This window comes from Lonchura striata, chromosome 1 (genome assembly GCF_046129695.1).
Source record: "Lonchura striata isolate bLonStr1 chromosome 1, bLonStr1.mat, whole genome shotgun sequence".
Taxonomy (NCBI): domain Eukaryota; kingdom Metazoa; phylum Chordata; class Aves; order Passeriformes; family Estrildidae; genus Lonchura; species Lonchura striata.
Window position 1 is genome coordinate 112,295,278 of NC_134603.1, and position 144,179 is coordinate 112,439,456.

Below are 144,179 nucleotides of genomic sequence, written 5' to 3' on the forward strand. Positions count from 1 at the left end.
GTGCAATAGGAAGCACTGTAAGAACCATTGATGTAAGCATGAGTCTTTTGATTAATTCCAACCAAACTTTAAAAAATCTATTTAGTTAGACATGACTTCTAATAAGCAAAATCAGATGAGAAATGCTTAAACTTGTGATATTTGTTCTTATGTCTGTCTGAAGGAGCATCTGGTTTGGAATACTTTTTTCACAAAGGGAGTTTAATTTCATATCTACAAAGATTCAAAAGTTTATCCTTGGTGCAGGCTTGCCCCCGGAAGACAATGTTTGTACATCCTTGTTTTGGCACTATGTTTTCAGTTGTATCAGTCCACAAAAAAAAAAAAAAAAAAAATGGTGCTTGGAGAAGAGATGGCTGCAATACCAAACTTGTCCTTAATGTGAGGGAATAGGAGGCTAGCTGAGAAGAATTGTTGTGGCTTGTTTTGGAGGAGAAGTTAAGAAAGCAAATTGCTCACAGTTTTCTTGGGGAATAATAAAATATCTCCAAATTCTTAGAAGTCTGTTGAGGTGACAGGTCAGACCCTACCCAAAAATGATTTTTGAGATGGGCAGAGTTTGTGACTGGCTTTACCTTGAAGGGGAATTTCAGGAAAAAGGAGTTTAATTTGTTGGAGTACATGTGTGATTGCCAGATGAGCTTGTAGCTCTGTTCTCTCATGAGTGTTTCAACACATGCACCAGAAAGCCTTAGTCTTTTGAGATATATGCAGTTTTAAAGTATGGCTTTATTTTGCTCTGTAGATAAATTTTACTAGTTTTGTGAGGACTCTGGAAACACTCTGCGGTGTTTTCCTGATGTTTAGCAGGAAAAGATTTGCTCCCATCTGTTCTGTCCAGAGGATTTTTGTGTATGGTTGTCTATACAGCTTTGTTCTGAAATTAAAAATTTTGGATGTGGTTATGAATGTAGATATTGTAATATGCATTTAAAAGATCAAGATTTTAAAGCAGCAGACTGAAAAGAGGAGTAGGCTAACCCTATTTGATTCAGTTTGGTAATTTGTGTTACTGTTCTGCCAAGAGAGGGTGAGGAAACTTGTGCATGAGCCAAAGTTAGAATTGCATTCAAATGACCTTACGGCATCGAGAACTATTCATGTGCAGGAAACACAAATAGAAGCAACACTTAGAGCAAGTCTGCTGGCCAAATGGTGAGATTCTGGTGGGGAAAAGGAGACACAAGAAAGGAAGAATGCTATGCAGATGATCAGGAGCAAAAGGAGTTGAAAACCAGGTACAGCAAGGGCTGTTATGCAGCTGTAATCCCCCAATACTGTTTGTTGCTCTTAGAGCTGAGCTTTGACTGTAGTGTGTATGCAGTAGCATTGCTGGCCATGCTTTAAATTAACTCAGACAAAATAAAGAAACATGGCAAATGCTGCTTTAGTACTTTTCATTTTCCCTTACTCAGCAGTTTAGTTGGATGCTGTTTTTCGGCTATTGCACTGCATAACACTGCCTGGCGTCTTTCTCAAATACTGCTGAGCTGAGCTGCTCTTGTGTTCTCAGATGCAGCTTTAGACTGGTGGGGCAGGAGCACAGACTTGTGCTGTGGTGTTCCAAAGTAGGTTAGTGACAGTGTACTCTGCTTCAGTGGGTCAAGGATAACTTTATTGTCGTTGCCTCCCTCCCTGCCTCCACATCTAATGTTAGTAAACTGGCATGTTATTTACCACCATGAGATTTTTTTGATAATAAACCACAAGGAATCTGAGCTAATATTTTAAGGTTACAGATAAAAGTGCTCTGGGTGTCAGGTCGCTTAAGTTGTGGTATTATTGTTAAATATGTGCTATGTTGGAAACAGGCAGATTGGTGACAGAGGAATTACTCGCACACTTTTGCAGGTTTTCAGTTGCAAAGAAATTGCTGTTATTTGAGGTACTTGCATTGTCCTATATCTGTAGGACAATTAATTTGTCACCAATTTCTGTTGGCACTCCTGTTTGTATATGCTAATAGGTAATTCGGTAGCTCTTAGTCCATTTATTGAAGCATGCCATTAGTGATGTCTAATTGATATCCTGGACTTCATTCTGTTAAAATGAAAATTCTTACAATATAAGGAGCTTACGCATGAGTGGTTCCTTTGAAATGTGAGGACTTGGACTATTGGTTGTTGTTATTTTATTAAGCTTATTTTCTGGATGTGATTTGAGTTTGCTTTTCTTATCTATATGTAAATTCAAAATTGGAACTTTAAAACAGAAAAAAAAGTAAACCAATTCATATTGAATTATGAGCAATATTAACTGTTTTCTTTGTAGAACTTTTTTTAAGAACAGTATTTCTTTTTAAGTCCAATGGCTCTGGAATATTCAATTGCTGTTAGAGAGTTACAGTCTTGTATTCTGGTGGCTGGATGTCTGGAAAGCTCTTTAGATCCCCCCACCACCCAACTTGATCTTCATTGCTATAATCAAACAAGGAGCACCTTTTTATAATTTGCTAGTTCTTTTTGGTACTGCACAAACTGGCTGTGTCTGAACTCCATGAAAAGAACGAGTATGCTTGGTGGATTTGTAAAAAACCTTGCAACTGCTTCTAATCAAGTTTAACATCATGTTTTACATGTTCTTTCTTACAAAACCCATTTCAACTTCCAAAGTAGTTTAAAGGGCCTTTCTCTCCTTGGGAGCTTTGGAACAATGCCCATAATAGCTGTTTCTTGCTCTGTGATTGACTGACTTGAAGGAAGCTGACATTTCTTAATGAAAAGCTTTGCATTTTAAAGCTTTATAAAAATACTTTCGATGTGTACTACCTGAAATACCTAAAACCTTTAACACACTTGAAAATCTCAGTGCTACAATTGTTTTCAGACTATTGTAGGAAAGCAAAGGGAAGGAAACAAGATGTTTTTGTAGAGCTTTTAGCATTCTGACATGATGTTGCAAAGTACAGGAATGTAATTGTAGTTGGGCAGAGATGGAGTTCATATCAGGGAGAAAAAATACTCTTATTGTTGGTTCTTTTAAATTCCCCTTCTGCCCCCACTGGTTCAGGTAGGATTATATGGCAGCAGAATTGCACTTAAATTCTAGTAGAAGCCCATGTCCTTAGGGACTAGACTAAAAAAAAAAATCTGAAATGTCCTTGAGTGAAATGCATCAGATGGGTTCTTCATGTTCATTAATGTATGGCTCACTTTTTTCCTCTTGTAAATTCAGACTTCACTTCCTGATAAAAACATACAGGTACAGTGAATACAATGAATTTTTCCCCCTATTTACTTAACTTACCTGCATTTGTTTTTTTTTAAGCTAAGTCTACTTCCAGTAAGGTGCTTGCATTCATCACAGAGTGGCTCAGGATTTGTCCCCACTGTTTTTTGTTTATCTCTAAAATACAGAGGAATAGCTGCCTTGCACGGGTGTTGAGCAATTTTCAGTTTGTAGAAAGCCTTTTTAAAGGAACATGTTAAACAATAAATATTTTCAGCAGACTTGCTTCTTCTCAAACCCTAAACTCCTTCCCACACCTGCCTTTATGTATTCCCAGCTGTTGCTGTTAAATGTATGAAATGTAATGTTCAATGTATGTGCTATGAAATGGAGTGCAATCAAAAGAAATGTTTCTTCCTGGTTTGCTTTGTACTAGGAAGGAAAGTTGAACAGAGATTAAATTTACGTCAATTGAGTATAGTAGGTCTATACTAAAACTTGCAGTCTGTACAGACTAGCAGGGAAATAGAATAACTTAAATGTTTAAACAGAACTGAAAGTATAGGGACTGATACATAATACATTTACTAGCCTTCCTAACTGGGATGATTCAAATATGAAGTTAAAGACTGAGGATGTATGGCCTTTTGGAGCAGTACAGTTTGCCTTCAAGTCATCATGAGGCTGTTACAGGAATTACTAGGAAAACCTGATAATTAGAAGTGATAGAAGCGTATTTCACCTTTTGGGTTCCATGTTGTTAGATTTTTAAGTACTGAAACTATTTTCTCATCAACTGTGATAATTTTTTTGTCTTTGATCCCACTTCATTCTGAAATCCTTTTTCTCTAGAAGAGATGAAATATGCTTCCTGATGTCATGTGACTTCTCACATACAATGTTTCATCAGAGAACTGGAACTGAAGGTGAAAAAGGTAGCTGACAAAGAAACTTCCAATAGAGGAGATGCAGAAAGAATAGCTGCCTAGATAGGCTCTAAAAATCATGTGAACTTTAAGCCACTCAAGAGCTTAATTTAGTGGAAGACTGGCCTGAGAGGCTTAATATAGACAGCTCAGATATCATGTGGAAACTCTAATGTAGACATTTATTGATATAAGAGACCTTGAGCTTATTTTTATTTGTTCCTGATCAGATAATTTGTCTGCTTCCCTCCCTTAACCCCACTCTTTATTCTCACGAAATGCAGTATAATGGCAGCAGTTACTGCACAACTACACCTGACTGTACCAGGGAAAATGAAGGAAAATTGTCCTTTTGGCACTTTTTTTCATTTGCTCAGCTTTCAGTGGAGTCTTCAGTAAAATTTTGGTGCTCCTCCTGATAACTTTGACTAGGAATAAGTGAAGTAGTGACTCTGGTCAGGATGTCCTTCTGCTTGCTGAGAAGTGACTTCTGAAAGATGCAAGGTTGCTGGGATTTCTACTCTTTTTCCTTTCTTTTTTTCTCTCTGTGTCTTCTAACTAGTTTATTTGTATGTCTCCCAGTATTGTAGCTTCAAATGATAGCTATTGCATCAACAGTACAAAGACTTTTAACTCTGTTCAGAAAATTCCTTGTTTCTTGCCTGGTCATTAACAAAGCATCAGTAGGAAGGTCACAGTGTAACTGATGTGACTTGCCCTCTGATGGAAGTGTCATGGGAAAAACAAATGCAAGGGTGGATTCCCTCTGTGTTTACAGTAGCCATGGAAAGTTGTGCTTTGTTAAAATCTCCAACAGGCTTAGAAAAAAAAAGCCACCCATACTCTTAAATCTTTACTTTAAAAAAAAAAAGGTTTTCAAGTATCACTTCAGCTCTTACCAGAAATTTATTTGGAATAAAATCGTACTGTTGATTTGGAAGCAGCTGGGGATTTTAACTGTACAAGAAAAAAATGTATCTGGAGTAGGTGGTGTTAATATCACTCTGAGTCTTCCTAAAATTACAGTCCTTAATGCAATCACCATTTATGGCATGTAATTGTACTTACAGATCTGTAATTTCATAACTAGTGAATTTAGTTTGGGAAATAATGTTATGAAAGCAAGAGTGTTGTCCTCCATGTGAACAGCTGGAATACCCGAACATCCTAACAAAACCAGAGTAAGTAGGACACCTTCATGTTCAAAAACTTTTTGAACTGATGGTGAATATTCCATGACTTAAGTTCTCAGTGAACAAAGATAACTTCTTTGAATCATGTAGAATAAGGGGAGGAATAAGAGTCAGACCAAGTCTTTTAGCAGTTGGTTGCTGAGTTTTTGCTGTCACGACACAAGAACCATGTTGTTCATCCTTTTTAAATAAGTCACAGTATTCTTCTGTGGTAGCGCTGAGTGGTAGAAGTTGGAGAAGTTTGTGATCTTCACAGGGAGGTCAGTTTTGTGTATGAAGTTTCAAAGTCTTGCTTTTTCTGTGTCTTTCTGAGAGACGGGAAGTTGCTTTTGAATTTAAAAAATCACAAATACAGAGATGGTAAGATGAACAAGCGTAGTTTTGGTGTTGGAGCACTCTTTCCATTTCATAAAGTGCCATTAAGATTATTCTTCCTTCTCAAGATTTGATGGAAACATGCTTTGCATACCTTTTGGAGACTAACTGGCCTACTTTGATTCTGTAGTTCAGGACTTTGGGTAATAAAGAATTTTATGTGCATTTTTCTGTATGCAGTGAAGCATGCAGTGAAGCAGCAAAACCCACAATGCAGGTATCCATACAGATGTGACCTGGGCAAGTTTTTTAATCCCCTGTCTGTTTAATTACTGTTTTATAGCAGGAAAAATAACTTTGAATGTGGAGAGCCTTCCACTTCCTTACAAAATGTTACATATGTTATTACATCTTCATTCTGAAGACTTCCACAGAAACAATCATGGAAGACTGCTGAATTGCAAAGCAGTATATATTTAGGTGCATTAAGTTCAAATTATCACTATGATTCTAACACATTTAGATTTTACAGTAAGTATTGCTTATAATGCAAAACCCTCAACTTTTTGAGATTATCTGTAAAATATCTGTCACCTGGGGGAAAAAAAATGTCTTCTGTCTGTGGCGGTCATCACGGATGGGCATGCAGGAAAGGCTTCCCTACCTCAGCAACCATTCTTTAGTCTGCCTTTTCAGTCTCTCTTGTAATCAGACTGAGCTGTGGAGCTGTTACTAAGTTTGCAGACATGTTTTCCACCGATAATGTGCATGTCTTGTAGTTGAGAAGCTATTTTTAGCAGTCTGGTGAGACTCTTAAAGTCACTGAGGGACAGAGCCCTGGAAGAGATCTGGGAAAGGGAGCTGCTTGCCAATGGATTGGAATGGGAGAGGGGAAAATGTTACCTTTCATTCCCAGCCATCTTTTTCTGGTTTTGACTGCATTATTCTTTCCTGGTAACTTGCAAAGTAAAGGCACATTTCCCAGGTTTGTGTTTGGCTGGGAATAATCTCTATGTTACTGAGGCAAAATTGGTAGAATTGCAGGAGTGGAAACTTCAATTTCCACTGTGATTATTTTCAAGGGCTGCCCAGATCTCAACAGACACCTTCTAACTAGAGTGAATCTGAGAGGTGCTGCTCTTCTCTCTGCCATAGTGGAAAGGCTCTGACCCAAGACAGGTTATATGAAGTCAGAGTTATATTAATCTGTTCACTGCATTTGCTAATATAACAGACTTTTCCTGACTGTGTAGTTAGTAAAGTTAATGCAGACAACAGTGCCACTGAAAAAGCAAATTGTTTTAAATTGTGGAACCTTTAACTGACCATAATACTCAACTACAAGCAGCTTTTTCATGTTAAAAATTTAGTAAAACTCCTGAGAGGCTCAATTTGACCTATTTTATTCATAGCACTATTATGTGAAAAGATTGCTGAGGTAGAAAAATAGCAGAAAGCACAAGAGGGTCCACCAGTTTACATGCTTATTCATTGAAAGGTGTTGTTTTCTCCAGATGGCAGAATAGCTAGTGGGACTCACCTTAGTAAATTGCTGTGCTTTTCCTCTCTTCCACCAGTTTCTTACTTTTAATGTGTGTTTTGTTTTAGTGCCATAATCAAAGGTCACCCCCAGTCTTTCAGTCTCCATGTGCATGGCTGAGTGAATGCATTTTTCTTTCATGTTTATCTTTGCAAAGACAATCTGTGGGTGGAGAATTTAACATGGGATTCTGAGTGCTTTGGGACTTCTCTAAATGGCATACCTGGGAATGCTGCCACATAGCAGGCACATTTCAGTGATGTGTATTTCACTGCTGTAGGACACTAAAGATGAAATAAGGTAGGCTGTGGAAATTGCTGCTGACAGTGTTCATAAAGTAACACTCCATGCAAGAGAAGGTCTGCAGGCATGCTGAAGAGCATCCTTCTTTCTTATTACTATTTTGGAGTAGGTTTTATATGTTCCATTATACTATTTCTTTATACTGGAGTAGTGTCATTTATCTGATATGAAAAAACTTCTGCCTTTCTTACTGGAAAATAACTTTGAAGACAGATATTTGTCTGTGTTTCCTCAGACCAGTCAGGATGGGTTCATGCTGGATGTCATCTCTGTTTTGACTGGTAGGCATTGGTCCTGCTTACAGTATTGTGTGATGGCCAACTTTTGTGCTATATGTGCAGTTGTGTGGAATTTTTGGAGCTTCATCCAGTGGTGCACTATAGTGTATATTGTCTGTATAGGATGTTTGTAGCAAAGTTTTGCATAAGGCACTTCAGTGTTAATGAGTTGGATATTTTCTGCCCACTGTCAGGTAGAACATGTGATGTACTCTGGATTATTTGCAAACTTGCTTAGCTGAAGTTCAGTTTTATTTTTGCAGCTGTTTGTAATTTGTCTGAAGAGCACAGTTAAAACCTGGTGTCTGTGGTGGTGTCCCTTGTCTTGCAGCAAAGGGAATTGGTGATGAATACAAACTGTACTATGGTAAAACATTAAATATTCGGGTTTTAAGACTTTTTGGCATGTGCATCTCTGCTGAGGCTGATGATTGTGCTGAATAACATAAAAATGATGTGGTCAGTGTTCTCTCTAGCTGCCTTTGACTTTGCTCTGTGAATGTTCTGGCAGCACTGTGCAGCTGTATTACCTGCACGCATGTTTGGACCAAGGGTAGAGCATGCTCAAATTCCCTTTCTGTTTTCATCTGTAGGAGTATACACTGCCACTGTGCACTAATGCACATTCTACATTATTTTGACCTGACTTGTAAATATATGTATAAATTCAAAGAATTGAGCAGAATAGATTCATATCTCTTCAGTGATATAGTTGTGATGCATGACTGCAAAATCAAGCTTATTGAATGAGAATAAACTTGTACAAGGAGAAAGAGGAAAAAATCTGTCATAATTCAAAAACATGCACTTAAACACCCTTCAGTAAGTCACTAATGCACTGTAGCAGCAAGAAAATAGTAGTCTTTGTTCTAGCTGTCTGTTTGAGGTTTGTGTGGTTTTGTAATTGCATTATAAATTGATATCCATATAAGGCCCTTTTAAAATGAACAGTTTTGTTCTTCAATGCATTCAGGTCTGAACACAACATAAAGATTGAGGAAGGATGGAAATCTAAGAAATGGCACTATTATGCAAAAGTTATTTGAGAACTTGGAAAAAAAAACCAAAACCCACCAAAAAACCCAAAGTGTACTGCCAGTTCTTAAGTGATCTTTTGTCTGTCTTGACTTGTTTCACACTGTTCTTTCCTACCTCACTGTAGATTTAGCATGAATTATAAAGAAATCAATAGGAGCTGTAAAATAACCTTCTATTCCGTATCAACATGACTATGAACACTAATTTAGCAGTAGGATTCTGTGGGAGACCATATGGGTTTATGTGGTGTTTGCTTGGAGTTTCACGGTCTGTTCTGGCAGAACCGGTCTCTTCTCTGACCCATCTGGCATACTGTGCAAGTGATCTTAGCCTAGAAAGTTGTGGATCCAAGTCAAGCTGCTGACCTTTTCCTCCTGCTTATTAATAAACTTTCATGTTTCTCCTGCAGTCAGTGTCCAGAGCGAGGCTGGGGAAGAGCATTTCAGCAGCATCTCGCCCTGCTGAGAAGGTGGCAGCGTGCCTTTCTCAGGTTGCACAGAGACACTTCGGGCTGGGGTGGTGCAGGCAGCTGCTCTGAGTGTCAGTGCCTGTGGAGTCTGCACGGAGCAGCAGCTTTGAAGAAATGGCACAAGTGGTGGAACTGCAAACCTACCTTGGAAATCTGTTAAAAAGAAAGAGGTCAAGGAAGGTTCTGGTGCAACTTGTCTCTGCCAACACATTCATCCCAGAGGGGCTGTGCTAGACTGACTGCTCCTTGAAAGCTGGCTGCCTTTCTAAATTGCAGGACAGTGGCTTATTTTGGCCTTGACCTGTCAGTTGCTGGTCTTGGTGATGATGGAAATTTACAGGGGAATTACTGCTAGACTTTAGTCACGGGAAACTTATCTGTGCTTCCTGTTTTGGCCATGGAGATTCCAACCTAATGATGAATACAAATCGGGTGTTTTTATTCAATAATGTAAATGAGGTCTATATGTTCTGTTTCTTCTTCCTTTTCTGTTTCCATGGTGAGGGACAGGTGTGTGAAAACTGAGTCATAGGACCTTATAGACACATTAAAGTGCATAAAAGAGAAATATAATATTGTAAAGAGAATGTTTCAAAGTGATGGCAGAATGTTTCACTGAAGAACAGAAAATGTTTCTTGGTGGAAATTGAGGGTGTTGCTGAATCCTGCATTTGGTACAGGTGAATAAACAGTGCATATCTGAAAACTGCATCTGGATCCAGAACAGCAAGGGATGTAAGGGTGGTCTAGTGTAGCCACATCTCTACTATGCACTAGGAATAGCTACAATATTTAATTCCATGTATCCTGATATAGGAAATACTAAAATTTTCACTTTGGAATACAGTGTTGTGTTATGCTTGAACTGCTGCATGAACTGTCTGGACTGACTGCTATGTTCTTCTGACCAAAGGGATTACCAAGGATTTGTTAAACAAGGCTGAAACCTATTGCATGGGGCAAGTGATAGCTCAGAGATCTTTGCCATTATTTGGTATACTTTTTAGTGTTATTTCAGCATTTCTTACTGAAAAATATGTTCAAGCCCAAACCCCCAGGCATATGCACTATAACATTTCACCTTGCTTATGCTTAAAGCATGACTAAATTTAAAGCAAAAGCATTTCTTCATGAACTGTAAAACAAGTTAAGTAGATTGAATTTTCATTTCAGGGAAGTCAGTGCCTACACAGAATATAAAAGTATATTTCTAAAATTTCTCTCTTTTAATCATATGAGTCCTTTCTACACAAGTTAATTTTTTCCTTCTGCCGCATTTAGTTGCAAGGAATTGCTCTCCAGACCTTCTTCAATAGCAAAGACAGCTTCATATTCTCTCTTGACAGTAAATGAGATATGATAAAGCTTTGAGGTCTGCTGTAAGAACATACTGGACAGAGAACTGAAAATTAATGAAGGCTTAAATAATGAAATTGAGGGTGTGCTGTCTCCAAGCACTTCTTAATGTTACTGTCTTCAGTTGTCAAATATTTGCTTCTTTTCAACTTTTTTAGCTCAAATAAGAGTTTATATATCAAATGAGCAACCTACACAGGGAAATTAAGAGTAGGTAGAGAGATCTGTTCCTTTCAGGAAATCATGTGTTTATATTAAGGATTGTACTTGTAGGCCTTGCTCTCCATTTTACCTGTTGCTCTTAAAATCTGAATCTTCCACAGCTCCCTTGACAGAAGTTTACTTCTTTGTGCACAAACAAAACATGTGAGTCTTTCAGATTGACAGGCTATTATTCTGGCTTTAGTGATACTTTCCTATGATCTCAAAATGCATCATCCTCTTCAAATATAACCATGGGTGCTTAAAATCCAGATGATGTTCTAGTCTTATTGCAGTTATTTTGAGAAACTGAGTATTGGGAACGATAACTTTCCTTGTGTTAGAATATGTATGAGTCAAGGGAAATGAATTCTAATTGTGGTTCTGAGGCTGATAGAGCCATTGCTCTGCATGTTTCTTTTTCAAGTTAGGTCATGAAAAAACATTTTGAAAGAAGACATTTCTAGGCATCATAATACTTGTTTTGAGAGAGGCTTTCTCTTAAACTGCAGATGGGCAACATTAGTGATTTTTAAAATATTTTTCAACTGAATAAATAAGTGCTTCAAATGTTGAGCTTTCCAACCTTGTAAACCTACATGGTGTTCTCTGCACTTTTACATTTAGTATGTCTCTGTAATATTTTACTGAATTGGTTCAATTTCTTTTATTGCCCAAGAAAAGGTTGTTTTTGATGCTGTAGTGAATAGTTCTACTTTCAGAGAAATTTCAGTCTTGCACACAAGGAATGAAATCCTTAACATATAGGAAAAAGTTTTGTGTAAGAGCTGTGTTCCCCATGGAAAGCTGGCTGGGTTGCTTGCCTGAAGCTATTGGTAGACTCTGAGTGCTTTCTGACTGGGTGCTAAGATACAAATAAGTCACAAGGCATGCTGATAAGTGGGGAACTGAATTGGCTGATGGTAGAGCAGGTCAGCTTGTCTAGTCCACTTACAGTAGTTTTTGGTCTCAGAGATTTGTAATCGAGCAGGAGCTGTCAGGGGGCAGTTTGGTCCAGTGCTTTCTTCTGCCTGTGCCATGAATCTGCTAAGCGAGGTTCAGTGTCCAGGACTGTCTGTTGTGTATTTTGGAGAACATGTACATGCACGCAGGAATTTATCTAAGGACAGCTTCAGAAAGTGCCTTGTCTAATGGTTATCACAACTATTTTCCAAAGTCAGTTTCCAAATGGTCTGGAACCATTCGATCCATCTGCACTGAGTGAACCCAAATTTCTGGTTTTGTGGTTCTTTGGGGAAAGCCACAATGCAGGATTTCAGCTTCAGTCTGTATCTAAGTAATATAGACTGCAAATGAAGCAAAAACTGAGCTTGTATTTAATTGTATTTATACGCCCTAGCTTAAGCTCTTGTGTAGTTCTCCCCTATAAGGAGACTTTTTTTTCTCTTTTGTTTGAGGTTGGTGGTTTTGTGTGTATATGTAAAGACTGTATTACAACTTTGCTCTTGCCATCTTCATGTTAATGCCCTTGAATTCTAAACCACTCTGTTTTAAAATCTTTGCTTGTGTGACTTTGACTTTAATGGCACTAAGCCACGGATAATTGGCTCAGTTTCCTAAAATTCCACAGCCTGTTGTTAAGATAAACATTTCTAGGTTCCCAAGAACACAGACACATGTATATGGTAATATACTGATTATGCAGAGCAACCTTTAAACAACAAATTTTTATTTTCTTATTTTGTTCTTGATGTTTACACACAAGAATCAGAAGCAGAAAAATTACTTGACAGAATAATTGTACCAGTTTTTAAACTACAATGTAGCCCTTTGAGAAGAGCTGTGAAATGGCTTTTTTTTTGCTGTAGCCATTAACCCCTAGGGGAGCTGGAGGGAAGCAGTCCTGCATGGAATGGTGTGTGTTGAGATGCGCCCTCATTAGTCAGGGGCACATGTCTCAGTTGCTGGGAAGGCCATGTGATCAAGGCTTTGGTATAAGGCCCTGGATTGTTGGTTGTTCAGGAACTTGTGGTCTTGTGTCATTGCCCAGCACTGGTACCTAAAGTGGCTTGTAAGTTTCCGATATCAACAAGTGTTGGAGATGTGGCTTTCTCTGGGCTGAAAAGAGCTGTGATCTGCATTCCCCCCAGCCCAGAGCTTTAGAGAGGGGCTATAATTATGGAGCTCATGACAGAGCTGCATTTAGTTCACTCGTGTCCTCTCAAACATAACAATGTATGGTTGAAAGCATCACTCTCATACACACCTAATCAGAGATGGCAAAAGAAAATGGATATGAGGCCCAGGGATAATAACAGCCAGTTAAGAAATTGTGGGATAGTCTCTGAGAAACTCTGTGCATGTTTAGGATTGCAAGGCAACCTTGAAGAATGGTGGAGGCTCTCACTAGATTGTGCCAGTTGCTTGAGCATGTGGGGAGGTTCACTGCCAGGGAGTGAGGGCCAGTGATGCTAGTGAGCCAAAACAGATTGACTTAGCATCTTACTCGGAGCAGGACTTTGTGGTCTGACTGTCCTTGGAGGTAAAGATCCTAGTAGTTATCTCTAAAATTACTTCTAGCAGCAACAGGATATTTAAGTTCCTTAATTTCTGAAAAGGAAAAAAAAAAAAAAAAAAAAGATGTTTTTACTGAACAGGTGGGGTTTTGATTTATTTCTTGGTCTTAGTTTTTGATCATCTTTTTATATAATTATTCATCTTAGTCAAATGCAATAAACTCAGTCTGAAAGTAAATGGATAAGGACACAGGAGTTATGGTGTGTGGGTTTTGATTTTTTTTGAGTTTTGTGCTTGTTTTGTTGGGGTATTTTTTTTTTTTAGGGCAGTGTGCAAAGAATTTTCTTCCTCTTGTCCCTGCTCTCACTGACTGTGCGCAAGAAGAAACAGTAAAGAAAAGCAGCAGTCTTGTGTTATATGAGATTTTGTGCAAATATTTTCAGAAGGTCAGCTATTGAAATTTGAAATAATGACACTTTTTTCCAATCCTGTAAATCAGTACTTTTTAAAATTTAAAGTGTACAAACTCCATGTAGACTCTTAGAAGTCATTGTGGAGGGTGAGAAATGAGAAATTCCTCCTGTAACAAGAGAACAATAGTAATGCAAAACAAGATTAAGATTCCCCCCTCTCCCACAGGTTTTAAACCATGATAAATATTTGGTTTGAACCAGTCTGCTCTTTGTTTAGAGTTACTTGACTAAAACTCTTGGCCCTGACTTGCTGCCAATTAGTTGTATTGTATTTTTGATTAAACAGCAGTGTAGTGGTGGTGGGAAACCAACATATTAGCATGGTCCTTTGGCTGTCTTCCCCTGCTCTTTAGTGTTGCCCTGAGGAGCAGAGTATGGCTGGGCTAGCTCATCAGGGATTTAGCTTGGAATGGGAACAGATTTTAATTTGAATATCTTTACCTACTGCCTGCTGTCTTAGGCCCAGCCATTTTTCAGTGAGTTTGTGGGGGGTTTTGTTTTGTTTTCCCTGTACAAGTAGCTAGTTCATGTGTGTGTACTGCATTTGTGACTCTCTGCTATGCTTCCGGGCAAGTGCTCCCACTGCTCCTTCCTGTGGATGGGAAGTGAGCTCAGCACTCAAGAGCAGGGACAGTGGTGTTACCTCAGCTGCTGCAGTTCAGAGAGTTTGTGGTAATAAACAACTCTCCCCAGCTAGCAGAAAAGCTGTACCCAAAATTCTCATTTGAACGCCTTTGAAGTTTGTGGATATGTAAAGAAGTGGGGAGTTCCATTCTCTTGTGGTGCATAAATAAAGAGAACTTCTTATTTTTCTGTTATCACTGTTCCCACCCATATTATTTGCGGACCTGCTTTGCTGTTTATGTAGTCATTTTCCACATACCTGAACTCTGACAAATATTTGATATCTGCCCTTTTTTAGTGGTACAAGGAGATATGCTGGCAGAGATGGTGTTTATGTACCAAAAGTGATGCTCTCGTATTCTAGTTTGTGTGTTCACTCTTTTTGAGGCTGGAGTCCATACTAAATGAAACAGCAGCCTCATCCAAAGTGATCAAGTAGGGTTTTTTTTGTTTGTTTGTTTGTTTTTTGTTTTGTTTTGTTTTTTTAAAGCCATGAGGTCTTATTCTTCATCAGGTATTGGTCCATGCCTTTTGGACCCATCTTGTAGTGATCTACCTCAGTGAGCACCTTGCACACACATGGGTATGAAAAGAAAATACATGCTTGGGGTGCCTATACTTTGCATTGCCATACCTCTGAGCTTCATTAATTCCTTGTTTCCCTGCACATGCCATTCTCATACATTCTGCACTAGTTGTGGTTAAGCAGCTTTCCCTTTCCAAGGCAGGTACACAGCTGAAGATCTCCCAGCCAGGAGCACGAGGTGTTGCAGGAAAGGGTATGAAACATTTCCATTTTTGCAGTTTTGTTTGTTCACTGAGAGAGAGGTATAGTTTTGAGAGCATGGGTTTTGGCCTATATTTAATAAAAGGAGAGGGAGCTGTAAAAAGCTCCCCGTGTAATGTGAGCCTTACACAAGGAAGATCTATTTATAGATCCCTGCAGTATTTGCCTGAAGGAACTTGAGAGCAGAGTGGGGCAGTGTTACGTAAAGCTGGGTGAGAGCACACTTGTGCCCTCACAGCTGCTAAGGTCAAACCCAGGGCTTGTCTTACAGTAGGCTTCCACTCTTCCTTGCCCTGAGGGGAGAAGAGACTGATGGGCTTCTTCTGAAGGCCAGATCCTAGTGGTGAGAAACTTTGGTTTGTGGAGAGCAGTGGTGTGGTTTTCTTTTAAGAGGCTTATGTGTGATGTTTTGAGTTCATAGTTTTTTTGAGAAAACATGACTGACTTGATTGATTGTCAAATAAAGCTAAACAAGATCAGAGCAGCAGTTTTTGGGATCTTGAGAGTGAGATTATATGGTTATATTATGGTTTAAGCAGTTTTTTGGTTATTGCTGCTGCTATTCTGTCTTTTATTCTCATGTGATGACTTTTTTATTCTAAATGACATTACCATGCCACTGGCAGTTAACCAGATATGTTCTGGTTTGGATGCCGTCATCAGCTTAGTATTTGGTTGTTATGAGGATTTATAAAAGTGATTTTAGAAACCCTTCAGATCTTAGCTTGAAAACATTTTTTATAGTTTCACAGGCAGAAAAGCCTTTCTTTAGGAGGCATATACCTGGAGAAGATCCTTCATAGCATGTGACATTAAGACTAGGTGTTGATACTTTTCTGAAAGACTGGTTAGGTCAAGGCATTCCTAACACCACTATGAAAGAGAAAAAAATCCAAAACCAACAGAAAGTGTGGAATATGACCTGAATGTGCTACAAAGCTAGGAAACTTAAGCAAGAAGTTTGATTAAAAGGGCCTTGAATGTCTTTAAAATTTTGGATAAGGGTGTAATCTGGCATTGTCCAAGATGTTTGTCCCTTTAGTTTTTACTGTAAAATTATTGGAACTCTTGTAACATGAGAAATGCAGAATTATGTAAGTGTTTGAAAGTAAATAAGGTGCTTCTCACATTCTATCACTCATCTGTGATGCTTAGACTCTTTGTCCCCTGAGTTAGAGGTTTTAACTAAGCAGTCAGCATTCTGCATGTTTAAAAAGCAGCTACTGAGCAAAAGCTAACCCCCATGGTTTATAAGAGGGTATATACTAAAGCACATAATTAAATCAACTCAGTAAATTATTTGGTATCATATTCAGCCTTTATCTAAAAGTTAAACCAAAAGTTTCCCTGTGATAATGTTTATGTATGTGTGTGTGTGTGTAAAAACCAGACCTGCAAATGGTTGTCTCTTCAAGTTCTGACATGTATTTAAATGGAAGAAAGCGTTTTGACTGGCTTTTGAACCTACCCACTTAGTCAAGAAATTGTTTTTAAATTAAAATAGCAAACTTTTACAGATTCAAAATGTGCGTTACATAAGAAATAAGAAGTTGAATACTTAGAACAGTTCTAAGTTGCTTCAGTTGATTATTTTCTCAAACAACAAGGGCAGGTGAGCATATTAATCTTGTTCCAGATGAGACAGACATATAAAGACATACATAGCTTTGATTTGGTTCAGTGTCTACATGGAGCATTTTGCATCTGAAGAAATTTTTTTTTGGTGGGCAGTAGATAAGAACCTTGAGGATTCTTTTGAAACAGCTTAGTAAAACTTACCAGACTTAGTTTAAGTCAGAGGTGCTTAGTAGATTTATAATGTGATGCACTAAACAAGGATATTTCTGGTGGGACTCTTTCAAGCACATTCTAAAGCCTTCTGACGTGTTTAAGCAGCAGTTAGTACTTAGTAAATGACAATTAGTGAATTAGTAAATGAGAATACAGGATCAGGGCTCTGAAAGTCCAGGCAGATGTGAAGAATAGAAAGCTCTCTCAGTCCCTTGATATCTTGTGATTCTGTCTAAATTAGCAAATACTGTCGTTAGTAACTAGATCAAAACATTGAAGCTTCATAAATCTTCATTACTGATTTGAGGGGGTTGTTTTAGATTAAATTTAACTTATCAACTTAGACTGAATGTCCCCACTTATCTGTGCAGTTTGAAGCTTCTTGAAGGAGAAAATGTAATAGGAACATACCAGATGACTTCTCCGTGATGTAGCCCATGGGGCTAGCTGAAGTTTCATATCCCTGTGAGACAGCAAGTAGCATTTGAAGTGCATCTTGCAGCAGAGTTTTCACATTCTTACTCAAAAGGGAATTGCTTGTTCATATGTACCAGAGCTGCTATGCAAAACTATCCAGCTCACAGTAAATGGTTTTGCTTCTGCACTAAACCAAACAGCATGGTTGAATTTCATATGAGAGTATGTATAGCAAAAGGATGACCTGGAAGATTTTAGTCAGATGTTCTGGAAAGATATTTTTTCCCTCTGTTAAGGAAGTATTTCCTTAAATTAGCATTCACGGTGTCCCAGTTGCCATTTTAGACTATTGAATGAAAGTAGTGTTTGAGTCACAAAATCTGAGCTGGATAATTAAAAATGGTTCTAAGCTTAATAATGCTTCACCAAAGGGTGCAGCATGTGGCTCTTGAGTAGCACATTAGGAGTTCCAGATGTTTTGTGACTACAGTAAATTGCTGTTGCTACAACCCAAGATGGCGGTAAGAATAATGTTGCAAAGTTATGGATAACTTACTCAGCTTTGCTGGGCTCTAGGTAAGCACATTGCTGAATATCTCTGTATCTTTTTCTGCTTTTGATGGAGGAAGAAGGATTACTTAAAGTCAATTGTGTATTTAGATTCAGAGCTAAGTTCCATTTAGTGCTGAATGCTGAAAAGCTTCATCTCAAATGGCAGTGAAAAAGCCATTGGTTTATTTCATTTGCTTGTATATGAAATTTGTAATGTATGAAACTCAACCCTTTCCCCACAAAACAAACCAAAAAATGAACAGATTTCTTTTCATGTCCAGAACCCAGAAATGGCTGACTGTTGTGGAGTTTTTTTATCCCTCTGCCTCAAAACCATCAAATTTTGGCTTTTGTCTAATGTAAATGTGCCTGTTAGCTTTGAACTGCTTTGCCTAGATAACTGGCAAAGCTGGATTTTTTTTTTTTTTTTTATTTTTTTTTTTTTTATGTGGAACACAGTGCTGACTAATCACAGCCCAATTCCCAATTTGCCTTTTGTAATCTGGGCTGCCACAGGTACACTACAGTCAGTACCCAATGTACTTCTTCATCAAGTCTTGGTTATGTTGCAGTCATAGTCCAGTCTATTGTGTGAATGTGCTATTAGATTGCAGAGGTGTTTGCTGTATGTAGAATTTTAAGGTCTTGATATAGTAATCATACCAGTACTCTGTTTTAAGCATTTATTGGGTTAGACCAAAATCTGGGCATTCTACAGAGGTGGTGTGCAGGAGCAAATCTTTGTGCTTGTTGATCACTCTTAACAAGGTGCAAGGTTGGAATGATTCCCTTTCAACAAACAGCTGACAAATTAGGTTTTTTTTCAGAGTAGAATGACCTTTTTTTAAAAGATATAGATAACTTAGGGAATTTTGCTCTTTCAGCAAACTGTTTTACAGTGAAGGATTTTGTTCAAACATTCCAAATGAAATATTTCTTTAGTTCCACATCTGTCTATTGGCCTTAAACTTTCATTGTATTTAGTCTGGGAGAAATGGCAGAATACAGCCAATAGTCCAATATAGATTTTACCATACTGAGGCAGAAGCTGAATTATGTCACATAAGGTGGGAGAGGAGTTACTTAAATCCTATATGCAGGCTGGTGTTGACATATGCAGTAGAAAGAATGAAATTTGTTGAATTTTCATTAAGAGTTATTATCTGATTTACAAACTGTGCACATTTTTGGATGTCAGATTAGGTACAAAACTATGATAATTATTTATATCCTCCTTTTTATGTCAGAAGGGGTGAATACCAAGGAGTTAATAACAATTTGTGCCATCTTGTTTACAAGTATTGTATGCGCAGGTGACAGTAACTAAAAAATAATATTAATATTGTGTATTTTCTGGGGACAGTAGCTACCATGTCCATTTCTCTTTATGGCTGCTTTGACAATCTGGTAAATAGTGTTCAGCTGCAGTTTGTTTTAATTTCTGCAATAGGAAGACTTAGAAGTGTAAAGGACAAGTGTGCACTGCCTGGATTAGGTGGTAATATTTGCCTTGCAAGAGATGCTATGCAAACAACAGTGCCTCTGTAGGTTTTAGAAGAGTGAGCAACATTTCTCCCCTGTGTTTATGGAAACTGAGGATATTTAATAAGTCTGAAAGGAAGCAGACACACACATTCATGCTGGCTTTCTTTCCTCCATGATACCAGGTTTTAAGATAAAGGCAAATTCTCTTCCTTAAACCTGAACTTGGCTTTCTCATGTAGATGCTCCATGTGTTTCTGTAGTAGACCAGGCAGATTGACTGTTGTGAATTTTGTTCCTTCTTTGTACTTTCAAGCTTATTTTCCTCTAGTTTCCATAAGTGCTAATAGTGAAACAGTTTGTGTGAAGGAAGAGCATTTTTAACTTTTGTTTCTGGATGGGTATCTATGGGTATCTCTATTTGCTCTTAACAGAGCCAAGGGTTGGGGTGGAGCTTACAGGAGGGGGAGAACTGGTTCCATAGTACCTCAGTGGAGTCAATGTTAAGAGGTGAAACTCATTCAACACAAACTTCTAATGCAAATTGGAATGGTATATTCTAGCCAAAAGTATTTTTGGTGAGGACTGTGTGGGAGAGAGTCAGAAATAGTGGTCAGGTATGTCAGATGTTAGATGTCATTTGTTCAGAAAAGTTACAAGATCTTAAATTCCCAGAACTCACTTGAAGGCTGCAGACAAATCACACCGTGGTTATCAGTGTTATTTCATTCCAGAGTGCTATTTTCTTATTGGCTTCCTGAGGTTTTTAAGACAGGGCCTGAGAAGGAGGGGAGAGGAGGGCAAGAAAAGCTGAAAAGTGCTGTTGGAGCTTTTAGCTATTTAATCTTAGTCAAGGCCTTGTTCATAACAACAGACTTATCTAACAGTTTCTCAAAACAAATGTAATTCACATATGTGTGACAGCAGCTAGGTCAAAATTGAGTCCATCTAATCAGTCAGTCAGTACATTTCCAGTACTTTTTATTGTTTATAGCTTAAACGGTTTTTATCTTCAGTGCAGAGGGGAAAATTAAGATTTGCATTTTGATTCCAACTTCATTGGAGCAACTAATTTTTAATATCAGTAATCTCCCTCTAGTTATTTTTAAGGAGCCACTTGAAAGGGGACCATTTTAAAAGTAATCAGTACAAGTAACCCCATTGTTCTTTCAGTATGTACTGTGATAGTGCAAAAATAATGGATGCTCTGCAGGGGAACCATAACACTTTCTATTAAAGCACTCCACGCTTTCTCTTCCTGCAGCTGCCACAGTGGAATATTAGTTTCATTAGGGTATGGTATAAATTTATCATTTGATTTAGTATGTTCCCTTAGCTGTTACATTCCTTACAAAATACAGTTTTTGAGTCTCTGACTGTGAGAACTATTTACAGGCTAAATTATACCATGTAGGAATACAAATTTATGTAATTGAGGAAAACTTAATGAAATGTTATTTTGTGTATAAGGGTGTTTTTTTCCAAGAGTTAATATTGCCCATCTGTTTTCTAGTTACGGTGTTGTGATTTCAGTGCAAATGTATCCTAGTTTAGACCTTCTGAAAGGGGGAGAGGATTTTGCTTTTTTGTTCTTACACCTGTGCTGAAGGGGAAAAATAGGTAAAGAAAAATTATGTTGGTGCAGTGTTCCAGCTTTGCTGCAAGACTCTTCTGGAGCTTACTCTCAGAAGGTCTAAACACCTGATCTTTGTCTTGACTGATATTTGAGTCTTGCAGTGAGTTTCTAGAAATACTGTGATGTTTTGTTGGAGCAATAATGTTATTGGCTAGAAATGCCAGAAAACAAGATGCTGAAAAACTGAGTATAATTTTAACAGCAAAATAAGATTATCTGGACATGTTCCAGAGATTAGAAAGATCCTTTTTCACATAGAATTCTCAAGAAAATTGTTGTTCTGGTTCTCAGTGAAGCACTGAATATAGCATATTTTGTTGCTGCACTTGAATATGGACTTGCATCCACACCTGCTGTTTGCAAATCAGTGCAATTGTGTTCTTGCTGTCTGTCTTCCTGTTTTTCCCATGTTGTCTGGGTGTTCCTGTGTGGCTTGTTCTTCAGCTGCTGCTTATGTGTTGTAGCTGTTACATATAATAAAGTCTTTCAAGTCCTTTCCCAAGTCTGTTTTTCTGCAATCCCACAATAATATTTTCCTTTCCTAGCAGTAGGGAGCATTTGCATCTTTCCTTACACTGCTGATAACCAAAAGCAGTACCATACCATCATTTTTTGCAGTGTCTTTAGCTTCTTACACAAAATGTTTGGTTAAGTTTTGGGAGAAATGAAAAATGTGCTCTTCTTCATTTCTTCTCTGGCCAATTCCATCTTGCTGGGGACATCAGTATCCAGCCTGGAGGGACTTCATTCCCAGTTTGAGGCTGAGGCACTGGGGAGCAGCAGTGTGGTCAGTCCTTTTAACTCAGGGCACCTTCAGTTTTGTTTTCTGTGTTCTCTGTAAAGGGAGCTTGAGGTACCAGCTGCCAGTCTGTCAGTGAGGAGCTGTGTGTACAGTGGAGAGGAAAGTCTACTACAGTTATAATATAAACTTGTAATCATTACTGTTGTGTTTGCTATCAGTTGATTTCAAATTATGATGTTATTAAAGTTCCAGTAAATCAGCCAGGAATGTGCAACCTGTCTGTATAACCTGGCTCGTACAGATACTGGGTTACACAGAACTTTGGCCTGGCTGACATGAGAGAAAGTTGGTGAATGAGCCAAGGTGAATTGACTGTGTTTGCTGCAAGTTGGGATAGGCAAAAATATGGATGTTTCATCAGCTGTTAGTAAAAAATACAGTACAAGGACTGGTACTTTGCCACTGTGCAAGGTGCAGAGTGCACACGACTGGGCAAAGTGCAGAGATAGGCATCTGCCCTGTGAAGAGTGTAGAGGTTTCAGTATTTGCTGAATTTGTCAGGTTAAACTGTTTAAGGAAAAGAATCATCTGTCCTGGTATACACTGTTTGGAATGGCTTGAATTGAACATTTGTTCCTTTTGTGTTCTGCAGACTTCTTGAAGCCGACTCTAGTGAAGACAAGGAGTTCCATCTGTGCCAGCCAGCCCCGGTCTCCAGTGCGGGTCCCCCTGATGGCACATTGTACAAGCCTGTGAAACCTGCCAAGCTGGACGCCACAGCTTTGCACGACTGCACTTTGGCCGCCACTGTGCCTCCCTCGGAGCTGTCGAACCATGCAGTCCTAGCCTGCCACACAGGCATTCACGAGGAGCACTATGTAAGCGAAGGCGTGGAAGATGATGTGCCAGACTTCAGAGAGTACAGAGATGCCTGCACCATTACTGGTAAGCAGTCAAATCCTTTACCTTGGTGAGCATGTGGTGCTAAAGAGTTAAGCTTCTGTTCTTAAGCTCATGGTGGGGTATCTGCTTCATGGATGGTGCTGCCGCTGTTCTGCACTTCTGCACGTTTTTTCTTCTTTAAGAAGTGATTTTCCAGGCACTAGGATTTTAAATTAAAGCGCTTAGTAATGTTTAAGATCCTTGCAAATAGGCCAGACCAATGACAGCTGTGAAACCAGGTTACTGTATTTATGTACTAAGGAAATTGAACCATTTGAAAGTTTGTTAGGAAAATAACAAAAGTCAGGGATGAGGAGAAGGGAACACTGCACCTTAAAGTTTATGGCATGCTTGTCTTAATGTTCAGCATAACTTAGAATTTTATCTTCATATGAGAATTGTTTTCTCATATGAAGAATGTGAGAAATAGGGACGGGAGAAATAGGATCTAAGATTTTTACTGTACATAATTTTGCTTTTCAAAGCCATTTCATTTTTTCATATTCATTCTGGAACAGTAAAAGTTAATATATATGGAATAGCTTCTTCTGCATACTTTTATGAAAGGTTGAATACACTATTATAGATTCATACAAATAAATGGAATATGTGTTGAAGTATGGTATTTTAAATAGAATTAGATTCTTAGTGCTGTGGTCAGCTGACCCAATTTTTTTGCATTTGAATAATCACTGTAACTCAGTTTAGTCATGGTTATGGCCATGAAATGACAGGAAGCTTCCATTCCAAGTGCATAGCTTGTTGGCTGAGCTGTGAGGTTTCTTTTAGCCTAAAACGACCTCATGAGTTCTAAGTCCTTTTGGGAATGTTTGAGGAGTCAGCTGAGTTTTTGGAAGGAAGAAATGAGATGTCTGAGAAAAACAGCAATAAGACTAAGGCTGTTCTAATTGGCAGCCAGATACTTTACCCTGAGTTACTGTCAGCCCTTTCTAGAATTGTCTTTAATCCTAAATTACTGTCAACCCATTCTAGAATTGTCTTTAAATCAGAGAACTAGCTAATGGTGACTGTCAGCAGCTGCTTTAGTAGCATGCCTTAGCTTAGCTCAGCACAACAGCTGTATAGTAACTAAGGGCTGATATTCTGAAAAAAAAAGAAAATATAAAGAAGGGCTGAAGTGCTCTCAAGTCCACCCTGATTTCCTTGAGAAGGCAAACAGCAGGATTAACACTGGAGTCACTTTGTCAGGTATGAATCTACATAAAATATTTTGTTTAAATAAACAAACTTACTTGCCATCCTTCCTTCCTTGTTTTCATGGATTTAGAGCTCCTTAACTGGTTATTTAAAAAATAGGTCATCCTTTTGACTTTTATGTAGTTAGGTAGACTAGAAACTGGTCATCACATAAATGCATTTTGGGTAATACAACTGTTTTCCGGGCCCCTTGTAGAAGGATCTTGCAATCTATTCTGCTGGCTGTGGTCTGTCTCCTCTTGAGCCCTTCTCCTCCCTCTCCTGTTAACAGGAATTTAACTTTGTTTTTCCATTTCTGACTACAAGCCAGGACAACCAACTTCCTTCATGAGTCAAGATGCCCTCTTGATTATGGTTTCTTGAAAGGCAACACAAACTCACTTTTTAACATTTAAGAAGTTTTTATTAAATGGAGGCCAGCACATGTTCTTGCTGCTTCAAATTCATTCAAGCTTGATGTAGTTTCTGAATCTTTCTACTTGCTTAGCTGTCAGCCAAGCTGTTTAGAGATTGGTCCTAAATTGCTTTTTAAAATGGATTTGCTATTCTGCCATGTCAGATTTGTCCTGTTTGTGACCTGAGGACAACATGATGTGACTTGCAGTAGAAATAGCAGTGGTTTTGTTGATTATTTGGTTGTTTGGGGCTTTTTTTTTGTGCTTATGGAATTTTGAGTTTCAGGTTTTTTGTGTGTTTTAAAGGTGTCAGAGGGCATAGGCTGGAAGTAATGAATTGGTCTCATATTCCCTCCGTAAAATCTTTATCAGTTTTGTGTGGAGGTATGCAGTGTATACCCTTGAAACAATCTGAAAGAGATATACTTGACTGAATTGTCAGGATTGTCAGAGACTGTAACATGAAGACTTTGTTTAGTTCTGATTGACAAGTTATCACTATTTACATTTTTAAATTGTAAGTGGGAAAATAATTTCTTATCTCAAGTCTGCATATACTATACCTTTTCTTCTGATACCAAGCCTTGACTCATCCTAGAGTCCAAATTCAGCAATCAGAGTAATCTATAGGTTTTTTTAGTCTTAAATTAGCACCTAATTGTACAAATTATCTGCAAAAATTCTCGCTAATAAATGTTTGGACACATTTAAGAAATGAAAGGTGAACTGAGACACAGAGTGGTGTGGTGATGCTTTCTGGAATGCAGCAAGCTAAAGGTAATTGGAGCTATCTCTGATATAACTAACAGTAATTGTATCATGTGCCCATTTTGCTATTTAACTTTTCCAGACCATTGATGCTCAAAGAATTTTTAATGCTGCTCCTTTTCTTTTTGTTATAGTTTTTATTTCCCATTGTGATTGCTGACAGTAGAGAGGTACTTTGGCATTCTCTGTCAGCAGCACTATCTTTCCTGCCTGCACTCAAGAGCAGATTCAATGTAGCTAAGAGCATTGTACATTCTGATTGTGCTAAGCATGTATTCTTGGATATAGGGTTGACTTAAACATTTCTTGTCCCCAAACCATCTCAGAATTGTGCTTGAACAGATTTCTGTGGGAATGCAGCTAGAGGAATCTTAGGCAACTGGTCTGGATAGAATTCTTGCTATGCTTTTGTGTCAGAGAGGAGATGAGAGTTACTTTTTACTTAGGACAATTAGAGGTGTGACCTATTTTGTGGCCTAAAAGCAATTCTGTTGGCATAACAGAGGCTATAAGCGCTATAGGGCTGGGCCCAGGTGACAAAAGCAGTGTGGTGAAAAATTTCTTTGAGCCAGTGTCTGAGAGAGGGAAAGCACCCTAAAAGCACCTTTCCCACTGAATTGGATACAAAAGCACAATCCAAAGCTCATAGGTGCTGCAAGTGAAGCTTTATAGAGGCAAATGCATTTGAATCTGTGCTGACTTTGGCACAGAAGGGCAGATGAAACAGGATAGTTGATCTGTTGAAAAAAATTGGTTCTGAATATTTTAAGAGTTAGTATGATAAAAGTGCTGGTGGACCACATACTTTCTAAACACTAAACCTGAAAATGGAATCAGTAGAGGTTGTAATAGATTTTTTGTTTTGTAATATTTAATTCCAGGTTTTGTTAGTAAGATTTAGGAGAAAATATCAATGTAATCTGACTCCAAGTTTTCTGTTGCTATTGATTGTGGAGCTCCTACAGGTAAATGGGCAGGAGACCCAAGGCCTGTGTTTAGTGGACAGTTGGGCAGCCCTATATGGAAGTGGCATGGTGCTGCTACATGTTGAAGTCACCTATCATGTCCTAGTTGTTTTTCTTTCCTTTTAACTTTTTCTTGCTGCTCTATTCATCTGAGAGTGTAGAGATAGGAATACGGATGTAGCACCATCTAGTGTTCTTTTTGCTAGAAAGGGAGTGGAAATGCTTTTCAAGGCCTGTCTTTTCTGTAATTGCAGTGCAGATCTGAATACTTTCAGTCAGATGTTAATGAAAACAACTGGAGTTGGGGGCTTTCTTCTCTAACACCACAACCACAAGTATCACCACCCGCATCCCATTTTTTGTAGAGCAGGAAGGGCTGTAATCTTGACATGAAAAAGCAGAGTATCATTAAATTGGTCAGTAGTCACAATTTTATGAATTACAAAAGCCTCTTAGTCTGATTGCCATTTTCTTATCTGTTAGCTACTGTCTGACAAATCCTGTCCCTCCCCCTGAAAATGGGGAGTACAGTGGGGATGTAAGTCAAATAACACTGGATATTACTCTTGTGATAGCTGTCTGACTACCAGAATATTTTTGTGAGGCTTTTTGATTTTTTTTTTCTTTTTTTTTTCTCTTAAAATATGCTTAACACAGTATACTTAGACATCTGCTGTAAGTTAACTTTGTCTGCTTTAGCATGTCTGAATACTCACTATTTGCACTGATTTCGGTATGGTGTACTTTGTAATTCAAGAGCTAACTGCTTAATATGCTATGTAGGTTTCCTTCATCCTTCTCTGGAAAGGGAGAGAATGAATGGACTGTAATTTAAATTGCCCAGCTCCTTCATTAGCTTGCATAATTCATTTGTTCATTGTACTAATTGCTCTTACTAAACGCATGTAGGACTGTGTTTTCTGGCTGTTCAGGACAATTTCCTGAGGGTTGTTGAGTTATTGGGAAATGCTCTGTGGTAATAACCTGTTCTGTGTCTTACTTTGTTTGCAATTAACACACATAGATTTTTATTTTTAATTTCCAAAAACAAAGTTACATTACTGGAGGCACGGTGAAACAAAATGTCTTTTTCTCAGCAGGAAGGTATTAGTGAGAAGAGTTGGTATTGTTTGACCTTCCTTTTGGGTTGTGTAACTTGCATGTTACTGCAGTGACTGCAGTGGAAGGAGTCATAACATCCAGAGAAACCAACATTCCCTTGCTGCCAAGCCTCATTCACACAATCTCCTAGCAATGTTTGGGTGCGTGCAGAAGGTTTTCTCTGGGTTTTCATCCTGTCTCTATCCTTATTCAGGCTTTAAATATATTCCCATATGAAACAGAGATTCCATTCTCTTTCACCAAATTACCTTTCTTCATTGGAACATCAGCCAATTTTGATAACTGACTGATCCTATAGATAAGCGGTGTCATTCTGACCATTTCTTTATGTAATCACTTTATTTAAAAAGACATAATTAGGGCTCACAGAATTTCCATTGCTTTGTATGTGTGTCCCCCCCAAGATACATGTGTTTGTGTTGAAAAGCTGAATTTCTATTCCTTCTGTTTCAAGTGTGATAAAGCATGATTACTCTAAATTAACTCCATAGGGATTTAGGTATTACCGGTTGTTGTTATGCAGGTGATGAGGAGAATGCTGTACCTGTGGCTGTCCTGTCCTAGATATGTGAGTTACCATCAGACACCATGTGCTTGCTATTTTGAGACTGTTCCAACAGGGTGATCTGGTTGGTTTTGGTAGCTGTTACAGGCCTGCTGGTAGACTTCTAAGCTTTAAATGGTTAAAAAAGCATTGATAAAATACTAACAGTTTTGAATTGCTTCATGTTATTTGAATCTCTCTGAGTTCTGTTTGGATTACCTTTCTCTTTTGCTGTTGTGGTTATATTTCTCTTTTAGTGGAGCATAACTTGCTCTAGCATTTGCTTCTTTTTCTGCTCCTTGTTTGGGGTGGGACTTCCACGTTTTTCTCAGTTTTGTCAATATGAGAGAAGATATGTTAAATGTTGCTTGGTGGAACTCAACCAAAGAGCATAAGAAATGCTCTGCCATGTTGGACCAAACACCAGGACTGTGTTTCTGACTCCAGAAACCAGAGATACCGGATAGGGAGATCATGTACTTTGCCACTCTCAGTAGTCTAGTCTCAGCATAAGTACCTCCATCATGCAGAACTATTTAGTGTTGCAACCTGTCCATAGCTTTTGCTTATCTGGATATGCTGATTGTTTTACCCTGGAACTTCATGGCTACTACTCCTGTGTGCAGTGACACTGATCTTGCAGTTTCTGTCAGTATTTGTCCTAGTTATGCAGGATTTTGGTGAATATCAGTTTTCTTTCCCCTTGTGAAGTTGCCTTCATGATTTTGAAAAACCTTCATCGTTTTTACACCCCTGTCTACTCCTCTCCCAGCTCTTTCAGTCTCTTCTAGCTTTAAATAAAGCTAGAAGAATGTTGGTCCTTTCCTCACCCCATTTACTTTAAGTTATCGTCACCAGTCTCATCTTGTTAGCTTGATCTAGTTTTGATCTCTTGTCCCTCTTTCCTGACACTTCTGTAAGCAGTGATTGCTAAATACTGAACAATGTTCCTTTCTCTAAAGCATTCCAAAAATGCCAGTCCTGTTAAAGTGACATAGCTGCTTCGACATGACTGAAACTATTTTATGAATCTGACTATTCGGTCTAGCATACTCTGAAAAAATTTTCTTATTCTCTGTGCCTGCTGCATCATTGCCTCTATTTTGAATTTTCTGTCTGGCTTTTGGTACGTTCTCAGTCAACTTCATGCAGATTCTCCCCCCTGCCCCCTACATTCTCCCACAGTTGCTTTCCAGTTCTTATCCTTTTCAAGTTACCTGGTGTTTTTTTCTGATTCCTCTCCTGTGTCAGGTTGTCACACTACCTCTTAATCTGTATCTTTGTCATATGTTTTTATTTTATCAAGAATTGTCTTTTTGTGGTTTGATGATATTTGGGTGGTTGGTATTCCCTTAAGCAGAATTCTGCTGTGCTCCCTATATAGCCCTCTTATTTATGCTTCCTGATATGATCTATGTTTTTTAGTGTAAATTGTCAATTCTGAAGTTACTATGAAAGCAACTCTTGGAATTACAAATCCAGTGTGACACTTTAAAGACATTGTTCTTAGATTTCCCTTGTTTTGAGAAGCACTTATCATGCCTAAATATGTACATTATTCAAGGTAGGGATGCATGAAAGCAGTGTTGATCAGTGTTCTGGGTTTATTCTTTGGAGAAAGTACTTAAGGCAAGTGCCTAGCAGATTTTTTTGATTTACATTTTTTGATTTCCTGTTGTGGTGCAATTAATAGTGAGGAAGACTAAATAGCTACATTTGATTATTGGTGCATTTAAATATGTGAAAATAACATTAATTCCATAACACATGAAGTTCAGCTTTACCTTTCTCCCTCAATGTATGTGTGTGTGTCCATAATGAAGCAACACATTTTTAACTTAAAGCAAGCATCTTTAAAGAGCAAGCTACATAAGATTTAATTCTCATGTTTTGCTTGTGATTCTGGGAAAGTTTTGTTGACAGCCATTGTTTATTGGCTGGCACATTTTGTAGCTGGGCTGAACAACAAGGAAAGGCAGGACAATTGCTTTTCGGGATTTTTGTACTCAGTGATTTATCAATGGGTTTTTGAGACATTCTCAGTCTCTCTTGGCAGCTGGAAGATCCTAATGGTTAATGAATGTGTTTATTCTTACTGCTGCTGAACAGTGCGTGTCCAGCATGCTTTTGGTACATGAATAGCTTTTGTTCTTACTCTAAAAGAATAGCCATGGTGGCAGGGTTTCCTTTTATTTTTTGTTTAATATAAAAATCATGACTATGGGTGCATTTATCTACAGGGAGAAACATTTCCATACTTTCATTAAAAGCATTCTTCATTTCAATTTATGACATATGTACTGTAGGGTCCTAATATTTTAATTGACCAAATCACAAAATCTGTTTCAGGTTTTATTTGTAGCAGGAATGTGTATGTAGGATGGTACCAAAGCAGGGAGACTTCAGCCTGGTAAACAATGGCATTCCTCACATTGGAACTGTGGGGTTTCATCTTCGTTACCTTTGACATTCTCAACTTTATCCTAGTCTTTAGCAGGTGTGTTTGGCCAAGCCAAAAAGAGGTTGACATGGAATCTTTTGTTTTCCTGTGGAAGCCAGGATTTTGTGCAGTTTTTTTTCATGTTCAGAGGCAGAAGAACCACTGCTTTACAACTTTGGTTAAAGGTGTGGCAGAACTTGCAATTTCAAATCATGTCATGCCATACCAGTCAAGTTACAGAAGCTGCCATGGCTGTTTGAGGAGTCTGAGTTTTAGAGGTATAAGACAGCTTTCATGTTGAAGAGCTTTTCTTCCAGATGTTTGGCTTTGCAACCAGCAGTGAGACTTCAAATGTGTAAGGATGCTAAGGCTATCTTTCCCTTTGGACAAGTCAGTGAGTTGGATTTTTTTTCTTTGCCCGAGAAACTAACTACTTGCTTTACATTGAAGCACATGTCCCAAGTTCAGCAGTATTATTTGAAAGGCTTCAGTACAGTTTCAGTACAGTTAGCCACATTCTGGGCATCCTAGAACTGAATAGGAAATTGAATTGAAGTACAAATTGAATAGGAATATGGTAAGTTCTGGGATTTTGCCTATTGCTCTGTACATATCCATGTAATTGTTAAATAATGCTCAAGAAATACTTGTAATTACAGACCTCAATCAATACTTAATGACTGTGTCTATGTGGACCCATAGAATTCAAATATTGGATGACTACAGGCCATGTTTTCCTCTCCAGTAGCATAGGTAGCAGCCTAATTGTGTAGTAGAACTTTCATCCCTCTGCTTTTAATTTTTATGTGGATCTGTTTGTAATGATAATGATGAGTTCATTCCATCACTGTCTAAACAGACAGAAAGTGTGGGGAAGATGAGGTTATTGGGCTATTCCAAGCATCCAGAAAATATCTGCTGGAAAAAGCATTTAGAGAGACCATCCTTCTTGCTTCCATTACTGGAATACAGTTTGGCTTGTAGGCCTTCTGAAAAAGGAGAATGTTAATGTAGTCATGGCCTCCTGGCTGCTTGTTGATCTAGATTAGGTGGCTAATCTCAGTGTCACATGGAGCAAAATTAGCAGTCAAAATCTGGTATTTGGTATGGAATAGCCTCAACTTGATGAACTTCGATTTCTTGTGTTACATGTGACTGGACTTTAGCCTCCATGCTGTAGCCCTTGTCTGCAGAGAACCTTACTTTTACTTAACTAGTATGGAGTCAGCACTGGAAGTGACCCTGTGCAGGTATTGTGTGCTTTTTGTTATTTGGAATTGTTATTTATTGACTGTCTGTTCTCAAAGATTTAAAACAGGGGAACTTAAAAAAACTCTGAGAGAGCTAAGCGTCAAGGGTGAGTGTAATATGTGTGTGGGAAATAGGACAGGACTGAAAACCAAAGAAAGGAGTATGTGGTCCCATGAAGTAACAAAGAAGATTTCTTTATTCTTCCAGCTTTCTTCAGTTTCCTTGTTTCTGTTGTCTCTTTTTGTTACTGTGCATGTATCTACTTCTCTTTTCTCAGCTGCCTCAAGAGGTAGTGGCAAGTCATGATGTTTTAGTTGTTTTGCAAGACGTGAAAGATTTGCCTGAGAGTGCTACTGAGGCATATTTTGTTTGTTTTGGATTTTTGTTTATTTTGGATTTTTTTTTTTCCCTTAGTTTGGTTTGTGTTTAAGGAGAGGATATTTAGACTGCCACTTTCCGGCTGTGGGCTGAGCACCAGCTGCTGGGGTTTGATGTGGTGGAGTTTCCTGGAAGATAATCAGGGTAGGCATGTGATACAACCTGATGTCCAAAGCTTGTGTTTTGAAGGTTGCCAAGCGGCCCAGCACTTCCCTAAGATCACACCCAGAGTTGAGTTGTTCCCTTTGCTCAGAGGAGGCATTTCAGGGTAGCACAGGCACTTTGTGCTGTTTGCTTCCATCAGGACTGCAACTCAGAGCACTGTGCCCTGGGAATGATATTGTCTCTGGGTGGTTTTCCTGTGGTCTTTTCTGTTATGACTTGTGTGTTCTGGCACACCCCTTCTTGATCAGAGCCCTGACCATAGCATGGTTCCTGGCAGGAGTGGGTTTCTGGGTGATTGGTTTTTCCATTTACAGGAGTGGGCTGAAAGCAGGAAACTGGCTGGCAAAATGTCTCGTGGGATTTGGAGGTTCGGGTACTAAGGCAGTTCTGCCGGCAGGTGGCAGTTTGTACTGCCAGCAGGTTCTGTGGAGACGTGGGAGTCCTTTTGACTTTGGGAGGAGAGCTCTGCTCACAAGCAAAGCAGTAAAACCATAAAGATCTGGGATGGTTTGAAGCAGAATGCTGACAGGCAGAAAAGACATATTTTATGTTCTTTGTGAGGACTGTACTGATAAGCTCTTTGCATTGTGTTTAAGGCTCCTGCAGATAACAGGCTCTGAGGTTTATATAGTTCCTTTTCTCTGCATGTTTTCTGTATGTTTTGGGGTGTTCTTTCTTGGCCACCATACTCCCCATGCCCTTGTCCCTTCTCATTGTTCTAGGTTCAATCTCTGAAAATATCATTAGTTCTAATGTGAAGTTCGTGCTGAAATTGAGCAAGTGCTCCTTCTTTATCAGTCAGGCTAGGTTTTTCTTTCCTACAGATACATCTGTAGCCATGAACAGATGAAACCCAAAAGCCTGGTAGACAGATGAGATGCCTTTAGGTGGCCGTGTTAATAGGAATGAGATCTTCAAAGCTGTCTACCTGTGGTTCATGTTGTACTTAGCTGGAGTTGCAGTTAGTTTGAGGCTGAATTGCTTGTTTGTGAGATGCTGGCATAGTTCCACCCATCTAAGTAACACTGTCAGCTAAGTAGGTATGTAACTCTATATGGAAAGTGACTTAATGTATGAGTGCAGGATACAAAGGACAGTGGGTGACCACCCCACACGATGCCTTGTGATCTCTGTGTTGTTATGTGCAGAGGGGGGAAGGCATTCCTTGAGCTGTGCTGTCTCCATACAGTCAGCTCCCATTGTTTTAGACTTCTCACTCCATTTTCTCTATGATCAACTCCTTGCTCATTTGTCAGCAGAGGAAAGATACTAGTGTGCATCTGAAAATAAGTGTACTCTTATCCTCACATGCACATGGTTGTCCTGCAAATTCTTTCTTTCTCTGAATGGGAAACACTTAAAAAAATGGGGGAAGAAGAAGCCATCCTCCCACCCTCACTTCAGTCTCCACAGTGGAGAATTATTTTACTATATTTAGAGGATTTTGTATGGATAGAGATGTGCCTAGAAGAAATGGAACTGATGAAATAGTCAAAGGTACCTAGATCAGCAAGCATAATAAGAATTGCTTTAAGGAAATATAAGCAAGCTGAAATAACCAGTGAAACTTGAGAGTTGTCTGTCTTGAGAGACACGGGATAGAGAGATTTAGTATGTCCAGAATGGGAGAGACACACCAGCCAGTCAAATACCACTGTATGAAAAGATATGAGATATGATAGCAGGTAATCCATTAATAACTACCCAAGGGATACTGAAGTGTGAAGAAGTATGCAGAAGAGAGCTCAGTTGGAGTGTTCTGTGGGTTTTGCATTTTCTTTATGGAAAGAGAATATTAGAAACTGTAACAAGAAATTAACCAGGACAAAAGTCTTTGAAAACATTTGTTTTAATCTTATTTAGAAAACAGAAAGCATGAGTCAAGCAGACTGAGCACCTTCTTCATTTCCTGAGGAACAGGGCATGGAGAAATACATATTTGCAACAAAACAAGTGAGGTGGGGTGTTCATACATTTAAGCTAAGAAGAAACTAAAGCAGTAGAATATGTTACTTTCAAAAATAGTATGAAAAAGGGTGAAATGTATTCATTTTCATATTTAATTATTTCTGTGAAGTGCTGAAAGCTATAAAGTTGCAAGAGCATAAGGAGAACCTTAATCATAAGGAATGATCCATGCTTTATTAAGAATCATGAGTTCATTACTTATTAACTATTTAATTTGGTTTTGATCTGCTTGTAGAAATTTGTTTGCCAAATGTTTTTTCCAGAAAACTGAAAGTTGAAAATTGCTTAGATTACAAACCCCAGAATCCATAACAGCAACTCAAAAAGATATGCTTCACTATATTTTGTTGTATTATTTTTAATTAATTATCAGTGTTTTAAGTGTAAGGTGTTACATTTTTCTTAATAAAATGGAGGTACCACCTAGAAGAAGAGGACGTGCTTTTCTGTCTGTTTGATATCAGTTAACTTAATCATAAATCACAATCACAGATGACGTCTTGGGTGTTCTTAGTAGAGAAGTTACTTAGTTGTTTATCTTTGCAGTTCTAATCAGAAATAATTAAAAAACCTTAGTGGAAACACAATCAGGGTCTTATAAAAAATATAACTGGGGAATGGTATTAATCTGCATATCATCTCATAACAAATATGTGCCTCTCAGAAAAGGGAGGGGAGGAAGAGTGAAGGGGAGAGATTGTTTAACTGTAGCACTGACAATATTGCCGTGACTTAAGTGGTGAACTAATGTCTAGGCATGAACAAATGTAATTATGGTGTCCTGTTTTTCTAAATAGGCAATTGCATCAGAGCCTGTTTTTATTTCCTGCTGGTATACAGATTTTAAACTTGCACTAGAAGTTAATGACAATAGCATCATAACAGCATCATAAAAAGTTGCCTTTTCAATTACTCATTAATATCTTTTCTGGTTATTAGGCATTTTGAATTGCTTAGAAATGCTCAGGATTTATTATATGGTAGAGTAGAAGAATTTTCTCGGTTGACTTGTCCATGATAATTCTTATTTCTTTACTGCCTGGCCTTCACATTCTAGTGGATTTCTTTTCCACAATAAAATTGTAGGGTTTTTTTTTCTGTGTGCGTGAATGAGGGGTTTTTTCTCTCCTCACATTTTATTGGTCACTTCCTTTGCGTTCATTTTTCACTAGTTTTTGGGATAAAACAAACCAGTTTACTTATCTGTACAATTCCTCATCTCATCTACAAAGTCTATTTCATTTGGAATTCTAATAAAAAAGGGACACTAAAAATTTAAATTTCTCAGATTTTATTTCTTTGTTCCCAAGACCATCATCTTGGGCTGTGTAGATTCTTGCATTTTTTCTGAAGAGAAAAATTAATATTTCGTCCAGGAAAATTCCCCCAAAACAACCCCAATGAAAAAAATGAACTCTGTTTCCTTGAGATTGAGAACAATTAGGTAATCCAAAGATAGATGTATAAAAGAAAATTCCTTTATGTGTACATGTACTCAGAAAGGTTTCTGATTATCTAGTACATGTCAGCAGATTTTTTTTTCTGATCAGCTGTCTTTTCTGCATTCAGATGGTTGCAGGCACTAAGATGATGTTGTCAGCCTTAAAAAGATAGCCAGGGAAAAAGAAAGTTTGTAGTTACAGGCTGGCTCTCGTCTTTCAAAGCATGGGAGGCAGATCTTGTTTCTCTGTGTAAGCCAGTAGTCCCTCTGAGAAGGTTGCAAGGACTTCTTAAAATGATATGTGCAGGTTGATTCTTGCATTGCCTAGAGCTCTATGAAAACAGATGCACATGTGGGCATCTAACTGTGGGGAGGCTGGAAAGACACTCGCAGATGTACATGAGCTAGCAGAACAGTGTGGATGAAGGCAGAGGAGAATAGCATATTAACATATACTTCTGGTAGGTAATAGCAGACTCCTTGAACCATAAAGTACAATGCAACTTTCCCAAGTGGATTATAGTTCTAGTTACCAGGGTTTTGTAAAGTATGTAGGCAGGAGATTGACAGTATGAGTTCATCTTGGTATTCTCTGCACTGTTGTCTGATAGAATAGTAATGTTCTTGCAATTTTTAGTGCTTGAGATGCTTTTGACAATGTAATTTCTGGCTTAGAAAGGTGAAAAGCAGGTAATTAATGATGTATAGAGAAGTCTGTGTTACTTCCCCATTCTCTCCTTCCTCCCCTTCTTTGACAGAGGTGAGTTCCACTAAGAGGGGAATTGCAGGTCTACCTCAATCCAGCAAGAATAAGTTTCTCTTACAAAGATTGGCGCTCTTGTCAGGAAGCAGCAAGAGCATGGCTGCTTTATAGGCAGCTGACAGGATGGGAAGGGCACAATCCTTGTTGGCACAGCCCAGTCCCTTTGTTCCCAAGCAGAGCAAAGATGCTGGCAGCAAGGGTTCAAATTGACTCTCCAGGGGTCGATCATGAGACAAATGGCAGCAATCCAGGAAGCCTGGACAATGAGTCAGTGTCAGCAGGGAACAGAGCCAGGCACAGGCCTGCTTACAGCACCGCACAGGGCAGGACCAGAGGCTGGGGGCTACATGGGGCTCCTGGCAGAACGTGCTGGCTGGGGACCATGATGAGCCTGGTCATGGCAGTGTAAAGGTACATGGGAGCACTCAGCGTCTTGACAGTCTTTGCTCAGCAAGAGTTGCAAGAGCTATAACCTGGTTTAAGAGGGAGCTTTGGTGTATTGCTCTTCGAAAAAAGGCTTAGATAGCTCTTCCTTACTTGGGGTGTGATGTGTGCTGGATGATGGTGTTTTCTCTTTGTACTGGTATGGAAATGGAAACCGTGCAGATTGCTGCACAAAATATTTACTGAAAACATACTTTGGGTTGCTCAGTTTCCTAATAAATATTTAGCATGACATTGTATTCAATTGTATATGATAATTAAACTTATATATTTAGAAGTATTGTGAGCGTTTTTGGTATTGATACACTCTCAAAATTCTTCATTATAGTATAGGTTAGAAGGTACCTCAGGAGGAAATCTGTTCTGACTTCTACTAAAAGCATGTCTTTTAGAGTAAATGCTCATGGCATTGTTTACTTGACTTCTAGTCAAGTCTAGTCTCCCTGTTTGACTGTCCTCATGGTAAAAAAGTTTCTACCTTGAATTGGGTTTGTTTTTGTTTTTTTTTTTTTTGTGGTAAAACTTCTCAGCTACCTCTTGGCCTAAATTTAAAGCTCTAATTATATTTGTAACATTTTTGCAGTTCTTGTTGGCTGTTGGTATCCATTTTTAGAACTGTGTGCAAACTTGATATGTGTGTGAGCATGAGGGGCCACAGCACAGAATGCAAGTCAGAATTGTGTCAAAAGGTGCCTTGGGAGTTCCTGTAATCATCTTTACCAGTGTGTCTTAGGTGTGAACTGTGACTTTGTTTGCTATTGCAGCCATGGATTTCTGTTTCTTGAGAAAAATCTGCCAGCAGCAAAGACAAAAAAAATACAGTGGTAATAAATTATAATCCAAGACCAAGTTAATGAGATACATAAGGCTTGCAAGCTAAAAATGATCTGTGAGGTAGAACATCAAAAATGTACATTCCTCTGTGCACTAATGTTTTCTTCATACTCCAGTTGTAACTGGCTCTCTATTCTCCACCCTAGCCCACTTATTCTTCAATAAATGTCCCTAGTTCTAGAGGTGAGGCTTTTTGTCACTAAGAGTACATGCCCTCATACTACTAGTAAATATGATATTTTGGGATAATTTGTGCCAGGCATGTCTTCTAAACTTATTTGTATTGAATTGTTCTTTACATGCAGCAAAATCTTATTGATATCAAAACAAACTAAAGTTTTTGAAAGCTTGTATGTATAGTACTCAAGATAACTAATAGAAATTGTTCCCTTTCCCTTAACAGATGTGTGCAATAGTACCAATCTTCCTGAAGTTGAAATCATCAGTCTCCTGGAAGAGCAGCTGCCTCATTATAAGTTAAGAGCAGATACAATCTATGGTTATGACCACGACGACTGGCTTCACACACCTCTCATCTCCCCTGATGCCAATATTGACTTAACAACTGAGCAAATAGAAGAGACCTTGAAATACTTCCGTAAGTCAAAAACTCACAAACTGTACTGAGAAACAAATAAAATAGTGCTATTTTTGTTACCTTCTTTGAAGTATCTGTGCAATTCTTTGAAAGCTGTGGAGAGCAAGAGAACTGTTTGTGATTTACTGCTTTGGTCTCTAAGATTGTGATACCTAGAAAACAAAGGGAGCATTTAATCAAGAACAGACATTGCATTTGTGATTTGTGCCTACACCTTTCCACATTATCAAATACTGGAGAAACTGAAATACTTCTTTTTGCTTGTAGTCTCTCTCAAAGAGACTGAAGTTTCTGTATCTATGCAGCTTAGAAAGCTTAGACCTCTTTCTACATCCACTTTTTTTGAATGTATTCTCTGACACATTGCGCTGTTGTCTGATGGCACTATATTCCAGGATCACAGAATGACATTAAATAATTCTGCTGCAACTTAAGCTTCTAGAAAAGCCTTGTGAAGATCCAAACTCTCAACATTTGTTGAGATGGTTTGTCCCTTCATTCTGTCTTCTGTTCATATTCATACTATCAGACAAAAAATTATTTGTGCTTACAGAGAACATGATTACAGTTGTGACATTTGTGGTTGTTCTTTCCTTTGTTTGAACCTGTAGATACTTTGTCATGGTGAATGGACTCATGTCTCTGGTTTCTTCCACTGTGTGTATTGACTTAGATGTGCTATTAGAGAAGACTTCTGTAATTCATCCCAATGACTGCTATGCTAAAGCAATAGCAATGGATTTACATGGGTTATAGTAGAAGGTAGATTTAGGTAGACTTACTGAGGAATTGTAGAACTTCAGAAGAGATGAGTTACAGGGCTCAGCACAAACCTGTGCAAAGATGGCTTTATTGCATTTTGAAGCACCTAACAATCACTTTGTAAGGAGCACAGCTGGTAAAGAAAAGTATGAATAATATAAAGAACAGAATTTCTGATGGTCATGCTTCAATAAATGGCTTGAAGTATTTTAGTAAAAAAACTTGCATATGCTTTCCACCTACCCCCAAGCACACAAAAACAGTGGGAAGGGGGTGAGACAAGCAGAAACTGATCTGTGGAATCAAGTGTACTACCACTGTATTTGTAGTAGCCTGTTGGTGCTGTTACAGTGATGCCAGAAGCTGGCTTAAATAAATATTTTGAAATCTAATGTTTCCAAGGTCTTTAGTAACCTGATTAGGCCTGTCTCACAAGTAAAATTGTCTGTGTGGGTGGATTGTTGCAATAACCATGGGAAAAATGTTTTGCTAGTGGGACAAGGAACTCAAAAATCCCCATGGCAGTGTCCTTCTACAAACTGAGGTGATGGTAGGTGTGTGACTGCTGGGGATGGATACAAAATACAACCTGTGCAGAGAATGAATTGAGACAGACCATAGGAAAGGACTTGGGTGTGTTGGTTGACAGCTCAGCTTGATCCAGAAATGTACACTTGTAGCCAAGAAAGCCAAATGTATCCTGGGCTGCATCGAAAGAAATGTAGTCAGCAGGTCCAGGGAGGTCAAGGTCAAGGGAGGTAATTGTCCTCACCTACTCTGTCCTTGTGAGACTCCCACTTGAAGTATGTATCCAGCTCTGGGGTCTCCAACATAAGCAGGACATGGACCTGTTGGAGTTCAGAGAGACACAAAGATGATCAGAGGGCTGGAGCAATGCTGCTGTGAAGACAGGCCAACAAGAGTGGGAGTTGTTCAGCCTGGAGAAGGCTTTGGGGAGACTTCAGAGCACCTTTCAGTACCTAAAGGGGGTTATAGGAAAGCAAGAGAGGGACTTTTAAGCAGGCCCTGTAATGATAGGACAAGGGATGATGACTTTAAACTGGTAGAGTGTCAATTTAGATTAGTTATATGGAAGAAGTTCTTTATTGTGAGGGTGGTGAGGCACTGGAACAGCTTGCCCAAAGAAGTTGTGGATGTCATATCCCTAAAAATTATCAAGGTGAGGTTGAATGAGGCTTTGAGTAACCCAGTCTAGTTGAAGATTCCCTGCCTATGACAGGGTGTTTGGACCTAGGTGACCTTTAAAGGTCCCTTCCAACCCAAACCCTTCTATTATTCTCTGAAAACGAAGCTGTGAATAACAGAGAAATTGGATAGCATAGCTGCCTGAAACTGTGACTACTTAGCAATTTTATCTAGCTTTTAGCTTACAAGTATGACTGCAAGTTCACCATGTTGCTGTGGTTGTAGATTTCTTCCAATCAACTGGCTTGAATGAAAAAATCCTGAGTATAATTCCTGCCACAGTGTATATTTTCTTCTTTTATTAGGAAATAACTGCTGAAAAAGAGGAAGGAAGTAAAGAGATTTTTGATAAAGAAACATTTATTTCTTACTGCTTATAGACAGACATTTTTGTATACATTCTGATAAAGTTCAAGAAATTTAAGCAAGTTTGGGTCTAGCCTTAGACTGATATCCTGGAAACTGAGATCTGACTTAACCCTTGTTCAGTTACTGTAAACAAGTCACAGACTCCATCTATACATGAGAGTGCAAGATTGCATGTTTCAAAATTATTACATTGATTGCAAACATTGGTTTATGGCACAATGAACTATGAAAGTAAAAATATTATTTTAAGTAAATTGGCAGAAAGGTTTTGTGAATTATGCCACCACCACTGTGAATAATGCTACCACCACTTTGGAGAGTGTTCCAGGGTGTGACTGCTTGCACACTTTTCAGTGCTGCAATTAAGCTACTCCTCTTTTACTTGTTTAGTTTGTTTCAAAAGCATTGATGAGGGTGTGAACAAATGCTGTAGCTTATCTCTTTGCAAGTTTGATTTTTCAATGACTTAAGAAAATTTCCTTGCAGTTGTTTGCATGTTGAGATTGATAGTGGTTTATAACCTGTTGGTGGTTTATAACCTGTTGATGGAAATGTGATGAGCTTCCCATTGTGTTGATCCATATAGCAGAAGAATCAGCAATTACACTTAGGCATACTGTTGTGGCTTGTTAGAGCAGACTTTTCTGCTTTCCTGTGGCTTCCTGTCCAATTCACAGCCACAAAGGCTCAGAATCAGTAAGAATCTTCTGGGCCACATAACACAAGAGGGTGGACATAAGGCTACTTAGCTCTCATTTTTAATTAATTTTTGAAGATACTGGTACAATAATTAACAGTCAAATATCCAAGCATTTTAATTTATTCAGTGCTTTTTGTGGGAATTTAAGCTATAACACAAGAGAGGTGATGTAGAGAATTAGTTCTTAAAATTTAGTTTGCCATTGGATAAGAAGGCAGTTGGGAAGAACTGAATAGTATTAGGCCTACAACTGTTCTTCTACAGTCTGGAACTCCAAAGCACATCTTTTTTATTATTTCATTCAGATGGAAGGCTGAGCCAGTTCTTGCCAAATGAATAAAATAAAATGGATCTCATCCTAAAGCATAGTCACATAAATTCAGTGTCACCTGACCAGTCTCTTTATACAGTTGAGGCAGAGTGTCTTTTAAGTAAGATGAAAGTATGATGCAGCAAAATGACATTCTGTCTCCCTGCCCAGGTTAGGGGCAGTCAAGCTCACTTTCAGCTTGGAGCTGTGGGGAGGCCTGTGTGAGAGCCAGGCCTAGAGCACAGCTACCAGAGGCAGTGAGCAGGGACAGCAGCCTGAGTTTTTCCTTGGCAACCTAGGGAGACAGGGCCCATCTGAGAAACTGAGGGTGCCTTTTGCTGCGTGTAAGGTGGAGGTCAGGTGGGCCACAGGCATGTGGACCTCAGGAGGTCCTAGTGGCTTCTGAGAAGCTGTCAGCTGCTCTTGACCCAAGGGTATCCTTGGCCTTCTTTGCAACTGCTGCTCGTTGGGGATGGTCAGACACAGCCAATAGTTGTAGTAGTTTCTCTGGTATGGTGCAAAGAAGGGATCTTCATCTGAGTTCAGAATAACCTAAGTCTTCAGATGTGGTGGCAATGTGCCACAGGGTACATTCTCCAGGTTTTGGAGTACCTGTCCCTCAGAGCAGAGACTTTAACCCAGACAGAGCTTCAGACTGGGAAGGCAGAGCTGCTCCCTATCCTGAGGTAGAGAGAGATGGCCTCCTTTCATGCAGGAGGTGTGCATGTGGAAAAGCTGTCACCAGGTGGAGAGGTTGAGAGGGAGTCACCAGTGCAGCATCAGGGCGGGTGAGACATAGGCAGGATCTAGGAGTGGCTGAGACACAAAAGGATTGTGCTCCTATTGAGAGGGACCTTGACATGCTGGAGCCATGAGTCAAGAGCAGCCTTGTGCTGTTCAGCAGAGGGAAGGGCAAAGTCCTGCAGCTGGGAGGAACAACCCCATGCCCCAGTAGATGCTAGGGTCCAGCTGTTGGCATGCAGCCTTGCAGAAAAGGACCTGGTGCATCCTGGTGAACACCAAGAAGGACAAAAGCCAGAAATATGCCTCTGCTGAAAAGCAGACTAATGGCATCCTGAGCTGTATTAGGAAGCCATACTGGGCTCCCTTTTTCTATATTCCCTCAGTGTAATGCATTCCTTTCCTCTCCCAGGAAGCTGCAATCATATCTCTCAGTGGGTTTTTTGCCTTGTTAGAAAAATAGGTCATAACATGCAGCTGTAATATTTTTGTCTAGCCAATTGAGCATAGTATTAAGCTCAACTTCATTTTACAAATGTTTTTGCTGTCTTCATGAAAAATATAACAAAAAAAAGAGGAGATTGTCATGTACATTATTTCCATCTGGCAAAATGGAAAATGGTTTGCAAATGATTTGCAAAATTTGTTTCTTTACCCCTTTATTCTTGATTTCCTTAATTATAGATAGGGGTGTATTCTCTTAATGTGTCTCTTGCTCTTATGGTCTTTATTACAGCGTTTAAGTGTGCTCAGTGATACCTTAGCTACACAGCTGGTTTTGCAGGAAGGTTGCCAAAGACATCAATTTTGATTTTATACAAATGCAAAAATAATGCTTTCCAGTAATTATCTAGGGGAAGGGAAAAATAATCCTTTCATATGGAAAATAGCTTTTTGTTATTATCTACTGCCCCTGTTTCATGTTAAATAATTTTGTTTCAGTGGGAGAGCAGTTTGACCCTCTTCTGCATTAGAAGAGTCTTCCTTGTATCAGGTGAGGTCAGTGTGCCCTTAGGGTGTGAAGCTATGAGCTATGTCCCACCTGGAGGAAATACTTGTACTATTTTTAAGCACTGGATAGTCATCCCAGTTTAATGAAAAAGAGTCAATCAAATCTGAAGCACCCATTTTTCTAAATACCAATCTGAAAGTTGCTGGTAATAATGTCCTCAGTGATCTAGATTTTACTCTGGGTTCTACTCTTTCCAGGTAAAGCAAGACTCCTTGTTAAGTAAAATACTACCCTGGAAGAGATCACTGTCCTAAGTTACAGAGTTGTTTGTCCTTACTAAATATGTAGTCACAGGATGACTCCTATTCAGTGTTCTTTTAGAAGGTGACTCTTCACTTCAGTAAATTATTCCAGTTTAGAAATAAGTATGACAGCCCATCCTTGAAAATCAGTTTGACTTTTAAATATGCCTTTTTTGTCAGCTTGCAAAATATGTGTTGTAGCAATGCTTGATTGTGATTAATATGGATTGCATAGTGGTGGCCTGTACAGCTGTACAGCTAGTGCTCTGATAAAAAAGGATCCGGACAATGTTAATGGGATGGGCAACTTTATCCTGAGTGGTGGTGACTGTAGAAAATGATGATGCGATACAGTGTTTAATTATCTGAACCATCCTGAGCCTGTAGCCAAGAGAAGAAATGTGACCCAGAGGTAATCAAATGGGAGGTAATCCATTGCAGCTGCCTTGGAAATACTTCATCCAACTCCAGTGTTCAGTTTCAAAAAGCATCCTTACAGAATTGCAAAAGGTTCGGAGAAAAAAGCTGAGAATGACTAAGCATGAAAACACAGGATTTATAGTGGCATGCTATGTAATGTCATTCTTTTAAGACTTTGTCAGCAGAGATGACTTGCTGTGGCTTTGCACTCTAGCAGCACAGTGCACTACAGTCTTGAGTGTGCTGCTGGGGTAGATGAAAGTACCTTTGTGAAAAATTCTCTTCAAACAAAGGGAAGGGTTTGTGTGGTTTTTATAACCTGGGTAATTTAGGCACATGAGTTTAATGCTGACTTACAGCATGGATTTATTTCAGCAAAAAGGAAGGAGAGGGCTCTTGAGCTTTCCAAGCCATCTTTTCTTGCTACTGAAACCCCTTTGTAACCACAAACTTAATGAATGCTTAGTCTGTTTACAGTTGGCTACCAGAATTCTTTATCAATTTGCCCTGTGGAGAACAAAGATAAAGGGTGGGGTTTGTTTAGTTAGAAATAAACATTAAAAAATAGAACACAATTTAGCAGCTGTAAGGGAATGCTGAACAAATATGAATAACTGTATTTAGGTTTGGAATAGGAAAATGCAGCTTCCTTATAGTTGCAGACTTATTACCCTAGATCTTTTTTTAGCCCCATTGAATATGAACTTTTAGGTAAGTAACACCCCAATCAAATGTAGTGTTGCAATATGGAGATTGGAATACAGAGGTTCAAAGTTTGTAGAATCAGTTCACCTGAAAAATGTACTGTTCTGATAAGTTTACTATAAAATGAATCTGATACAGCCCTGTAGGAAGGAAAAGTAGGGCTGAAAAGGTTGAAAGTAGATTCTGCAACTATGCAGTTGCTTTGTCAGCTTGGTCACAAATTCCCATTCAACTTAACAACCCTTCCAGCTTTATAGATTACAATTCTTCATGTAATTGAAGGGATGCTTGGAGTGGATACCTGGATATATAGTATTCCGTCTGCCCAGGGTTTCTGTCTTCATGCTGGGAAGATAATACACTTATTCTATATTTTCAAATCCTTTGAGGAGTTCTAAAATCGTTTGGCCATACAAGTGATTTTCTCCACAGAAAAGTGATTCCTTTCTGAATTACACCAGTATGCTTCCAATCTAATCTGTAAAAAATATCAATTAAAAAAAAACCACAAAAACAAAACAAAACAAAACAAACAAACAAACAAAAAAAAAACCAAAGAAAAAGGCTCTAAGGCCCTACCTTGGACTATTTTTATATTTTTATTCTGTCTCATTGAAAGGGAGTGTGTGTGCCATAGGAAGGACAGAGAGAAGAAAATTCTAGCTTGTTGAAGATTTCCTTTGTTTAAATGTCAGCAAATTAAAAAAAAAGGAGATTGGCTACCACCTTAAATTGCTGCAGAGACAGTGTTCATTCTTTCTATTTTAAATGCTTATTTAATAACATTAAGCAGACTGAAATTACCTTTTGGACAAAAATAATACAAGTAGAACAAATAGATTATATGCAGAGCAATTGAATTGATGTTGCCATAGGAACCTTTCTTTTTCTCTGGTAGTATTTTAACAGTGTGGCCTTAATTGCATTTAATAGCATGTATAGTTATTTTCCTTGTGTGTATGCATAATTGAAACTCTGCAAGACTCAAAGCTGCAGTGATAATTTCTTATACCAGGAAAGTTGAATACTGATGTGGTCAAGAAACCAAAGCATTTGCCTCTGCATTTTCCTCTGCATAGGCATTACCTACTTCTGTTGCAGTAAAGCAAAGTGGTATCAGGTGGGGAGTAGAATAAGTGTTCCAGATGTGTGGAACTCTTTGCAAGAGAATGTTGGAGATGCTAAATATGTATGTGGGTTCAAGAACAGAGAGGATAAGTCATTCAAGAATTCCTAAAAGAAGCAGTAGCTGTATCTGTCTCAGATTGTCTCTGAAGATGAAGAAATTAGAGGTTGGGAGAGCAGTTGTGGGAAATGTTGGACAGTTCTCTATTGCCTGCTTATGGCTATTCTTGTGGATGGAGTCTTTGGCTAGACAGACACCAAAGACTTCCCTGGTCAGACCCAATATGACCCCCCACCTTAATCTACCGGGGTATATTGTCACAATCTATCCCAGTGCTTCTCCTGGTGTTTGCAAAGAATTAGCATTTCCTAAAAGAGGAGGAGAAATGGGTGAAGACTGCTGGTTATGAACAAAATGGGTGTCAGTCCATTTGGTATCTGTACCTGCACATATTCAGACATGCTTTTTGAATTGTAGTGTTTGATGATTTAATGCCCTCTGTTCCTCAGACAGGTTCTCTCCTAATAGCTTAAACACAATTTTACTGGGGGTTGAAAAAGTATTTTCTTCCATTTCCAAAATACTGAACACAAACATTAAGTCATTCTGGATGATGACCTTCTGTATTTTTAGGAAAAGAGTAGTGAAAATTTGACCTAACCTCCAGTCTTCAGCTACGAAACTTAGATGCTTGGGAAAAAAAAAAGCGTGAGGGAAGTGGTTCATGAAGAGGGCAAAAAGTAGAAACAGATTAGCTTTTTTTTTTTGTAAGGAGAAATTAATTGCTGTTCTGATTTTGCTGATTCTGTCTTTTTTTTTTTCATTTGGCATTTCTCAACAGAAGCATGCAGAAAGAGTTCTATTATATCAGACCAGAATACTGTAACAAAGCAGTAACATAGTTTAATTTTCCATGGGGAAGTCAGGCTTTTATCAAACTGTATGGAGGAGAGTAGTAATGGACTAGATTTTCATTATTAATGTACCACATGTCCCCAGTGAGTTGCAACAGTGTGATGCTGTTGTTCTGTGAGCCGTAGCAATGGGTTGTATCATCTTTCTTAGCAACGATTTTTGTTTCCAGTATGGAGGACTCCTTTCTAGCCTGTAAAGCCAGAAACAGCAAAATGCATTTTCTTCATCTCTGCATCGCTTTTGGAGCCAGCTAGTCTCCATGGCAACACATTAGCCTGAAAGAGATGAGGAGACTGGGGAGGAAAGGAATGAGTTAGAGCCAGCCGGGCGGTGGTGTGTGTCCCCAACGTCAGCGCATCAGCCTTTTGATAGGAGGATTCTGTTAACACCCATCCAAGGCTCCTGTGCAGAGCTTCTTTATTAGAGGAGCTGCCAGAGCATCTGCTTCCTTTCTGCATCCTTTTTCTATGGTTTTTTTTTTGTCCAAATAGACCCGCCGCATCCCCCCGCTTTTATTTTAGTTGTGGCCTCAGTGAAGATGTGCAGCTCATTTTCAGCTTCCTGTGAGCTGCCTTGTGCTCTGGCATTTTGCAAAGGCAGGAAGGCATGGCTGCATTTCACTTGACCTTAGCAGCGAAGTGAAATCTTCTGTATGTCACTGAAGGATACTGACTATGCAGAAATTCATTGAAGCAGATTATTATGAACTGGACTGGTATTATGAAGAATGCACGGATGGTAAATATTTCCTTCTAGTCTCTTGTTGAAGAATTTAGAGCTTGTAAGACCGGACCATCATTATTCAATGCTTTTAAAAAGGAAATACCCAGAAAAAGGCAACACCCAGGTGTAGCAGAGATGCCTGCACCTCTTTTGCATCTCAGCATCTCTTGTGAGTGTGCTGCAAAAGACTGCTGTATAGCTTTTTCCTCTCTGAAGGGAGTGGCAGAGCAGCATATGCTCTGTATGAGCTGTCTTTGAGCAGGAGAAAGAATATTCAAAAAGCTAACTGTATCTATAATAATTGAGGTGAATTTAAATATACTGGTGGTAATATTAATTCTTGGTTCAAGTTTGAAGTCTGTCTTTCTTCTGTGTTACCAATATCCTGTAATATGTATATATCTGATGTATTATTAGGCAGTCCATGTTTTCTCTCTGGTTATTTGTCTGTGAAAGACATTAAAAATGTAGATTTTTAAAAGTGAGCATGTTGACTTTTGAATTGGGAGGATTTACAAAATCTGGCAAGCATTATCTTTCATGCTGGTTGCAATTTTTATGTAATGTTTGCTAGGGTGATTATTTCTGTATCAGGACACTGAATGTTTTCACCAGGCTTCTGATAGAAGGCACACAAGAAAGGGTAAGAGATTGCTAAAACTGTATTCTCTGCAGCAAGAAAAAAAAATCAAGATCTCTTATTGATACCACTCTGAAGCAAGATGCAGCCTTTGGGAATGCAGAAATTTTACATTAATTTTATTCTAGCTGAGAGCTTAGCTTAAACAAGGCAAGTCCAAAATCACAGTGAAGCAAAGCACAGAAAGCAGGAAGGATCATAGGCCCAGGAGATAATGTACGTATGTAATACACAGAGATATTTCTATGGTAGTGCTCTACAATACCAGAGGGGAATGTGAAGCATAATGATAAGGGTGAGAAAATTTGAATGTTTTTTATGGTTCTTTTTGAGTGTCATGTGCCTCCATTTCAGAACTGAATGCAGTTTCAGAAGCTTGTTACACTTGAACTTCTATTATGTTTAATTGATTACTCCTGTTCAGGTGTTCAAAGGCAAAGATGCATATTTAATTGAGAGATTTGACCACTTTAAGTTGGATTGAATCTATTATGTAACATTTATCCTCTTGGTTTAACCCTAGTAAATACTGTAGCATCTGATTAATCTGCATGATGTAACAGCCTGAGTTGGCCTGCTTTTAGAAGCTTAAGAAATAGACCAGTTGTATGGCCAATAGAAGCTGTAGCTTTCCCTAGGTTAAAGCTACCACAGGTAGCTTTTTTTTTTTTTCAGTTGTACATTTTTATGATCTTTTGTCTGTCTGGTCAAAGTGTCATATGGAAGGGTGGTGTGCCTGAATGTCTGAGCTAAGAGCTGATCTGCTTATCCATTTTGGCTTAAGCTGTGTGCTGTGCTGGAGAAACTGTGGGAGTTCCATGGTAATGGAATAAGCAACAGGTGTTGGGCAAGCATTTAAATACCTTGTGGGATGAGGGCCTCAGGTACACAGTAGTGGTTGGTTGGATTCTGGGCTTACAGGTTTTCCTGTCAGTGCTGAGCACCTGCCCAGAATACTTCTTCCATGAGCTGAGATCTGCAGAATCAGCTGGAGTATGTGCTGGCAGTCTGCTTGAAGTATTTGGGAAGTTCTTCCCTAAGAGAAAGAAGGGTTTAATGTCTGATAGGGAAATAATCCTTCCAGCAGGTAAGGCATAATGGTTTTTTGCATTTTTAAAATTGCTGTTATTTTTTAAATTAAAGTGTTAGTTTTTACTTGCTGAAGGGTAGTGCTCTCAGTCCTATCTCAGCCTCTCAGGTGAATGGCAGTCTCATAGGGTTAATAGAATTTTATGGGGTTTAGCTTTCTTCTGCTTCTTGGAGTTCAGGTGTGTGTGAGAGGGGAAGATTTGAGAGATGCAGTGGAAGATACAGTCTTTGGCCTTAGATACTGGAATGTTCATTTGGGTGTAAAATAGTGTTGGCATTTGCACCTGATGGAAAAAGGTATTCTAATTGTTATAGCAGACAAAAGGCATCATTATAGTAGAAAACAGAGCTTTTCCAAAAACCTGAAGCAGATGATGTATTAAAAGAGATGCCTGTCTCTTGATTGGCTTTTTATTTTTCTGCCATATGTTTGTTGATACCAGAGTAATTTTCCTGAGATTCTTTTTACATTCAGTATAGTCAGTTGCAGCTCAGCTGACCTGTTTTGAGTATCTATTTTAAGACAAATTGAAGCACACCTAGAGAGCCAATTTCTCTGCCATACATGGACTCTCCAGAGCTCAGATGTATGTGTGCATTCAGTTATGAATCCCACCCAGTTCACCCTTCGTGATAAATATAACACTGGAAAATAGTGGGTGGTACTTTAAAACTAATAGAAATCTTCACAAGGTAATATCCTGCAGAATTATTTTTCTGATGAAATTGTTCATACATTCTTTGTCAGGGCCTCTGGGACTCAAATTTCTATTTAAAACACATTACTTCATTTGGTTTCCTTTATTTATAATTATTTTAACAGCATATGGTTTCTTGTTCTTCAAGGGGAAAAATAGTCTAAAATTGTATCAGGGTGTAAAGTTTTATTGATATTATTTAATTTAATAGGTAAAGCAGCAACTCACTGTTGCCTCAGATGTTTCAACTTGCATTTGTTAGTGGTATTTGTTTAATACCTTGCAAAAGAAGAAATGCTCAAAATTTACAATTTATAACTCTTGACAATGACTTTCTAGGGTTGGAGTAATTAATTAATTCTTTTACATAAGGTCCTTTACAGAGTTTATTTTTTGGTAGGAGTAGGTGGAAATAGACAATAAAATGTCACACTCTATTTGAATTACTGATGTTAACTAACATTACAATAAATTGAAACTTCTATAAATAACTGCTATGCTATGCTTTTTGCATACATTTCCAAGTATAATATTTTGTAATATGAGTGACACTTGTCACCTTACTTGGTGTTAATAAAGTATGTTGTGTAGGTGGATTGGTGAAAGAGCTGGGCCTATACTTGGGTAGGAAAGTAGCTATTTTCATAGCAGACTTGGACAGAACAAGTGATAAAGAGGAAAAGCTGAAACTTTTCTACTCTTACTACAAGAGTATAAAAGTTTAGGTTTATCTAAGTGTTTTTTATAGAAAAAAATACATTCTTAAAAATATCGTATGCAATTTGGGTGAAAAAAGTTAATACTAAACCCCCAACAAACTACCAAACAAGTAATCAAGAAAATAAGTATATATCTATAGAAATTTTAATAAATATGCTTGTTCCCTGCCTCTCTCTTAGTGCAATATTTTTCTAATGAATAGTGCTTTCTAGAAAAATCCAGACTGACTTTAGAGCAAATTACTCTTCTTGTGGTTTCTTCCATTACTTGTTTATTTCTACCTCAACAATTCATGAGTTTAGTTTCTTACAATTCCAGATGACTTTGCATCTGGTGAATGTGCGATTGGATCTTTCCTTCTGCTTTCATTAGCCCTGAGTTTTGGCAATTTCTTGTGGAGGAAATGTGTCTTTCCCTTTTTCCCCTGCCAGACCCATGGTGTGCCTGGTTTGCTAATGCATGCTGAACCTCCTAACCACTTGTATGTTTGCCTGAGCCACTCCATCTTGTTCCAGCATACTTTCCTGTGTTTTCTTCTCACTCATGCTGAAATGCTTTTACCACCTGTTGTTATGTTTGCAGTTATTATTTAGAGCTTCTCTCCTCTATTCTGTTTTCCACTCCACTGATATAATTATCAGCAAGCTCAGTAACTTTCTTTTTAACAATAGTAGACAATGTTATCTTGTTCTGCTTGATCTCTTATGAGTGATTACTTGCTGTTGCCTTGCTTATGTTAGTGTGGTGACCCATCATCTCCCTCATACATTGGCCCTTTTGTGTCCATCCATGTGGATAGAGTAACCCTGGTGTTACTCTGAATCTCAGTGGATGCTGGCACTGGGTATGCTACTGAAGTCTAGGAGAATCTTATTAATGCCTTTAGCCTGCAGCTTCTGAAACAACACTTGCTCTATAGGTATGCAGTTAAAATGCTCATTCAGGTTGATCTTGTGCTCCCATGTCTTTTATCTCTATACATGATAAATATAGTTGAACCTTGTTTATATTCATAGAATTGTTCATACTGTTTTCCTGGTTTTCTGTGTTTTGCCATGCCACTTTTCTCTTTATTCTTTCATTGGCTCCCTCTTCCTTTTCAAGCCACATAATCCACATAAGGCAACACACATTGCAGCCTAGAGATATTTTTTGTTTTTATTCTGTTCAACCACTAAGTATCTAGATAGGTGTTTTCCCGTTCATTCCATTTCTTTCCATTTCTGTAAGAGTAACATGCTGTCCTTTCCATTGAGTAATAGAAGATATTTTGTGTGGGATTTTGAAAGAGTGGGAAACATAATACCTGTAAAAATTTGAACTAACTTTGCTTGACTGTACATATTAACAGAAAGCACACAGTCAATAACCAGTTTTGTCTCCCTCCCTGAAGAGACCACCTAAAAATACCCACATTTCTTCATCAGCATATTTAAATCCAAGTGCTGCCATTTCATCTGCTGTTTTTAGACTTGTTGGCTTACAGAGAATCTCTTTATTCTAGATGCAGCATTGTTAGTAACAGTTAATTGTGCAGAAGTTAGATGTTCTTATTGATAAAAGAAAGTTAAAATTATTTGAATGCATTGGAGTTCCTTGGAAATAATGAGTCAGGATATGAGGGTTTGTTGGTATTGTGTCCAGCCTCACCCTTCTTCAAACTAGCTCTTGGTTTGTGTGTTTCCTGTTTCATGGCAGAGCTGCTGAATATACTCTGTACCTCAGTGCAGCCACTGTACTGGGAGTGTGCTTGGAGTACTGCAGCCTTGTTAACAAGCTTCCTGACAGGAGGTAAAGCCTCCTAATTCAGAGTGGGGCTTGCAGCAAATACACCAAATTTACTTCCCAGTGACAACCCATTAAAAAGTATCTTCATTCTAAGTATACTCTTAAAGTCCCTGAGTATGTGTTTACAGGAAATATTAAAAATCTCTTTTGAATCTTTCCAGTTTAGATTGTATATTTTCAGAATGAAATACAACATAACTGCTTTTTTTTTTTTTTTTTTTTTTTAATCTATAGCTGCTTATTGTTTGGTGTTGGTTGGAAACCTGGCTGTAATCATTAGCAAGTAAATGTTCCTGCCCTGCTTAAGGGGGTGTAATGCAGAATACATGAAAAATGTGTTGATAGTGTGAGGGTGGGGCATTCATTCCTTCTCCACCCAGTATAAATTTGCTCCAACATTTATCATATGCTGATATCAAAATAGGTATTACAATGCTTTCTCTCAGCTTTTGAACGTCAGAGTCTTCCTGTGTGGTACAAGTTGATACTAGTCACAGTTCAGAAGCCAGCTTTGTGGGAATGTTCAATTACACTCCTTATATTGTCGTGTGTTTTGAACAACAACATGCTTCCTTTCAGTGTGTCCTTCATAAACTGTAGTTAGCTGTAGTTGACTGCTTGTCAGTATTATTAAAACCATAGCATGTTTGGCAGGGGTGGACTTTTCTGTCCCTAGGCTTTATAAGGTGCTTCCTGCATTCTTTTAATATGACTTATTGTTTTGGTTACTCTCTGTTTCCATTTTCTAGCTATTACTGAAATGTGATAAATAGTTACTGAATGGCAAGTAGGTATTTAAGACCCTTACTCTCTGATTGTAAGTATTTTTTAAAGAGTAGACTCACTGTTACAGAAAAGAACTGAAGATACAAATTCTCTAAACATCAGAAACTAGAAGCAGTCCTCATTATTAAAATTACATATTTTAATGTAATGATGTGGGGAGAAAGAGGCAATCCTATTTTTCCTGCTGAGTTCTTGAGGTTATTGCTGCTGCTGAATATTGCAGTAAATTTTGGCAAAGATCAAGTTGCTTTGAGTGGCAAAATCTTTATTCAGAAATTGGTGTTTCTTCCCTCAGCAACCACTTATATGTATTTAATATCCTTCGGCTGTTATTTATATAAGCATTGTTGCATTGTTTTTATATAAGTATCAAGAATGTAAAACAGAGAACAGAATCATTAATCATTATTTTGTAAAAGTAGTTGCTTCCTATCTCATACCCCATTTTTCCTCACTGCTAGAGAAGTGGTAATAGCGAAACTGTTCCTACATGACCCGAACTGTTACATTCTGCTGGCTTGTAATGTAATGTTTTTCTGTTTTTCCCTAGCAGTTATGTCCCCTCAGAGGATGATGAGGTGCCTTTGCCTTGCATTGCCCCCACTTTGCCTGCAAATGCTTTTCTCTGTGACGTGGATAGGAATGCTTTAGCAGCAAAGGGCGCCTGCTTGCCGCCACAAGTGTGGGAGGCAACTTAGCAAACATTAAATATCTATGGCTACAAAAAGTTAGATAAAGTTAGCCTGCCCTGTGTGTGTAGTCAAGATAAGCAAACACAGCCTGTTGGAAACAAAGAGGTCTCAGCACAGGAGAGTTGTTTCCTGTTGAGCAAAGAAGAGATGCATGCACCCCTGAAAATTCACTTGGGTGCCATATGTAGACTTGGGAGGTATTTCTTTTCCCACAGCAGACTGATAAGAAAAATGACTGTGGAAAATATGGTATTTGACAGCTAAAGGGATATGTCATTTAAATTCTTTGTGCCAGTGTAATCTCTCCTTTGTAGAAGCAATAAAAAAGCTCCTTTCCCCAGCCCAGTTCTTCACTTAATGGTTCTAGTGTGTGGTGGAAGATGCAGTCTGACTGTATTGCACATTAGCCCTGGGTATGCAGATCTCTCTGCTAGGTGGGATTGGCTGTGTGTGCACAGGCTCAGGCTAATTACTACTCCAGTGAGGTCTTGCTGCATTGGGCAAGGTGAGAGGTGATTTATGACTCTGTGCCAGTGCACACCCTTCTCCAGGAATGACAGACAGAGGTTGGGTCAGACTTACGTGTTGAGACACTTGCAGGGATCTACCACTTCACTTGTAAGAGCAGGGGCAGAGGAGAGGGGACCTTGTGGATGTGAGGAGTGTCAGGGAGGGTCTTTCAGCCCACTAACTTTGTCTGAAGTATGTTAGTGGGGCTTTTGAGCAAAAACTGGCTACTGTCAGAGCTGGTCTGAGGAGCAACATAAACCTTCTAGTAATTATTAGACAGATGGTCTCTTCCCTCCTCCACCCCATCTGTGCAACTCAAAGCTGTTGCACTAAGGACATGTACTCAGTCTCTCTAGAGTTCCCTGGCTGAGTATGTGAGTGAGGAAAGATGGTATCCTGCTTTGTGGAGACCTTGCTCTACTCTCCCCAAAGATACAGCCTCCGAGGGAATGACTTCCCATCACCTGTGAGACTAAGGCATTGTTTCATGTCTATCTGGGATAATTGCAGCAATGTCATTAAACGAAGAGGAAAGTTATGAATATGACTATGAAAAGGAAAATGAGAGGAAATGCACTTTTAACAGGCAGAGCCTTGATATCTTGGAAGAAGGTACTTTTCACCTTGTGTTTTTAATCTTTCATGGTGGTAGCATGTGGCAACTTACAAGTGATTTGAGTGATATTTGTGGATTAAATAGACAAAAATTTGTGTTTTACATATGTAGCCAGTATTTTTGGATGAAGTGTTTGTCTAATATATAAATAAGATAAATCTTAATTTATGTATACTTCTTTAAATAAGAAAGGCGCAATCAACAGATGAAGCTGTGCATTATGTAGTTTATAATGAAATAGAAATTGGGAAATCTCTCTCTGGAATTGTAGTGCATTTTTTATATGTACAAAATGTGTGTGTCTTATGAAACTGTATATTTTAGGTTGTCATTCCCAGCAGGTGCTTCTAGAACAGAGCAGCAATTTTGTGCTTCTCCATGAATTTGAAAGCACATAGACAGAAATAATCAAAGTGTGGTGTCTTATGACTTAAATTTTCAATATAAAAACCAACCCAAAAATGTTGTCGTACTTTCTGGAAATAATGGGTGACTGGCCCATTCAGATGGAAATGGGAATGTATGTGCATTGAAAATCCTCCTGTGCACCTGCTGCATAGAGAGTGTATCTATCCTAGGGCTGCTTCCAGCCAATCTGGTAACCTTCTTCAGGGTTTCAGGTAGCAAAAGCTGAATGCCCCATTCCTGTTACTTCATGTGCTGTAAATTGTTATCTGAAGCAGTAGTTTTATAGCAGAGAATGACTTCCAAATAAACTATTGTAAAGTCGATGTAGGGATGGTTTGAAGGATTGTTAGCACAGAAAATGTGACATGTTGTGAATTTACATCTTTGCTCATCTCATGGTTAAGAGTTCCTATGTCCAGGGTTCTTGGTGAATGAACCATGCTCTTTGAATGCCAATGCATAGGATTTTCCCATAAAAACTGCCTCACAATCAAATATCCCACCTGGTTTTCAGATTTGTATGTCCATGCAAAAAAGAAAGGTGCTGAAGAAAATATTGATAAAAAGAAAATTTAAAACTGGGGATTGGGACGGAGAGGAAGCTTATCAAGAGAGGACAGCTGACTCTTTTTATATTTTATTCCTATTATTTTTGCAATTAAATTATTACTGAAGCATACATCATGCTGTTCTTGTTCTTTCTGCTGACTTTACCTTTCATCCAGATCTAACAGTCTGAAGCTGCTCTTGTTGATTCTGAGGGGTGGAAAATAAAAATATGAGTTCTATCTGGGATAAATTTAGCCCTGTCTTTCTACACTGCCTTCCTCTCAAAAGCTCAGTATGTGTTTGAAATGTCTTCTAAAAGATGCCTTTTCTTCTCCACCTATGCATTCATATCACCTACACACTCAGTGTAGCAGAGATACAGAAACACAAAACCTATATATGGTATTTCTATGTATCTTTGCATGTGGGAGTGCTTGCAAAGGGTAGTATTTCTCTAGGAGAATGGGTGACTCAATCCATTCTGCAAGTAAAGCAGATGGAAACACCAGCATGTAGCCTTTTCATCCTGAACAAAGGAAACATTTTAGCTATATCTGGCTGTAAATCTGGTACCGGAAATGGGAAATCAGAGGATATGCTTCACTTCAACCATTTACAGTTATTGGAAAGAAGAGGATAAAAACTGTATAATTAAGACTCTTTAACTGTTTGGCCTAGTCCATTTGCAGGATGCATACTCAGTTCTTGACAATTATTTCCATAGTTATTTTGATGTAGTGAGGTTTTTCTCTGTCCTGATGTTTAGATGCTGTAACTCCCCTGACTCCTGTTTCTGGAGCCTGTCATGGAACTAACATTATGTCTGGCAGCACTGCAGTCAGCTCTCTTGATGAGAGTAGAAGGCACCTTTGGAATTGGCACTGCTTTGGAATTGTAAAGTTGGCTGACAGCAGTATGTTTACTTTTCATTTGATAGTAAAGTATGGCCTTGGAGCTGACTGCAGTGAAACTTTGCTCAGGGATATCTGTTGATAAAGTCTTCTCAGATTTTCTTCATAAAGGAACCTGAGCTGTGAAAGTACTTACTGTCAACTTCCTTTGATTAGTTATTTGTTGAGTCATCTGTTTCTGAAAGGGAGCTATGTTTTGATTCTTGCTTTTGCAGATGGAACACAAAAAGACTCTTACCTATGTAGGACCTATGAGGGCAACCATTTCCATTTACTAATGCAGTAGTTTAAAAGTCCTGTTTATCTAAAGTACTTAGTAAATGGAGGCAAAGAATCTATCTCAAGTTGAATTAAAAAGAAAAAAATAGGTCTTGGGATCACTATTAAAATTTTAAATCAGACACTCCAGGGATCTCACTTTCAGAAAATGTAAAATTCAATAGGATGGAGGCCATCCAGAGCTCTGGAATCTGTGAATGCTAGAGCAAAAAAGATAGAGAGGAGCCATTCTTGAAAGCTTTGGTACAACCATTCCCTCCCAAAGAATTGGAATAGACCACATAACTAAGAAAGGAGACAGCTGACAATGTGTGGCTTACAAGCTTGTAACTTCATTTTAGGATATTTAAAGATGTACAGTCCAGATCCTGATTTAAATCTTTCACACATTTATTAATTACATTGACTACAGTCTAGACTTTTCTTGACAAAAAATGAATGGAAAAGAATGTCAAGACACTAACTCAGTGGCAAGTAGTAAAAAATCCTGATCCTGCAAAAAAAGTTCCACCTTTGAAGAGAAGAACTATCTTGAGCTGTATCTGTAAATAATGTATGCATTTAAGGCAATTAAGAGAATTAAGGTGTTCTCTCCAGAGACCTTTTCTTATTTTCTTAGTTTCACTTTGTGTTTGTATTTTCCAAGTTACCACATTTGATCTGTTTATGCTCTGAGAAGGGACAAGTGTCTGATGCTTTTTTCTGAAATTTCTTTTAACTTGATTTTTCATTCATCACTAGAAAATTTCATGCAGTTCATGTCCTACTTACAGGACATACTTTGAAATTATTCTTTGCCTGAAGTTTCAGGCAGAGGCTTTAGAAAAGAAGTGAAAACAGCGGTTTGTTGGTTTTTGGGTTGTTTTTTTGTTGTTGTTTTTTTGGTTGATTTGTTTTTTGGTTTTTTTTTTTTTTCCAAACCTGCATTTAAGTAATAATAAAGGTTTGTATGTAAGGCTCTTTAATATTGGATTTGCTAAGCTATTTGAGTACCCTATGAGAGAAATGGCAGTAAACAAACACTCCTTGAACCATAGCCTTAAACAGCAAGATAAAATCTCACCTTCTAGAAGAATCAGAACCTGCAGCTTAATATTTAGAGATTATTTTGCAAATGGTGCCACTGAAATTGCAGTAAGCCATGCTGTAGCATTTGAAGAAGACAAAACCCAAATCTATTGGATTGTCTGTTGAACTTCTTGAGTATGTGTTTCTCACAACATCGTGTTTTTCAGGCTCCTGCTCAGATCTTGCCCAGTGTGACCTGACAGCTCTGAAGCAGTTGGCAGGCTGTGATCATTCCTTATCCCTCTAACCAGGGTCACGCCACCGCTGACTTCCCCATCTGCCTTCTGGAGCAACTGGCCTGCTCCCTGCTTTGGGACTGCTGGGGGAGGCTGGGGGAACTGCTGGGCTGTTCTGTTAGGTTTTGGACTTCTAGCAAGTTATGACTCAGAAACACATTCTTCAAGCTCTGTGTGACAGTAGTATCTTAAAATTTTTAAGGTCTTTAGATGGGTGTATTCTCTTAGGGTTTTCTCAAATGTGGCAGGCAACAGCAGATCTGAAGCCTCTGCCCCAGTTTAGCCAGGGCTGCCAAAAACACCTCTGCATTGGAGGGGAAGCTACCATGTTTATCTTTAATTGTGAAAAATCAGTAACAGCTGGCAGCATATTTCAGATATAGTTTTCCTGAGTTTATTTGAAAGGTGATATACCTAATATGGCCCAGTTTCAGAATTCCACATGTGCTTTGCTCAAGTTGATGTAGTGCTTGCAGTAACCTGTGCCAGAACATAACTATCAGTGGCTCTGGAGCTGAAACTGTAATTTTTAGTGGGTGCTTTATCCTTGGAATATAAAAATAGCCTTTGAGGAACGAATCCATCAAGAGCAGAGGAGTCCAAGTCTGCCAAGGTCTTTGATGGCTAACATTTGCCAAGTGGCAGCAGGGAGCATGGCTGCTCAGTCAAGATTTGCCATGTGTGTTTTGTATGGCTCCACGTGCAACCTTCAGGATGCAATGCCCTTGCCATTGTATCTTTGGTGTTTGGACAGAGCTGTGAGCAGAGGGGAGCGAGACAGAAGTTGTGAGGCAGGGCTTGTCATGTCTGAGCAAGAATATAGTAGGCCTTGCCATGTTAAAGGCTTTGGGTAGGGAACTGTTATGAAAAGAAAGCACTATCCCCTCCTACCACCTTGCCAGCGTGGGTGTTTAAATGGCGAGAGATCTGTGCTCCATGAACAGTATTCATTTCCCCTGGTGGAGTTTATGATGAAGTAAATTTTGGTAGTAGAGAAATCTTCATGCACTAAGGCCTTCCCTGTTAGACTCTATAATTATACAGATAAATATTATCTGCCCCAAAAGTGAAACTTCACAGTGGCATGTTAGCCCTCTTAGTTTCCCATTAGTTAGAAATAGATGTGAAGAGAAGCAGTGACAGCTGGGCTTTTCTCTTCAGCAGCTGCAGCTCTCTTTTATTTCGTTACTTTATCCTTGGTTGATAGGTCTCAAAAATGTGTTGAGGGATGCGGGGAACAGGAGCTGAGGATACCTGTGACTGCTGGCACTGGTGATGTATGGTTTTTCCTCCTTCTATTTGAATCCTTTGTTTGGCAGGTGGTGGCTCATCGCAGAAGCTGCCAATAGTGGTATTCTTGTTCCCTTTTCCTTCTATGGCTGTCTCCTGTTCCTGCAAACATCCTTTATTTCAAGTAGTATACTTGTTGAATAAGTGACTTTCAGGGATCAATCCAGAAAAGTGCATGTGTTCCTCTATGTCCCAGCACATCTTCAGCTTGGAAATCAGTACTCCATTAACTAGACAACAGGAAATAAATGCAGGGTAGATCCTTTGAGCCGTACTTTGTTGGGAAACACAGGAATATGGTTACCAGTAAATTTTCAGACTTTAGGATGGTAAAAAGATGGTGCTAGGTACTTTAAGGCAGAGGAAATGTTTGATCCGTGTAGTGTCTGTTGTCTGCATGTTTGGCTTTAAAAAAAAAAAACCAAATACTTTGAACTGCAAATGTGTCCCCAGTACCCTGTATTTAGCACTGTCATGAAAATAATGTGAAGGGAGCTTTCTCTATTCTTTGTTTCCTGTTTTGGATCTGTGACACTAGCTTCAAAGCACTTATCAAAATATGTGAGTTTTTAAAATTATTCTTCCTTTCTTTCTTTTTGTCTGTCATCCTTCTCCATAATCTGAGAAGTGCAGAGTGTATTTGATTTGGCTGTTTGCATACATCCATGCACTTAGACACAATGCTCCCTATCACCCTCAAGCAAAAAACTACTGATGTGTGAGTGAGCAAAAAGAGGTCAGTAATTTGGCACTGTGGCTTTTGCATTACAAGGCACTGTCCTTCATTTGCTCTTGTTTTATCTTTACAGCAGCATTACCAGGCTCTCATACTCATCAGAAACTCCAGCAGGCTAGAAACCTACTATGCAGGATCCATTGCATATATGACATGTGAGGGGATGTTTTTCCACTGCATACTCACTAATAACACCTCTAAACAGTTTTTCAAAATAGTCTGTCTTTTTCACTGATAGATCTTTTGATCACTAAAGAAATAAAAACTGCTGTACTAGGAATTGGCCAAATGTTATCTGTGGAGGCTGAATAACTAGATATTTAGACACTTTATAGTATTTATTTTTAAATGATGCTTCTGAATTCCACTCTCCCCTTACTTTTCACCTTCCTTCCCAACAAGCCTTGATTTCTGAATAATTGAAAGCAACACCTTTTTGCAGGTTTGCCTTCCTTACAAAAGAAAATCCTTCCTTTTAGCTAGAAGCTCTGTGTTTCCACAGTATTGTATGTAGTAGTAGTAGTATGGACAGTAGTTGACTGACAGATTTTATTATATGCGATCTACTGGAATTTATTTCTACTTGGATGTAGAGGATGTATAAAAGGACACTTCTGCTTTGAAACCCTTTTACATTGACAGAGTAGTGTATGAAGATGTATGTTTTTACAATCACCAACAGAACTTTGGAAATTTCTAGATATAAAAGCTGTTGGTGACCAGATTCTACTTTGCTGCTGGTAAAGTTTGTTGTTATAATGCTGTGGAATTGCCTTGCCAGTTTAAAGTTCAAATGGCAAGTTCTGTAGGAATTATGAAAGGAGCTTCCATACAATCAACCTTTATCACTCTCCCAGCTGAATGACTTTTTTCTGTCTGTGGGAACACCATCCTTTTATCAGCCTGGCTGTTAGGAAGGTTATACATTTACCTGAATCAGGATGGTGTGAGGTTACCATAGTCCTGCTCATTGGTGATTGTTAGTGCTAGATACAGAATTTAAATGAAACTGCTAATGACAACGTCAAATATTATTTTATAGTAGTGTTGGAATGTTGTAACCAAGGAAACTGTGTAGTGTATGGTTGTATTGGAAATGTGCTGGCATCAGGGTTTCTGATAGATGTTTTATGGCATGACTTATGGACTTACTATATTTAAAACAAAATTGAGTTTATGGTGATGTCAGTTTGTGTGTGTGTATGAATAGTCTTCTGAACATTATACCTTCTGTTTTTATGTGGAGTTTTAATGGTAACTTTATGCAAGTTACTGCATTTTTTTTTCCTGTGGAATCCCTATTAGTCTGCTTTTGGGTAATATAGCTTGTAGTTTACAGATGTACTGTGTTTTTACTTCTGCAGTGGTAGAGTTGTTCTTGCTACTGATATGTCATGTTTGTCAGGTTATTACTTTGAAGCATAAACTTTTTACTGTTACCACTTTCAGACTTACTATTTGGATAAATGCATTATATTCTGAATATTTTTGTTTAGCATTCTTTGGAGTTCACTGGCACTACTCAGGTCAATAAATATTATAAATGCTGTTAGGATGTAATCTGCAAAAGTAGAATGAGAGAAATGGGAAAATAAATGAAGAAATTTAATTTCTTGCCATAATTTAAGCAATTTTCTGATGTTTAGGTAGGGGAAAAAATATCCTCAAATGTTTCAAGAGATATCTAAGTAATATTGCATTTTATTATTATCAATGTGCCTTAGTTATGATAAGCTGTATATTTATTTATATGCAGATTGTGCATTTATGAATTAGGTAGTGTTGTTTCCTTAGTGTGACAAACTGTCTCCTGCTAATATTACTGTGCAGTTCTGGGGCTTTTTTCTCCTCACTAATATAAATCCTATTAGGCCTGATCTGTCTCTTCCCCTGCCTTAGTGTGCACTAGAGCAACATTAGCTTATCTGCCAGACGGAGCCTTAAGTGACATTGCCAAGGGTAAATCCCCTGAAGAGCAGTTCAGGCTATGGCAGCCTGATAACTCATAGTCTGTGTGATCCACTGAATTTCATTAACAGTCCTTTTTCCAGAATTACAGGGTTTGGGGAAAAAGTGTAGTTGAAAAAAAAAAATAAGAGAAGGGTCGAGCAGAAAGTGTTGTAGTTTTCTGTGACTGTTGGTGAATGTTTTGAAAACTTGTTGACTTAAAGATAAGTCAGTGTAGCTTCTTAAAGGTCACCTATGGTGATAGACTGAACTTCTGCATACTTTCTTCAGTCTGACAAAACTCCTGGTTCCACCTTAGTGATTAACAATCTCAACCAGTCTAAGTAAATATTTGTTATGGGTGATACTGTGGTCGCTGTAGTATGGCTGGGTGTTACAAAAACCATTTCTTATTTTGCATGCATACTTTGTACTGTAAAACCCAGTTCTTATCAACTTAGTATGACATAGTCTCTTTCTGATGAACAGTGCCCCTAACAGCATTGGAGCTGCTTATTCATGGAGTAATGCTACTGCATGTCATACAATGAGTAGGTGACATGATGGAGTCCTAATTATGTATCTAAGAACATATGTTTTGACTTCATGATTTATTTTTTAATAAACTCAAGATGTTGTTCTTCAGATAAGAAAGTTTTAACATTTTAAGTTTGCTCTGCCATTGGCAAAAGCAAGTGCTTATTACAAGAGGAATATTTGTATTACCAGTACCACATGAACATTTTATTTTTTTGAGAGCGGACTGGAGGTGGGGGGGGGCTGAGTTTTATTTGTTTGTTGTTTTGTTTGTTTTGAGTTTTTAGCTCTTGATGTGCTCATCCAGAAGTTGACATAAGCAGGTTTTTAGATGAAAACTTACATATATCTAAACTTAAAAAGGTATTTTTTGCAAAGGATGGGAATTGAACTTTAATGATCCTTGTGTGTGTCTTCCAGCTCAGAATATTCTGTGATCTTCCCCCAATGGTACTGCCTGACTAATGTTTTCCTTTATTTCTTTGCAGTTTTATGTGCTGAAAGAGTGGGCCAGATGACTAAAACATACAATGACATAGATGCTGTAACACGTCTTCTTGAAGAGGCAAGTACTACATCTATTTAAGGACCCGTACACAGTGTGACAAAGTAGTACTGAAATTACATGGTACCACTAATAAACGTTGTTGGTAGATTGTCCTTCAGTGTGGAAGAATAAGGGCTCTAAGTGTATGTACACTTTATCTCATTGGTAAGCTAAATATTCTTTCTAAATAAAGATAATTTGTTAACTCAGTCAAATGGGTTCATTACTTCTGGTTATTTTTCAGTTGAGGCCATGTAACTTGATCTTGGCCAAATGTTTGCCCTAATGAAGGAAGAGGAGGAGGAGGAGGAATCATCTTAAAACGACACATATTTTTACAGTACATGTAAAACTGAGAGTATCATTATTGATGGATATATTCTCTTCAGAAAATAATAAAGGTCACAGACTTGTTTTCATAATAACTTGTTCAAATAATTTCTTTCTAGATAAGTACATAGACACAAAATTAGAAAACACCTAGTATTCCATTTGCCTTCTTTCCCTTATGTTTGGTTGATTTGGTTGTTATTTGTGGGGTATTTATACTGTTATTTTGAAAATTGGTATTCTTGTAATCCTTAGCACTCAAGAAATGTCAAAAAGCAACTGTCATGGTACTATGCTTATGTTCAATAAATATAATGATAAATTGTTTGACTAAAATTAGCTGTTTTTCTGCAGTAAACTTGAGCAATGTTTTTCCAAAGAATGCTTATGAGTAATTCTTTAGGTGAAAACTGTTACAATTGTCTTAGTTCATGGCTGACTGCAGTTTAGTCCTTTACACTCAATTGCTCACTTATTGCAATAGCAATGTCAAAAATAGTGTCTTTCTAGCCAATTGGGTGGTCTGTTACCCCTAATTCTGCAAGAAAACAAGCATAGGAATGAATGTTCATGTCTCCCACCTGTTCTGGATATCCCTCAATGCAGTACAGACTTATATTTTGTGCTTTGAGCCAAACCCATTGAAACACCTCTGTACAAATTACCTGTTAAAACTGATGTGTTACCCAAAAGACACCTCCTGGAATAATTCATCACCTTGTAGTAACAGTCTGTTAACTTGTTTGTGCCCTGTTCCCTTTGCCTTGTTTGGCTGAGATTTACTGCATTTGATCTGTGGCTCCTTCTAGTAATGATGGCATCATTCTGCCAAGCTGTTTCCTCCCCTGAGTCCCTGTAGCCAAATGTCTACAGATCCAGGCATCACACTCACAGGAGCAACGCTTGAAGGACTTGCTGAGCTAGTGTTTTAAAGCTTCTTGTGTACTTTCCTATCTGGATGTTTGGAATGGAAAAATAAGGGAGTGTATACCATGTCAAACTTTATTAAAACAAATAGTTTCAGTGAGCCTTTTTGTTTTGTTTGACCATCATATCCAATGAAATTACTCTGTTCATAGGGATAGATGCACTTATAGCACCTTTCTTTGTTCTCCATATGATGGTTATCATAAGAGACTGCAGCTGTTTGCAGAATTTAACATTTTCTGTTGCTTGCTTTCACACATGAATAAGAAAAAACAAAAGCTACCCCTTGTCTATCCTTCATGTTTGCAAGCTTCAGATACTTGCATGACTATGTTGAAAGGTGCAGCATTTGGGAAGATAGGAAAAAGAAGATCTTGAAACAGCATGTGTGCAGATATTTCAGAAATCTGTGCCTATAGCCCTGAAATAAGGAAAAGAATGGCACCAGGCCTGCCTGGGTATGTGGTAAAAATTGGAGCAGATTTCTTCATTAATCTGCTTTCTCATCTTTTTCTAATAATAGTGTAAATGTGTCTTGCTTCTCAATATTATCTTTTTTGCATATTGCTGTAATAAATTGGTTCCTTATGATTGTATGAGTTAGAGACCTGTAGCCAAAATGAGATTTAGAGCTGAATTGCTAAAATTGTGTAGGAAGGCTGGGGAGGTTGTTTGAAGAGCCTGGACATGGACTTACATTCCTCAAATTGGAAGTTAAAAAACATTGCTGCTAGATAGCTCCTCCTCTGTAGAGCCAAAACCACAGCAATGTGTTTTTTCCACTCAGTATTTATGAAGCGAGCCAAATTAGTGAACAATAAGTTGGTTTAAAATATATCCAAACATATTTTGGATAACTTCATGGCACCTATTGTTCTGAAAGATTGTACATAAGATTACATAAAGATTTTATGGCTTGATAATGTCAGTAGTTTTCAATGTGAATATAAGTCTGACCTTCAGAAACCATTTGGAAAATGCTATTTGCAGATACAGCATTGATCAGTCACCTCTCTTTTTATTTACTGGTTATTATATAACTTTTTTTTTTCCATTATGAAAGCCCCTTCATTCAAATTCATTGACTTTAAATCCATGTGAACATCAGCTGTACGTTTTGTAGGCTTTGTCATTAATGAACACATGACATAAGGTAGCATTTAGTCATAAAATCTGGGTAGTAGTCAGGGACAGTAAGTAAGCTCCAAACAGTATTTTCAGTATTTTCAGTGACAGGGAGAAAATTCTTCCTCAAATGGTGTTGAACTAAGGGTACGTTAGGGAGTTAACCACTGCACCATTTTACCACTATTATAAAAACCTAGTAGTTAAATAAGAAAATTATAGAGATGCTTAATGAACAGTGCAACAGTTTATCATCCTCTCCCAAGCAGATTACAGTTCCATGTACCAGTTTCTGCAAGGCTGAGACATCCTTAAGTACATATCATCAACCAGATAAGTTCTAGTTTTTTTGGTACCTGTGATGAATTGTCAAGACAGGTGATTTCCAATACTGTGCTCATGGAGGAGGGGGAGGAAAAGGCCAAGTATAACATGAGAGTAACCACTTAATGTAATTTAGGGCATCTGCAAAAATGAAAGAGTTAGGATTTGTTTTTATACAAAAGCACTAATGGTTGGCATACACAAAAATAGGAGCTGAAAGTTCATTGCAGTGGAACTGGCTTCTACTCCTGCATTGCTCATTGCCTTTTATTTGTAGGTGGAGCAAATGGAAACTTAAAAACGCTTTGAGATAGGGTCAGTAATTTCTGAATAATGCTGTTGTAAGATATGCAAGAGTAGAAAAGGAAAATCAGCAAAACCCCTCGAACAAATAAACCCTCACAGAAAGAAAAAGTCTTTTATTGTTAAGTGCTTGTTCCTTCCCTTTCAAGGCAATTTTACCATCTCTCTGATCCTTCGGTGATTAAAAAAATATAAATTGAAGTTGGTTTTCTGTTCTTAATGCTTCACAGAAAGAACGGGACTTAGAATTAGCTGCTCGGATTGGCCAGTCGCTGTTAAAGAAGAATAAATCACTGACAGAAAGAAATGATTTCCTGGAGGAGCAAGTAGAACACATCAGAGAAGAGGTAAGATTCTTATGCCTGAATGCTGTATATGCAATGATGGGAGGAATTTCCTTATAGCTTCACCTTGTCCTTGCATTTGGCCATGGGCAAACTGCTCCCATGTCTGACTGCCCTCCCTGCTAAAAATGTTTTCCTGGTATCTAGTCTAAATCTGCTCTTCTTTGGTTTTAAACCATTGCCCTTTATCCTATCACAACAGACCCTGCTAAAAAGTCTGTTCCCATCTTCCTTATAAACCCCCTTTAAAGTACTGAAAGCTGCAATATGGTTCTCCCTAAAGTGTTACCTTCTCCACGCTTAACAACCCCAATGCTCTCAGCCTTCCTATATAGGAGAAGGAATATTTTTGTGGTCCTCCTCTGGACCTGCTTGAAGAGGTCCATGTCTATCTTGTCCTGAGGACTCCAGAGCTTAGTGCTCACCAGAGGACAGTTGAGGAGAAGAATCATCTCACTCAGCTTGTTGGCCATGCTTCTTTTGATGCAGCCCAGGATATGGTTGGCTTTCTGGGCTGGGAGTGGACACATTGGTGTGACCAATAAAACACACCAGAAAGCTTATTTCATTTCAAGTAGGGCCTGTGCTTTAAAACAGCTCTTTAGCTGTAAGTACAGCTGTCACTAAATTCCAACTTAATAAATGAGCTGGGAGCCAGTGTTGTTTCTCCTGTTCTGAGGCAGTGGCCTTACTTTTTGAATCCCACCTATACGTGGTTTTGAGCAAGACAGAGAGCAAGAGAACAATGAGCCAGTGGAGTAAAAACTTTTAAAATGGTTCATAATTAACACTGCTCAGGGGTGTGAGATGTTGCATTATGAACATCTCACATAAAGGATAAAGTGCAGATGAAGTGATCAGTGATGTGTGATAATGGGTGGTCGAGCGCACACAATGAAGTAATATCCTTTGATGTGGCCCACCCTTTTTGGCATGGAAAACTAGTTCTGTTCTCTCTGTTACTTGCTACCCAAATCCCATCATGAGGCAGACCAATTTATTGTGTATCGGTCAATATGACATGTACTAGGTATGTGCACGGTGACTGAGCAGGACTGTGCATTCATATCAGCCATCCAGAGTGAAAAATTTGATTGAGGAAGGTGGAGGACAGGGACAAGCTGCCTCTGTCCACATCTGTTTTTATTTAGTGGGTCTGAGGAGCAGCATTAGGAAAAGTGTCACCAAACCTAAGCCTCTTACCAGGTGGCTTGGTGTGTTGGGCCATATGTTCTGTCAACACCCCTCTTTCACACTCTTATTTTGACTCCTTTCAGAAACAGATGATTCTGAGGCAGAGCTCATCAGACTTTAAAGTCATTACACTTCGGTGTATTGAAAATCTGCTTTTAGTAGGTTGCAGATTTTCTATTAAAACCAAATTTTTAATATTTGAACAGAACAGTAACTAAGAAAACTGTCTTTAAGGGCAAAAGATAAAAGAAAAGAATTTACTTGATACTTCTAAAATTCTGTAAAAATTGCCTAAAACTGGTTTGTCTGGGAGATATGTGTTTTCTGTAATGCAGGGACAAATTCTTTCTGATGTGTGGTGTAAAATTAAGGTTTTATTGGTATTATTAAGGTTTTATATTTATAATGGCATGAATAATTTAGCTTTATATCTCTTTGATCTTTGTCATGACAGAACTTTCTGTCCATCTCATTAAGCAATGGAGTTTTTCCTTTGTGCTGGTAGCATGCCATGTTGATAGATACGTGTCAAAGTTATAAAGACCTGTGCAAAGTGCGTCAAATTCTTGGGTTTGTCTTTTGAGTTTGTGTTGTTAGGCGCTGTTTAAGTTTAAGCAGGGGCTATGATCTTGTTCAGTAAAAACTGATGTTACTGAGATTTTTTTGCTGTACTGGAGAACAAAAGTGTGAGTGGACTGGAAAAAGCCCTTAAGTGTGTGCACAGACACTTCAGTCTCAGCTTACTGTTTCACTAGTATATTCTAGAAGCATAAACATTATACTGAGGAAACATTCTTAATGGTGAAGTATTTTGCTTTAGAGAGAGGGGTGTCCACCTTTTCAGCAGCAGAGTGTAGTTCCCGGGTGCAGTGTGGCAATCTGCTCAATAAGAATGCTGCAGCTCCATGCTCCTTTTCTCTGGGATGGTGCTGCCTACACTTTGGTATTATCTCCTTTGACATTACAGCTCAAAATCAAAGAAATGCAAACTGTAAATCAATCTGCATAATGTGAATTGTATTGAGAATGGAGTAGTTCACTAGGTTTTAGGTTCTCCTAATCTTTCTCAATTTTCCAGTTTCTGCTTCTTTTTCCTTTATGTATTTTGTCCTATGTTTCTGAAGGTAAAATGGCAGTACTTGCAATGTAGTGTCAGTCCTCAAATAACACCACCTCAAAGCTTTGTTAACTTCTGGGTAGTACAGCCCTCCAGACCTGTTATTCAAGTTCCTGGTCACCTGTCAAGAGTTTGTGTTTTGATGATAGCAGGTTTCAAAGTCCAGGTTTGATTTTGTTCTCTGTAAATTGAGAGGAAAGGAAAAAGTTGAATTATAATCTGGAATGGTGACTTAAAAAAGGGAAAATTGCTTTTGGTCTATTAAGAGTAGAAAATACTGTTGGAAAGACAGAAATGCTCTTTGACTTTGTACTTGTATGCGAGCTGTTTACATACAGTGTAACAGGATGTCTTCCTTTTGAGTGATTTTAACCTGTTAAGCACTGAGCTGCTGTCAGGGAAAGCATATCAGCTCTATTCTTGAAACAGAATATCTTGTTCATGATTCAGTAAAGATTGATCCTGTGAAATTAGGTCCCAGATCTTTAAACTGTTTTTCTCTGTGTGAGGATACTTTTATCTTCTACTTAAATTATTTAAAGATACGTGCATCTTTTTCATGAGTAAGTTCTGAAGCTGAGTAAAGCTGTCAGGCCACCAGAGGACATTAAAAGCCTGAAGAGATAAGTTGTCACCATGCTTGGTTTATGGGATGTCATGAGCCTTGTCCCATGCACAGCAAGGCCTCAGTCTCTATTGCTTGGTAACAATACCAAGACTGCACAAGAGTAATGTGGCAGCATTAGCTCTGGAGGGCACGTATGGCAGTGGCTTGTGAAAATGTAGAACAGACTATTTCTGTTCATAAAGCAGGTTCAGTATTTTGCAGTGTGAAAATGTGTACTGGGTCTGTCTGGGATGCCAATAATACTCTTCACCAACCTACCTGGTGCTGTGTTTTAGGTTTGGGATTAAATCAGTGTTGATAATGATGTTTTGGCTATTGCCAAGCCCCAAACTGACCAAAGGGATGTTCTATACCATATGTTGTTATGTTCAACAATAGAAGGTCAGGGAAAGGAGGAAGGATCTGGGACATTCATGATTATGGTGTTTGTCTTCACAAGTGACAGTTCTATGTGCCAAGATCCCACTTTCCAGTAAGTTGCTGAACATGCACCTGCGATAGAAAACAGTGAATAAATTCCTTATTTTACTTTGCTTGCATGGGAAGCTTTGCTTCACTTATTAAACTGTCTCAGCAAGAAGTTTTTCTTGCCCTCGACCACCTCAGTCGCTCCTTCATCCTATGGGGATTGTGGGGCAGACTGTGTGCTCAGCAGTTGGGTGCTTAGCTACTCACCAAAGTTAACACATCACAAAATGCTGCATCAAAGGGAGGTGTTGCTGGAAGTTAATGTAGTGAGTGTTTCACAGCCTGATTGAGTTTGCAAATGAGCTCTGGAGGTCATCTTATCCAAACACACTTCTTAAACAGGACCCCCTACAGTCTATTACCAAGGACCATGTCCAGAAAGTGTTTGACTTGTTGACCCCACAAGCTCTCTTGCCAACCTGTGCCAGTGCTCAGTCACCCTCACAATTAAAAAGTTGCACCCAATTTTTAGGAGGAACCACCCATGTTTCAGTGTGTGCCTATTGTTTCAGGTCCTGTTCCATTAAAAGATCAACTTTTCTGACTGTTCACCCTCTTTTGGAGGATTGGAATGTGCAGAGATGGCAGTATAAATAGTATCCTCAGTCTTTTTAATTCACAGAAAAAAAAACAGTGGCAAGAGCTGGAGATGATCTAGTGTCCACCCACAGAGAGTATCTGAATTCTTGCTTCTTAAAGAGGCTGAGTTATAATGTGCTGAACGGAAGTAAATTGTTATTTTTGGTTCAGCATTTTCGCTCTTCCTGAAATGGAGAAAGCAAGCCTCCAAAAATTAATGCACAAATTTTGTTTAATACTTTTCTAAAATGTGGTTGGATGGGGATGTTTTTTTTCCCCTTGCTATTTAGAACCCATGTCTCAGGAGGACTTGGTGCCTTAGCACTTCTCATTATGCTGAACAGTCTTAGTTAAGTAAATGACCTTGTTTGCTTCAAATTCTGAGCAATTTGAGTGCTTTTTTGGATTGTCTCTGCTCTTTTGCTCAATGAAAATGGAGTTCCAGTCTATGTAATTTATATTCTCTGTTTTTTTTTCCAATAATAACTACTAAGAAAAGTATGCTTACAATATGAAAAGCAGAAGTTTAATAAAAATAAACATACCATGCATTTTTTACATGGGAAAATGCAAAATGAGGGCCAAGTCTTGCAGTGCAAGTGGAAGGGAATGGATGTGTCTGATCAGTTATGCTGTCTGTAGTTGTGCAAGGCAAATAAAAGTAATCTCCTGCTGTAGCATCTTAAATCACAGCTGTGAAGTGGTGTACATACTACTGTCTGATTGAGATTTAAACCATTTTCTTGGAGAAAAGCAATATAAAGTAACAAAGATTACATTTGTGGAGCTCACAATTATAAGGAATCTTCATCACTCACTTTTGATGTTTCGTTCATTTTTGGTGTAAGTGTGTACTAAGCATGAGAATCCCACAAACTACTTTACCAGAGCCAAAAAACCCAGAAACTGACTGCAGCCTTCACTGCTGGAACAGCCTCAGAATGGCAGCCTCCCACTGTGTGGTGGTGTTCTGCAGCTCAACAGGCACTTGAGTCACAATTGTAACCTTACTATACAAGCATTTCAGTAATTTTATGTAAAGCCTCTTGGAGAGGAGGAAATGTCAGCATCTAAGGCCTGCAAGGTCAGCATTCATGCCAGAAGATGACAGTCATCACACAAAATGGATAAATGCAATGTTTGGCTTGATTGTGCCACATTAATTTCTTGCTGTGTCATTGCAATGTATCCATTATGGTGCGTGTGGATCTAGACTAATGTAACAGTGAGTCAAGATTGCTTATCTTAAAGAAGGGAAAAAAAGAAATATGTCTAACAGTAGTGAATAATTGCATATTTGGAGTTGTAAAAAAACCAAAATGTTTAGTGGCTACTTTAAAAGGTACACTTTCCCTTCTTTCTAAGAAATAAAAGAAATGGTTCTGGTCTGTTTCAGTCTTGGACTCTTGATTTAATCCAAGATGATGCCTGGAGGGTGAATAATGAGCTAATTTGTGGTGGGTTTGCTTAAAAATGTGCCTGGAAAATCTGCTTACTGGTCTAAGAGCTCTTTCTTTGTGTAGGTTTCTCAGTTGCGGCATGAGCTGTCCATGAAAGATGAACTGCTCCAGTTCTATACCAGTGCTGCTGAAGAAAGCGAACCAGAGTCTGTCTGTTCCACCCCGTAAGTCAGTCGATCTGCAGCGTTGACCATTATCTGTTGGATGATTTAATAACTTTGAAAAGTGGTAAAATTGCCCCTGTATTGGCTGGAACTATAAATGGGACTTAGAACTTGATGCAAGACTCCAGCTGGAAGGACTTGCATGAGCCAGCTGGCTATCCAGGTGCCTACAGGAGCCAGGAGGGGAGAGTACATAGGGAGGCTGCTGACACGACGCTGCAACTCCAGAGGAACTGGGTCACTGTTGTGGTGGGGCAGCTGTGGGTGGCACTGACAGCAGCCCAGTACACACATTTGAGTGTGCTAGGACATGCTACATGAGTGACTTTTGTGCTTGAAGGACCTCTGAAGGCACTATGGAAAAATTCCAAGCCAAGGGAAAGAAATAAAGTATGGCTTACAGTGTGGGTTCCAGGCAGTTAGCTGTCTGAACAGCATTGCAGGTCCTGAGGGGCTGTCTGCCCTTGCAGAGTTATTGCTGCATTCTGATGAAGCATGTGCAGCATTAATCAGGAGCTATTGAATTGCTCCCTTTACTTTTCTCATAACCTTAGCTGAACAACTTTTCCATAGGAAATGTGCAGAATAATAAATAAAAAATTTAAATGTCTTCTTTTGAAATTCACTGCAAATTTATTGCTGCCCAAAAGTTCTGGCATGAATAAGCTGTATTTCATGTGGCTCTGTTTGTTTTTGAGACCTGTATTCAGTCTGTGCTTCTGTGAGATTGTCCATAGTGTATGTAAAAATTATTTAAAATTGTTGCTTTTTCCTACAAGGCTGAAGAGGAATGAATCTTCTTCCTCCGTCCAGAACTACTTTCATTTGGACTCTCTTCAAAAGAAACTCAAGGACCTTGAAGAGGAAAATGTTGTGCTTAGATCTGAGGTGAAATTGCTCCCTTTGTTTTGCTTAATATAGTTGTTCATCTAAATGCCAGAACACGGGTATTGAGAAGCTTGTATTAAAAGCTGAAATTCTAACTAAGAGTATAATTCTACATATAACAGATCTCTCTGTGATTGTTTAATCACCATCCTTTATCCTTTTAAATTAAGGAAAGACTGAAGTGTGGAAGGCACATAGAATCACAGAATTGTTTAGCTTGGAAAAGAGCTCTAAGGTCATGGAGGCCAACCTTTGACCAATCAATACCTTATCAACTAGACCAGACCCCTGAGTGCCATGTCCAGTTCTTTCCTGAACACCTCCTGAGATGGTGACTCCAGCCCATTCAAATGTCCTATCACCCTTTCTGTGAAGAAATTCTTCCCGAATGAAGTTATAGGCAAAGCAATGTTTGTGCAGTAAGAATGTGCAGGAGCATGGGCAGATTTTGGACTCCGGGATTGCACTTTCAAGCAGGTTGTAAATGGCTGACCTGGCAGATATGTGTGACTTGAGCAGCAGATCTCAAGTTTGTAGGCTAGCACGGTCTCTGATACCAATTCAGTGTTTGTCAAAATGCAAATGTCTAGCCTAAATTTGCATTACATTTCTTCATTTTGTGTTTCAATATTTTAAATTGAATGTGTTCTTTATTTCTTAAAATACTTTATTTGTTTCACAGATGACACAGTTTTTAAAAGTTTAACAGTTGAATATGAAGTGAATAATTTTATATTTTTAATCCAACCTTTAAACCATGGGTGTATGTTTTACCACTTTGCAAACATGTAGCAGAGTTTAGCAGGAATGATACTTTTGGTCTAAGAGTGAATACACGAAAACAGAATCTTACTAATCTTACTACCATTTTCCACTTCAAATGCATGGCCCATTGTAAATAGGTAGTGCTGCACCTTTGCACAAGACACCCGGTAATGGAGACTGCTGTGTTCCTAGCTGAGAAGGTGCACAAGGGAGATGAGCAATAGATGGTCTGAGATTAATGAATGTTAGAACTGAGAGAGCCACTGCATCAGGAGCTGGTAGGAAACCCCATGCAGTACTGCTTTCCCATCCAGGGAGATGCAGTCTGTGCCAGCAAGGCACAGGATGAAGCCAAAGCTGAAACCTGTGAGCCGTGCAGTTCTCTACAGAGGCAGTCTGTGGGTGTCTGTGCATGCCCCAGCTTTGGGAATAGATTACAGACCACCGAGGTGGTGCCAGACAGAACCAGCTGGCTGCAGCCTTGCTGCTCTTGGCACTCCCAGAGTCAGAGTGGAAAATGCAACCAAGAGGTTGCATTAAGGTTTTTTATGGCATATATGGTTACAAGTGCCAGAACTTTTCAAATAGGATCAAATGGTGTGTTTTTTAAATACTTGAATGTTTAATTCAGTTATTTAAACAAAGCATTTATTTAGTTTTTGATGATACCTAGTTTTATTCAGTGACCAGTTCAGGTTCTGCATGCTAGTGTTTTGTATGTCCTGACATCTAGTGGGGATATGGTGATAGTGATGCAAGTTTCTCCATACAATAATGTCTCTGCTGAATGTTCACCTGGCCTATTTTTCCAGAACATGTGGGAGGGCAGACAAAAACTGTAGCTTCTCACTGTCTTCCTGAAGGAGTGATTAGAATAGCTTGTTTTTCTGAAGCAGATGGAAGTGCAACAATAGACTGGCAAAGAACAAATGTGCTAATGTAGCATATTTGATGTGGATTTCTTGAACAGGCTTGTCAGCTGAAGACTGAAACAATTACTTATGAAGAGAAAGAACAACAACTTGTCAATGACTGTGTAAAAGAGCTAAGTATGTCCCTACTTCTTTATACTTTTTTGAGATAGGTCAGTTAAAAAAAAAAAACTAAAACAGATCAGTCAGTCATGTTTTCCTGTGGTAATTATTTTCCTTTTATAAATGGTTATGAGGAGAAAAATTCTGCCTGAAATTTCATAGCAGAAAATGTTGGCTAAATCTTTTTCATTTAAAAACAGATTTGCATTGAAAGTATTCAGTCTCTTTTGCAGCATGAGCACTTCATGCCTTTCTGGTTTTGTGTCCTACTGTTTTGCAAAAATACCTTTGTGTGAACTGGGGGTAGAATTCTGCTGAAGCAAGTGATGTTCCAAAAGAGCATCTTTATGCTTACTTTCCCAATTTTGGGTTTGTGATGTTAATTGTAATTACTTATCTTAAAGGGGATGCAAACATCCAGATTGCCAATATCTCCGAAGAGCTAGCAAAGAAAACTGAAGATGCTGCCCGACAGCAAGAAGAAATCACTCATCTTCTCTCTCAGATAGTTGACCTGCAGAAAAAGGCAAAAGCTGTAAGCAATCCAATTGAGAGACTACTGTTGTTATTTGCTACTAATGTAACTGGAGGACAGATTAAAATTCTTTCTGTACTAGAGCCTAAAGGAAATATTCCACCTTTCTTGTGTGGATGACCTTGTTTGGTGTTTAATATCTGGCATACTTGACTAGAAAGTATCAATTTATTAAGACATGCATATATAGTTTCTCAAATGCAATAGTTAAAATTATTTAAAATACTAGATACAAAACTCTGCTCTGAGCTATGTCGGTGAGACATGAGTGTCAGTGCAAGTATTTCAGTGGGCACATACTTGTTTGGAGGTTCTTTTAGCAAGGTGCATTCTAATGCTTGTGTGTTCTTGTGTTAACATTTTAAACGTTTTTAAACTAATGTGTAGATTAATATTGCTGCAGAGGAGAAGTGAGAAAAGTTACAATGGTCCTACTTACCTGTAGTATATGATACAAATATCACAGAACAAAACATCACAGTCTTTCTAATATATTTGGCCTATTTTAGTGTGCAGTTGAAAATGAGGAACTTGTCCAGCATCTGGGAGCAGCTAAAGATGCCCAGAGACAGCTCACAGCGGAGGTGAGTACATTACTTAGTAATACAATAATTTAGTAGCTAAGCAATGACTGTTCACATTGCCATGAGAGGCTTAGTCTGAGTTGGATCAGAAATAGTAAATAGTTTTGCCTGTGTATATGCAATGAAGGAACATTTATGTTCCTAGTAGAGTTCAAAGCCTTTTCTTTCCTATTCTCTGCTCCTTCAAATGACACACATTTTGAAACACAGAGACTTACGGGCTGTACAGGAATGCCTTTAGAAGCTGACTTCTCTAGGCTGGTAATTTCAGCCTATTTTGACTAGTGAGATAGCATGGAAGAACTCATTGATGCTCTGTTTGTTCAGTGTATAAACATAAGGCAGTCCACTATTCTGGTTGTCTTATGGGTGCTACATTTGCATGAAAAGAAATGGACAAGTTGGAATGAATAGAGCTTTATCCCTTTAGGATTTGTCTTGTACTTGCACTACTTGGTGATGAAGGTGAGAGTGGCCAGAGAAGCTTTTCCAGTGGGTGGACCTTCTGTAACTGTGGTGCTCACCAAAGACTGGGTTCATGCATCACCATTGCTTTCCTGGGAAAGAAAATGAACCAGATCTCTTTTTCTAAACCAAATAGCTGATTTTTATGAAAGTTGTAAGAATGTGGTGTTTCAGACTTTTGTCCCTTTGCCAAACTTAGTTGAAGTAGCTGATGAACCCAAAAGCTGTGAGGTTACACAAACATCTGCAGACAGAGTGATTACAGAAGATGTCTTTCCTGAGAAAGCTAAAAACAAGACATGGTCTTAGGCTGTTGAAAGCTATATATGTATATGTATGTATGCATGAAAGTCCTGGCTTTAAAATTCCTAAGTCCTTTGGACCATTGTGGAATGTCTTGTCCTCAGACCATGGTGTTTGCACTATGGTCATCATGGCAGTGATTAAGCACTAAACCTGATCAGACTAAAGATACTTTTTTAGCTCTGTATCTTCTCCTTGACAATGGCTTCACATGGAAGGAAAGGAAGAAAATGGAGCAAACAGTTCCTTCTGCATTGTTACCCTCCCTGCCTGCCTTCCCATCACTAATCCATGTTATTAATGATCCTCCAGTGATACTCAGTTGTTGGAGATGGATTCCTTTAACGTGGGATATTCTTCCCTCCACCATTATTGCTTACCAGTATTAAAAGAATTGGCAGAATTTTTGTGGTAATAGTGCACCCCATAAGGTCTTGGACTGTTTTCTCTATGTTACAGTTGCGAGAGCTGGAAGACAAGTATGCAGAGTGCATGGAAATGCTTCATGAGGCTCAGGAAGAGCTGAAAAACCTTAGGAACAAGACAATGCCAAATGCTATATCGCGTCGGTACCACTCCCTTGGTCTCTTCCCTATGGTAAGAAGACTTAAGGAAAAACCTGCACCCATCAAGCAAAGAAGTGTGTTTGCATCTGACTTACAGCTTCAGGGATAGGATGCTAGGTTTGACATAAGCATGGGTGAAATGTGTATTTGCATAGTCTTAAAGGATACCTGAGTGATCAGTTTTGCATACCTGGTTCTGAAACAGTGGTGCTGTGCAGCCCTGCTGCAGTGTTATATACAACCTGCAGCTGTCTGTCCTCATGCTGCGAGACCTGGGTAGCATTAACAGGTCCTTACACAGTTCTATACATCTTTGTTAGGCATCTCCTGAACTGTGGTGGCTGATGTTCATTAGAATTTTCCTGTTTATCTTCAATATTCTTGGAGATATAAATTCCTAATAACATAACAATGGTTTCCAGACATGACATCTTTCTAGTAATTAATTTATGATATACATTTTAGTTCTTCAGTCTAAACCTTTGATCAGGGTTAGAAACATAACTTCTTGTTGTATGGTGACTGAAAATTCAGTGGTTCATTAAAGGAATGTTAGCTGCTAATCTGTATAATGGCAACAAGTTATGGTGGTTTCACTTATGTTACCAACTTTTTTTACCTGATTTCCTGCAATTATGAAATTTAAAGCTCAGGGAATATGCAGTACCCTCAGTGAACTGAGGAAAAAAGAGTGGATAAGAATGTGTGCAGTGACTTGCTCTGCTTGCCTGTGTATCTCTAGAATAGTTAGATTACTTCTGAAGGCAATGGTATCAGTGGCTTCTTCTGAAATACATTAATGTAATCAAGCAGCAAAACCTGACCTGCCTTGTCTTGTCTTACTGCAGAAGAAGAGCACATTTTATTTGTGCTCACAAGAAGTAAATTGCCAACAAAAGCTTAGCTTGCTTTTTGTGCTCTCTTCTGAGGCTGAACACAGGCCAAATTAAAGTACAGATGTTTAATGATATGAGTTGTGCTTGCAAAAATAATACAAATTGTGCTTGCACAAATACAGCTGAAAGCTGTGAAAAGTATGCTTGTGCTGATACAGGTTTCTGTGCTTTTTGTGAAAATGATTTTCAAATGTTGAATCATGCAACAAAAGATCATTTAGGTTTTTTTAATGTTTGACACTTAGACCCTACATCCAGCAGTAAAACTTAGTGACCAGCTATGGAAAATTGATGGCCTGTTCCCTCTAACTTCATGGAGAAAGGATAAAGTGCTTTATGCCAAGAATCATGTCAGTTTTGTGGATGGGTGGATAATACTGTGGGTTTTATGTATATTTTAAATGAGAACATAAAGACCAAACCTTTATACATGAAAGGTGAGTGTTACTGAGTGTGAAATTCAGTCTGGGTAGCTGGATCATGTTGTTGCCTACAATGCTTTTTTAAGGTTCCTTGGCAGATATTATGTATCATCATGTAGTACATACTGCAGAAAAAGGAAGCTAAGCCATATTTTGTCTGTGTTTCAAATAGCTACATTAGTTTTCCATTTTTTTTTCATATTTAAACCTTACTTTTTTTCTTCTAGAAATACTCTTTATTATTTATTATTTTGTATAAGCAATATATTATTTTCTGTGCTGCCAACCTATTAATGTTATGATATTTGTTTCTCTTTTGTGCTTATTTTTAACAGGATTCTTTGGCAGCAGAGATAGAAGGGTCAATGAGGAAAGAACTGCATTTGGATGAACCCGACTCTCCTGACTTGGCGTAAGACTGAAAAGAATTGGTTCCTAACTGATTGGTTATATCTGAATTTAATTGTTTGATGAGAAAGGAAAAAACAGGGAACAGTTGAGCTAGATATTTAGAAAGAAATATTTCTAGCTGAATGTGAATGATAGAGAGAAAGGAAAACAAACTGCCTAGTTTTTGGGGTGTTTTTATTTTCTCCTAAAGCTGCTAAAAAAAACACCTATATACTGGCTTTGCCTTGTCTTGTAAACTTCTTTCCTCATTGGTAAGTGCTGAGAATGAGAAAAGGTTGGTTTTCTTGTGTGTTACCATGCTAGATTTCTTCAGTTACCGATTAGAGGAGGAGTTCAAGTTCTTGGTGAGTTTTATAACATAAGTTACCAGGTTGATCTAATCTGGATTTTAAGGAAGAACATCAGGGCAGTAAGGGGTTTGGAATGGTTGGGTACTTAGTGTGATGCCCATTACACCTGTGCTGAAGTTCTGTTGAATTAAACAAGAGAGTAGTTTGAAACAAGTTAAGTGCTTGCGACAGCCCCAAAGCTATAGATAGATACAGCTTGGCAGAAAGGGCCTCGCTGATGCCAGTTGCATGTGTACTCCAATAGGTTTATCTCACAGATTTGTACAAAGCATGGATTGTTTAATTCGAAATAAGTTAATCCAGTTTACAGGGTCTGTTACAGAAACAGAGTTTACAAAACAGGATAGTCAGGGAAGGTACAGTAGGCACTTGCCAGAAACCTTCTAATTGCATTTACAAAATGCCTGATGCATACACTTACCTTTTCTGAGCCTAAGCCAAGAACTACAAATGAGGCTCTTAAAGGGTGAAATGTTGGTTATAAAAATGTAAGATCAGAAAGTTGTGAGCATGCTCAAACCCCATAAAATCCTTTCATCATTCCAGAATAATCTAACTTAAAGCTAGTTTAACTTCTTTAAAATCTCTTATTTACTTTGCCTGTACCAGAGGATACTTTTTTTTTTTTTTTTTGGTTGCGTGACTTATCTTGGTTTTATTTTTTATTTATTTGTGCAGTGATAGTAACTGCAAGCTCCATGGGACTGTTTATTGATAAATACTCTTAGATTCAGCCTCAAAAAGATATACAGCTACAGATCTGGAGCCTCCAGACAAAGGGTGCAACTGTTGAGCACCCATGGACAGAAGGAAAGAAATTTAAATGACATTAAATAGCCTAAGACATGTAGTCACTGTTACAACCTGGCATGGTTACCTTTCAGATAGAAGGAATCTGCTATCCTTGTGTTCAGCCATTGTTGACCTGTAAAACAAAGCAGTGGTGGCACTACTGCAGCATGATGTAGGGTAATTTTATTTTGTCAAGAAATTTCTGCTGAAGCATCATCTGATGTCAGTCTTGAACCAGGTGAAAAATATTTTTTATGGTATATAGACAGTGGTGATAAAGAATGAACTGTAGAAGTGGGTCAAATATTAGGTTTCTAGCCCTGACAGCCTCTCTCTCAAGTCTTGGTTTATTATATTTCTGGCATCTTTTTCCTTCTTTTAAAAGTACTATTTAAGGGGATTGGAAATTGATTTCAGAGAGAAAAGATACAAGACTTGCTTGCATGGAGATACTCAGGAGAGTAAACTCAAACTCTCTTTTAAAATGGATTAGTCAGTTCATAGTTAAGAGTTGAATGGAGGTCAATTCTGGTTTTTAAAATCTTGATTTTGCATAATGGCTTTATGGCACTTTTAGCTGATGTACTGAAATGCTATTTCACTTATTTTTTATTAATATTTTAAAGGGTGAATGCATATGATTGTCAAATGTTCTGTCAAAACTATTCTAAGGTGATGGAAGAATGATGTTGACATTTGAACGTAATGGCCAGACTGTAGCTAGTATGGGACCCTATGCATACTACTTTACAAAACTATATATAAAACCAAAGTGTTTGATAGACCTGTGAATAGGAAGGGCTGTTAATAAGCTGTTAGCTGTTTCTCTGTTCCTTCTCAGTGATTATTAATTGTGTGTGTGTTTTACAGCCATCAGAAGCGGGTCTTTGAGACGGTGAGAAATGTCAATCAAGTTGTCAAGCAGAGATCCATGACTCCATCACCAATGAACATCCCAGGCTCTAACCAGTCCTCTGCTATGAACTCGGTTATTTCTAGCTGTGTCAGCACTCCACGTTCCAGTTTCTATGGGGGAGATATCTCTAACATTATGATTGACAACAAGACCAATAGCATCATCTTAGAGACAGAGTCCTCGGACAACGGGTCAGTACCAGAGTACTGGAATCTGCTTTTGCTTAGTTTCTGACATAAAGGCAGTGTTCCTGTTTTCCTCCTTTTGTCTTATGTAGTGTAGTTATCACAGTGGCATACATCTTCAAAATCTATTTTGTGCTTATAGTTTTTGGGCACTCAAGTTTATTTAAAAAAGAAAGCTTTTAGAAAGTACTGTGTATCAATCTGTCTGCAACTCAGACCTGTTCTGAGATGCAATGTCCCCAGATGATGTAAAACCACCCTTTGTTTTTATGTGTCAACATGTAAAATAATTAGATTTTCACCATGTTACATAAATGCCAGGGAGTTCTGATTCCAGATGTAGCTACAGTTAACTGTTTTGATCCTAAAAATGAATAAAGAGTGCATCTGTAGGTTACCTAATACAAAAACATGAATGAAACCAATCAGTACTTTGCTTTTTTAGCTACTTGTCTCTTCCCCTGTACAGCTCCACACTATATGCTGTATATACTTTTCATTAAAATACCTTAATACTTGAAAACAATGTATGCTTGTCAGTATAATAGAGTATATTAGTATAATAGACTCTTGTGACTCAGTGTGGTGTTCTTACAGCATTGGCCCTTTAACATGGGGCCTGCTTACCTGAGTTTACATAACTGTGAGAGACACACAACAAGTAGACAATGCTCACCTCTTTGTAGGAGGAAGCTCTTAAGAAAAGTGCAGGTTTGCAACCAGGAGTTTCCAGGCAGGAGCTAGGACTCAAAATTTTTACTACAAAAGAGAAACAAAAGACTGGTGTTTGCCTTTGAGCTCTTCAGATGAGGAGCAACTTGTTCCCGACACAGTAATGTAAAGGTATTAGTTAGTGTCTCAAAACTGTCATATGATTTCTAAGAATGTGGGTTTTTTTCCCCTCCCACCTTTTTTTTTTTTTTTTTTGTTTGTTTTGTTTTTGTCTTTTGTTTTTCTGTGTCCTCCTTAATGTTTTAGAAATGAAGACAGGATGAAGAAGCCTGGAACTCCAGGGACTCCAGGCTCCAGTGACCTAGAGACTGCCCTGCGTAGGCTCTCCCTCAGGCGGGAGAATTATCTCTCGGAGCGCAAGTTCTTTGAGGAAGAGCAGGAAAGGAAGTTGCGGGAACTGGCAGAAAAGGGAGAACTCCACAGTGGTTCCGTTACCCCCACAGAGAGCATCATGTCACTGGGAACTCACTCCAGATTTTCAGAATTCACTGGATATTCAGGAATGTCTATCAGCAGTCGCTCCTACCTGCCAGAAAAGCTTCAGATTGTGAAACCACTAGAAGGTGATAACAAAGGGCCTCGGCCTTTATCTGTTATTATTAGTGACTCTTTGTGGTCCCTAATCCATCACCAGAAAGCAGGAAATCTTTGCAATACATACTCTTTTTACTTTAGAGACAGTACTCCGCGCTGTTGGTTTGAGATATTCTAACTACTATATTCTTCCACAAGCCTTAAAAGTGTTAGGAAACAATCCCAGCCAAAGCAATAAAATAAATATTACAGGCCACATGTGCACATCAGTAGTGCAGCTTTACACCCGACCTAAATGTTACCATTTCATAATTGGAAAAGGAAGTTTGATAAGTCTATGAAATCTAAACAGCAAGAGTTCTGTAAATTAGTGTCTGGAAAGGCTATTACCTACTTCAGTTAGTCCAGTTCGTCTAATAAGACTGTTGTAGTGATTCAAAATTATCTCTGGACTTAATGGGTTGAGTGATCACATGATTCACTATGGCTTTGTGTTTCATGTGTGAAATAGGTGGGGTTTTTTAAAGTCAAACTTCCTTCATACGTTGTCTCAGTAAAAGGTAAGATTGATGGTAGTCAGGGCTAGAGCTGTATTTCAAAGTTAATTTCAATAGACTGTTTAAAAAAAGCTGTCAAACAAATGCAGTGTAATATGCCTGGCTTTCTTCAGTTCTTTCAGGTTGTAGTTGGAAGTTAGTTGAGTCATTTCCTTCAGGTTTTAAACCAAATGAAGTTTCCCTGTAGTACTTCACAGATAAACTAGGTAACATCATTTAGCTTTGGCTTCTCTCTCTCTCTATTCCTTTAACATAACTCTTGTATTACATTGCATTGTGTGTATTTTAATTGCAGAAGTTCCTTTTTTTTCATCTGTTCAGAACAAATTTATTTCATTTATAAGGAGCATATAGCATGACACATACTCAGAAGCAAACACAAGCGTTCTTATGCCCTGAAGAAAGTGATGTACTGTATCTACTTATTCAAATTAAACTAGAGCCACAGCGCACAAACCCATACTGTCGAGCAGATTTTAATAGTTTGTTTTCATGGCTGCTTTTACATAGTCATAAAAGTTCTTGTACCACGTGAGAGAAAGGATGATCCCACTTTGTTTCAGTTTCTGGTTGCTACCACTGTAATAGATTTCTGTCACCATCCCATTATATCTGCTTTTGTCTTCCAATAAACTCTTAAAGTCTTTATCATCTTTCTATCTGTCTGGGTTTGTTTTTTTTCCCTGGTTTTGTTCAATATTTTCACTGGGTCATTTCTCTCTTGAAATGATTGCATGTTTTAAAGTACTTCCCATGTTTGGTTTTAGATCTTATTTGTAGCATGTTTGTGTCTGCCTGTTTCATAAGTTTTGGTTGTTAACTTTTATTAACTAAATATCTTAATGATTTCGTTTTTTATTTCAGCTTGGTTTATTTTCTGAATATTTCATGAGCCTTAGGTTTTCTTTCACGTTCATGGATGCTTTCAGAGTACTGGGAAAAAACAGTCTGCTGTACATGCAGGCTGCTATAAGTAGTTGTGTCTTTGGTTTATTACTGTTTTGGGTGCTCATGTCATAAAACAGAAAAAAAAAATAGTTCTATAATAAATTTACTATAGCTCAATGACTCTGCTCCTTTAAAGCAACCTTTTAAATCCCCCAGAAAAAGAAGTGACAGAAGCACTAAGAAATGTATGTTTTGCACCTTTAAAAATCAAGATATGCTTTATTTTAGTCAAATAGAGGAATTGCTTGATGTGACTTCTTTTAGTTATAGACCAGTAGGGTTTTTTGGTTTGGTTTTGTTTTGTTTTTTTTTAAACTATGCACCTGTGACTTGTTGTGTCATAAGCACAAAACAGCACTATCTGTAGGAAAACTAAAAACTTGGGCTGGCTATGTCTTCACCCATTTTACTGCAATTGTGGGAGCAACACACTGTGAATTTCTAAGCTTTCTCTGATCCTCCAAGCCTATGTGCAATCATGCAGAGATATCAGGAATAGATGAAGAACATTTACTCCATTCATATTCTTATTTTGTTCTTATATTCCTTCTTCTTTTAGTGGCATATGCCACTGTTACACAGTAATTTCCTCATGCCAGCTGTTTCTGGTAATTTACAAAACCATTGGCTAAGAACCTGGGACTGAATGTAGGCCAAAGAAGTGTTTTATTTCCCTCTTCTTTCGACTTCTGCAGCTGTCTCTTTATACTGGGGATTTACAATTGTTGGATTCCCTTGTACATTTGTTCTTCATTTTCTGTATAGGAAATTAATCTCCCTTGCACACATTTTAGGAGATGAAGATTGGGTTTAGATATGCTCTTGTTTGTGATGGACCTAAGGCCATTTTGATTTCTGTCGTTTCAATAGAAATATTAAAGCTCAAAATGCAGATATTTTGGTAACTATATTTTCAATGGAAAAGTATGAGATATATATTGAAAATGAAGTGTTTGTATTCTGCTGAGTTTAAGTATAAGTTTTGGTTTGCTTGAAGGTGAAAAAGGTTATATTTGCCAAAGCTACTTTTGTTCTTTGATTCTTGGGGTAGACTGACAGAAAACCTCTGCTCCTAGGTAAAGGCTTGACAATATCTATAACTTCTTCACATTCTGGGGTATTCCTTTTATATAAAAGCAAAAGTTTGGCCTTTGTGACAATTCAGAAGAAATACAAGTTATAAGGATGTCTCTTCTCCCATTTGGGGGTTGTAATAGTTTCTATTTCTTGAGTCTTGAGGGTACAAATTTTTTCTAATCCATCTAGACTAATTTAAATAAAGGCAAAAAAATATAGATAGGGTCATTAACCAAAATAATCTAGCAGATCCATTTATTCTGAGCTAAAAAGTTACAGATCTTAGAAAGTGAGATAGGCTTAACTAAAATGCCACCCATTGTTTCCAGTCATTCTAGAGAAAATTTTTTTCCCTGTTCACTTCCTATTTACATTAAGCTTCCTCAAGTGCATTATGTGAAATGGCAATTTTTCTCATTCCATAGGATTTTTCTCAGATTGAAAATGCATATGAGACCCACCCCTTCTCTAGTTATTACAGTTGTTTAAGCTTTTACATACCCCATGTAACAAATTGAATATTCTTGGACTTTGAATATGGGTGAGACATTTGTGTGTCGGCTTGTTGAATGAGTGGGTCTTCTGCTTTGCAGAGAGGAAACAGGAATAAGACTGCAAAAACGGCTCTGATTTGCAGGCAGAGGTGAAAAGAAGGATGGGGTTTTTTTGTGTCATAGGACATGTGTGATTTTTAGTCACATTTTTCAACACAGTGTTGGTGGGCACACAGGAAAATGCAGGCCCCAGTGTTTAATTCCTACTTGAGGAATAAAATAAATTCTCCCTTGATTTCACTGGGTCCATCTCAGGGTATATATGAATTTTTCATGATCCACTGTTATTTCTGACTGTCTTATATTAAACCTTGAATATTTGAATGCTCTTCTCTGTAAAATGCACCTCCTGTTTCAAAACATTTCTCTGCCAAGGATGAAGCTACAGGTACAGTAGCATTTAGTTATGTAGTAGTTGAATTCTTGTAGCCTAGGGCCCAACACAGGTATTTAGCCTTGACGAGTAGTTCAGAGTTGTGCATCTGCTTACACGTGCCTGAAGTTGATGGGGTTCTCTAACGTATGGTACCAAGCTCGAATTGCTGTGCAGTCTGTGTGACTACTGTCCTCCCATTAGCCACTGGTAGAAAATTCTGGCATGTTTTCATCACTTGTCATAGTTTGAGCTTAATGTGGGAATGAATATGTGATGTATGTTCCTCTTAGAGCTTTCTGTGATGGTGCTCAGATGAACTGTTACAATGTAAATTCTTTCTACTCCTGCTTAATCCTGTGAATTGAAGAGGATGGGGATATTTACAGGGAGGGGATGTGCACATGCACAAGTGTGCTGCTTCTCACCACCTGGCTTTGCATAGGTGCTGATTTGATCAGTTTATTACACACTGGTGTGGAAATGCTGAAGCATAGGTGAAGCAGTTTTGTGCTATAGCATGTCTCCCTAGACACATTGAACCCAGAAACATTAAAGGTTTGGAGCTCCCAAACTTTTGGTCTTCTGGATAAATGAAGTGGGACTTTGTCTTTTAGCTCCTGGATTGCTTACTAATTGATTTTGGTTGTCTTTCTGTTCCCTTTCAAGGTTCTGCCACTTTGCACCACTGGCAGCAGCTGGCTCAGCCTCACTTGGGTGGGATCCTGGACCCGAGGCCTGGGGTTGTCACTAAGGGCTTCAGGACCCTAGACCTGGACCTGGATGAAGTGTACTGCCTTAATGACTATGAGGAAGATGAGACAGGTGACATTTCTTACAAGGGCCTAACTACCTCGACGCCAGTTCAGCACACAGAGACCTCAGGTGAGAGGTCACAAGCACAAGTGACTGTTTCAGAGAACAAGAATAACCCCCGCCCATCTCAGGCTTTCACAGAGGAGATGCAGGAGTCCGCGACTGACGATGATGAGGGGTCTGGTGAGGGAAACTCATTAAGTCCAGTAAAACTGACATCTTTACAGGATTTTGATTACTGGGCCATTCTCACGTCTCTTCAGAACAGCATCCATAATATTGCTTTGTGTGTAGCATCTGCACGATAGTGCGTGCAGTGGTTAGAACATAACCATTCTAACATTGGCTCAAAAATTGTTTCTTTTATAATATTTTAATTTGTTTTTCAGTAACAGCATCTGTGGTCAATTTTTACTCTACTTTGATAAGAGAAGGCTGCTAAAAGGAAGTGGTTCATTCACAAACCTTTGTGTGGCATGTATTCAACCTGTGTGTGTATTTAGTATGCACTGTTAAGTGTGTGTAATGTACAGATTACATATATTTTGTATTACTGTAGTGCAGATACTCTTCTGACCGTTCATAAGAGGTGATGCCATGTTTTAGATGTTTGTACTTCAGGAAAAAAAAAAAAGACTAAATGATTGGTGCACTAAAGGTGCCTTCACCTTGCCTTTGCCTTGAAAACCACCAAAGAAATTCTGACAGTTTAATTCACTTAGCCTCAGATACGGCTACATGTATTTAAAGTCCTTCTGAGATAAAGAATTAAGGGAATATTTTTATGCAGTTACAATAACATTTCCCTTACTCTATCTCCACCACACTATTAAACCCGTCCTTCCTATTTATACCCTATTAAGACGTAGATACTCTGAACTGACACTAGCAGTCTATTATTGCACAAGATTACAGATTCTCAACTCTATAGATGTGTTTTGGGTTTGTGTGATTTCTCTCTTGTTCTTGGGTTTTGGGGGTTTTTGTTTTAATAAGCTACACAGTCTTCATTAAGATTTGCCTCTGATAAAGAATTATATTTAGTCCAGAATCAGAAAATTGCCAGAACTCCTTTTTTTTCCAGACTTCTTGTGTTTGTATAACTACTTTAAATGAAGACACTTCCTTCCCTCTCCTTTTTCTGGGATAAATCATAATTTAATATTTGGCTTGTCTTTGGAAGATTAGATTGTCTCAGGGCTAAACAATAATATTTCTGTTATTATCATGACATGCAGAGTATCTTCAGCTCTCACTGCAATGAGTTCAGTTCAATGCTGTCAGCTGCTGAATATAAGCTACTTTCTATAGTCAGTCATATTAAGATTAAACTTCAAATCATAGAATCATTAATGCTGAAAAAGACCTCTGAGATCATTGAGCCCAGGCATTAACCCAGCACTGCCAAGTCCACCACTAAACCATGTCCCTAACTGCCATATCTACAGATCTTTTAAATGCCTCCTGGGGTAGTGACCCAACCACTTCCCTGGGCAGCTGGTTCCGGTGCTTCAACATCCAAATCCTTCAACTTCCCTTTCCATTGGCAAAAGTTGTCCTTGTTCTATGAGATCCCAGAAAGAACATTTATATATTTTTTAATATTAATATGAAAATAAATAATGTCTCTTCAGGCAGTTGTGTATCATTTTGGATATTATCCAGGTTTTTATAATTTTGAAGAGTCTGAGTAACAACCAGCAAGAAAAGCTGGAGATATAAGAAACATGGACTGAAATAATCAAAGATTGAAAAAACTGACATTTTTAGGATCTAGGGAATAAAAGATTCAACAAAATATATTATTAATTTTAAAATGCATTGCTGTAGAGAGGAAGGGAACAAGCAATTCTTCGGGTACTCAGAGTAGAGTAAATGTGAAAAAACATGTTGCTTGGGTTACATTTTTAAAAATTTTCTAATTGTAAGAGTGTTCAACACAGGAACATGTCAAAAAAGTAAAAGACTCATTGTCATGGGCTAAACATAAATAAGGATATAGTTTAGTTTCTTGTTGGGATTTTTTTTTAAAGAACAAATTACTCTTAACAATTCTGGGTCATAATTTGAAAGAGTTCTTTCTTTCAAGTGGAGCAATAAAAGTAGGCCTGCTCTGTGTTTACAAACTGGTAAAAAAGTCTAGTATTTCCTTCCATTTTCTGTCTCCATTATGATTTGAATAAAGGTCACTGTTTATGAACAGGTTATTTACAGGCTACTGCTGACTTTTCCTGGGAAAAGTCTATTTAGATAAGGGTTTTAAGCAAATTTCCCACCTTATAAATTGACAAAGTAGATAAAATCTATGAAATTGCTCTAGCAGTCTTATTTTACCTGGTATTATTTGCTGAGTCATTTTAATATGTTACAGAAATAAATGGGTCAAAATTAATAACTTTGTGTAGAATGAAAAAGTGCTCTGAAAACTTTAATTTCCCAGTCTTTTGCCTTCTTTCAAATTATCCTGTTGCATAGGATTTAGGAGTATCCATGAGCTACGATATCATTATTAGTTATGTTGTTTAAATGCAGTAAAGACACTGTTTCTGCTTTTTGTTGAAGTAATTTGTGAGGCATTATACAAGGAGGAGATGATTGTGGATTTTTTCAGGATAGGCACTTACTAAGGGAGCAGTACTTCTTAGGATCCACAATCTGCCCACTGAAGAATCTTCTGGGAGAAGCAGGTGCATGTTTAGCTTATGAATTTATTTTGTATTTAAATATTTTGCAGCCATTGCTTCTCGTTGCTTCTCAGGATTCATTCTTCTAGATTTCTCTGTAGGAAATTCAAGGCAGGTAGGGGTATGTATGGACATGTGGCACCTCATCATGAGCCCATTATGAGCACAAGGTTACAATATCATTGCTTGCCTGATTCCAGTTAGGAATTGGTTCCGGTTGGTAACATACAGAATAAACTCTTGCTAGAGAATGTGGAAGTAAATAAAAAGGGAAGGGAAGAAAAATCTTTCATACAGTCTCTAGCAATAGTGCCTTTGCTTGTAATCCAGGATAGCTCCATTGTGGAAAAATCTCATTCAAGAGGTCTGTAAAAGCCACAAGGTATCTTCTTACACTTGCTGTTGGCAGGCCATAAGGTGTGCCAGTCTAGAGCTACGGGTCTTCCAGCCTCAGAGCAAAAAGTCTTTAGTAATACAGTGCCCACAAGGACCTTCCCAGCAGGTGTAGATCATCTTAGTCTGTTGGGCAGGTTTCTGCTTCAGTGGATTGTATGCTTCAAGGTTTGTATCTTGCCTTTTTTGCACTGGGTATGTTCTCTGTCACAGTACTTACAAGTACTATTCATATTGCCATTTTATGTGCACAGAGTGCTGCTCAAAATGAGCCCAGGTGCTTACTTTAACTTCCCGGCTCAGGAGAGCAAACATTGCTGGTGCCAAAAATGCCTTGTAGCCAAAACAAGTGTATTCAGAACCAGTGTGATAGACATTCTGTTCTTGGGAGAGTTAGAGTCAGAAATCATTCTGACTAAAAAAAGGAAAACTTATGTTCCTTGTGTTTTCTTGTCCATATGTTCAAACCTGTAGTAGCCATTGGTCTATAAAATAGCTTCTTCTCCATGAATGTGCATTCTATCCCAATTATGGCTCTGAACATTTCAGGAGAAGTTAGTACACATATGACATATGGTCTGCAGTTATTCTGTTGGGGCCACATACTGTGTGTGAGTAGAGTTAACTTTATGGAGGATTGTAAAGTTGCAGTTCTAGCAGTTCTAGGCTAATACACAGGAGTAGGTTGAGTTCTGTGTATCACTTGTATAGACTCTCAGCATAAGTGCAATTGTAGAGAAGTTACAGGACACAGTGTTCTTAAAATCATCTGGGACAAGTAATTTTTGCAGCACAAATTCTTAGTAACCTCAATATGGGTTTTTTGTTCTGTGAAAAAACTAGTATATTATAAAACTGTACAGAATATGTTTTGGAGGAGGGTATGTTTTGGAGGAGGGGTTGTTTGGATTGGCTTTTTGTTTAGTTTGTTGTGGTTTTTTAATTCACTGGCTTTCATGTTTCCCTTAAAGAAACAAAGGAAATACCAGCCACTCAAAGCACTTAATGCTATGAATGTTCTAATTTTGAAGTTGGAAGGGCTACACTTGATCCAGTGTATACTTAATTGCCTGCTAGTATTGGGTGCATAAAATGGTCTTTCAGTACTTGCGTTTGTTAGTCCCGCTGATCGATTGCTTTGAATGTGCACAGCATTACAGGATCAGCACTCTTGTACTTCATGCTTGGACCTTAACCATGACATGGAGGGCTTTCCAAATAGAGGCCCAAAATCACAAGAACACATCATGAATGTATTATGTTTGAGTTGTTTTTAGCAGCATTACTACACATGCTTCTAAAAAGTTATCATTGTACAGAAAAGCAATAAATTTTGTAATCCTTCTAGAACTAAGGTATTGATGCATATTTAAATATATTTTATTTTCAAATGGCATGAATATTTTCACAGTAATTATTTTTTTTAAGAAAAGCTGTCAGTAGTTGCTTTCTATGGTGTTAAAATGCTGAATTTTAATTTGGGGATCCTAGTCTGCATAAACTTATGTTGAAGCCATGTTTAATACTTGGAATCTTTTTGCATCTATGCTCAATTGTTATAAACATATGAGAAAGTGATCTCAGCCAGAAGAACACCCTATCCAAAGCATACCTGTCTTTGTTCAGTTTTCCACTCTTTCTGTTTCCAAAGGCAAAATAAATTAAAATTTTGGAAAATCAGGTATTCAGAAAATAATTTTGTTGTTTAAGAAACCTAACAAAAGCCATGCTCCTGGTGCAGATGTATGAATTCCTGGAGATTTTGAGTATTCACAGTTGCACCTTTAGGAGAGCACTATGTTCACATTTTACAGCTGGGTTTTTTATAATTTATCTCCTTCTTTTTGTAGTGGTTCACCCAGGCATCAGATCCAGATTAATCTATATTCCCCCTATTCTGCCAGCCAGGCGTTTTCAGTACAGGTAGCACTGGATATTAGAGCTCTCACCTTTAGCCACCTGAAAGGGAAGAACTCTGCTAAATCTAGACACTGCATGAAGCCATTGTCATGTCCTGTGGATCCTAGTGGGATTTTGTGACATAGTTTCCAATAATTTCACTTCACCCAAGAATGGAATTAGTGGCACAAACTGGCAAAAGTGAAATCCATAGCCTGTATTCTAGATGATCACACAGTAGGGAGAAAAAAGTCTCCTAATGGTCCTTTGTTACCCTCTTTTAAAGCAGGCGGAACTTCTCTATTGAGCAATAAACTTCTAATGCTTTAAAACACCATCTGTTGCTCTAAGGATGCCTTAGTCTGATTGCCATTCCATCCCTGTTTCCACAGCCTGTGCTAAAGAAATGCCCTAAATCCAGTGCTCCCTGCTCAAACAGCAGGGAACCAGGTTCCCTCCTTTTTTGAAACATGCAAAAAAAATGATGGAGTAGAGTGGTTTGCTTCACTTTTGTACTAAAGTGTTAACTTTGTGCCAGTCTGGATCAAACAGTACTCTAAAGATTTCCCAACTTTTTTGAAATTAATTTCCTAATAAATCTGTATGTGCCAGAATATGTGTATACAATGCAAAGATTTGTTGGTCACTTTGAGCTCTCTGCCTCCTCGCTGTTATTTCAGCATAAGAACAAATTTGGATTTTGATTCAATGGTACAAAAGTTAATAGTGTCTCAATATAGTTACCTCTTAAATATTCCTCATTTAATTTGTCTTGACATCTTCATTTGTATGGGACAGGCCACTTGTTTACCTACTGTAACTTTGTAGCTTCCTCTGCACAAGCTGGTTGAAAATCCAGATAAAATGGCCCTTTGAGAGTTCCCTGGGCAGAAGGTCATGCCCTAAATATCTCTATTTTGCTGTTTACACCTAGCAGAATGGCCTACAGGCTCTGAGTCCTGAAGCTGGATCCAAGACAGCTCTGATACATAAAATCAGCTTTGTGTTTTGTGAGCAAAGTCCTGTTTGTTCTACCAGAAGATGGAGCTCTCTGCACTCAGTTTGTCTGGAACATGCTTTTTTTTTTTTTTTCTCTCTTTCAGTATTTTAAAAGGTGTTTTTACAATAGTGTTTGTTGTTACAGAATAATCCCTTTCAGCTATGATGGTTTGCATTTTTTCATAATGCCTATGAATTTTTTGAGAAAACTTAATAAGGTGAAGAATCATTAATTCCTCAGTGCTAAAACATGATACAGCATAAATCTTAGGTTTAGATTTAATTTTGATTTATGAGGAAAATGCACTAACATTTTGCATTGGGTTCTTGATGGATGAAATTACATGATGTTTCTGTAAATTTTGTTAAGCACTGGATTATGTACAGATTCCTTTTCATACAGATATGAAGCCTTGTTGTTAAACTACGATTACTTTGGAAAAGAGGGTATAAGTAAAACATTTGATTTCAGGCAGTTACATGCAGCAGATTTTTATATTCAAGAGAATACTTCAACCTATGTAAATGTGATGATAGTCTTTCTTATTGGAAAAATTTATTACTTCTTCATGAGCTTATACCACCTCAGGAGATAACCATTCCTATGTAAAATAACTAAGTTAGAAATTAATTATTTTGTTTCTATTTGATAAACTTTGTTCGTTTACAGCAACAGGTTCTCATTCTTTTTACTGTGTCCAAAGGATGGAAAATGCTACAGCAGTACGATACAACCATTGTTGACTGATGAAGGATGAAGCTGGTACAGGACTTTCTTAGTGGTATTTGAGGGTGAAATACATCTTTGGAAATTGATAGATTTTTTTAATCACTTCAGTTTGTCTCCTCTGATTAGAGTTAGTGACTTCTCTACTTTTAGCAGCCTTCTCCTATCTTTGACTCATTAATAGCAATGAGTCTTGCTTTTGCTAATGCAGCTATGTTTCTTCAATGTGCCTGTTTCCAATCTAAGGGGATGCCCAGTGGATATTACAAATGGGGAAAATGCACTGATTGTATTACAGCTATGTGCTTTGAGTTGAGCTTGCAATCTTAAACCAGCATTGCTTTATTCTGTTCTCTATTCATCATCCAGGGATAATTGCTTTGTTTCTAATTGATTTATGTTAAAGTCCTGTGTTTCTCTAAATAACCAAGTTTTTTCATGTCCAGTTATTTGAGTTCTTTCTCCAGATTTTCTTATAACTCTCTACAATATGGAGAGAATCATGATTGCTAGGCTGTGCTCCCTTGTAATAGCTTTTGTAGTGCTCACACTAATCTCTAAAGCAACTGGATTCCTGAAGCATCCTAATTACCATCTCTGGAGGTGAAGTAGAGCTTGTGTTATGTTATGCCGTGCTAACATTTGAGTGTGTTAACATGACACTCCAGTGGGTCCTCAGAAATATCCTTCTCTAATGTACAGCTGTACATTCCAGCGCTGACTAGAAGTTACCTCACACTGTATGCTCAGCCACTTCTGCTTCCACTGTCCACACTGCCCATGCTCTACCCTTCCCACACTGCTTATTTGTGGTCTTAAAGGGCTACCTAACCACACACACTGTGATACTTTATATGTGGAAAAGGGAACACAGCCACAATTAAGACTTGCCTTGCTTCTGCTGAGCTGCTCTGGGAGTTCAGAATGGTGTCTGGTCCAGCTGGTCAATCTGTCTGTCTTTTGCAATGTGTTGAATAGTTGTGTACTGTGGTATTAAAATGTGGCTTAATCAGGGAATGGCTCAGAGGGTTGGGTAGGACTGGTGGGGAGGGAGCTGCACATGGTTTTTATTGTGCATGTTCTTTTGACCACTGCTAAGTTTGGTTACTAAGTAAGGGAACCTATGCAATCATGATATCTTTGATGTAATATTTAACTCTGGGTGTTTTTCAACCAGCTTTTCAGATGCATGGCTCTTAAATTCTGTAGTTATTTTGCAGTGACCACAGCTGCATTATATAGCAGGCTAATGCAGCCATAGAGGTATTTCTACTAAGAAGAAATAAGTTGGCCCAAGTCCTTTATTTTTAAAACTAAGCTGTATTGCTTATTTCTCAAATCACTGATCTGTCACCAGAGTGGCAGTTTTACAGCCACATTTGTTAGGAGATTTGCTTACTACACTGTCTACAAATATTCAAAAAACTGCTATACTATGCAGCTGAGGACATACATTTTTAAATAACCTAATCACACGCACAAGAGAAATGTCACAGATGTACAGTAGTGGATCCAAAAACTACCACTTTTCATATTGTGGATATGAAAAGTCAGGGAAACAGCAATTAATGTGTGTCCCTCCCCTCCCCAACCCAACCCAACAATCTGTATTCCTGTATCATTAGCCAGATGGATCCATTACTGAGAAGTAATGGGGATACCTTTTTGTGGATCAATCTAAAAGCTGAAAGGCACAAGCATTTAGAAAATCCTGGTGCTCCTGAGCTGGTACTAGAAAATTTTGCTTGTATTTTCCCACTGATGCAAGTTGCTAGTTTAGATAAGAACTAGCATTTCAAGCACTGCCTGGCTTAAATTTGCTTTGAACAAGACACAATCTGCAGTGTTTGTGATCATGGGCAAGTTTCAGCAGACCTTTTTAGCACTGGTCTTGGAGTCCTAGAGGTGTTTATCTTGGAGAGCACAAGTGTCTGTTTAACACTCGTACTTGGCCATTTCACTTTTCTTGCATTGATCCCATCAAGGTGCCTCATCACTTTTTGCATCTGTCTTATCAGCACACAGAAGTTTGGTTTTCCCCTTTTCTGTGTAAAATGCAAAGAATTTGCTTTTCTTTAATTTAGTACCTCATCCTGGGAAGTGCATGTCACAAACCAACTCCACCTTCACCTTCACCACCTGCCGCATTCTGCACCCCTCCGATGAACTCACACGAGTCACGCCAAGGTAAGGGATTCTCATGATGACAAAGCCTTCAGCTCTATCAGAGATTCCCCTCTCTAAGCAAATGCAAAATAATAGCATAAGCATAGGTATTGACTGCACTGGTGAATTACAACACACCCACCAATTATTCCTCCCATTTTGTGTTACCACAGCCTGAATTTGGGAGGTATGTGTGATGTTTTAAAAAGCCAATCAAAGTTTTTTAAATATTGTTGTCTCCAGTTAAGATATTGCAAGATCAGACATAACTCTATTGGCTTCTGATATCCAAACCAGGCTACTCCTCATCTTAGATTAGTTGTAGTCCTCAGATGTGAATGCACAGGATGAATCTTTCTATTACCAAAAGAGATTAGAGGTTTTTCCAGGAGGGAAGTCTAAATATTTCCTCTCAGAAGAAAAAGGGATGTGCAAGTTAAGAAATCCAGGAGCTGAGTGAGGCATGGAAGAGGACATACGCCTTAAATGGAGACAAGGGAGATGTCTACTTTGTTTTTTTGTGTAAATGTTGGAAACTAGTTCATAGTTGCCAGACTGAAAGTAACCAGTTGGTGATATAATAGCAATTGGCAGTATAGACACTGCACGCCCACGGAAGTCGGTTCTGTGGCCTTAGGGAAGGTGATTATCTGAGAACCAGAAGGGGGTGGTGTGAATTTCCTACCTAAAGAGGAAGCTTTGCTTTCCTCCCTTAGCAAATCGGGATTTACAGAATGTTCTTTTCTGTTTATAAGGACAATGTCTCATGCTTTCTGTGCCCCTTCCTGCTCCTCTGTGGGAGTGTACCACGGTGTAGGTCCTCATGCAGAGGTGTTGTGCCTACACTGTTTAGACATGAGATAGGCACTGACTGCCTATGAAGGCCACGAAAAGTAAGGGTATTAAATATAAAAACCTGTCAGGTGGAAAGGAAATATGTAGTATTTAAATGTAACTTTTTTGCTTCACTTTCTGAACTAAGTCAGTTATTACTGGCCTGGCTGTTTTTTCTTTACTCTTTTCTGTCTATCCCTTCAGCACAATTACTGGAGATCCTCTTATATGGCTGCAGTTCTATTTTCATTTTCTTTTTATTGTTGAATTGCTGTCAGTTGTGATCATAATAAACTCTTTGGGTACTACATCTAACAAATCAATCAAAAAAGACAGTTAAATACAGTGCATTTTCAGCTGCCTTAGTTAAATGGAAGTTCATAATTCATTCAGGAGAACAAAGAGCAAAATAAACAAAACTATGTTTTCAGCAGATGTTTAAGGAGCTCCTCCTTACCAACTGTAAATGATTCTTCACAGGTCATGTGAGGAGGACGAGAAACTGCGTTATGTCTCGTTGTGATGAGAGGAGGTATAGGGCAGACACTGTGACCCAGCGCGGTTGGGGGTGAGCAGCACTGCCAGCAGCGTCTGTGTTGGCAGGGTCACGTACAAGGAATGCTAGTGTGTGTGGCACCAGCTAACCCCAAGAGGTTTGGCATTTACAACCTGTGCTACCCCAGGTGTTGCTCTAACCTGACTAAATTTCATTCAGCTAAATGAAATGCTCCTTTATTTGTTTCTCTTCTCAATCTAACTCTGAGACCACCACTGGGCTGAGCTGCTGAGGCCACTTTGAGTCTGTTTCTGCGATTGTGTCCAGGTGCCCTGCAGTGTTGGTCAGTTTGATGGGAAGAATATTTCCCAGTTAAGCCAGTGCCAAAATGATCAAATGGAAAAAAAGGCAGTATCTGCAACTGCTTTCTTGCAGGGATGGCTTGTTTTTTTAATTGCACTTTAGTGTATAACTGTGCTGAAAAATTAGTAGAAATACTAATCTACATGTCTGTGCAACTGAAATCTGTATCTGGAAAGACTGAAGCTCTCTAAACTGTTGGAGTCCTATAATTTTTATCTTGTGACTAGGATATCTTGGAAGCCTGGTAATTAATACCATATGTCTGGATTTCTGAAATGTAAATGGTCATACCTTTTAGAAAGTCAGTTCATGCAGTAACTTCTCTTTCTTTTCTGTCCCTCATGCTTTTCAAGACTTCTGTAATCTGTATTTAGCTGTACAGGAGATGCACGACTGGAGTGGTGGTGGATGCACAGTGGGATGTCACTGCTCTTTAGGTCCATTGGAATCAGAACTATAAGGGTCCAGCTTTAATCAGTGCTTAAGAGAAGAATTGTGAACTAATCTCTTTCCACTCAGCCTTGTCTTCAGAGTGTGTGTGCTGCTGCAGTGGGTGTGCATGGCCTCCTTAACTGCGCTGGGAGAGATCCTTCTCCCCTGCTGCTGTGTCAGCCCAGGCAGAAAGGACAGGACATCAGGATGTGCCTTAGCACATCTGCCACTGCACTGACAGCCACGGCACACACGGGGGTGCAAGGAGACTGAGTCCAGAGCCACTTAGCAAGGCTGTGTTTCTAATTACATCTGCCAGTTTTCTCAAATAAGTATTTCACTACAGTACACGAGGAGGAATATATGGGATTCCTCTTGTTGAATTGCCACTGCAATTCAGCTTCCTCAATTTCACGTCCTTATGGTAAAGGCTGGTACAGTTCCAAATCATTGTTAGAGATCATGTTGGTCAGATCCTATTTAGTCTTGGAAAGAAGACATAACTTGAGATTTCATAGCATCAGGCTAATACTTTCTTAATTAAGAAGTACTGTAAAGATATGCTGGTTTTTAGACCACAGGACTAGAGTTTCCAGTGTTGTGTGGATTCACATCACCTGCTCACTGTAAACCATGGATCTAGATGATGTTCTGAGCTCACCAGAAACTGCAGCTCAAAGCATTCCAGGGTGTCCAACTTGATATGCGCAGTATTAGACATCATCTTAGCCCCTTTTGTTCATATGGGAAAAAAGATGTAATTTAGTAATTGGCCAGAGTCTTCTCTTAGAAATCCAACAGATTGTCTCAAAGTGGCTCTTTGAAATGCTTTTCTTGGTGCAGAGAACCCCATTTAAGTTAAAGTCGCATGTTATGGCTGAGCCAATCCAACAGCATGGCTCTGCTGAAAAAGGAAGAGCTCACTCTTTCCGCTGTTCCTTCCCCTCCCAGCTGCTTAGTTTTCCCACTGTCTTGCACTGGCTTTACTTTCTGTCTGACTCTTTGCTGAGTGTCTTCTACTTGCTAACCTGGCAAGGTGAAGGAGTAGATTTCCTTCTTTGAGCAGTGGTGAGCTCATGTCAGTGAATCCTTTGTTAGCATCAAATGTTGCATTGCTCAAGACCCTTTAAATGTCATTAGCGGGGATCAACCTATTCTTTTGAGACATTACTGTTGGATTTTTTTTTTTTTTTAAATTTATGTGTGTACTTGTGGAAAAAACCATAATTTGTGCATGGTTAGAAAAAGCTGGTTTTGTTTTTTCTTGAAGGTGCATGGAGCTATTGGGATTCTCTCAAACAGGCGTGAATTTGGAGTGTCATAGATATCCCACATGCCTTGTTTCTGGAATAACCATGCCTTAGTGAATGAGTGTTCAGTTCTGTGTGCTCAGAAGTGACACTAGAAAGTACATGTCTTGCTTGTACCATTGGTCCAGTCTCCCACATTTCCTTGTCTCTTAGAAGTAATTGGGAGTTGTGACAGCCAGTAGATCAAGAAGAAAAAGTGAAGGTGTTGATCACAAACCTGTAAATAGTTTATCAGGAGAGATGTGGTGCTGGTTGTTCGCAGCGGCATTAATCCTGTGAGACTGGGGCTCTGAAGTGTGCAAAATGAAGATGTGTTTTGTGAGAGCTGATGGTTTTGTACTTTTAATCACATCTGTGGGGACTGGGAACTGCCAGTGTCCTGTGCACTCTCCAAATGGATAAAAGGCCCTGCTCAGGGTTAAAAATTTTGCCTGTAGTAAATTTTAATTTTCTAGTGGAGAGAATAATTTGAATGCTCCTTTGCTTTCAGCCTTAACGCAGCACCTACTCCAGCTTGTGGCAGCATTAGCAATCTGAAAGGCACCCCGGTGGCTACTCCCTGCACTCCTCGGCGTCTGAGTTTGGCTGAATCCTTCACCAACCTCCGGGAATCCACGACAACGATGAGCACGTCCCTGGGGCTGGTGTGGCTGCTGAAGGAAAGGGGCATCTCGGCAGCAGTGTACAATCCACAGAGCTGGGACAGAGCCAGCAGGAGCACCCTGCTGAATACATACTCCCCGAAAATGGCAATCATTCCTTCCACTCCACCAAACTCACCCATGCAGACACCTTCTTCTTCCCCTCCATCTTTTGAGTTCAAGTGCACCAGCCCACCTTATGACAATTTCTTGGCTTCGAAGCCGGCTAGCTCAATCTTGAAGGAGGTGAGGAATAAAAAGAACATCAGGAACAGTGAGAGCCAAACTGACGTGTCTGTTTCCAACCTTAATCTCGTGGACAAAGTCAGGAGGTTTGGTATTGCCAAAGTTGTGAGTTCAGGGCAAACCTCAGCTGCTCCTTTAACTGATGACCAGGGACCTCTTCTCTGTGGGGCACAGGGACCAGTGAGGGCCCTTGTTCCTGCAGGCTTGGCACCTGATGGTCTCCCCTTGGGCTGCCCTGCCGTGACCAGTGCCATCGGGGGCATCCAGCTGAGCACTGGCATCCGACGGAATCGGAGCTTCCCCACCATGGTGGGCTCCAGCATGCAGATGAAAGGCCCAACGTCCCTTACTTCAGGGATCCTCATGGGAACCAAGCTCCCGAAGCAAACTAGCTTACGATGAAGGACTTTATTTTTACAGCTAGTCTTTTTAAATGAAAATACTCAGATTCTTTCTCCAATCTCCTTTTCCTTTCCCTGGCACCCCTTCATTGCCTCTTGAGTTTGACAAATCAACTTTGTGCCTAATGGGAGAAATGTGTAAACTTTGTATAAAATATGTAAATATGTACCAGATCTATTGTAACTAATTGGATTATTTTACTGTTCAATCGAGTGCAAAAGGCTCTATGTTATGATTGCTGTATTAAGGATAACTTGCTGACCTTTTGAAAAGGTTTTTTTAAGATGCACTGAAAAAAGATGAAAGAGCAAAACCAACAAAAAATAACTTGACTAGAAAAACGTGAATTCTGTAGCTAGCCTAACTTGGGTCAAAGGTGCATGGGAAGCTATTGAATGTGTTGTGTGAGACCTCTCATTACATCACTTGAAGCATGGGAGCATTTGTGCTTCATTAAATACTGAAAAAAACACTCAGTTGAACATATGGTAGTTTTAATTTTGCCTCTGTAGTTAAGTTGAGCTGAGTTATTGGAGTGCCTGGCTATTATGCCTGAATGGATGAAACCTTTTTCTTTTTTTCCCTGTTCTATATTTGCCTCTTGCCCAGGAATTATAAACTTGAACTAATACTGTGTTGAGGTCAGCAGGCCTACTGCATACCTGGGATATTGACATATTCCTACCACAGCTGTTTCCTTTGGCACACTTACACTTTGTGCAACTTCTTTGCTGTTCTTTTGTTCTGTTTTGTTTTGTTCTTCAATGCTGCACTGGATTGTGGAAGGGAAAATGCTTTACTATGTGTTGCTGCCACTGAAATCTGTTTTGTCAGTGCACCCAAAGAAAACAGTTTTCACAACTCGTGAGGTAAACATGGCAGTGACTTCCTAGAAGTCCCAGTTGCAGAACAGATTGACAGATAAGAATGTTATAAAAGAACATGTAGCAAAACCAGTATTAGGAAAAGGTGAGTCCTTGAAACCTCAGCAGAGAACCACAGAAAAAAATTAGTAACGGAATGGTACAGGTGGAAAGAGCAGCTTGCAGCCCTCATGCTGATCTTTGTGTTTCATGCATGTCAGAGGCTGTGGCCTTGTAAGCAGGGTGAAAATATTCTCCACCCATTTTCTGTTTTATTTTTTTCAGAGAAACCTTCTTCATCCAAAGTTGGACCCTAGCATAGGTAAAAGTAGGGGAAATGCTTTATTTTCACAGTGGTTTTAAAATTAAGAAAATTCCTGCCATACAAACATACAACTCCCTACTTTTTCAGAAAGGAAACATAAGACCTCATGCAACCTTTAGTTGCCAGGCAGTCCTAATTATATCACAATTTTTTTCTCTGTTTCTCCCAACCTTCTGCTGGGTGCTTGTAGAAAGATTTGAAATACCTTGGAACTGGAACAGACTGGAGGGAACTTGTTTCTAGAGCAGAGCTGAGACATAGATATTTTTTGGAAGAGGGGATGGAGAGGAGCAAAAAAGGAAGGGTTCAGCATCCACTTTCTTTTCCTTGCACTTCTTGTGGTATCTAAAATCAAGCTCCCCATTTGTTACTATTGTCACACTACATGTAATTGCCATGAATTGCCATTTGTACCAGACTGTTACTAAATTATTAGCACTGATAATTTCTTGTATAAATTAAACTGTCTTCTAGTCTTTGTGACGAGAGATAGGTGGGTGGTTTGTTTTTTTCTGAATGAAGTAGTTATTGCAGTAGTGCTATGGACACTAAGGATATTTTTTGAGAAAGAAAACAAAAAACACATTGGTCAGTTACAGCATGTGTTTGAAGACTTCTATTTATTCTATGAACTTACAATGTTTTAGTAAAATGGCATCAGCTCTGTTTGCTGTTGTATGTGTGCACTTATTGCAAGTAAATTTAAGTATCTTTTTATTTGAATGTATCTTCAACCAGTAGATAGAATAACAGTTGATTCTGAAAAACAGTCATGGACTTAATGGACCATTTTATATACCCAGAGGAAGAAAGCAATACCATAAGAGAACTTAAAGTGTAGAAGGTAATCATGCAATCGGGAAGTATTATTTAGCCTTTAAATAAACTGTAGGAGCTGTCCACCCACCAGAGAAAGCAATTGTAACACATCAGAATGATGAAATTTAATTTTTTTCTTCACTAATATCAATAAAATAACAGAAAAGTTGCACCGTTGTGTGTTACTCAACTTTTTTCCTGTTCTTTTAAGGTGATAAATCTTCCATCTTTATCTCTTGCTCTTATCTCTTAGTTAAAGCAAAGTAAGAAGCCATATTTTTTTAAATTATTAGACACAGAACTGGTTGGAAAGTTTTCAGATTTTAAGTTTGCTGAAATCAGTGAAACTTGAGTCAAAAGAAAAAAAAGAGAAACAAATGTACCTTTTGCTTTTTTAATTTGGATTTTCAGAATGCAGAATTGGATGTATGGTTTCTGTATTTTGAGGAGGAGTTTGCACTCTCCTGCTTAATACAGTACAAAACCTGTAGTAACAAAATGTGAAAGTACAGAATAAGGAGGAAACAACCTGTGTTTTTCAACGGGACTGAGGTCTGGTGTTAGCCAATATCTTTGTTACTGAGGGAGGGAACATTACAGTGATGAAACATCAGATAGTGAGGAACTCAAAAAGCCTGCACACGTGGTGAAAGCTAAGTAATGGAAGAAGCTCCCTGGAGGAGGGAATAATCAAGCAGTATCTCAAAAAGATTAGACAGCCTCATTGAGGAGAAGGATGTATGTGTGTGTGTGTATGAGGTGGAGAGGGAAATAATAGCATTTATATCACATTCTTGCTACAGAGAGAAAATGGGACAGCAGTAATGCCAAAATAAACTTGTGGAGGGCTTGCAGTGTGACGCAGTGCCCTACGCCAGCTGCTAGAGAGGCTGATGCCAGGGGCACAGCCAGGGACTGCCAGTGAGTACAGACACTCATCCTTCCTCTCTGCACAGCCCTGAGCCTGACAGAAGCTCATGTTGGAAAGTTAATGGTTAACAGGAGGGATCCAGGGAGGAGAAGCAAGTGCCAGACTGGGGAAGGCGAGAGCTGATTCTGAGATGCGCAGAAGAGAGAGTGCTGAAACTGTTCTCCACCCTTGCAATATTCAAGTATCTCAGGAACTTTTCTGGATGCATCATCGCTTCTGGTAATCCTCCTCTGAAAGCTGGGTTGTAGGGGAGAGGAAGATGAGGTGCTAAGGATTATTATTATTAAGACTGGGCTGTAGATGGATCCTAGAATACAGGAGAGCCAAGACTGGCTAAAACCAGCTTTTGAGATTCTTCCCCGCTTCCTTTTACATATATCCTAAGTACTGGATGGCCCCACAACATACTGCTGTTGTGCACAGTGGTTTAAGATCTCCTCCCAGCCCCCTGAACACATTTACTGGCAGCTCTCTGCATTGAATTGAGCAGTGCAGCCATGCCGGTGAGATGTGTCCTGCCTTCCTTTGGTGCAGACAGCACCTTCTGCCTGTGGCTTGTATTCACAGTGAAGAATTAGCCTCGTTCAGCTGTTCTACCACATCTCACTGGGTGCTGCTCAGACCTGCTTTAATTCACTTAACAAGCCAATTGAAGCACAGAATGCTGAGGAAAAGAAAAGGCCTGAAAGTTACTGGTGCTAAGCAATGTCCTTGGCTATAATGTAAGCAGTGGGCTTTCATGTGAGAACTGCATACGCTTGAGGAGCCAGTAATACTTGTGTTTAAAAGATGACAGAGATCTTTGCCCTGCTGAAATAGGTTTCAAGCTGTGCTGAATCCAATTGCTGTTCCATTGACACAGGTACTTAGAAACTATTAAAGCTTTAACAAGCACACAGCACACAATTTTTTTCTTTCTTTAAGGGAATTTTAATGAACTTAGGGGATACAAAAATTGAACACGTTTAGAAGACTTTCACTGTTCTGCTGAGACACTGAAACGTTCATCTTGTTTGACTTGCAAATTCCTCTGTGCAGGCCTTGGAGAGGGGAGTGCCTGGTCTGCTGTCAGGCTTGCTGAAATGTGCACAGCTGGGCTGCAGCTGCAAACATCTATCTGGGGCATGTTGCCAACCCACATGCAGCAAGGATGGAGCAGCTGGGGATGCATCAAAGCCAGGGAAAGTAGAGCAGGATCCACACATGTTCCTGTATTAAATACCAGGGGAGATGGGACTGCTCAGGGTCAGGTGCACTGGTGCAGGTGAGGTTTCTCTCACATGCTGCCCCAGCTCCCAGGGAGAGCTGTCCCCTCCTCAGGCATGAGTGCTCCCTCTCTCTTGCCTGGGTTTCCCTTCATTCCTACAAGGAGCACTTGCTGTTTGCACCCTTTTCACAGCTGTTGTATGCACAACTCTGCAAAAGCAGAACCACAAGCTTTTCCCAAATAATTTATGTGGACTTTGCAGCAAGCTACTCCATTCATGAAGATTTGCCCAGCACCTGTTTTGAAATAAAATTAATAAAGCTGGAACAGAACTAATTGAATCAAGCTCATGAAGGAAATAAACTGCAATTAAACACAAAAAGGTATTGATTTTCTATTTTGCCAGTTTAAATTTAGCACCTATGCGCATGCTTTCATAAAAATAAATTTAAATAAAGCTAGATTAAATGTCAAGAGAGTTGGCAGTGCCAGAAATCTGACATCCCAGAAAGCAACAGGAGGTTGTGTCAATGCATTGCTGTGTGTGCTGGAATCTGTGGAGCACTTCTTGGCCCAAGGCCTTTGCTGGATGCAAGGGGCTCCTACCCAGCTGCAGAGCCTCCATTCCTAAGGCTGCTGTTTCTCTTGGATTAAAACAGGGCAGCCTGGAGAGTGGCTTCACTAGGTAGGGTTGCAGCTACCAGTGCTGCATGACTTTCCCAGGTTTGCTGGCTCCCCTGTTTAGCTCAAATTAGCACCTCCAGGTCACCTGGTAGCTGAGTGGTGTCTCAGCAGCCTTTACAGGCCTCTCCCATCTCGGGAATTTCTTCTGTCTCCAGAGGAGCAGGTGATGGATATTTTTATGATAATGAGAATTATGTTGCCGAGCTGCCAATAGCCAGCTGCTAACAGCCGGCTCCCCCTTGCCTCGAGGAACAGCACTGTGTCCCAGAGTCACAGTCCCTCTTCATAAATACTGCAATTGCCTCTGTAATTAGTTCTTTATTCTTTACCCTCACTTGTGTCAGTCAGGTTCTGAAACCATTTTTGTGTGTCAGGAAAAGACACCCCTGTTCCTAGGTGAGCGACATGTAAAAGCTGCCAAATCCATCACCTGACTGCACTGAGGGCTGTGCACTTTCATAGACATCTTCAGAGACCTTCAGAATAGAAGAATGGGAAAGAACATCTTTGTCTCTCCATCATCTGCCTGTAGGAAATGAAACAAATGAGAAAAAGAAAAGGTTTGTTTTTTTCCTGGTGATAATATTCCACAGTAGCAAGGCTTGATTTGTAACATCACCCACTCCCAGAGCCCTGCAATATATCACAATTTTACATCTTTCATAAATTTAAGCCAGGAATGGAAACATTTAAAAATACTGCTTGAATGTTCCTGACATTGATTTAAAAGACAGCAAAACAGATACTGAGTTTTCTCTCAAGTTACTTTTAATGAAATATCTCTTTCGTGGTAAATGTATAAATAAATGCGTTTTTAGATTTATTTGTATTTTCCTGAGGTTAAAAAAAAAACAAAATGAGTGGTTTTAATTTCTTGTTTGAAAGTTTTGGAAAAAATGGGCACCTTGCACTATTTTGCTGTGAGCAATAACCAAAACCAATGAGAGAATTCAGGTGATTTAGGACTCTATTCCTGGAAAGGAACCTAAAAAAGCTAGGCTAGGTGGCTTGAAAACTGGTTGACTGGGAGGAGCTTGAGAGGAAGAAACACAGAAAAGCATTTCCATGTTTTCTGTATGAGATGCACAAAAAAAAAAAAAAAGGTGTTACTAGAGAAAAAGACTCCTGTTATTTTGCTGAATTCTTCCTTTCACTGCAGATTCTGCAGGTGCTGTTTGCTCTCCCAGCTGCTGCTGGGAGCAGCTCCTCAAAGTGTTTTTGTGCTCAGCCCTTGGCACAACCATTTTGGTTCGTTTCCCAATATTGATTTTAGAAGAATTTTGGTTTATTCCAAATATTTTCTACGTATTGTTCTCTACACTTTGTGTTTGCCTATCAGGTGCTGTAGAAATTCTGTTGCTTTCCTTTGGCAAGCACCTGCTTTCCCACATGTGACAAATATATTCCTTTTTGTATGAGTGTATACCATACATTCAGGAGAAACTCTGTAAATTATGCAATGTGAAAATCACCTCCTTTACAATCTAGAGCATTCCTCACCTGTGAGATCCAGCTGCTGAAGGAGATTCAGGATCTGCAGGGAGGTTGGTTACCTGTGGTGGAGAAGGAGTGTGCAGGTAAAACATATTTTTTGCAGCCTTCCCATGGGCAGATGGGAATGACTGCAGCAACTGCAGGGTGCTGGCTTTACACAAGCTGGGATCACTGCCCAGCTCTGAACCTGGGGCCCTCTGCCCTGCTCTGAGCCGGGTAAGAGCTGGGCAGAACCTCCCTCCTCTCCACTGGGCAATGGCCAGCTCAGCCTCTGTGACACTTGGGATACCTCTTTCCTGGAAGGACACTGTAACTAGACTGCTCCAACACCTCTCCCTCTCAGGATCACCTTCTGCTCTGTTCAGGAAGCTGTCTTCACCCCTCCCAAATGAATGTTTAGCTCACCATGCAGCTGGGAATGCTCTGTTTATTCTGTGATTTGCAGCAGAACTTTCACACAGAATTCACAACATAAAACAAATAAGCCAGGACGATGAAGCATGTTGGTGTCATCCCTCTTTTTCACTGTTTTAGCACTGTTGGCTGTTCACTGCAAAGATGTGAGCTCAGTGTATAACTCAGTCCTTTGCAAACAGGGTCACCATGAAAATAGCTGGTCTTTTCTGGCAGTATTGTGCTGCTGTGTTTATATTTTTACAAGTTCCCTAGAGTTCAAAGCTATTGGGACAGACACAAGATTTCTCTGAAAAATAGATAATCTGACAGTTCAACCCGTGGAATATATTTACAGTGCCAAATAAAGGCATTACGATATCTTTCTTTTATAGTAAGACACCCAGAAACATGCAGTGGCAGGACAAGAAGAGATAAGTGAAATCATTTTAATATAGTATCAATGTATGAGAAAACACAAAAGAAAGAAAATGTTTCTGGAAAATTCTGCATATATATGTATTGCATTGTATAGTCTTACAGACAAACTTATGTCAAATACATGATTTTAAATACTTTAAAACACTGATTTGAAGAGGACAACAAATTGATTTATCTTTTTTTGTACAGACATGGGAGTGTGATTTTTTTTTCCTCATTGCTATTAGTTTGGTGTTCTTCAGGAAGAATACTCATATTCTTCAGCACTGCGGCGTCCAAAATCCATCCAGCCCATGTAGTCTCTGTCATTTATCCTGTGAGTAGGATCAATGCTCTGTACCCTGTTTCCCATAACTGAGAATCTTCCAGTGGAACCTAAGGAAAAAAGCATTTGGGAGAGCAGAGAGTTAGAGGACACATTTTCCAGGTTCACTCATGTTCTGATCTGGCTTCTGCTCATTAGCAGATGTCTGCAATAGTTGAAATGGACCTAATACAATTAATGTAACACCACTGTCATGTCATTGGGGAAAACACCAATAGAACCTTATAGGTAACACCCTGGAAGTGGCTTGGAATTTTTCAGTGCAAAATAAACAGATCATTTTCTACCTCCTGCTGCAGGAGCATTCTGTTCCTGCCTGACAAAAAGGAATATAGATAGATTTTTCCTTTTTTCTTCCTATTTTACTACAGAGAGAGACTCTAAACTATTTCCAACTATTCCTATAAAGCTCCATGTTTGCTGTCTCATTCTGGGAGAGCTGCTCTACATGTAAAACAAGTCTTCTTGAGAGCAGACTCAGCCTGAGACACCACAGCCCTGTGTTGCTTAAAAAGACCTAAACGTAAGTACAGGAGATCTTACAGTACAAATTTGGCAACAAGCAGGGTAGAGTTATGAATCCGAGATTTTGTGGACAAGTGGGAATAGTCCTGAAGGGAAGAAAGTTGTGTCTGGAATCCACAGTTATTATGTGGAATTATGCAGGCCTTTTTACTACATCAGGGATTTTTTCATTGCTTATCCAAAGCCTTCATAATTCTTTTCACAGCAGAGTCGGATGCTGAGTTCTGATCTTGCCTCATCCTTTCTGCATGCCTTGCTTAAGGCATCCAAGAGACACAAACTATTTGCATGGAGAATTTATGCTTTAAAAAAATGGGCTGCAATCCTGTTTTCACAGCATCACATGATGTAACTAAAAAATACAGGGACAGGTAAATTGCTTCTCTCTGTACTCCCTGAAAACAGACAAAATTGATATATAACAATAATTAGATGGAGGTAAGCTTTGAGTGAGGAAGGGACAGATTTAATATGTTAGTATTCAATGCAGACTGAGGCTTGAGGAATACTTGAATTGATCAAAAAGGAAAAGGAGCCCAAATTAAATCGCATAGATCTAAATCTACACAATTGCTTTGCTTTCAGTTTCTTGTGTTTTGAACAAATCTCTATTGACTCTGAACTTTTATATTTTAAGGTCTTCCTCATGTAGTTCTTTATAATGAACATGACTCAGTGAAACAAAAAGCAGCTGCATTGCTTTGTTAGTGGTTGCAGGGAGTTGAAGGTACACATACAAAAAAGCCATTAAGACATTTACCTACAACAAAATGACAAAAAAAATTAATTTTCCCTAGAATAGAATGTCTATCATTAAATGCTCATGAAGCTCATGCCATTAAATGCCATGAAGTTCACATTCATAATTCAAGAAGTGTAATTAAGGCAATGACAATGCCTCCTTAGCACAATAACCAGGCAGGACTCAGGCAGTGCAGAACCATCACTCAGATGTCGATGCTTAAGAGACTTCTGAGCCTGCCATGACCTGAGGGCCATAAAGGCTCCCCTGGTGCCACTACTGTCTGGCCAGCCAAGGGCTCCTTAGAGGACATTAAATGTGCCTGTCACTGGTTTGAGAGCCACAACATCTCTTCTGCATGGCACCAGATTCAAGCTGAAAGCCTGCAGATGAACATAATTGAAAGCCTGGGTGACAAATTTCCTAACATCACATTAATTACCTCTCCTGAATCCACTAGAGATGTCATGTGGGTATTGCAGGATCAGTGTATGACAAACATACTCAAAGTTGTAGCAGTTCAGCTACAGGACTGCCATCAATCCCTAAGCCCTTGAGAGAACTTAGCTCTATCACTGATTTAACTAGAAATACTTTACAAAACCAGCCCTTCATCAGGGCAAATGCTACTACTAGTGACTGCTAACACTAACAAAAGTCCGGGCTCTCTCTGGAATTTTCTAGTGATTATTATGGTTTAGATATTAGGTGACTAATACAGTAGGTGTGAGTGTTCTGCAGAGATTGCTGAAGTACTGTCCAGAGTCTTCACATTAAATGAGAATATAATGTTTTGATGGGAACACTGTATATAGGTTACAATTTAAATAAATACTGGTTTTCCTGTGAATTTTCTCTCCAACAACTACATCTACAAACTAGAGTCTAACTAGTCTAGTCACATCACAAGAATCTCATCATCTGCTTCCAGACTATTTTTAGAATTAATTATATATGTCAATAATACATATGCAGGAAAATGTCCCTCATATTAATATTTACAAAAAAAAAATTAAATCCAAAGGGTGGTTTTTTTTTGGTTTTTTTTTTTTTGCTTTATCTGGTTAATCTATTTGGAAATATCAACCACATATTTAAGAGAATATAATGGCTATATAAACTAGAATGAGGACTTCCGTTTCCATGTGGGTGGGCAACAATGACTATGCTGGGGAAAGGTAATGAGAATTCTGCTTTGCAGACTGCTGCAGTAACAGTCTTATTCCATAACAGCCTTAAGTGCAGTGCTGAATTGTGGAATTTCATATCTGAATTATCTCTCCATTTAATTGCATGAACAGCTAAAAGTTGTTTCTTAATGGATATCATGCAAATCGTTAACATGAGATGAAATCTTCCAGGCACTATTGGAAGTAATTAATTTTTCTGTTGTTTTTAATTTGGCTGTGTTCTGAGTACACAGAGGAGTGTGTATGGCTGCACATGTAATGCACAAAAACCAGATGTGGCATCTCTTAATTGCAGACCACCATCACATATACGCATAGGACTTTGCTGAGCATAGAGATCAGCAGGGAAGCTGTCAAGAGGTGAGGGTTAAATGATCTGCATTATGTGGAGAAAGCTCTTTCTTATATAAAGTGAACTTTATCCTAAGCACAGTCTGGAGCTAGGTGTGAATTAATTTCTCAATGTCTGTATGTCTAGGTAATCCTAATCCTAATTACTGGCTTCTCTTGAAATCCTCTTTTCTTCTTAGATGTCTTTTCTGTGTAGAACAGGGCAAAGGCTGGAGTGAAGCTTTCATGAGTAAACAAAATTTCTCTAGTGGCTCTCACTGAGGTTGGCAGCCAAAAGGCCACAGCAATTAGGCTGCCCATGGTGTTACTCTATTGAGACACCAAGCAGGACAGAGATGAGACAGCTCAAAAGGAAAAATGTTTTCTTGGGGAAGTTTCAGTGGTCAATGATTTTGGACCATCATTTTTACTGGTAGCACCAATGGCATGCTTTTCTGCCTATATAAGATATATTCTGTAAGGTGTCAACAGGGATAGCTTTACTCTTTCTCTCATGCAATACAATTGTTTCCTCAAGTGGCTAATAAATCTCATTATAAGAATGTCCTGTAATCCCACTCCTCTACTGATTCTTCATGTCCTTGTTACACAGAGACAGTTTTAGATAACTGCAAGATTGTGTTCCCAGGCTGCCCGAGACCGAAAGCCTACCAGGAATTAATGTGTGTGGAAGCAAATATGTTTTTGCTTATCATTGATTTTAATTATTGCACTAATAAATATAAATTCAGTGTTTTGAAAGCTTTCATGCTATCATCATTTCCTCTGGGAACAAATATATGAAAAATCCAATACTCAGAATATTTCCTTGGAACAGGGATTTCTGACTGAAGTGAGGCTAGCCATTTGATCTGCATTCATCCTCAGAAAAGTCTTCCTGCTCTTCTAACTTTAAAAGAAGGAGGAAGAGAGTATTTTAACTAAATTGAGAGACTTCAAGGAAAACATAATTATTTTATCTGAGATACAACATACCGAAAAGAGCACCAAAATAATAAGGCAATGAAAATAGTTAAAAATAAAAGCTGAACTATAACCTAAAAGGTCAGTGACATTTTCTCCAGTTATCTTTATATGACTCTCAGTCAAATAAACCTTTTTTTTTGGCAAGGGTTTGGGAGAGAGCATTTGAAATGCTGCCTACTTCAGGGACAAGCAGGCAAAATGAAAAACCTATCTTCTCTAGGAATACATGTTAAATGATAGAAGGGTTATCTCAACTCCTAGGAACCCCTGCAGGAAATCCCAGCGGCACAGAAGCAGGCTGTAAGCAGTACCTTTTCTGGCTTGCTGGAGATACTTGGCCAGCAAGGCGCCGATGTTGGCTCTTTGGTCACTGCTGGCATCCAGCCGCTGCAGGGGTTTCAGGGGCCCGGCAGCCGCCGGGGCGCGGGAGTGCCGCTGATGCTCCGGCAGGCTCTGCTCCAGCTCGGCAGGCAGAGGATGCCCATCGAGCGAGCCCAGAGTTTGCTGTCCGAGGGAGCTCACCGAGAGCACGGCGAGGAACACGCAGATGCATAGCCCGCTGTACATTGCTGGGGAGAAAAGGGACAGGGGGCTGTTACATGATCAGATTGACTACGTTTTGTGCAGCCCCTAACCCCATCTTCCATTGGGGATGGTGGCTTCTGAGCAAACTAGGCTCGTGTTGGGTCTTTTTTAATGTGTGTACCTGCAGGATCTGTCTTAAGTTGGAAAATATACATGTGAATAGCTAAATATCCTTGCTAAAGAGGAAGGTACCAGTAATTAATTTTGTTTCTTCGATCCTAGTATGTGCTGTATCTCCCTGATCTACTCGATTCTTAATTGCTTTTTTTTTTTTTTTTTTTTGAAGATGTATTTCATAAAAACTTAATGGACTCGAATCCATCTCTGTGAAAAAACTCGTGATTCAAATATTTCAGTATTTTGCTATTGCATTAAAACCTTGCTATTATTATAGATACTCAGTTTTGACAAGTTCTATGAAGAGCCTTTATTCTACCAGTCTTCATTGATTTGAACTTTAGTGTTCAAGAGGTTTCATCCTATCATACACAAAAAGAAGAAAACCAAAATCTTGCTGCAGTGAAAGAAAAACCAAAATCGAATACTCTTGCCCCAAAACATTTGGTCTAATAGCTGGAGGGGTAAAAGCTGTATAGTTAAAAGCTGTAAGAAATAAAGTGCAACTTAATAGTCTTCTTCATCTTAAAAAGAGAATTTAGATTTCTACTGCTTTCTTGCTAAGCAGTGTACTAAGCAAAACAATGTTGGTTTTCTAAATAATTTTATCACATAAGCTGAAATGGTATTTTTTTTCCTGGAAACAGTGAAATTGCTCTCAATTCTTAGAAGAAACAAACTACCTAGTACTTCATGCTATGGGGTAATTTTCACTTATAAATACACATGGATTATCTCAGCTGCATGAAATTTTTTTGAACTGCTTCAGTTCTCTAACCGTACACTTAATAAAAGCCTTTAAATTTTAAAAAGGGATAAAATTAAGTTTATTTAGCCAACACATACTCTAGTCAAAATAATTCACGGTATATAAACCACGGGGGGTTTAAAATATTCTCAGGAGATGAGTGAAGAAAGTTGAAATGTCAAAATGTCACTCCAGTGTGGTTATTAGTGATGTACCCGTCTAGGTTTGGGTACTCGGAGACTGATGGTGCATTGCACCTTTCAGCTGTCCCGAGTCCTGTATTTTTTACACACATACATGTATATATCACACACACACACACACACATATCTAAGTACTCATGTCTTTGCTGTGGTTTCCAAATCCCACGTCTCACCACAGCTGGCCGGTTCCCCTCCCAGCTGCCCAGGGTGGGCAGCCCTGCGCGCCGCTCCCCGCACCCCGCGCTGGGGTCCACCCGGCTGCCCGCGCTCGTCGGGAGCGGCCGGAATTCTTCCCCGCCGGGAAGCGTTTCCTCCGGCACAGAGCGGGATGCCCGCCGAGCCGCCGCACAGGTAAGCTCCAGGCACCCCCATTTCCTTTGCCTGCCCGCCCTCAGCAGTGGCGCCGTCAGAAGAGGCGCTCCCTACCTTTCCGCTGCGCTTTTCCAAGGTCCCTCTCGAGTCGGGAGCAGTGAGTCCCGAGCGTGCCCAAGCAGGGAAGTCGGGGGAGACTCAGCCTCGGCCGCTTAAATAGCGGCGGGCACCGAGGCGGTGTTTACACATTTCTGACGCAGCCGGGGCCCCCGCCCGCTTCAGCCCCCCGTGCCGCCCCTCCCCGCCCCGGGGACCGGCACCGGGGGTGTGTGCGCTCCGCGGGGGGAGCGGGGCTCCTTCCCCGCCGCGGTGCGCGGGGTGCGCAGGAGCGCGGCTCCGCGGGGCTGGCGCTGCCCCGCGGGCCGGCCCCGACGGCCGCTCCCGGCCCTCCCCGAGGGAAGCGCCTTGCTGCCTTGCAGCTGGGCAATCAAAATGCTCCTGACCGGTGTATGCCCACACCTCCGTCCCCTGCCGGAGGCTCCAGGTGGGGCTCATGCCCTCAGCACCGGCAGCTCCGGCAGTCGGGAGCCGCCCGGAGGCGGGGGAGGCTCGCCCTGGCCGCGCTTACCGGCGCTGGCAGGTGCGGGGTCTGGGGCATTGGGTTCCATTCTCTGAGGCCTCCGGTGACCTGAGCCCGCGGTGACAAATGCCTCCATCCTCCCCTTCCTCTCCTAAACATCTGCTCGGGAAGACGGGACACTCATTTTATTTAAAAAGCAAAGCATAAAGCCATGGGCGATCCCCGCAAAAGACGTGGATGGAGATGCCTTCGGCGTGGGCTCTCCCTCGCTGACCACAGAACTACCAGAGTCTCCTCCGCCGCTGCAGGGAACACCGTCCCTTCCCGCGACCTCGGCCGGGCCGGTGCTGCCCCGAGGCGATGCTCGCCAGGTGTGTCCGCAGCAGCCTCGGACACTGTGCCGCCCTCCCGCCTCCTGCTTTTCGGGGATGGAGGAAGCGCCCTCGAGCTCGGGCTGCCCGGGCTGCCACGCCGAGGCCGCAGAGGGACGGGCAGCGCCGGCTGGGGCAGCCGTGCGGTAACCCCGAAACTCTCCGCAGCTCAGCCCCCGGGAGCAGCCGCTCCTCGGAGCCAGCTCTGGGCTCAGGCGTCATTCCGCCGAATCTGTGCCTTAGAGTTTACGGTTTGGAGGCAAGAGTGGGTGGGCTGCTTTTCCCTCTGCAGGAAGGGAGCTGGGCAGCCCCGAGACACCGAGGCTCCCCGGGGAGCCGCCTGTGCTGTGCGGACGGTGCGGGGGTGCGGAGCGCCGGCCGGGCCGTGCCCAAGCGGCGGCTGAGAGGGCTCCAATCCGCCAAGGCAGGGCACGGGGGGCGTGTGTGCTCTTAACCTCTTAACCCAGGGCTCCTGGGGGAAAAGCGCGCTGCTTCCCGTCCTTCCCGCAGCGCCGGTCCCGCCTCACGCCGTCCCGCGCACCCCCCGCGCCCTTCCCGCCGTGGCCCGCAGAGGGCGCCGCGGCCCCGCGCACCCCGGGGAATCCGGCGGCACGAGGGACGGAGATCCAGGGAAAAGTCACGAGATCCCGCGGCAGGGCGGTGCCGTGTGCCGTGCGAGCGGGGAAAAGCCGACCTGCTGCCGCCTCCTCAGCGCGGGGAGCCCTGGCTGCCGATGCCCGGCCGCGCCCGAGCTGAGGCGCCGGTGATGATGGAGCGGACGGCTGGGAGAGGGATGCCGCGGCTCCCGTGTCCCGTCACCCTGGTGGTGCGAGGCTGGGAGGTGGCGGAGATGGCGATGGACAAGCTCTCTCACCGCCTTCCAGCTGCTGACACGGTGTTGCCGAGCGGGATGCGGCACCTGAGCTGCGGGCTGCCGTTCATCTCTCACACTGGCGCTGGCTTCGGGCAGCGTCATCATCCCGCAGTGCTTTTAAAAAACAAAATCAAAACCTCCTTTGAAAAGGGAAAAGTTAGTCGAAGCAGATTGCTAGGGAAAGTAACAGCCCTGAAATTATTTCAGCAGTACCTGTCCAATGGCTCTGTCTGTCTCTGGAAAAAAATCTCGGTAACATTCCAGATAATTCAATTTCACTACTTTGGCTCAATGGGAAAGATACTCACTGCTATTAGACAATTAAATAGTCGACTCTGAATTGAACTGTAGGTGTCTGGGAACCAGAGTATCACAGGCTTTCTGGGAAGGTAAAATAACAATTCTGGTAGAGTCACATCAAGCCCTTGTGAAACCCACTGTAGATAATGAGCTCCCAAGGGACCAGCTCAAAGCTTAACAGATGAGAAAGAGAGACCGCTTGCTAATATACACTCATGAATAATTCACATCAGACAGATATAAATGCAGGCATTTAAGTCTGACATATTAGCCTGGTTGAACAAATACACACTACATTTACATCGAGCTTATTTGGAATCTCAGTTCACTTATAAATGTATCTGGGATTGGACAAATGGAGTGTGTATGAGTGTGCATATGTGTGACAAACTCCCTAGCTGTGCCCATGAACAGACAGAAAGGCAATGCCATATGAAATAGAATAAAGGAAACAGGAATAATGTCATTATTATTAAAGTCAGCAATGCTGCACGATCTATAGCCTGGCTAATTGACTTTTGAACACTGGATTTTCCTAACTGAATTCTTTAATACCTGTATTACAGGTACCTGTATGTACAGTCCTTGGTGATTATTTTCTGGCTTATTTTCTCTTCAGTGAAAGTTTGAAGTTGTAGGAAAGTTTCAGTCCTTGGTAAATATATGTTAATTAATGGCATTTTAGAATTGTTTTGAGCAGACATAGAAGACCAGAAAGCCTGTTTGGCATGAGCAAATACAACAGCAGGACTCTGAGGTGAGTTGCCTGCAGAAACTCAGACTATGTATTATGTTACTTATTGATGTGGTACAAAAGGTAGGAATTGGGATTTAATTTGCAGTGACCTCTAGGTTCCAGGTCCAGTGTTTTTGTCAGGTGCTGGGCCTAGACGTGCACCATGGATTGGAGAGTGTCAGCCACAGGAGGGCCTTGTGGCACTATCACAGGTGGGGTGAGACAGAGGCTGCTCTAACACAAGGCTTCAGCCTTAGAGCACCAGGAAGGAAAGTGTTTTGACTGCAGCAGAGCTTGAGTGATATTGTAAGAACCCAAGTATATATGCAAAACAAATTTAAACCTAAAGTGAACCCTGCAATGCAGTAAATGCTAATATAGGTACATCCCTGGGGAGGAGCTGAAAGATGCAATCGTTTAGATACTGCAGGCTTTTAAAGATTTGTCTTCTGGCAAGAGTCTGTTAAAGGATATGAGTTTCTCTAACCTTTCCTCCTGACAATCAAGACACCTCTATCCTCAATTGCTTTCTCTATTTATCTGCCAAAGGTTTTCTCGTGTTTAGCTGAGGAGGCAAAAGAGTGTGTATGGTTAAGTATTCATTTTGTGCTGTGCCAGCACAAAGCTGGGAGCTTTGGAGCAAGAAGGCAGCATGGGAACAGTGGGATGGAGAGATTTCTTTATGTCTGTCCTGCAATGGGAATGGCTGGCACCAATAGTTGGAGCATCAGCCACGGTGCTCATGTCCCTGTCTCTCTGCTGAGAGCTGGAGCATAGCCTGCCTGTGAGTGTTGGAGTGGCATCAAGCTTGGAGATGCAGCCTTGGAGATATCCTGTGGCACCAGGGGGCTTCATGTCCAGGTGCATGACATGCACGAGAAATACCTTCTTTTTCTTTTAAGTATTAGATTTTTTTCTGATTATCACTATGCAGGGTATTTTTACTTCCATCTGGACCCTGACACTTATAGGTAATATTCTGTTCTATATTTAGTCAAATTAATGTGGGTTTTTGTTTGGTTTTGGGTTTTGTTGGGTGTTTGTTTGTTTTAATGTGAAGATGATGGAGTGTCACTCTGGAGGATTACAGTGAAGTGGGAATAATTGGCAGAGGATAGCAGGGAAGGGAATGGAATGGTTTTCTGGAATTACCAGGTGAATTGGTGAACAGATTATTAGGACCAACTGCATTGTAGATGTAAAGTAGAGAATATATTTTAAGACAGCACATTGTTCTGCTGTATTTTAACATTGATTCAGACAATAAATTTTTGGTATTTTGCTTTTCCCAAATATTTAAAATTTTAATTCAGTAATTTCTATGTAAATGCTTTCATTGTAGTCTCTTTTCTTCCACTTGAGAGGAATGTAAACTCTGCTTAGAGCCAACCCAAAAACTAAGTGAGAAATTTTGGTTTTGGGTAAGTGACCAGCAGTGAGGGATCTGGGTCCTCTGCCTGAAGAATTCTGACCTCCTTTCACAGAGCAGTGATCAAACTAATATATTAGTCCCTGAATAATATACCTAAAGAAGGGCCCCATAGAAGCAGATCAGCAGAGCGGTGCTGAGGATGTTTGAACATTCACAGACTGTTCTGCAATGGAAACAAAAGAATATAACGTGGGAATAATCATAGTGAAATAAACTGGCTTGGATTGGAAGGGAGCTTGAAGACCATCTTGTTCCAACCCTGCTGCCACAGGAAAGGACACCTCCCATTAGATCGGGTTGGTCAGAGCCCCTCAACATGGCCTTGAACACCTTCAGAAGTGGAGCAGCCACAGCTTCTCTGGGCAACCTGTGCCAGTGCCTCACCAGCCTCACAGTAAAGAAGTCTGTTTCAAAAGAGTACTCCTGGTGTGAACTATGTGCACTAATGCAAAATAATGGATTGTAATTAAAGTTACCCACTATCCTGCAGTTGTGTGAAGAAGGAAAATAAGAGGAAAAATCCCTTTTCCAAGGAGAAGGGTTGGATTTTTTTGAAAATTAGATTTTAACCTGTGTCCTGTGAAATTCAGACAGTTGGTATGCAAGTTTCCTGTAGAACAACTGGAAAACTTGTGTGATGTTTTCAAATTTTGTTCCGTGTACTTTCCAGAAGATATGGCAAAGTGGAACAGAAAAAAATCACAGTTGCTTCTATGAGACCACCCAATCCCAAATCACTTGCTTTTTTATATGTTTTTTTGTGTGTTTGTTTATTTTCATCTCTGAAAGACCAAACTGATTTTCTGTGGGAACTTGCTATATGTATCTTCCAAACTGACCGCAGTATAGGGGCTTTTGTGCAAGCTGAAAACTGGAAATGGAAATCAATGTGCTAGATAAAAATATCAAAGATATATGAGGTGCTTGTTGCTGGCAAATTCTCTATGCTTTCAGCAGTACTTTGGGGGTTATGTTGGAGCTTCTCTTGCTTGTTGCTACCACACATATATGTCATGCATCTCAAGAGAGTCTTTGGCCTTCTTCAGAGAAGTTTCTAACAGACCTTGAGTCCTCTGCCATTCAGACTTGAAGTACCTGCTTCATCAGACTTTTTTTTTTTTTTTTGAGCAAGAAGCTGTGATAATGCTATTATCCATGAAACTAAAATACATATTCATAGATACTGGAATCTGATGGCATTGTTTATGGTTTGGACAATTATACTTTATTCCATAATTAATATTTCCTTTTATGATTATGTAGGAGAAGCCAGTCCAGCACACTTCAATATACATTTTAGTTAATTTATTATAAAAATAGACTACTACAGAAAGGAAATACATTGTACCTTTTTGTACCTTTCAAAATATTTCGTACATTTCATATGTGTTCTCCACCTCTCTGCCTGGACCTGGACAAATTGTCTTTTCCATTGTGTGGAATTAACAGAATGATGTAGAAGACATTGTTTTCTCCACACTACTCTCCTTGGAAAGGGGAATATTTCACTAATTGAGGTTGTCAAGCAATTTAAAGCCTAAAAATGGAAGTCCTATAAATAAGAAGTACAATGTTTAAGCATTTTTTCTTCCAAACATTTGCATGTTTTCATCTATGCTAAAACTAGAATCAGGACATAAGAACAGCAAAGTAATTTGACACTGGACAGACTGGACAGCCAATAAGGGCTTTTTAGTGTCCTTCAGAGGAGATAGTGTTTCTGTTTGATGTAAGTAGATAGGACAGCTAGAGTCTTGTTATTTCACTTCTGCTGTTAAATTATACTTCGTAATATGGAAGAAAATTGAATTAACCTGGATGCAAAATATGAATTGTTATTCTGACAGTTCCTATTTAAATAGAAATGCCAGAAACATTCATGGAAGGTGTAAGTGCTACACAATTGTTTGGATTGGCTAGAGTGGAATAAAAAAACAACAGTGTTCTTTGGACACCAACTCTGATTGCCTTGCAGTGAGCTGAAGAAAGGAATTTGATATAAGAGTGGTGTAAAGAAGACACTTAGAAGTCCTAGAAATTGTCCACTGGATGAACCCAATATTCCCCATTTTTGGCAAGGCTGCCCTAATACTGATTGCCCAGCAATATCTCTGATGTAGTGAGGTAGGTTACATGTTGTGTGCCATGGCTAACACTTATTTGTGCCTTGTATTGCCATGTTCAGAAACACCTACCTCTGTGACCACCATATCATAATCATAACCTCCAGGAGGTCATATTATTTCAACCTGTCCAACATCTTCAGACTCTGAGGAAAAGGAAACAGTTAACTCAGAGCTCTTTAAAAATCTCCCTACTGTCCCTTAGTGAGTGAGCCTTCCCTGAAAAAAGTAGATGAAACACTTCTAAACTGAGATTTTTTTTTTCTGAATTATTAGGTATAAATGCATTTTGAAAGCACTGGGGACTAAGAACATATGTTGATGTATACCTTGATGACCTTAAAGGTAATTTTCAACCTTAATGATCCTATGAATCTACAACAGGCAAGAATTATCACCCATACAGAACAACTAAAGCTAAGGGGAATGATTTTTTGGAAGCAGACAAACCTTGATATACACTGCTTACTGTCAGGAGCAGTCTGCTGGAGTTGAGCTGAGCTAAGGGTGTCAGGTACCTGCTCCAATCTGTGTTTAAGAGAAGCAGCCTGGGAGTCCCCTAGTGTAGCCATCAGGCCTTTATCCTGATATGATTGATGGTGTGGTGGCCTGAATGGTGAAGTATGTTCCTTATTTGTTGGGATTCAGTGACATGATCCAACTGCCCACATAATTGCTGGGGTTCTGTGTGAGGACACAGTTCTTTGGGAGGACAGCAATGCAGATGCTTCCTAACCTCATAAGAGCTGTACACATCATCCTCTTGTTCTGGCAGTACAATAGAGTATCCACTGTTTGGTTGTATGTAGGCTCTGTTAGGTTGTTGTTGGCTACTTGGTCAGGATAATCCATACCTGAAATGCTCATCCATGCCAGTGTAGTGCTGGATCTGATGATGATCTTGTTGGACATGCCACTGACTGGCATTGTTGGGCTGGCATTGTGTGACATCCTCATAAAAGAGTTCAGGTCATGAAAAGCATGGTCTTAGAACCTTATTCCCAGAAAAATTGTGTCAAATCTCTCCAGGCTTGGTGAGGGACAAATATTTCAAGTGGGTTACCAGCCTATCAGAAAACAGTCTAGTGTCTCCAGCCATAAATAATAAAATGATAAACTCTTAGTTTGTTTGATCACAATATTTTGAAGTGGAATCGGTCATCACATCCTAGGACACTACTGAACATAAAGCCCACACTTCACTTTAATGAATGTCTAATGCTTCAGATAACATGCTTTTAACATAACAGAGAGATAAACTCAGGTTGGTTTGTTGGTTTTGTCTCAAAATACTCTTCACTCTTATGAGTTTGAGCCACTATCCTGAATTGTTTCAAAGACAATCCTTTAATCTTTTAAAAATGCTATTAATATAATTACTAGAACTGCACAATAAAATTGAAATGTAGATCTTAATGTATTTATATTTTGTATTTGTGAACAGGAATAATTCCTGAATACTTATTTATCTGGTGAATTTTTATTCATCTGTTTATATTTTCATTGCTAACCAAAATAAAGACCTAAGAACTCTTCATAAGACTAACAGAAGTTCAATTGATCATGTTTTATGACAATCATGCTCTTGATAGAAAGATAACATTTAGTTTGGTATTTTTAATACAAATCAATTATGTATGATTTATCTTGATTTTCATTACTTTTATATTGCTTTCCTTGACTGTGATATTCAACAGTGAACAGTGTTTCTGTCCAAGCCCCCAAGCATGGCTCAGACATATTGCAGTTCTTCAGTGATGCTACAATTCAAGTGAATTCAGGTGAGTATACATCTCTTATCTCTGTGAAATATGTCTACAAGAGGTTTCCACCAAGAGAGGAAAAAGAGACTGGCAAAAGTCTGTGTGCTGTTCCTCAATGGAGTTGATGACCAGAGCAGCATGACTGATCTCTTCTGCACCGCCTGCCTTGTCAGGATAGCAGAAACTGCAGATCCTTCCAGACTGTGCTGTGGAGTGTGGAGTAGCCACATTTCATGCTACACTCTTTTTTTTGGCATTTCTAACATAATTTGCTTATAATTTTTAACCATATTTTGCTTAAGAGCCAAATCCTCATCCTTTAGAACACTGGCAAATTACAATTGTTTATTAAGGCTAAGTGATGTGTGTATACATATATATATGTGTGTGTGTGTCTTGGGGTGGGGGGCAGGTCAGAAAGGCAATAATGGAGTTTTGCTTGGCACCATTCTTTCTTTCCACTTCATGAGAGTACTCTTGTTGCTGATTCTTTCCTCATCCTTTTCTTTTTTCATCTTAAGTTGAACACTAGTATATGTGTTTTTTCAAGCCAAAATTGATTTTCATTTTCATAGACAGTAAAGATATTTCAAATTAAGATGCACTGGGAAAGGGTTATAGAATTGAGAGCTTTGCAAGAGTGTTTTGTTGCTATTTCACAGAATTGTTAAGGTTGGAAGGGACTTCTGCAGATATCTGATCCAACCCCCTGCTGAGGCAGTGTCACCTTGAGCAGGTGATGCAAGAACATGTCCAGGAGGAGTTTGAGTGTCTCTGGAGAAGGAGATTCCACATCCTCCCTGGGCAACCTGTTCAGTGCTTTTCGTCCCTCAATGTAAAGTTGTTTTTCCTTATGTTAAGCAGAAGTTTCTTGTGGTTTAGTTCATGTCCACTGTTTCTTGTCCTGTTGCTGGACACCACTGAAAAAAACCTGACACCATCTTCTTGGCACTTACCTTTAAGATCATGGATGAGATTCCTTCTCAGTCTGCTCTTCTCCAGACTGAACAGGCCCAGGTGCTGCAGTCATAAGAGAGATACTTCAGTCCCCTAATTATCCTCATGGACATTCACTGGACCCTCTCCAGGAGCTCCTTGTCTTTCTTGTACTGAGGAGCCCAGAGTTGGACATTGCTCCAGGTGAGGCCTCACTAGGGCCAAGTAGAGAGCCTTTGTACTGTCTGGCATTAAACATTTGACTCAAACAAAATGAGGAGAAAGATCCTCAGCTGGACTTTATAGCTAATAGTAGTTGGCCTTGTTGAGCCTGCTGCAATGTGGCCAGAGTAAGATATTTTAAAAATGCCCTGGTGAAGTAGGGGCCCACAAGACATTTGTTGAAGTGATGTAGACATGTTGAAGTGTTGATGCTGATGGTTAAGATGGTTTGATACTGAAGATGGATCCAAGGCTTCTGAATCTTCATTCTGGAAAATTTTTGCCTGCTTTTGCCAGTCTGATAAACTGTAAAAAATTACAAATAGATCTGACCAAAATCACTACCTTTGTAGGCATTCTTAAATTTGGATGTGTTTTAAATACTGACAAGGTTTCAGCATGCTTTATGAGAAGCTGCACACAAACTTTGAGTGTGAATAACAGGTATGCCAAAAATGAGTAATATTTTTGTGATGTGGCTGCATTGTCTCTGAAGTGGTTTACACAGCAGAAGAGTAATTTTAGTGTTGAAAATAATGTTGGTTCTTCTTCATGCTTTAGCCAGAAAACCAGAATACCAGCAAAAGTATAGGACATTACTAACCTTGTTGTATGCTTATCTTAGAGATAATACTGCAGTTCCTCAATGTTTGCAATTGTAAAAGTTTTGGTGGGTTTTTAGCTGTATCTCTTCTTCCTAAGCATCCCCAGTGATAGGGGATACTTATTGTAAGGATGGATTTAGGGTGTTTTCTTCCAAGTACAATATTACTTAAAAAAACAAGCATTCAATATTAATGAGACAGACCCATAGACAAACTGAAAAACACCCTCCTAACAATAACTCCTTGAGAAGATAGATACAGCATACATAGTATCATGCATTATGCATTTTGTCCAATATACTGCTGAATAATGGGGCAGAGAATCCATAGGTGTTTTTATTATACCCTTTTAGGGACAAACAGAGTCACATGCCCTAGCCAAGTACTTGTCTGTAAGACCTTACACTGCAAGGCATATCCACTCATATACGTTTCTCATAAGGCCACTAAAAGCCGTAACTCTTGCAGGAGTCCCTGAAAAAATTAGAGCACCTCTAAATATGGGGCTGTGAGTCACAGGAGAGAATCTGAATTGTCCGTGCTCACAGTGGCTTTAGTGCATTTTCACACAGATCTTTTCTGGAGACTCTTATTTTCCCCTTTCCTTTTCTAGAATCAAATATAATGTTTGTGGGTTTTTTTAAAAATTATTTTTCATAGTTCTTTGACTTGCTCCTTAACTTCATTAAAAGCAGGCTAACTAGAGGGAAAATGTCACATACATTGATATCATTACCTAACACAGTGAAATGTACTAAGTGAAGGGAAATGGAAGGAAGATATTTATAGATGAATTTTGTATTTCTTGCTAGCCCAAGAATGATGAAGCTAATCTTCTTCTCACAGAAAAACAATGAATTATCTTATTTTGATCTTGCATATTATTTTCTGTCAATCACAAGTAATCTGCTTTGTCCCTGGTACGGACTACTGAACATAATGCCAGACTGTGCTCCCTATCCTTAGCTTAATATGTCTGGAATTACTTGTTAGTCAAAACTTAAGAAGAATGGGTATCACTGTCACATCCAGGCTGTACACAACTTCTGCACAAAAAATTTGCAAATTTCTGCCATTTGAGTTTCCATCTCCAGCTCTGTTTCAAAATGTGATCTTATCTTCTTGGCTTTGAGATGAAGTCCATACATAGGAGCTGGGTAAGGACTGTAGATGCCAATCTACAGAAGACATCCATCTGCCACTTCTGAGAAAGAAAAAATTTAAAAGGCACCCTTGTCCTTTTGAATTACATTGTTCATATGTTCAAAAGAATACAATGCTGACTTCACGTGGCTCTCTACTCCTTCTGGTTACTGCAGACTTCTCCCTTTGTAATCTCCACATGGAAGATAGCCATTCTCACTGAGAATTTTAGCTTCCTCTCTAGAAACCAGTAACTTTTTATCAAACAATGTCCTGTGGCATCATTTTGTGTTAACCAAGTCAGTTGTTACTGGATCAAACACTCTGCACTAGGCTGGAGTCAACAGATGATACCAGGGTAAGTTTAAAGCTAAAACAAGATTTGTTTAGCTGAACAAGTTTAGCTAAGACAAGATTTGTTGCTCTCCCTTCTACACAGGCATTTGCTCTGTTTAATTTGGGATTTGCCTGGATTAGATAGTAAAAGTATTCTTTTTTCTGTAACAGGATATGAATGACTGGACATGATACATAATGAAATATCTCTACATTAATATTTCATAATCTTAGAGCTGTGAATTTATGCCATGTCCAAGAATGCTCTGAAGTATCTGACAAAAAATAATTGTTTGTGTTTGCTCCATCCCCCTCATACTGATGACACAAGTGCTTGGCTGCTGGAGATCACACCATTTTTCAAAAGTTCAGTGTGACTACAAATCCCTGGAAAGCTATAGGAATAGGCTGTGAATCTCCACCCTTTCCTTGCAAATCCTGTAACAGTGGAAGTGGAAGGAAGTGAATTAAATTGGTCTTATCTTTCACTTTGGAAGTCTGCTTTCCTCTTTTATAGTATTCATATAGGAATTGGCTGCAACAGAGGCTAAATGTGAATCCTAGCAGGTAAACAGCGTGCCAGAAATTTCACAGTGTAGACATAGTCTGAGACTAAGAGATGAGGAGCCAGTGTTAGCCAGTTAACACTGGCTAGTTAACACTAGCCAGTGTTAGGTATGTTTACAACCCTAAATAGGTAAAAGCACCTTTTTCAGCAGTTACTTTTTGAGTAACTGGAAATTAATAGATATATCAAATGTATTGATTTGATCATGAAATGACAGTATTTCTTGTCTTTGAGGAAGGGATAAAGGAGAAACAAGAAAATCAAAAATTGTGTTTGAGAAAGTGGATTTCAATTATCTTTGGGAATTCATGGCGTATTTTATAAGGCTCAAATCTGAAAGAAAAACAAAATGAAGTTAGCTCACAACTCTTTGATGAATTAATATTAAGGGTATAGTTGTAAAATAAGTGTGGAAATAAACAAACTTGGCTAAATTGTAAGTTCTTAATTGAATTTAACACAAGGAATAAAAACAGAGAAGTCAAAGTGCAGGTCAGAGAGCTGGGACAAGTCTCAAAGTACAATGTGGGTAGGCAGAGATAAAAGAATCAGAAGGGTCAGTGAACACAATGTTATGCATTTAATGAGGGGCATGAAAAGTAACTGGAAATCACTTGAAAAGTACATCAATGATAAGACAAAGAACAAGAAAAGTTTTGCTCTACTTAGGATAAATATGTTAAAAAGTTAAAATACATTAAAATGTTTGTTTTGTATCAGTCTTCACTTGTAGCTCAATAGCAATATTTCACAATTAATACTAATGACAACTGAAGATGATCTAGGCCTTTAAGGGAGTGCACCAGACCAGATCATCTTAGATGTGCCCTGATATTTTAAGACTATTGCAAAATTTGCCTCTGTTGAACAACTGACCAAAGCTGTTTCAGTAGTCTTGCAGGTTCATGAGTGACAAAGAACACACCAGATGACTGAAACAAAACTGAATGTAGGACAAGAAGAGTTGGAGATTTATAATTTAACTTTAATTCCCAGAACAAGTACTACTTCTGATAAAATTTTGTAAAAACCTAGACAATAATGAGGCAAATAAAAGTCTCTCCCCTCCTCTTGCCATCCCGTTGACTCCTCGCAAATGCAAGAAAAGTAAGTGCAATTTAAAATGTGGAGATGTGATCTGACTCTACACAAGTAAACACTTGGTTATAGCAAGCCACGTAATTCTGCTTTCTAGCAGAAAAGCAGAATTTCAATCCTGTAGCCATCAGGAGAAGTTTCTGTAGCTTCAGATGTGGAAATTACTAGCATCTTATCCAACACGAATACCCATCTGGCATTTCAAACAAGCTTCCTGGACTGTCTTGTGTAAGGAGAAGACATTATCTTCTTGCTGTAGAATGTCTTTCTTTCTTTGATTTTTATGTCTACTTCATATTAAATATTGCCAGCTTGGTTTTAAATGCAGAAAGAGTTCCACACTCAGGGGCATGTGTTCAGGTTTCTCTGTGTGTGTGTGTGTGTGTGTGTGTGTGTGTGCAAAGGATACTGAAGCGTACATAAAGAGGAAATCTTCATTCAGGTATTACCTGCTATTGAACAGAGGATGTGCCACCAAGCCTATAATTGATGTTTATTGAAGGAAGGAATAAATATTGCATGATGTTCCAGTCATTGATAGCTCTGTTTCATTCTATTTAATAAGCAGAGGAGGCTGGTAGTGCTTGCCCAGCCATTTCCCAAAGTACCTTTTTTAACCGGGCTTTGTCACAAAGTTACTTTATTGCTTCTTGATGTGTTAAGGTCCTGCCTTGTCTTGTCTATTCTCCAACTGAATCATATTTGTCACAAGATCAACTGCTATGAATCAATGGACCTGCAGGGAAACTGCTGCAGGATTGATTTACAACAGCTGAATATTGACTCTTATTCCTCACAAATTGCCAATGTCATAAATGATTATGAAGTCAAGTTTAAAAAAAAGTATCCACGACACAGACTGGAAAACCACACTAATTTTATTTAAGAGAAAATGTGGGAAAAAAAAAAAAAAAAAAGGTCTAGCATGAAATGAAGGCAAGACATATAAAAGGAGACAAGGCAATTATTTTAGGAGAGTGAGTATTCTAGGAGAATGAGTATTACAAATTATAAGAATAGTGAACAATACCATGATTTGGTAATTTACATGAGATTTGAGAAACCTCTGGGTTTTGGCTTGTGTTTCAAATCAAATACAATGGGTTTGGGACTTTCTATCCATTCTTACCAAATGACCTAGATGCAGAGTTATTTTATCCTTCTCCAGATTCCACCCTGGATCTCAAGCATTTTAATTAAAACCAATCTTTCCTTAATGGTAATTTTTGACTGAACAGCATTTTTCAGTGGAAAGCAGCTAACTTGGAAAGTGGGAAGTAATTATCTCTACAGTGTAGTCATTATTTTTTTGTGAGCTCTAATTGTATCCAAATCAGAGCTCATGTAAATCTGGTTTGAAGCAGTGTGTTTTTGCTCCAAAGCAAGGGAAAATTTGCACAAATCACCAAAACCCCTCGTTAGATTCCAGTCTCCTACCCAAATATCAAAATTAATTGCAAAAGGATTGATTAGATCTTTGTACACTGAGCTCTTTTTGTCTACCACTGAAAAATAAAGCAGAATTTGTATCCTTCCTGTGTTGATACAAATAAAGATCTTCCCCTAACCTGGTTTAATACATATAGCTGTGAAAGGAGTTTCCAAGGACATCTTTCTAGTTTGTGTCTCAACCCAGTAATTTTCTTCCCCCCTTTTTTTGCCACTAAAAGTAAAACTAGAGGTAACTTGAAAAATTTTATGTTGTGTGACCAGGGACTTCAGAAAACGGGCGAGCTGGACAGGACAGAAAGTGCATCCAACCAATATGATTAATGCAACGTTCTCCGTTTATTGGAGAGAAGATGGCAGTTTTTATCCACTTCTACATAGTTTACAGTTTACAAACTCATTGGCAAGCGAACATTGTTTGTCTTTGTCTTAAGGTGGCCTAAACCTTACATTATAAACCTATACTACTTCATGCCCAGACAGCCCAGCGCTCCCCATCACACCTTATACAATTCCCAGCTGCGTCAGAGGCTGGAACGCCTCAAAGGCCCCGATCTGAGGCCTTAGGCTGAGGGGGTAGCTCAGTTCCCACTCCAGACATAAATCATGCCCTCTCTCTCTCTCAGAAATTCTGTAACAATGCTGCATTTCATTAGTAGGTGAGCAGATGCTGTTTGAGTGCCAGATAAGTGAAGGACAGCAAGAGGGAGACATCCGGTGTTCTCTAAGAGCTGCAGCTCCTGGGGACTTGTCACTGGACTAATGTAGTGCAGAAATGGGAATGTATACCATGTATACCCACTTAGCTGTAATGAGAGCTAAGTGGGACTTACTTTCTCACTCTCTTATTGAAAGAAAATGCTTAGCTTATCAATCCTGACCTGAAGTACCAGGCTTTGCCTGTTGGTTTCATTTCTCATTTGCTTTTCAATTCATTCACAATCAAGATGAAAGTCAGGATTAGACAAATGCAGTCCTGCCCTTTTCACAGGCTTCTCACTGTTTTAAATCTGTTGCCACACTCTTTTAGTCTTTCTTTCCTGGAGAAGTTAGAATTTGGTTCCTATCTAGTCAAATAATAAAGAAAAGCATCTCTGTTTTTGGGGGTTTTAAGGACTTTATAATTTATCAGAAAAATCAATGTCATACAGAAGAGGTCTCCCTTTCTTACTTAATAATACATCTTTTAGGGTTGACTGTGGACCCAATATGTTTGTAAGCAAGAACAAAAACACATACATGCCCACACAGAACTTCCTTTGAAATAAAAGGAGGTTATGAAGGTGGAGAATTTGGGAATCAGATAGATAAGGAGCTCATAGCTAGACCTTTTTGATGGGTGGAATGAATTCTGGTTTTGTTTGAATGCTGAAGGTTTAGTTTATTTGTCCAATAAAATGGTGATGGTATTAGGTGGGTAATTTAAAGATCCCTTGCTGTGATTAGAGTGTTTTTTGTTAAGTTCTGATAAAACACAGAGAGAAAGAGAGAAAATAAATGTCCTAGGGACCTCATAACAAGGCTATGAAGAAAATCTATGTTACTTCAGGGATTCAGGAATTGAACAGAGGCCTGAATAATATGTGAAGTTCACATGCTGAATGGGATAGGTTCTATGAGATTAAACAAAAAACAATCTGGGATAGGTTCTATGAGATTAAACAAAAAACAATCAGTGAGAAGAAACAAGAAAATTGTTTTCAAAAGATTTAAAATAAATCAGAAAGTGAAAACAAATCTACCATCAGTAAAAACAAATCTCTTAAGATCATGAAGCTGATGGAAAAAATACACCTTGTCAGCCTAAACTCTGCCTTTAGCCATAACTACAAATACCTGAGCCTCTCTCTTTTCCCAACCACTTCTCTGCCCTTGAGTTTATGGTAACCATGTTAGTCTAAAGATCTCCATTAAAAATCAGGTTTTGGCAAGAAAGATGGACCCTTTCAGTCCCTTGAGATGAAACAAGCTAGAACCAGAGAGTTCCTGACAAAACTCCCACTGGGGCAATATCTGTTCTCATTGCTGTTCATTTTATTTTTTCACCTTGGAGAAGTGACTGGGGAAATGAAAAAAAAAGACATATTTGGTGCCACTGAAAGGGATGACTGTGCACCTAAAAGTGAGGCCTATCCTCACAGGCTGTTTGGTGTATATTGTTATTTTGCCTCATTAATACTCTACTGTGCTGTAGATTGCAGAGCACAGTGGGACAGTGTATAAATAATTTTTAAAGCCAAATGTTTTCCTGCAGAAGTGGGGATCAACCTTACACGTATCTGCATATGCTGAACTTCCACTAATTGCAAGCCAAAGCACAAATCTTTTGATGACTTTAGTTCTGTATCATGACATTCTTTTACAGAAATTTACAAGATTATCTCAGTTTACTGGCTAAGAGTGCAAGTATTGCAGTACTAATCCTGCTATAACTATTTCTGGAACACTGGAGAATTTCTGCTCTTGAAATCATTGAGTGTATAATTAATTCCATCATGTGGTAAGTATACTTTAGTTACTGTGTACCATACTGCACTCAAGAAAAAGACAAGTGTTTTGAAATGTAGCATGTGTAGAGAATGTAAAATTGTCATTAATCATGTCTTCTTCATGTGCTAAACTGCATGTTTTATATACTTAATTCTATACTCTAAAGGCATGCAAGCAAAACAGATGCTGATTTCAGTGTCTACAGCCTGATCCATCACATAATTGTATGAAGAAAAGGCTAGTTTTCAGTACTTCTTTGTTGTAGCACTGGTCTGAGTTTTACATTCTGCCCATCTTAAAGGAGAAAGACTGGAAACCACAGTGGGGTGCATACTCTTGATTAAGTGCTCCCTTACCATTTTCACTAGCTTTGTCTCCATGACTGCAGTTGCAATGCCAGAACACAAGGCCAGATCTCAGTTCTTCTTGTTCTGCATGCTGTATGATATCATCCACCTTTTACCACTCTAAACTTACTGTTTTCTGAGTCAAAAACTTCATCATATTTAGCTTCAACTAACTTTTAATTTCCCTTAGGATTTTGCCTTTTAGTACTTTACGCATTATAATTTATAGACATGACTTTTTTCAGAGCTGAAGTCTTAACACCAGCATGACCTAGCTGCTTCTGTTGCCCTGCTGCCCAGGGAATTCTAACAGTCATACTGATACAATTATTTTTCTTTCTCTTTGGTATTCTGGAATATCCTAGGGGAAAAACACTTGTATTTTCCAGTCTTATCACACCAGTACAGTGTTGCAGCTGAAGTGCAGCTGTATCTTCTGAGTAGCAGCAGCACCATGTTGGTGTGAAGACTACTGGAAAACCCAATCCTAACATCTCAAATACCCTGTTGGGAATGTTGTTCTTTGGGGTGGCTCCATGAGACAATGCCATTGTATTGCCTGGGGTCCTTGTTACACATCTCTGCTGGCCCAGCTGGCTGCAAAATTACTTCCAAGGACACCAGGGTTTTGTGATGATACTCCTGGACTACCCCTCTCATGAATTTACTGGGCCTTATCCTGGAAGATCTTTGCTAATTGAAGACTTTGATTAGTAGCCTGTAGTATTGCAAGGCTTGTTTATCTCCCATTGAAATGGATTCTTTCTTTTGGGTCTTATGTCTGAGTTAAGGACAAGGATTTGGAAGGTTCCTTCTCTGGGGCTGTTGCTGATCCTCTACAAGTGAAATTGTCCCAGGTGAGCTCCCCCACCATCATCCTGTCCTCCCTTTTACTTTTGTATAGGGCCTTAAAGGAGAAAAAAATTCTTTATGAATATTCTCAGTGAGGAATAAATATGAAGAGACAGTAAACTCTAAAAGTTTATAAAGTCTCATATGGTAAAAGCATCAAATAACAGTTAAAGAGGTGTCTGCCTTGATAGAAAACTCCATAGTGACAGAGTTTTCCATTAGTTAACAGCTTTCAGCACTAAATGCCTTAAATCAGATTTTAAAGTAGCAAACAGTTGAGTGCTTTTTAAAATTTAACTTTAATCACTAGATCTTGGCTCTATTCCCAGCAAAGAAGCAAAAAAAAAAAAAAACAACTTGTTAGCGGGCTCTAAAAAATTTCAAATTTGCTTTCTGATGCTTGATTTCTACTTGGGGAAAATAATAATTCCTCAAGTAATCAGTTGCATTTTGAGCTTAAATGGAGTAAAGACTGAATCCTCTCTGGGATGCTTCTCTGCCCTTGCTCTTCCTTGTTTTCTGCAGGGTGTATGGATATTGGAGATGTGGGCTGGAACCCTCACAGTGGTGTTTCTAAGCATGAAACTGAGGATTTGTGTTATGTGCCTGCAAGGCAGCACAAAGGCTGAAGATGTTGAATAGCATGATAGTCTGGGAGGACTGGGGAAGGCACAAGGCCAGCCTGGTGCAATCCTGCCCCTGGTGCCTACTGGTTGGACTAAAGAATGATGAAATTTTCATGCTACGTATCCATGTACCAGTACATGGTGGCCTTCCAGATGGATTCTGGATATCTCCAGATGTACTGGAGATACTCCACTGAAGGACAGTTAAGAGGATTAGGGGACCAGAGGATCTCTCCTAAGAAGAAAGTCTGAGAGACCTGGGATTGTTCAGGCTGAAGACATGGCTTGAGGGGATTTTAATAATCTATGAGTACTGAAAGGAGGGCATACAGAGAATGGAGACAGATGGTGTCCAGTGGCAGGACCAGTGCCAGTGGACACAAACTGAAACACACTTTTTGCTGCTGAGGAGACAGGTTGCCTGGAGATCTTGTGGAGTGTTCAGTCTTGAACATAATCAAAAGTCCTCTGGACATGGACCTGGGCAACTGGCTCTATGTAACCTTGCTTGAGCAGGGAGATTGGATCAAATGACCTCCACAGATCCCTTCCAACCTCAACTATTCTGTAATTCTGGGATTTGTACTAGTAAATAAAAAGATCAATGGCAGTTCTTTGGCTCTAAGGCAAGTGATATGCCATAGGTCATGCCCATACCAGCTGAATTTTCTTTCTCCTGCTGAACACAGTGTCTTTGTCTGTGCTGTGTCCTGGAGCAATCTGGACCTCCTGAGAGGTCAGAGTGGCTGATACGTGGCCAAAGCCAAAACTTTGCCTGACAGTGTACTAACGAGCTGGGCTGTATACATGACTATGGGTCTGTGTTGTGCCTATGGCCAGTGCATGATTAAACCACGGCCTACCAAATTCTCCATAGTCCAACCACATTAAAGGAAATCATCATAATCACTGAGAGATTTTATGTATAGGTTTCTTCCCTCTGCATTTGTTCCTCATTCATAGACATTGAAAGCATCCCCCACTCTGCCTTGCCTTACAACTCTTTTGGCTCCCACTGCAGCCTGTGTTTCCTGGAGCTTTCCTGATCCTGATCCTGTCCAGAGGCTTTTCCTGTGCTTTCACAAAACATCATTCAGTTCAAGGGATTTTACTGGAAATTTGGTGCTGAGGCATCTGTTTTCCTTAACTGGTACGTGAGTCTGCGTAGCTCTACCCGGGGACTTGGTACTTGGTTTCTGCTGCGTGGGGAATTGATTGCAAAGGTGTGAAGCAAATCAATTACATTCCTAATGGGTGCTCACTGTGGAGGCTAATGCTGGCACAGCTTCCCAGCTGCTGCCTCCATTGCAGGGAGAGGGGAGGGGAGAAATCCAGGAAGAGAAATACAATGAAAAGAAACCACAGAAAAACTAGACAAATACAAAAGCAGGAGGAGCACAAGAAAGAATAAAAAGAAGAAGGAAATATAAAAAGAAAGTAGTTCTAGGAAGAAAACTGTGTCTTGCAGAACAGATAAAGGAAACAGAGCAATGTTGTGAAATTAACAGAAAAATAGAAGGAAAAGGGAAAAAGAAAAATGTGTTCTTTCTTGACATTCTTTTGCCTACTAGCACTGCTCTAAGAACTGTATAAACAGCCACATCCCTAGATTTATGTTTTGCAGTAGTTGTACTACACATTTTATAGCTTTCAACATTATTCTAGATGAAGCAGAAGGAGCTTGTGGCATTTTTCTTCCTTTGTGTCCCCCAGTGCCCTCTCAACATCTCCTATGTTCTGCTGACAGAAGGCAGTAGGGTTACTTGGCACCCTTCACCCACTAGATTAAGTACAAATGCATTTTGGCAATGATTCCTGGTAAAATGCATATGTTTTGCACATGGCTTCTTCCCTGTAAGGTTTTGGGTAATATTTTGCTAGTTTTCTCTTTTGTTTATGTTTCCTTTCCCTGTGCAGCTGGAATGTGTGAGCATGAGCATTGGTATAGTGCTTATCTTTTGCTAGTTTACTGTATGTTTAAAGCTCACCCACACTGATAAGTATTTTTGCCTTCCTCTTCTTTGCCTTATCTGCAGAATCTTTTCTTCCTGTGTTACAGACAAATATAGGTTAGAAGCTTTTGCACAAGGCAATATGTTTTACCAGACACCAGGAAGTCACTGAGAAAATGAGAGTTATGTTTTTTGAGTGCACCAATTCCATACTATTTGCACTCAGGCTGTGTACCCTTCTCCCCATTTTTGAAGAGTGTGTGAGGTTTTGATTCTTTGAAGAAAGGGGAAAACAAAGAGATTATGTATTTGCTTACGATTCCAAAGCTCTCCTGCAGCCTGTGTTGTGCACAGTCTCATCTTTCAGTGCTGATCCAGTCTGTTTCTGTAGCCTGGTTTTCAGTCTGTTTTTGTGGTTTTCTCCTTCTTTTTCCATTTTTCACTGCTCGCGTGGCCAAAGAACAATCAGCTCAACACCTTTGCACAGATAGGTCAAACCCAGAGGATCTATAGATAAGGAAGGTCTTCAGAGAATATCTTCCTTGTATCATTTTGAACACTGCTTCCATGGTGAAAAAATGTTACGAGCTACAAAGTGATGTCTTTTAGTCCTGAGAGATGTAGGCAAGGCATTCTGACTGATACTCCCTCTCCCTTAAACAAAGAGTTCTTCTCTGTATATCTCACTTTTAGTACAAAGATTTTAGGAATCCATATTTTGATAAGATGCTTCACTCTTACCATCTTTATTGCTCATTTGAACTTTGAGTGGTACAGCAACAAAAAAATAACTAAAGCTTCCCACTTCCCAAGATATTCTTTATGTAACTTTTAAGAGTACTAAATGAATATCTGGTAGCTCATCATATCTGAGCTTTTATTGAAGGGACTACTTCATTAACTGTCTAGCTCTAGGATTTCTTGCTAGCATTGTTAGACCAAAACCGTTGCATGGTTACACTAAATCTTCCATATACTATGTTGTTGTTCTTCTTGAAGAATCTTCAAGTGCCTAATAGGATTGTTTTCTGATGTGCATGCTTGTTTGAAAGGATTGCCAGCTGTCCTGGAAATGCAGTCAGCTCCAGTGTGGTGATTAGCAATGCACAGGCTTCTGCTGTTTTCCTGTCCTGGTTGTGTTAACTGGGAAATGTAACAACAGCATAGGCAGACAGAAAATCTGTCACACCAGCAGAGATGCAAAGGTGCTTGTACTGGCATGACCTGAGAATATGTGTGGGATGAAATGCATGTGTGGGACAGCTCTTCCTGCCCAAGTAGTGTGAAGGGAAGGAGCTGGCCAGGACACCTCTGGTCACACTTGTGTAGCTGTGGACACTGTGACCTGTTCTGCTGATGTAGCCAAAGAAAATGTGGGAGTGACTTGGCAGGTGAAAACACACTCCAGACCTGCTCCAAGAGGTGCTGAGCTGTAGTTACAGGGTCACAAATGCCACAGAGTACCTTTGAGAGTTTGGGGTTTATTTGTCTTTGGACCATATTATATTTATTAATTTTACTAAATAAGTAATAGCCCACTGGAAAAAATATACATATTTGGCTAGGAAATGGTTGTCAAAAACATACAAGCATTTTAAACTCACTCCCTTTGGGACAAAATTGGACCCCAAACTCCTGCATTGTTAACTCTCCTACTCAAATCCTGACAAAGTGTTTGTTCCTGCTGTATTTAAATATAAAGGAATGAGAATTCATACAGAATATAGTTGCTACTGCCAATAATTTCCCTTGAATCTTTCCACTGTTCTCAGTGGAAATTATGCTAAGCCTTTTTAGGCACATAGAAGATTGTGGGACCTATTACTCCTGATATCTGAATTTATTTTGTTTCTATCAAGTATGTATGTTGCTATGAAAAGATATCCATTAATTGTGTCCTTCCCAGAAAATGCAGTTCTGAGGAGGCCTCTACATAATTCTTGATTTTGTTACTTTCTAAGTCAACACCTTTATGGGAATAACACTTTGAAGATTTGCAGTAAACAGATGTACTAGACAAGACTTGAAGGCAGTTAGAAATGTGGTGGTCTGACCAGCCATGAATGTATTGTAGATCTCTGGGTAAATTTGATGCTACAGGCTGATTGCAGTAGCTGCATCACTTTGTTTTCAAATGACATTCCTGTTCTATACTATTGAGTTTTTTACTTAATTCTCTTTTGTTTGTTAGCTGGTGGTTTGTTTTTTTTTAACAAAAACAATTTACATTTCTAGTGTATTGAAAATTACTTGAAGCTAAGTAACAAGCATTTTATGGCTTCTTTATTTTTTTTGCATTTACTTTCACAGCATTAAAATATAAGGACGTGACTGAATAATTCATATTTGTTTTACTGAGGCATTCTCACAAGCAATCAAAAGCTTTCTTAATGGTTTGCTTAGACAGTGATTAGATTGCCTAGACAGTCTCTGCTTGGAACCTTTGATTTGCAGTGCCCTACCAATGTGCTAATGTGGTTTTCTTTTTAGCTGTCACCATCATACAAAATCATTTCCCTACCTGTAAACTCATAAATACTTTTCCTTCTTTGGCACTGTCAATTCATATGAATATTTCTTGCTGCTGCAAGTGGTATCGATCTGCATGGGTGTATGAGAACATCCTTTTCTCTTTGACTTTGCCACTGATATGCAATAATCTAAAGAAAAACTCTACTTAATTTGCATGTGTTTCTCTGCTGGAAACAAGCCATATCTATATATTATGCATCTTATTCTCGCTGTATCTTCCTACCTGCTCTGCCTGACCATATTGGTTTTATGAGGGAAGATTTCAGTATCAGGGTGGTTACAGGGTTGAATTCTTTGAGAAGGGACGAGGAGTTCCTCCTGTATTGAACAGAGACAGTTCCAGCCAGCTCTTAAATAGACCCACTGATGCCCAAAGGTGAGCCCATTACTGGTGGCACTGGTGTGATACATGTTCAAGAAAGGGTAAAAAACATAGTGCAGCAGCTATGAGAGAGGAGTGAGTTAAATGGAAGAGGAACAGTCCTGCAGCACCAAGATCAGGTAAGAAGAGGGAGGAGGTGCTCCATCCACCAGAGCAGAAGTTTCTCTACTGCCTGTGGCAAGACCATAGTAAAGCAGGTTGTGTCCCTACAGCCCACAGAGTAAATGGATGTGTTCTGAAGAAAGCTGCAGCCCATGCAGAGCCCACACTCTCCTGGCAGGAGGTGAAACCCATGTAGAGGAACACACAGGATCTGTGACCCATGGGGGGCCCACACTGGAACATTCTGTTCCTCAAGTACTGTACCCCATGGAAAGGACCCATGATGAAGCAGTTTCTGAAGAACTGCAGGTCATGAGAAAGACCCACACTGGAGCATTGAGAGAAGGACTGTATCCTGTGGGAGGGAGCCCATACTGGAGTAGGGAACAGCCTGAGGAGGAAAGGGCAACAGAAATGAAGTGTTATCAACTGACTGTAACCCCCGTTCTCCATCCCCTGGTGTCTCTCGGGACAGGGCGAGTGGTTGAAAAGTTAGGAGCGAAGTTGAGCCTGGGAGTGGAAGGAAAATAGGTTTTATTTTGTTCTAGTTTTTTTTTTTTTTTTTTTTTTTTGGCGGGGGGGAGTGTGAGGTGATATTATTTTCACATTTCTACTCTATTTTTAATTGTCAATGTAGTAAATTAATCTTCCCAAGCCAAGTCTGTTTTGACTGTGATGGTAAATTGTTGAGTGACCTCCCTGTTCTTAACTCATAAAATTTTTCATCTTGTTTCCTCCTGGTCATGCTATGGAGGGGGTGTGAGAGAGTGGCTTGGTGGACACCTGTCATTCAACCAAGGTTAACCAATCACCTTTACCTGAAATTGTCCCTTGTGGTCTTTTGGGCAGACCCTAATTAGGGTTTTCCTTTACTAAGTATTTACAAAGAAATGTAACCAGATGTCAAGAGAATATGAATTCCTTCTTGCTCCCTAGTTTGCACTTTGTATTTGAATACACAGGGAAGATGAACAAAAACTCGTGGGTTCTGGCACCCAGTTTGAGCTTGTGTAAAATCTGACAACTCCCTCCTAACTTCCAGCTGTTTTCTTGAGCAATAAGCAGAACAATGTGGCTATGAAAGGGCTTCTTCCTATACCTGTCTCAGCCAGAAGTCTACCTTTGTGTACCTACTGAAACTAATTATCTGTGCTAAAATCTCAACTTATTCTGATGCATTTTTTAAATCCTCCATCTCAGACCCTCAATGAATGAATGACATTCCTTTCACTTTCTTTGACATTGTCATACAGGGCAATGGGCAGTGGTGGGGCAATGTTTGTTGACACATTAACTGCTAATAGTAATGTCTACTTTAGGCTGAGACAGCCATCTAATTTCTTAGATAAGATGACGTGAGATGAAAACTATATTTATAAGGGGTCTCTGTTCCCAATAAGCTATATTTGCTTGCAACAAAGGCAGTATGCCAAAATACTGTTTGGAAAAAAAATATTCTCGTATTGGTTGGTGAGGGAAGATTTGGTGCTCCAGGCAAACAAGTTGCTAATGTTGTATATCTGAATCACAGCCGTTTTCTGCCGAAAAATAAGCTTTGTAGATGTATGTAATCAATGAAACCTGAAAATTCTGCTTCTTCCCTTGCAAGTCTTGGAATGGAAGGAGAGCATAGCCACTGCCTTTCTCCTATTCCCATTAGCTCAACCTAGACTGATGGCTTGTAAAGCCAAATATCTCCATTTGCCACTCAAATTGCAGAGCAAGGGAATCCATTCAGTGGGAAGTCTGAGCAGCAGAGACAAAAAACACCTAAATGCCTCTGTGTCTAATTTGGTGCAAATTCTTGACTGCCGAGTAAAGGCTGAGCCAAACAACATTTTCAATAGGAAGAGCTAAAAATCAAGCTCAAATGAGTCTGCAGAACAGGTCTGCACCTGGCTTATCTTCCCCTCAGTGAAAGCTAGTCCCTCAATGACATGTCCATGGTCTTTACATTGTATCAAGGTAGAATGAAGTGCTTTAGCTGGGATAATTTCTTGCTGTGCTGTGATTAGTCTAGCTGACTGTTGCCTGTGCCAAACGCTGAAGACAGAGGCTCCTTTTTGGAAGTACCTTATCGCTGTGTACTAGCAAGTTTTCCATGTCTAAAAGCTACCAGCAGGAAATAACTGCTGCTGCTGAATGGAGGGAGAATGAGCATAAGGCAGGTGAAGCAGTTTGTTCAAGTGTTCTGCCTAATTTAATTGCACAGCTACATGCAAGAATGAGGCATTAAATCTGAGGCTATAACATGATCAGAGAATTTCCACTTGTGATGCTGGTGTGAGATAATGGCTTCAGCTGCTTGAAAGTGAGCACATTTTGATAAAAAGTGAAGGAATGAGGGGAAGGTAAAGTGGGCCATTTTTTATGAAAACACTAATATGTTCCAGAAGTCATGGTGGAGACTTTAAAATCTCCAGTTCACTCCCAAGTGACTTGATTTTAATAGCCTCTCCAAACCAAATTGCTATTCCTTTCAAGTCCTTCAGAGTATTCAGATTCCACAAGCATTTGTTATGCAATCTAATTAATATGGCTGTACTTAATCCAAAGAATAAATTGATGAAGTTTTACAAAGGCTGATACTTGATAGCAAAGTCATTGGTGTTTCAAATAAAACAAGTATAGAAAGTCACAAACACATTAATTTTCTAAGAGAATCATTACAAAACACATGAGCAATGCTCAGTGTCTTTTTGTATGATATCAGACTGCCATTTAGAGTAGAAACTGCTTGACTTTATTTGTTCTGAGTATGGTGCAGCCACTGGCCTCATGTTTAACCTTCTCAGGCAGATGCTCCACAGGAGCAAGGGAGCTGAATTCCCTTTCCCAGTTAGTACTACCCAGTGCAGCATGGGAAAGCTCCCCACACAACTTTCTATCTCAGCCAGCAGGTATGGAGTGGCTACATCAGTAGATAAGGAAGAGTTAAGGGTGTCATCTATCTGGAGTCATATAAATAAGGCCTTGGACACAGCCTCATCCTTCTTGCTAAATTGGAGAGATGGATTTGATGGGTGGACTGCTCAGTGGGTAAGGAATGGGATGGGTGCACCCAGAGAGAAGTGATCAGTGGCCCAGTGCCTGGATGGAGACCAGAGATCAGTCGTGTCACCCAGGGGTCCATATTTGGACCAGTACAGTTTATTATCTACATCAATGAAAAAGTGGGATCAAGTGAATCCTTGGCAAGCTTGCCAATGACCCCAAGCTGTGTGGTGTGGTTGACACATGTGGGGAGTGGGACACCATTCAGAGGAACTTTGACAAGCTCGAGGATTTGGCTTGTGTAAGCCTTCTGAGGTACAAGAACAAGTGCAAGGTGCTGCACCACAGTCCAGACAACCCCTGGCATCAGCACAGGCTGGGGGAAGCAGAGGTTGAAAGCAGCCCTGGGGACAAGACTTAGGGGTGCTGGTGGATGAGAGGCTGGACATGAGCTGGCAGTGTGAACTTGCAGCCAGAAAGCCGAACGTGTCCTGGGCTGCATCCAGAGCAGTGTGGCCAGCAGGGCAAGGGAGGGGATCTGCCACTCTGCTCTGCTCTAGTGAGACCCCACCTGCAGTGCTGTGTCCAACTCTTGGGTTCTCAGTACAGGAAAGACCTGGAATAGTTAGATCAGATCTAGAGGAGCACAACAAAAGTGATCCGAATTTTTGTTTTTTCCTCTCCTATGAGAGTATTGGGATTGTTCAGCCTAAAGAAGGGAAGGCTCTGGGGAGCCATTACTGGCACATTTCAGTACTTAGATGCAGACAAACTTCTTAGTTGGGCCTGTAGCCCAACAAGGGGTAATGGTTTGAAAGTATCAGAGGGTAGATTTAGAGTAGACATAAGAATTCATTTATGATGTGTGTGGCGAAAATGCAACAGTTTGCCCAGTGACATAGTAGATGCTCCATTCACGGAAATATTAGAGATCCTATTGGATGAAACTGAGCAACCTGATCTAGTTGGAGATATCCCTGTTCATTGCAGGGAACCTGGACTAAATGCCAGCCCAAGTGATTCTGGTCTATATTGTATCTTTAATATGTCTGGAGTCTTTTCTCTAAGCATTTATTTGAGTATTTTACTATGTTAGCTTGGAATGTTCACTGTGACTTGTCTCAGTGGTCCTATATCAGCTGTGGGGCATTTATATTTTGTGAGGTGATGTTCTGTTTGACACACAGGTAAGAGACATGGTGGAGTGCACCATACAGCTTCCTTCTGCTTTCTGCCTCTTTAAACCATGAATACAGAAAGGGAAGGGGATATGGTGTCCACTTGGGTCTATCCCCACATAAGATCAAGGCCTACTTAAATCCTGAAGATGGGAAGCATGGCCATGCTCTGCAATTTAACATAATCTGTGAGAGTTGTATATTTTCCAGTGAAAAACTCTTCAGATTCCATGGCACACTGTCTATGGCACTTACTGGGGAAGCAGTACAACAACCAAGAATTGAGTTGGCCTTGAGTTGCTCCCCGGACATGTTCATGGTAGACTGAGAATTCTTCCCATGAGCAGAAATGTGTCCCTGGAGCAGCAGGAGCTTAAGCTTTTCCAGAAAGGAGAAAAAAATGGGTGTTTCAGCATGGCAGGGAGCAAGCACAACTGCAGCATAGGTAAGGGCAGGAGCCTTGAGACAAAGCTCAGAAGAGCTTCTGCACAAACTCCTTGCAGCTGAGCTCCAAGGCTTCTCAAACAGCTCTGTCTTCTCAGGATGATGGAGTTCAGTGCAGGCAGCTCAGCTTCCAGGATGTGGTGTGCTTCAGACATTGATCTTTGCAAGCAGATGCTCATAACTTCAGACTGGGGTAATAAGTGCTGCTTCAAGGGACTAGCACATACTGAAACTGCTTTGAAATATTTTCTGAGGCTGTATCTTGTTGCATGATTTAAGTTGTTGGGGAGGATGCTGCATATTAACACCAGTGATAATCTGGCATTGAGCCATGGCTGGGACATGAGGGCACTACCAGTCCATAGTCTCCCTGACCAGCCTCACCTGGGGTCTCCACCCATGCCTTGTGCCTGTAATCTCAGGAGCTCCATTTAAACTGGGGCTTGGCACTCCTACTCTGTGCTATGTAACAGGTATACCTGGTTTTAGTCTTGTTTCTGGTCCTGCTTCTTAGAGCATTTCTGGGTCAATATTTTAGGTGCCTTTGTCCCTAATGCTTTCTTTTGGATGGCTATTGGGCCCATTTTGCAGCACAAATTCTAGCCCTGTTTGGCTTGATCTACTGTATGTGTTCCTAGGTCATAATGTGGAACTGGTTCATTACCTTGCTTTGTTTGAGACTATAAATAGACTCTGCTATTATCACCATGCCTGCCTGCTGTGTTCAAACCCTCTGGGAACATGCCCTGATGAGTGAGGGCACTTCCAGTGTTGTGGTCACCTTTGGTTCCTGGCTTATTATGCCTTGTGGAACTGCTGTCCTCTTGCTGCTCTCATACAAATAAAATGAAATTGCAGGGCTGTCAGTTTTATTCTCCTTCTTTTTCCCGGTGAGTACAGGAATAAACAGTCCAAATAATTTAGGATGTCCTTTTATATAAAAATAATGAGAAAATCTACAGTGACTCTAAGTGAAGGATAAATTATAATACTAAAGAAGAGTTCAAACAGTTCAAACAGTTACATACTCACCACTCTGAATATAGTCTGATATTCATATCTGAATATGATATTTGCTTTTATATACTTGTCAAAATTTTTGGCAATAGATTTTTGATAGTACTGTGTACTCCAACAGTCTCTTTCAAGCATTTTTTCCTGTTATTCTATTCAGCTGTGAAGATTCCCTACAGGGAGCCTCTCTGAACTGTGGTAGCTATGGTCCAGAAGGAAAAAGAGCCATTCAAGAATAAAATAAGGGATGAGATACTTTATTCTGCTTCTGTAAAAGGTAATGGTAATTTATATGGAAAGAACTTGTACTATACTGAAGGAGATGAGTATTTTTTTAATTAAAAAAGAAAAGGTTAAAGCTGACAGATGCTGGATCCTACAAGGTAAGAAGGATAAGAAGGATGAGTCTGTGGTGTAGGCTCACAGGTGATGCCAACCATACAGTAAATCATACTGCAAACACATAGTACACTCCTTTCATTTTTGGCTGTGGTGTTTGTTTGTGTTTTATTTTTTAAGGTTGAAAAATTTTCAATGATTTTTTACAAATGGTTTCCTACTGTGCAAAACTTGCTTATTGCTCAGTTGTTCAAAGCAGCAACCTAGTTTATGCCTTCAGTTTTGACTTTTGACTGTAAGCTGTAATGGACAGAATAATGGTGGTAAAGCTTGTTTCTGAAGTAACCTCTAGTCCTCAAGTGCTAAAAGAGAAGCAAGAAGATATACTAAAGATTTTTAAATGGTATTTTCATGACATTAAACTCAAGTAGAACTAACTGAAAAAAGAATGGCCACATGCTGCACAAGAGTGTGCTCAGAAGGCCAGTTGCTTTGCACCAAATATTGCCCTGAGAGGTTTGCAAAGATAATTAGTATTTTTGCATTACTAAAGTTGAGGGGTAAAGCAGAGTTGGGCTATGTGCAGCTTATTGCACATAAGAATTTGTAGTGATACAGGAATGATTTTG

The 144,179-nt window shown here is 39.4% G+C and overlaps 2 protein-coding genes across 5 annotated transcripts; one reads left to right on the top strand and one right to left on the bottom strand.

The window, feature by feature from the left end:
• The first annotated feature begins 1,002 nt into the window (after positions 1-1,002).
• Positions 1,003-102,720, top strand: TRAK1 (trafficking kinesin protein 1). 4 transcript variants are annotated; one of them, XM_021531283.2, is made up of 18 exons: positions 1,004-1,238; positions 22,422-22,714; positions 37,811-38,005; positions 63,225-63,301; positions 66,523-66,639; positions 72,146-72,246; positions 73,026-73,134; positions 74,870-74,948; positions 75,338-75,468; positions 75,978-76,052; positions 77,280-77,417; positions 79,040-79,116; positions 81,128-81,364; positions 82,337-82,653; positions 86,803-87,018; positions 95,736-95,838; positions 97,132-97,219; positions 99,743-99,857. In XM_021531283.2, exons 1-17 carry the CDS (start codon positions 1,153-1,155, stop codon positions 97,172-97,174), a joined length of 2,394 nt encoding a protein of 797 aa, XP_021386958.2. In that variant the 5' UTR covers positions 1,004-1,152; the 3' UTR covers positions 97,175-97,219; positions 99,743-99,857. The 4 variants fall into 4 exon arrangements, with proteins under 4 accessions (XP_031359760.2, XP_021386958.2, XP_031359761.1 ...); XM_031503900.2 differs by lacking the exons at positions 95,736-95,838; positions 97,132-97,219; positions 99,743-99,857 and having other exon boundaries at positions 1,003-1,238; positions 86,803-91,703; XM_031503901.2 differs by lacking the exons at positions 1,004-1,238; positions 22,422-22,714; positions 37,811-38,005; positions 97,132-97,219 and adding an exon at positions 46,834-47,251 and having other exon boundaries at positions 99,743-102,720.
• A 4,557-nt stretch (positions 102,721-107,277) lies between these two features.
• CCK (cholecystokinin) lies at positions 107,278-113,996 on the bottom strand. Its single transcript, XM_077786747.1, has 3 exons — positions 113,877-113,996; positions 112,109-112,366; positions 107,278-108,073 (listed from the first exon to the last, which is right to left on the bottom strand). The coding sequence occupies exons 2-3, from the start codon at positions 112,362-112,364 to the stop codon at positions 107,937-107,939; spliced, it is 393 nt and encodes a 130-aa protein (XP_077642873.1). The 5' UTR covers positions 112,365-112,366; positions 113,877-113,996; the 3' UTR covers positions 107,278-107,936.
• Positions 113,997-144,179: the final 30,183 nt, after the last annotated feature.

What these genes read in the sequence shown, in the direction of transcription:
- CCK (XM_077786747.1), bottom strand. Translation starts at nt 112,364, where the DNA reads ATGTACAGCGGGCTATGCATCTGCGTGTTCCTCGCCGTGCTCTCGGTG. An exon ending in TCTCCAGCAAGCCAGAAAAG is followed by an intron (nt 108,074 to 112,108) that starts GTACTGCTTACA and finishes TTTTTTCCTTAG; the next exon opens with GTTCCACTGGAAGATTCTCA.
- TRAK1 (XM_021531281.2), top strand. Translation starts at nt 63,251, where the DNA reads ATGACTAAAACATACAATGACATAGATGCTGTAACACGTCTTCTTGAA. An exon ending in TGACTGTGTAAAAGAGCTAA is followed by an intron (nt 74,949 to 75,337) that starts GTATGTCCCTAC and finishes CTTATCTTAAAG; the next exon opens with GGGATGCAAACATCCAGATT. An exon ending in AGAGACAGCTCACAGCGGAG is followed by an intron (nt 76,053 to 77,279) that starts GTGAGTACATTA and finishes TCTATGTTACAG; the next exon opens with TTGCGAGAGCTGGAAGACAA.